At 36.3% G+C, this 144,179-nt stretch overlaps 2 protein-coding genes across 8 annotated transcripts; one reads left to right on the plus strand and one right to left on the minus strand.

Annotated features, from left to right (window-relative positions):
* Positions 1-6,745: 6,745 nt before the first annotated feature.
* On the plus strand, positions 6,746-103,050 carry CBL (Cbl proto-oncogene). The gene is made up of 16 exons (XM_074302374.1): positions 6,746-7,036; positions 22,125-22,372; positions 65,366-65,512; positions 71,879-72,035; positions 75,381-75,502; positions 75,831-75,968; positions 77,236-77,323; positions 77,747-77,878; positions 78,088-78,291; positions 84,013-84,144; positions 84,230-84,607; positions 88,461-88,555; positions 89,074-89,229; positions 90,304-90,407; positions 90,942-91,124; positions 92,756-103,050. The coding sequence occupies exons 1-16, from the start codon at positions 6,845-6,847 to the stop codon at positions 93,028-93,030; spliced, it is 2,751 nt and encodes a 916-aa protein (XP_074158475.1). The 5' UTR covers positions 6,746-6,844; the 3' UTR covers positions 93,031-103,050.
* Positions 103,051-103,612: 562 nt separating this feature from the next.
* On the minus strand, positions 103,613-112,446 carry MCAM (melanoma cell adhesion molecule). Of its 7 annotated transcripts, none has more exons than XM_074302376.1 (19): positions 112,255-112,446; positions 111,524-111,619; positions 109,296-109,417; positions 108,928-109,138; positions 108,728-108,798; positions 108,557-108,644; positions 108,103-108,282; positions 107,762-107,883; positions 107,478-107,637; positions 107,220-107,338; positions 106,991-107,132; positions 106,635-106,756; positions 106,349-106,490; positions 106,142-106,243; positions 106,032-106,049; positions 105,774-105,912; positions 105,364-105,481; positions 105,186-105,247; positions 103,613-104,760 (listed from the first exon to the last, which is right to left on the minus strand). In XM_074302376.1, the coding sequence occupies exons 2-18, from the start codon at positions 111,585-111,587 to the stop codon at positions 105,212-105,214; spliced, it is 1,956 nt and encodes a 651-aa protein (XP_074158477.1). In that variant the 5' UTR covers positions 111,588-111,619; positions 112,255-112,446; the 3' UTR covers positions 103,613-104,760; positions 105,186-105,211. The 7 variants fall into 7 exon arrangements, with proteins under 7 accessions (XP_074158477.1, XP_074158476.1, XP_074158480.1 ...); XM_074302375.1 differs by having other exon boundaries at positions 105,774-105,915; XM_074302379.1 differs by lacking the exon at positions 106,032-106,049 and having other exon boundaries at positions 112,255-112,444.
* Between the last annotated feature and the right edge of the window lie 31,733 nt (positions 112,447-144,179).

Here is a 144,179-nt window from a genome sequence, read left to right on the forward strand (position 1 = left end):
ATTCAGCTCTTTCATTTTATAAAGCAAAAGACACCTGGAGATGGGAAATGTATTGGTCCAAGGTTACTCAAAGAATTAAGAGCAGAATTAAGTACTAGGTTCAGATTCCCCAACTCTCACTGATTTAGGACTCATCACATACTATCTTTGTACTCTTAATTTCGTAGCACAGTTCTTTACATATAATAGGTATTAAATAGTTCTTAGATAAATGAATGAATGAATGAATGAACTGACAAAAATGTGAGAAAAATCTATTGCACTAGAGCTGTATATAGTTTTGATTGGAGCTCCCTCTAGTGGGTTTCCTCCTTTTGACCTTGGCCTCAATCTACCCTTTGGGTAATTCCCCACTGGAAACCAAGGGGAAAGAACTGAAAAGTAAAAAGAAGTTGGGGAAAAAACAAACAAACAAACAAACAAACAAAAACAACATTGCAGATTTATTGTCCTTCTCTTGGCCTGTAAGCTACTCCTTGCCATTCCAACCCAAAGTCCATTATCATCTCATCTACTTGAGTGAAATACTTGGCCAGCATTAAAAGCTGCAAAAGCTCCAATGGCTTGTTCTGGCAGGCATTAAGGCACCGGATGAATCTGTCTCTGGATAATTCTTCCTTCCTTTCTCCACCCTCTCCCTCCAGTGCCTTTGGCCAGATGCCTAATATCAGAAATAAATCTGCAGGAACAACTATATGATCTGAAATTAACACCATACTTCCTCTGAGAAACAGGACATGGAGATACAGCAGAAGTTCATTCACATTTATTTACTTTTTAGAAGCACTGAGCACTATTCCTAGGCACTCCAGACATTTAATAGGACTGGAAGAAGACATTAACTTTGCCCAGAATTTATAATCCATGTACATAGAGGTATTAGTGAATTGATTACTTAAGTTTCTATAACTTTTCTTCCAATGATTTCAAAATATACTACTTCCTCATCATATACTTTAGTATATAGTATTAAGAGTCTATGTAATAATCAAACTATAATCCTTATTGTCCCTTTATACATTGCATCGTTTTCTGACCTTTAAGTGGAACTCCTTTTCCCTATTTCTACCTGTCGTTCTTTAGGATTTAATTCAAATACCACTTCCTCTGATCATCTTAATTAGAAATTATTTTATCCTCATCTTCTCATATCACTTTATGCTTTACTAATACATTCAAAAAGTTAGCCTTCATAAGAGAAAATCCAAAGACTAAATGGCAAAAAAGGGAATTCATGCATCCAAAAAATACATGAGCAGAAAAAAAGATAATCTATTCATGTAATAAGAACAAAAGAAAATATGGGTAGACAGAGGGTGGTCCCTCTGGTACTCATGAAATGTTAAAATGCTTAGAGTAAGGTCTCTAACATATAGAATAGCTCCTTGATGAATGATTGGAGGATATAGACAAATGAGACACAGGATGAACAATATGGATGCATTTTGATCTGCTTAACTGAGGGGGGATTATGTGTCTTGATGTTGATCAATGAAATCACAGATCCATTATATTTATATCTGTGCATGTCAGAGCTTTTCCTAGTAGATTGTGAGATCCTTAAAGACTGGAAATATATTTATCTCCCTAAGTGCCTAATATTAAACTTAACATAAGAAAATTAATAAATTCGAATTAATCAAAGAATGAATAACCTTCATTTATCTTCCCAGAATACCTGCAAATTAAGCAGCAGAGATTCCTGTCCTCCTTATTAAAAAGTGTATTTGTGTTAAAGCATTATGCTGAATATTTACAGTCCAATATTTGATGATGTAGCAAATAAAATACAGACAATAGAGAGAACACTGTCATATTCGAAAATGGGTATGTTCTCTTTTTTATATTTTAATAGTTTTTATTTACCGATATATACATATAATATATACATATATTACAACATTGACATACCTTTTGTTCTAATTTTTCTCCTCCTTCCCCTGCCCCCAGATGGCAGGTTGAAATACATGTTAAATGTGTTAGAGTACACATTAAATAGAACATATGTATACATGTCCAATATGTTCTTTTTTTTTTTTTTGCAGGAGAGATGAGATTGTAGCATTTATGACATACTAAATAATTTATAAACAGAGCTAGAACTAGAATGTAGTCAGGAATCCTACCTTCTATACTCTCTATACTTTACAGAAAGACAGAAAGGAAAACAGTTTTATCAACAGCTGATCTTTTTATTAAGTTTAGAAAGCACAGGAAATATCATCCTTGCAAATCTCTAGGTGTTCAGTCCAAAGATCTCTCTGTATTAAAAGTTATGTGCAAAGCCAATAGAGAAAGCTGACTACCTTTTCTTGCCTTTCGTTTTTAAAATGTTTGAGACAGGACCTATAGAAAAGAATATAGAAATAATTTTATTTATTTATTTTTATTTTTTTTATTTTATAATTATAAATTTTTTTTGACAGTATATATGCATGAGTAATTTTTTTTTATAACATTATCCCTTGTATTCATTTTTCCAAATTTTCCCCTCCCTCCCTCTACTCCCTCCCCTTGATGACAGGCAATCCCATACATTTTACATGTGTTACAGTATAACCTAGATACAATATATGTGTGTAAATGCCATTTTCTTGTTGCACATTAAGTATTAGATTCCGAAGGTATATGTAACCTGGGTAGATATACAGTAGTGCTAACAGTTTACATTCAATTCCCAGTGTTCCTTCTCTGGGTGTAGTTGTTTCTGTCCATCATTAATCAACTGGAAGTGAGTTGGATCTTTTTTATGTTGAAGATATCCACTTCCATCAGAATACCTCTTCATACAGCATTGTTGTTGAAGTATACAGCGATCTTCTGGTTCTGTTCATTTCACTCAGCATCAGTTCATGTAAGTCTCCCCAAACCTTAGAAATAATTTTAAATGATAGAGTGAAAATCACATACATAAATGCTGAAGGGATCTTATACATTCTAATTTAAAGCATATTGAAGAGGAAAAGATTTAGGAAAAAATCTACTGGATTACCTATACCACAACATAATAGTGGTCCACGAATCTGTTTCTCACCCATTATATATATAATAATATATTAGTGGCAAAATAAAAGGATGTTGGGGAAGATATATATTTACTTTTATGTATGCAACCTTTCAGAAGAATCTGTTAGTTTTACCCTGATTTCAGATAAGAGTTACTTATAGAACAACTTATGGAAAAGCATGGGACAGAAGCCAGTTATATATTTATTTATTCTTTCATTCAAAGAACAGCATATTGGACATATACTATTAAAATCATGCTATATTAGGTTCTATGGGAGCTACAAAAGTGAATGACATATTTGTTCTCGATGGATTTTTTATTTAGAATTTTTTTTATTTACTTAATATTTTTATTTTCCCTAGTTACATATAAAACAACTTTTTTACATTTGTTTTCCAAACTTTTGAGTTTCAGATTCTCTCTCTTCCTCCTCAAGCTTCCCCTATTGAGAAGGCACATACAAAACATTTCCATAAAAATCATGCTGCAAAAGAAAACATAGATCTCCTTCCCTCCCTCCCTCTGCCAAAAATAAAACCCTCAAGAAAAATAAAGAAAAAAATGTAGTTCAGTCTTTATTCATATACAATTAGTTCTTTCTCTGAGTATGGATAACATTTATTCCTTCAGAATAGGCTTGGATCATTGTATTGTTAGAATAATAAAGTTATGCACAGTTAATCATCCCACAACATTGCAATTACTTTGTACATGGTACATTTCACTTTGCTTGAGTTAATGGAGAACTTTCCAGGTTTTTCTGAGAACATCCTGCCCATTATTTCCCATAAAACAATATTACTCCATCATAATCATATGCCACATTTATTCAGTTGTCCTGCAATTAATAGGCATCCCCTCAATTTCCAATTCTTTACCCTAAGAGCTTCTATAAATATTTTTGTACATATAGGTCCTTTTCCTTTTTTTTTTTTTTTTAATCTCTTTTGGGATTCATGCCTAGAAGTGGTATTGTTAAGTCAAAGGGGATGCATGATTTTTATAGCCCTTTGGATAGTTTATATCTTTTAATCATTTATCAGTTGGAGAATGGTTATTTTTTAAAATAATTTTCCCACACATTAGAGAAATGAGGCCTTCATCAGAGAAACTTGCTTAAAATTCTTTTCACAATTACTATTTTTAATAGTATATTTATTATTTAATTGTATTTTATTTTTCCAAATACTTGCAAAAATAGTTTGAAGCATTTACCTTTGCAGAATCTTGGGTTCCAAATTTTTATTCCTCTCTCTCCCCTCCCCCACAAGACAGCAAACAATCTGAGATAGGTTAAACAACACAATTAGTATTGCTAACTATACTTCCTCCCTTGTATATTCTGTTCTCTTTCTCTCCTTTTATCCTAACCCTCCTCAAAAGTGTTTTGCTTCTGATTATTCCTTCCTCCAATATGCCCTTTTTTTCTATCACCCTCCTCCCTTTGTGAATCCCCTTTCCTTGCTACTTTCTTATAGAGTAAGATAGATCTCTATACCTATATTGAATGTGTATGTTATTTCCTCTTTGAGCCAATTCTGATGACAGTAAGGTTTCACTCACTCTCTTTCCCTCTGCCTTTGCCTGAGGAGATAGACACTTTTGCTTTTGCTGGATTTTTGCTTTTTCTTTGGTCCTGTCTAAACCCAGAATTAATGAGAATTTTGCTATTGGGAACTGAGAGTATTTTCTTTGTAACTGACCTCAGAAAAAAGGGGTTTGAACTGTAGAATCAGATGTCAGAAAGGTGAATTCAGTTAACTAGTATTTATTAAGTGCCAATTGTACCAAGCAGTGCTAATTGCTGAGGATATTAGAGATAAAAGACAATTCTTGCTCTCAAAGTGTTTACAATCTAATGGTAGAAAAAACGTGCAAATAACTAAGTATAAAAATACATATATACAGGATAAATGAGATAAAAAACAGAGGGAAAAGAGGGAAAATATTGAATCATAGAATCAGGATGTTTGAAAGCCTCCTTCCTTTCTCAGATGAGATAAATTTGACTTCCCTTGTCACTGCAGGGCTTTGAGAAAAAGGGAGGAACTTGAGAGTAGGGTCAAGGTTTTACTTCCCACAGATTCGCAGCTGTGGAACTTAAAAGTTCAGAGCTACCAAGTTATGACAAGGGACTTTTTATAGAGGGAAGAAGTAGTTCCTTTTCCAAAAACCTCTTAACCAGCCCATTTGGGAATAAGATGAATCAATGAAGTGGAAGAGTATATCAACTCAGGGAAATAAGGCATTTCTACTCCACAGTTAAGGAACTGAGAATGCTTAGATTTCGGAAGACATTGGAGATATGGGGAAAACAGGATAGTGACATAATGGAAAGAGCATTAGATTTGGCTAAGAGGGTTTGAATTTTAATTCCAGTTATGATCTTAGGAAAGTTAATTACTCTTTCGGAGAAATCTCCTCACTTTTAAAATAAGGATGTCAGAGTATATTTTAAAGGTCTCTTTTAGTACTAGGAACTGTTTATAAATATTTGAAAATGAAACAGGGGGAGATGAAAGGTAATTTTTCTTCTAGCGCAATATTCCAGTTGGAATAGATCATCTCTTAGGTCCTTTCATGTTCTGAGACTCAGAAGGGCAGGCAAAGGGTTCCCAAAGCAGAGGGGTTCCACTGTTGTCAAATCACGAATGCAAGGGTTTCACATCACATGCAACAAGTCGAGGAAGAGAAGCGGTTTAAAGCAGAAATTTAATTCCGAGAAAAGGAACACGATGTTCCAAACCCAAAAGAGGAAATGTGTTGTTTTGGGGGTTGGGGGGTGGGGAACATAGGAAGACAGTGAAGAGTCTTAAGCCTGAATGTCACCTCTTTTGAGAGGCCCCAGTTTGTGGGTCTATGATCCCATTGCACAAGTATAACAACAATGATACAATGTGGTGGAGAGGTTGGTTATTATTTATCCAACACACAATTCGAGACTCCAAGAGAAGTTGTGACCCCGAGGTCTAAGATCCCTCCAAATTCTTAAGCCCATTACCAACTTAAAACATAATGGCTCAGCTCAGCGCCTGCCTTCTGCGCATGCTCCTCTCACCCACCCACCTGCAGGGTCACCCTCTCCGCCCCGCCCACCTCCGGCCCAGAATGCGGGGCGTGGTTTGATGGCGCCCTACTGCCTGCTTCCTTCTAGGTCTTCCCCCCTCCCCTACCCCCCCCCCCCCGCTCCCTCCTCCCTCCCCCCACCGCCTCCACACACACACACTTCTGTGGAATTAATTTTCTCGAATTCTGAAGTGAAGACAAGGCAGTGGGGGCCCCTGACCATCCATCTAACTGAGGCCCTCCCTTTCCCAGATTTCGGTCTGCCTTTTATGTCCTGTCAGCGTCCGTTTCATGGTCACATGCGCGCACACATCTCCCTTTCCCTGCTTTGAAGCGCGCACGCGCGCGCCGGAAGCTAGCGATCAGCTCTAGGGAGTAAACCGAGCGGGGGAGGTGAAGGTGGGAGTGGTTTGTGTTCACGCGCTCCTTTCCCTCGGCTATGCCTTCGCCTAGCCCCTCTTTAAAGGGACGCGCGCGCGCCCGCGCTGTCCTGCACGTTCCTCCCCGTCTCCACCTCTTCCGCGCACCGCCCCCTGCCCTCCCCTTTCCGCGCACCGCCCCCTGCCCTCCCCTCGGGGCTAGCGCTCCGCCCTAGCCCCGTGAGCCGGTGGCGGCGGCCGGCTGAGGGAGGCTCCGCCTCCAGTTCCCTCCCTCTTTCCTTCCTCCCTCCCTCCCTCCCTCCCTCCCTTCTTCCTTCCTTCCTTCCCTCTCTCTCCGTGCCGGGTTCCCGGGTGGGTTTCCCCCCGCTGCCCCGAGCCTTCCCGGGCCATGGCCGGCAACGTGAAGAAGGGCGCCGGGGCTGGGGGCAGCGGCGGCTCTGGGGGCTCGGGTTCAGGCGGCCTGATCGGGCTCATGAAGGACGCCTTCCAGCCTCACCACCACCACCACCACCTCAGCCCCCACCCACCGGGAGCCGTGGACAAGAAGATGGTGGAGAAGTGCTGGAAGCTCATGGACAAGGTGAGGGGCTCGGGCCGAGGCCGGGGGAGGGGAAGCAGCCGGGTGGGGGAGGGGCCGGGGGCTGCCGAGGGCAGTGCAGCTGGGACCCTGGAGCCGGGGGGAGCTGGGGCAACGGGGCGGGGGCGGGGGTCGAAGAGCCGGGGCTCCTGGCTTTGGCCAGGAGCTTCTGAGAGTTGGAGCAAAGGGTTTCTCAAGAAGCCTAGAGAGGAAGTCTTCTGAGAGTGGGTCAGGAGATCCAGGGTAGATGGGGCTGCAAAACAGAGTAGGTGGCTGTGCGGCCAGGGTCACGGAAAGGGTCTCCTGGGACGGGGGTGGTTGGAAGAAGATGACCGAAGGGAATTTGATTTACTGGAGACCTTTGGATCATCAAGGTATGGATATGAACAATGATTTAGTTAGCTGCGGTTAGTTGCTAAATTGTGCCACTTGGATTTTGTTTTTGTCTTTTCATCATGTATAATATGTGATTCTCCTCGTATTTTAATAGACTATGTATGATGAAGAGAGTCGTAAGGTTATCGGGATAGGGAAAGAACTTAATTCTCTAGCTATATCAAATGACTTAAATTTGACTTAACTTAAAAAAATTTTTTTTTCTGTGAAATATTACATATGGTGGTATTTATAGAATCAATTGATTTGTGGGCTGATATAACCCGTTTCTGGTCCAGTGCATCATCTCCTGGGATTTGAGTTGACTGAGGAAACTACGCTGCACGCCCCGTCTAGCCTAACTTTTTTTTCTAACTCATTTTGGCTAGTCATTTGACTCTTAGGCCTTGCTGCTCATTTGATTTGATTAGTGTTATAACCCAAGGAAACTTTTTCCTTCACAAATGATGGGAAAATAATTCATGCATCCTCCTATATTTAACCACTTATAAGTTTAGTGATCATATCTTAACTCTCTCAAACTTAGTTTTTATTAAGAAAAATAACACAAGTATCTAAGGTATTTGAAACAATGTTAAACCAATTTAGATTATCAGGGAGAACAAAGTATTTTGTTCTCCTCCCCCACATATTTCGTGAATGACTTTGGCAACATTATATATATTTCTAGTCACTTTAGGAGGGTAGAAGTGAATAACTGTTATAATATAGACAGTGGTGATATTTCCTCTAGTAATTGTCATAATGTAGACAGTTGGTATTTCCTGTGGTGTAGAAGAGATTGTGGTAATTCTTCGCATGTCACTTCTTTGTGCTTTGGTTCCTCTTTTTAAAATTCTCACTGGGTTGGTTTGGAAAAATGGCTCATAAGTCATTATGATAAAGGTATGATATAAATAATAAGCCCTTTGTTATGGGCTTATGAAACATCTCTGTTTCATATCAGTGATTTAAAAATCATTCCACATTCTGCAGTGCTGTTTTTGCTTATTTAAAGAATTGGCATTTTAATTCATGATACAGGTATCTGTCTGATACATATTGTATGCACTATGTCCTACCATGAGGTACTCTCTCTACTCCTTGCAAGATCTATCTTACTGCTAAAATATTTATTAGTTTTTAGTCATTTGGGTAATAAAAATTCTCTTGAAAAGAGCACTTGAAATTAATTTTTTTGGCTTTGCATATTTATTTTTCATTCAATCTAAGGTGCTTGTAGTTAAATTTTATAGCAAAAAGTTGACTTTAGAAAAGAAAAAAAATGAATTTCAAATTAGTAACTTTCATCTGAGTGCAGTTTGTACAGAATTTTACAGATGGAGACTTTTCCTCAGAATTTTCTCTCAGACTTTCTTTTCCTAGAAACATATATATATGTTCTGCCAAACTATCTTTTAATAGCTTCACTAATTCTTTTCCTAGTTTCCTAGATACTGAATTTTTGTTCTTCAGAAAGTTTGTAGCCATTTACATTAGAATAAAGAAACCTGTCTTTGGGGTAAAAAATGCCTTTGGCAGTTCCTAGGGAAGGGAAGTTTTCAAATGAAAACTTTATCCACTCTTCTCATTTTTCTAGGATGGTCAATTATTATGTGATCTGTCTACATTGCACAGCATATGTAGTTTGATAGAATTAAAGCGAAAACTCACTTCAACTTTAAAAGGTGTTTGTTTCTTAGTCCTAAGACCAAATTTGTCTTCTGCATTTATGTATATTGGGAAGTATACTACTATGTTTTTTAAGTAGAAGAGGAAGGGAAAGAGAATAAGCATTTATGTAACATTTAATGTATGCCAGGCATTGTGCTAAATGCTTTATAAATATTAGATCCTCATAACAGTTTTTCAAGGTAGGTACTTTTGTTATCCCCATTTTAGAGTTGCTCAGGATCACACAGGTAGTAAGCATTTGAAGCTGGATTTGAACTCAAGTTTTTCTAAGTATAGATCCTGTACTCTTATCCACTATGCCACCCACATGTCTCTACATCCCTCCCTCACCCTCTCCCCCCTCTAATCTAAAATTAAATAGTAAATCTTTGGAGGAATAGAGAATCAAACAGTGGCATGCTTAGTGGGTAATATCGAATTGTGAAGCAGGGAGTTTACTATTCAAGTCCAAATTGATTTTGAATAAATTCATGCACAGCTTCATATTCCCCCCAAAGTGAAAGTTACTTGATCTTTCTTTAGGGGAAAAGGACTTAATAATTTAACATAGACAACATGAAAGTGCCAGTGGGAAAGGTTGATTTAAGTTCACAAATTATTCATGATTATCAACAATCTTGAGATTGATTCATTCAGTAAATAAATTTATGGAGTATATGTGTGTTTTTGGAAGTAATGGGCTATGAGCCTCTAGTTAGTAATCTAAAATCAAGTATTAAGCTTTTACAATGGCCTAAACCCGGGTGATTCAAGGAGAAGATTAAAAAGTCTTTTTTCTTCAAGGAGCTCATGTTCAAATGAGGGAAATAGAATAATTTGGTATATACAAAATACAGAGGAGCTTATCTCACAAAGAAAAGACCAGAGTATAGAAGGTTGGGGTTTTGAACTGAGATTTGAAGGAAATGGATGGAGGAAGGCAGGAGGAAAGGTGAGAGCTTTCCAGAAATGAGGGACAGCCAGTGAGAAAGCACAGTTGCTCATGGAATGTCTTGTTGGAAGAACAAGAAGATCACATAGCTGGATTGTACAATATGGGGAGATAATTAAAGTGTAAAAAGGCTGGAAAGGTAGGAAGAAGTCAGATTATGATTCTTGTACTCTTGAAGGGAGAGAAAAGATGCTTTATCCAAGAAAGCAGTTCTTGCCTAGTGTAGTTGAAAATTTGTCATGATACTTCATTGTATCTCAGTCATCAATATTACCTTTACAGCATTGTAAATTTAGATCAAGTGGGAGAAGGGGACTAACTGTAGGATATACCAAGGGAGTTACTGATTTTCTTTCTAATAAATCTCTTGTATGAGAAAAGTTTTTTTTTTTGTTATTAAATACAAAATAATAAAGTTAATTGCAGGTTCTGGTTAGTTGATTGTGAGTTAATCAAGGTTTTATTTGATGTTTGTTCTAGGATTTGTAATTTTCAATAAATAAATGGCTCCAACATATATGATATTTTAAAAGTATTCACCTTGAATAGAACACCAGCCCTGATGTCTGGAGGACCTGAGTTCAAATTTGGTCTCAGACACTTAACCTGTCTTAGCTGTATGGCCCTGGGCAGTCACTTGACCCCAGTTGCCTCAGCAAAAAAAAAGAAAAGGTATTCACCTCCCTTGTTCACCTCAAATTCTATTTCAGCAGATACCACATTTATGTCTTTCCACAGAAAACCCCAAATTCTGAAATCAGAATTCTTAAGTCATCATGCAGAGCACAGTACTTAGTTCTAGCCATTAAAAAAAAAAAAATCTATTTTGCCATATTAACAGAAGTGCTCACTCTGTTATATATTATAACAAGTCTCATTAATTATAGTTCTTTAACAGATTTTACCATCAGTTTTTTGGGAGCTGACAGCCTCAAATTGGGCTTTAGGGTGGTAAGAGTCTCATCAATTAAGCAAATAAGTCATTAATCTTCTTGAAAGAAAAAGTTAGAGTTAGGGTTAGAGTCACAATATACTAATTTACTATTTCTTTGAGGGTATTACTTAATTGCTAGACAGTTGCTTTTTTTTTTTTTTTTTTTTTTTCAAATTCCAGCCCTACATTGCTTAACAGAGTTTGAGTGATTTGGTCCTTAGCTTTGTAGCTTCCTCTTTTCTTCTTTTTTTCCTCCCTCCCTTCCTCCCTTTTCTTCTTCCCTCCTTTCATAATATTTATTGAGTGCCTTTTCTGTGTAAGACATCAAGTTAGATTTTGTGGGAGATACACAAATAAGATATAGCTCTGTTCTCATGAAGCTTTACCATTACCTGGTTGGGGAAGGACATATATAATCAATAGCTGGGCTACATAAAATAAAAGTAGATTTTAAGCAGTAGAAAGTACTGTAGTTCAGAGGAAAAAGATAATTTCTGCTTGGGGGGGAGAGGGAGATACTTTATAGGTGTATGCTACTAAATATGCTACTAAAGGAGGGTTAGGATTAGGGCTGGAACCAGATACTTCAACTGATAGAAAGGGGAAGGCTGGGAAAGAGAAATGAATTATATTGGATTAAAACTATTAGTGTAATCTGAGAGCTTAATATTTAACATTTTCATTACAATTGCTATCTCTTTGGTGGGAATAATGGGCAGGCTGTGTAGAACAAATTATTATTTTGTCAAAGTTTTTGGTACTGTGCTTTAAAAAAATTATCAAAAGTATACAGTATTCCTTTTTAATATGTTGATTCTCATTTCTAATTGGCAATGATGTTTATTGCAAAGTTTTCTATTAAACATAATTTTAAAAGGCTCACTGTTTTGCATGTTATTACATTACCATTGTGTGGTATGCCATGGATAGTTCCTTCCATGGCTTCCAAAGAAAATATCTTCAGATAGTTATAGAAAGTAATGGAAAAATAAGTTTCATTTAATAGAAATCTTTGAGTTAGCAGACATTGGTGGAATTTATCTGTTAGGTTCATCTGTAAGCAAAACATAGAGCCAGGTTACTTGCATATAAATGCATATTAAATTGACAAGGAAAGGTGTTTCTATAACAAGAACTTTTTCATCCATAATCACTTATTTCAAGCAGTGCTTTATTAGCCAGACTTTAATATCACAATAAAAAACACTTTGGATAATTTATTGAAGTCTCATAATGAATCTGATTTGTATAGTCAAGCAGTTAATAAGCATTATTAAGAGGCTTCACTTGTACTAGGGGTACTAGATGCTGGAGATATAAATATAAAATAAAAATCAAATGGTTCCTGTTCTCAAAGAACATCTTTTCTATTCAGGGAAACATACATACATATATACAAGGTAATTTTCAGGGGCACTAGTGGCTTGGGAATCATGAAAGGTTTCACTTTGGAGGCAACATAAAAACTATACTTTGAAAGAAATTAATTTGAGTATATAATTTAATAGTGCTTTGAGAGTCATGATGGAAGATCATGTTTAATACAAATGGGAAACGGAATATATGTGTGAAAAACAAAACCAGTTTTCTGGACCAGGGTATGTGGGGGAAATGTAATGTATAATAAATCTGGAAAATTAGCTTTGAATTAAGTTGTAAAGAGATTTAACTGTCAAATAAAGATGTTTGTATTGATTCTTGAAGTAATAGAGAGTCAATGGTATTTATTGAGCCAGAGAAGTAATCTGTGCTTTAGGTATATCACTCGAAGCATATAAATTATAAATTAAAGGCATATAACCAATGAGGTAGGGATACCAATTAAATGGCCTTTGCAGTAATTAAGGAAATGACTTAAGGTATAAACTAGGGTGGTAGATGTGTTTAGAAAGAAAGAGATTGTTACAATGTAGAAGTATAATTGTCAATATTTGTCAACTGAAGGAGTTTGGGGATTAGAATGATGAGTCATGAATGACTCTGAGGCTGTAAACCTAGATAATGGAAAGATGGTAGTATCCTCAACAGAAACAAGGAAATTCAAAAGAGAGATGGATTTTGGAGGAAAAGATACTGAGTTCTATTTTAGAAATATTGAACTTGAGATGCTTACTTTAAGTATATCTTGGCAGAAATGTCTAGTAGTCAGTTGGTGTTATGGGACTAGCACTCACAGAGCTGGAACTACATACACACATATTGTAATATATATATATATAGTGAGAGAAACTTCATTTTCCCATTTTATTTAGAGGGGAGCATTTTTTTTTTTTGACAATTGAATAAAAGTAGTTCTTATTCTTCATTATTAAACAAGTAAATTTGGTTTGGGAATTCATGTATAGAATGATAATGATTTGTGAGGAAAGGAAGGGTAGTTTACCTGATACTAATGAAACTCTTTTTTTCATGTCTTGGTCATTGATTTCATTTAAGGAGCCACATCCCTTACAACATCACTCGATAAAAGATTTACTAATAATAGCTTATAGGGATTGATATTGCTCTTTAGTCCCAATGAAGCTTCTGAAATATTAACACTATTCACACTAGAAACAATGTATTCTTCGTTAGCTTCCAAATCACTTTATATTGTTAAAAACATTCATTCTAGTAAGTTTATCTTATAGCATTTAAAGCTTTTTAGACTGATTAGTGATTTGAAAATCCTGATTGAACACACTTTGATCCAGTTAAGTCTTTAATTTTCAATAATTTTGTGAGATTTTAAAAAAAATTTTACTTTTCCTCATCTTTAAGTGGGGAAATAGTTATGACTTTTTGGAAGATAAAATTTACAATAAAGTCATTATGAAGTGTTTTTAGAATATTCATATTTGGTGTTGAGTCAACCAGGAGCACTGGAGGCCATATTCAGATCTGATCCTTTAAAATTCCTTCCCACCACAGTTTCATGCAAGGGAAGGAAGGCCAGCAAAGTAAATGTAATTTTTCATTGATCTCTCCCTGTGCTCAAAAATTAATATTGACTGGCATGAAGGTTTCCCTTTTAAGAAAGCTACAGTCCAGTCACCTGTGTCAGTAACCTTGTTGTTATACTTGACTCCTCACTTGCACTCACCCCCACAAATTTATTGCCAAGTCGTGTTTTTACTTTTATAGCATTTCTCCTATGTGACCTTTTCTCTGCTCAAATAGTCATCACCTTGGTGTAGCACCTCAACACTTCATACCTATTGGTTCAGTCTCTTTGCTACAAGTTATCTTCCCATTCTAGTCTATGCTATATTTATCTGACCATGTTACCCCCCATTAAATTCATCCAGTAAACTGTAGTGGCTCCCTATTGCTTCCAGAATCAAATGTAAAATCTTCTGTTTGGCTTTTAAAACTCCTGCCAATCTTGCTTCTTTCCATCTTTCTAGTCTTATATTTTACTCTCTTCCCCATTCTTTACAACCCAGCACCCTTGCCTTCTTTCTGTTTCTTCACACTTTCACTAGCTGTCCAGTGTGTTGAGTGTTCTCTCTCTTCTCTTTCCTTATCTCTCCGCCCCGACTTCCTTCAAGACTGAATTTAAATTCCACCTTGTGCAAGAGGGCATTACTGCATTCTGCCCCCCCCCCCCCCCCCCGTGTCTTTCCTCTGAGATTACTTTTCACTTACACTGTATACTCTTATGTGAACAGAGTCAATTGCATGGGTTGTCTTTATCTTTAAATTGTTCTTTGAGAGCAAGAACTGTGTTTTTCCAACCATTCTTTGTGTCCCAGGTGCTTAACACAGTCACTGTATCGTGGTATTTGGAATATAATAAATGCTTGATAAACACCTGTTGATTCACTAATTTGGAAAAGATAGTAATAGTGACCTAATAGTAGCAGACAGTGTCAGGAATTAATCTTCTCACTGTTACCTGCTTCAATTTCTCATGATGTTGAGATCTGTGGGGAACAACTTAAATGAGACTAAGTCCTCACTATTTTGTGGAGGGGTATAGTCCTTAACTTTATCAATCTCTTCCATTTATCAATTTATCTCAGTTACCTTTAAGAATAGAACCCAAGGATCCTGAACTAATACAAAAGAAACATTCATTAAGTGTTTGATATCTGTGTTTTCTTTACATTTCAATTGTAAATTCCTTGAGGGTAGGGATTATCTTTTTCTTATGTGTATTCCCAGTTCTTAGTACAATACCTTGCATATAGAAGGCATTTCTAAATGTTTATTATTTGTTTATTACTGTTTTATTGCCAGAATCATTTCCATTGAGACTTTACTCTAGATTCTTGAGGCTATGCCAATAGAACATATTCTTTGTCAGACCTTCTACTGAGCTTAAGAGTCTTCCGGTATGGCATGGTGACACAATTTGCCCAAGGTCCAACCTAATTAAATTTAGAGAGATTCTTTGCCAAGTTTGCTGCAGGGTGGTGAATTTTTCTGCCTGAGCAAAATCAACAGCTATAGAATTGTATTGGTGCAGGAAGTATCCATACTGACTAAATAATCATTGAAGTTGAAAAATGTTATAGTTTCTGTCCTCAAAGATTTTATATTCTACTACAATCACGTCTAACATAAGTATAATGTTAAGTAAAAGGGAGAAATACTTTTAAAAAAAGTGCTATAGACTTGGAGAATCAAGGATTAATTTTACTTAGGCTTTCTATAAAGGAAGAGTTGGCATTTGAACTAGATCTTAAAGGAGAGAAATATGGATTTCAGTATGCTGAGATGAAAAGGGAAGTGGATACTAAGAATAAAAGAACTTCAGGAAGGAAGTTGGGAGATGAGATAGCAAATTGATATTCAGGAATAACTAATAGTGTATTTTGATCGAAGCCAGAACTGCAACGTAAAATAACATTGGAAGGGTAGGTTGAGCCAAATTTTGAAGATCCTTAAATACTAGGACAAAAAGACCTATCTTACTCTATAGGAAATAAGGAACCATGAAACTTTTTGTATTCACTTAAAACAGCATACTTATTAAACACTTATTCTGTGTAAGTGCATTGCCAGGCAATTGCCAGGTGATGATATAAAGACAAAAATGAAACAGGGGTATTACAACATATTATCTCTGGAGCAAGGGTTCTTTTTTTGTTTGAAAAACTTTTTTAGTTAATTTTTTTTTTTTTTTTTTTTTTTTTTTTTTTTAGGAAATACTTTTGAGGGAAAAAAATGAGCAGCAATAATGGAAAAAAAATCTAAAAAATATATGCAATGTAGTCACACCTGTGGAGCTCCAGTATCTACAAATTGGGTTGTGGGACTGTCTTATATCTCTTCTTTGAGGCGATAGTTATAATTTTGCAACATTCACTTTTGGATGTTTTGTGATTCTATTTATTTATTTTTTTATAAATAATTCTTACCTAATTTTTTTTTTTAGTATTTTATTTTATTTTATAATTATAACTTTCTTTTGACAGTACATATGCATAGGTAAATTTTTACATTATCCCTTGCACTCACTTTTGTTCTGATTTTTCCCTTCCCTCCCTCCACCTTCTCCCCTAGATGGTAGGCAGTCTTATACATGTTAAACATGTTATAGTATACAATATATGTTTGCAGAACCGAATTTCTCATTGTACAGGAAGAATTGGATTCAGAAGGTAAAAATAACCTGGGAAGAAAAACAAAAATGCAAACAGTTTACACTCATTTCCGTGTTCCTTCTCTGGGTTCTCACTTAATTCTATATCAGATTTTTCAAAAGTCTCCATATTTCTTATTGATCATATTTGTATTTATCCTTTTTCATTTTTTTTTAAACTAATTATTTCACTGGGGCAGCTAGGTGATGCCAGGAATAGAGCATTAGCTCTTAAGTCAGGAGGACCTGCATTCAAATCTGGTCTTAGACACTTAATACTTCCTACCTGTGTGACTCTAGCACTTAATTCCAATTGTCTCAGCCAAAAAAAAAATAAATAAAATAAAAACAAAACAAAAAAACCCTAATTATTTCACTCTATCAGTTAATGTAGTTCTTCCCATGTTTTTCTGTATTTATCACATACATAATTTCTTAAAGCACAGCATCATTCCATTACATTCATGTATCATAGCTTTGTTTAGCCGTTTCTCAATGGAAAAATGCTAAATTTTAATGAAGTGGTAATGAAAAAAAGGATGTGATTTTCCCCCTCTCTTTAAATCAATATGGACCTCAGATTAAGATCTTCTTTAGAGCTAAATAAATATATTGTCTTTAAGTAATTTCTAGTTTTAGATATCACTAATAATTTGGAGAAATCAGAAATATGAAATAAGAGTGGAAGGTAAGTGGGAGCAAGATTGTGGAGGGCTTTCATATAATAGGCTGAGGATTGTATTTATATTATAGATAATAGCAAGGTTTTTGAATAGGGGAATGACATGGCTAGATACATATTTTAAGAATAGACAAACCATTTAAAAGGCTATTTGTGATGTTCCAGGTTAAAGGCAATGAGGGCCTTAACTAGAGTAGAAGTTTGTAAATATTGAGAAAGAACAGATGTTAGATAGAAGAGTAGTAGTTACAATCAGTATAAACAAAAAATTGATGATATGAACTGGAAGTGTCACAAATGCCAATGTTACTTTTATATGTTCTAAATTTACTAAAGTAAAAATGACCTACAGGCATATAATTTTCTCCCTTCCCTCAAAAGTATTAGCATAAATTTCACCAAAGAACCAAGAACAATTTTAAAAAATATTTCAAAATTACCTCCCAAATAAAAGCACAATATATATTAAAAGCATTTGCATTTGTGTCACAAAGTTATTTATAACATTTATAGCAATATCCTATTATTATCCAATTGCATATTTATGAACATGCTTATTTGCCTGCTTTATATTGTTCTGGGTATGTCATTAATTTTTAATTGTATTAGTTTATTATTCTTTTAGGAGAATCATGTTTGGTTTTTTTTTTGGGGGGGGGAGTGTGGCTGTAAAGTATGATTGTGCAAAATGCCAGAGGTGGGAGGAGATGGCATATTTAGCCAAAAGTATAAATGAAATCAACCTTCTTTGTAGTATTCTTGGTGGATTTTCTTGAGGTCTTGGGAGCAGCCTTCTTTTCAGTTCAATAATTACTACAAGAATAGCCAGTTTCCTTGCCTGGGACCCGGCTAGCTTTCTTAGAGGCCTTCCTGAGTCTTGGTTTCAATGGAGAAGCTAAGGAGGAGAGTCCTGCCACCACGGTGGGGTAAGATGGAATGAATCTGTTTCTCCTTGGCTCCAAGCTTCCACCTCCAGTCCGCTTGTCTTCTCTGGCTGTGATCTGGCTGCGTTTGTCCCAGCTTATATGCTCTACACTGAGTATAAACCAGTCATGATATCACTAGGAAACCATTATTTATTGTAAGATTAAATAAATCATACTGACTTTAGAAAACTATTAATCACCATGTTAAACTAGATAACCATTGTATCATCAATTCCACTGACTTAACACCTTGTAAGAATCCTTGTTTTCAGAGTTCTGGCCCTTAACACTTCATCTTTTCACATATTCTCCAGCTAACTCAGAAATGTTTACTTTAGTTAGTCTGGAGTTTGCCATGTTCTTTATGTTTGTCATATTGGGTATCACATTGAAAACGAATATTGAATTCATGTTTTCTGCAGTTAATGTGATAACTGAAAGTAAGTTGGTTTGCAACCATAAGAGACAAAGTGTTTTTAAAAGTACTTTGGTGCTATTCAAGAAATCTGATGTAGTAATTATAGTTAAAACCCCAATACAGAATTTTGATAAATGAGTGAAGAACAGTAATTGGAAATAAAAGCTTTTCTTGTACCCATTTGATCTGTTTCATTTTCAAAAATTTTCAAAAAAATATATATAAATGCCAATTGTTTTAGTTAAAAAGCTGTTAAGTTCCTCAAGTTGATTGATTTTTCTTGGTAGTCACTTAGAGTACAGGATTTTCATTGTTTTATCTATATACTAACACACTGAAGCTTTTTATCTTTTGTTTTACAAATATATTTATTTCCTGACAGATCAAAATTTTAAAACCAGTTATTCTGAACAAATTAAATTATTTTAGGGAATTGATAGCAAAAGAAAAAAAAATATGGTGGAAATTGTACTGTCTTTTATTCCAGTTAAATTTGTGAAACTTTGTTTCATTGAATAAGATGGCTTATAAAAATTTTTAAATGTATAGTTTTGAGGAAGCAATAATCATATGAAGTATGGATTTGCATTTCTTATTTTTCTGGACCACATTACAAGTATAGACTCTTTAATGCAGAAAATTGTTGGAATTTAATAGCCTAGAACTGAACTCTATGCTTTTATCTGAATTCTATAGGTTAATTAATTTGTTTTAGTTTTTTAAGGAGAATTATTCAAGAATAAAATTCTTTTAATTATTATGATCATACAAATTTCTTCCCCCCCCCCCCCCCCCAAACTACGAAACACTTTACTTGGCAGAAAAAATTTGGGAAAGTAGAAGTAGTGAGGAAGTAGCTAGGTAGACCAATGGATAAAGTGCCAGGCCTGGAGTCAGGAAGACCTGAGTAACAATGTGATCCTATCCCTTAACCCTGTTGGCCTCAGTTTCCTCATTTGTAAAATGAGCTGGAGAAGGAAATGGCAACCCACTCAGTATCTGTTAAGAACATCCCAAAAAGGAGGTCATGAAGTAAACAGGATTGAAAAACAACTAAACAACAACAGAGGCCATGAGAGATCTATTGTGAATATATATATATATATGTATATATATATGTAGTAACAGTACCAGAGTTCCTGATGGTTTTCCAGGCTTTGTATGCACTTCCCTTTTTGACATTGTTGTGAATGATACTTTAAATTTATAAAATGGAGAAAGAAATCAGGCATCCATTCATGCTATTGTATAATAGTGAAAATTTTTTAAAAGTTCACTAAATTGAAGACAAACTTGAGTAGAAAGCAGTTTATTTTTCAGTTTCTTCCTTAATGTTGGAGAGTTCATAGAGTTTTCTTAAGCTTGAAATAGTTGAGCTCCTCATTTTCTTGGCAGTTCATTAAGTTTGCTTATTTAAATTCATTGTAAACTAAAGGCAGGTTGCTCTAGATTTTAATGCTTTGTTAACTATTACCTTGAAATAGAGAATTTTTTTGGGGGAAACCTTTCCAGCTTATTAAACTTTGAGAATATGTCCTCTTACTTTCCTTCAAATGACCCTAAATGTAAGCAGATTGTTTTTCAGAAGACAACAGGTTTAGATTCTTCTTATAACTAATGTTGCATAACCAGTACTTACTAGGCTGAATGCATGTAGTATGTATGGACATTTGAAACTGACAGCTACTTGGGAATAAAGTGGAAGGATTACTTGTCTCTAGTTATGTATAAGTGCAGATATTCCTTTTTTTTTTTTTTTTTTTTTTTTTTTTTTTAAGAACATTGTTGGCCTAGATCCTGGGTAGAAGACTTAACAGCTGTGGTGGACAGATTCCCCTGCGCGCCCCCCCCCCCCTTACCAAATGGCTACCTAAAGCAAGAGGGAACCAAATACTACTGATAAAGTAGCTATGGCTATTGCCAGGAACAAAAAATGTACTTTTTCAGTACATTTATAAGCAACAAAAACTTGCCTCTTTGCAAAGACTGGTCTTAGCTGCATAGCAATAGTCATCTCCCAGAGTATGGAGAGTTATATAATATCAGAATTGAAATGAATCTATAAGATAATTTGGTCCACTCCAACTCCAGGGGGCATGTAAAAGTATTTTACCTAATTTCATATAGCTAGCTTATGGCAGATGGGAATTTAAAACCTAAGACTCTTTAAATCCAATATTCTTTCTTTTATGTCTTTTAAGTGCTGCAAAATACTGCTTCCCTTTTTGAAGTCTTTCCTGATTTACATGACTACTCCAACCTCCACATCAGTAATGATTATTATCCTCTTGAACATCAGTGTAACATTTGGTTTGCACCTATCTTTAGGATTAGGTAATTTAGTTTCTAATTAAATTTTAATCTAGTTTTTAAGGACACATTGTAAATATAATTTTTATTGCAGTGTGATCAGAAAAAAAGATAAATTTAGTATTTCTGCTTTTCTGCATTTATTTATGACATTTTTATTTCCTAATACATGGCCACTTTTTGTGAAGATGTCATTCATGACTTCTCAAGGAACATAGATCTTTGTTTCCATTCAGTATTTTCTAGAGAACTGTGTAACTTTTCCCGAACCCTATTCTTTCCTGTTTTTTTTTTTTTTTGTTAGATTTACTTAGACTTCAAAGAGGTAAATTGAAGTGTTTCTCCCCCTCCTCCAATTATAGTTTTACTGTCTATTGCTTTTCACCTTTTCACCTACAAATAGTTTCAATTTCTTCATCTGAAAATTATTCATATCCTTTGACCATTTATCAATTGGAGAATGGCTTGCACTATTATAAATTAGAGTCAATTCTCTATATATTTTAGAAACGAGGCATTTATCAGATCTTTGGATATAAAAATGTTTTCTCAGTTTATTGTTTCCCTTCTAATCTTGCCTGCATTAGTTTTGTTTGTACAAAAACTTTTTAACTTAATATAACCAAAATTATCTATTTTATGATCAGTAATGATCTCTAGGTTTTCTTTGGTCACAAATTCCTTCCTTCCTCCACAAATCTGAGAGTACTAAGTACATTTTTAACCAGACTTGTGTTCTCAGTATAAATCCAACTTGAACATAATGTTTGATCTTTGTGATATATTGCTATAATCTCTTTGCTAATATTTAAATTTTTTACTGTAATATTCACTAAAGAAATTGGTCTGTAATTTTCTTTATTTTTGCCCTTTTTGGTTTAGGTATCAAAACCATATTTATGGCACAGGAGGCATTTTTATTCTTTTAAAGTATAAGGAACACATATGTATTTACTTTTTTTAAGTAAAGGACTTCTTTATTTTTTTTCAGGCAGTTCATATAATATTGGAATCAATTAATGTTTAGTAGAAGATTCTATTTCATATTTTTATTGATTCTTTCTGTTTGCTTGGTATATAAAGAACATTTCCTCAATGTCTTCAGTTAGTGATGTACAAATAAATTAAACATAGATCATTTAATGCATTTCTGTAATATTCTCCTTGTTATTTAGAGAATTAACTTTTAAAGAAGATAATTGAAACTGTCCTTGCATAATTTGCATAATTCTCCTTTTCATTTTGTTCCAGGTGGTGCGTTTATGTCAGAATCCAAAGCTGGCTCTAAAGAATAGTCCTCCTTATATATTAGACCTGCTACCAGATACCTACCAGCATCTTCGTACAATTTTGTCACGATACGAGGGGAGAATGGAGACACTTGGAGAAAATGAATATTTCAGGGTATTCATGGAAAATCTCATGAAGAAAACTAAGCAAACCATCAGCCTTTTTAAAGAAGGCAAGGAGAGGATGTATGAGGAGAATTCTCAGCCTAGGTAATGGAGAGTTCCACAGAACTTTCATAATCTGAATGAATGATATTAGAAATAGTTGAATTAATCTCCTGTTTTTTGGAATATTGTACTAAGAATATAAAACTTGGTCATAATTGCATTTTTATAGTGGTTTGGATGGCTGTGTCAGGTCTTGAGACCAACTCTTAGCTTTCATAGTCTTGTTTTATCATCTTGGAGTGGGGTGATTAGATGGTTACAGAGTTGGGTAGTGATTTAGAGTCTGTGACTATATAGTTTATTAGGTACATATTCCATTTCATTAATTCTTTTTCTAGTTTGTTAATATATGGTTGACTCATCTATTTATTGTATGGGGCTTTTCAAGTCTTCCCTTTATAAAGATGACTTCCAACTCTTTTACCTTTGGTCTCAATCCAACTCTCTAGATACTTATTTCTAAGTACCTCCTGTATACTTCTATTCCTGTCATTCATGTTATCAGTTTCAATCTTTGTAGTCTTGTGTAGCTCTTTTTGCACCTTCATATTCTATATTTATATTTAGTCATAAATATAGGTTGTAGCTGTCTCCATGCCATGAGGCAGCCTATTTCATTTATTCTCAACCTTTCTATGTAGTTGGCACTCAAGTTTTGGAATAAATAAATAGTAATGTATTGTTTAGTTATTGGATTATTGCCATCAAGTTTTATATTTTTGCAGAAATTGTTCCCTTATTATTAAATGTAAGGGAATTACGTTGTAATTGAGAAAGAAGATAATTTCAGTTCATTTCAATAAGAAATATTATTTTATTGAAGATTGTTTGGTTTGTATATATGTCCTGTTAACCTATAAATTGCTTGATCTTGTCGTCTTTGAACTATTTTCTCTTGTGCCTAATAGTGTCTAATGTATAATGTAGGGTTAATAAAAAGTGAATTCATTTGTTAAGCACTTACTATATGAAGGCATTATGTGAGGCTTTGGGTTATGTAGACAAGATAGTTCCTGCCCTCAAGAACCGACATTCTGGTTTGGGGAAGATAACACCATATACAGATAAATAAATACAAAATATATACAAAATAACTTGGCATGCATAGAGAACTCTTGTCAGAGATAGCAACTGAGTTAAACCTTGAAAGAATATAGTATTTATTGAATTTGAATTGTACATTTAGAATAACTTTTGCTTTTCGGTTAGATAATTTTCTGGTCTTGAGAGAATGTGGTTTAATTACGCAGTTAAAAAACTAAATTTAAATTCTTACCTAATTGAAATTTTATTTGTTAAAGGAGAAATAAGTAACTGGCATATTATCTTTGTTGCTTTAAGATGAATGTTTCACATGCATTACTACTTATTAATAAATTATTTGGAATTCATTTTTCAAAGTTTTCTAAAATAGTAATTTTATATATAGCCAACTGTCATGTTTAAAAAAAAATAAAATTCTTGTTAAAGGAATTAAGATCAGAGTGATATGAAACTGAGTATGCAATGTGTTATTTTATACTTTGTCCTAGAGATGTGAAATTTGAAATCATGGAGTAGAAAGAAGGAAAGAAGTTTCCTTTTTTCTCTGGGGGAGATGGGAATGGGTGGGATGGGGTGTATTATGGAGAAGGGACATTTTTGGTACAATTGAAATATTCAGTGTGTTTTTTTCAAATGGACACAAAAAACCCAATATTTCTTCATTCTTTGTCAGTTTATGAGTAGTCAAAAATTTGAAACAGAAGAGACTAATATATTAAATCAAAAGTTGTTGTTTTTTTTTTTTTTTCGCTCATTGATGCTTCATTGTCAGACAGATAAAAAGAGTACTCTTTCTGAGAAAAAGGAAACTGTTTTAAAAGTTGACTATTTCTTTTGAATGCAACTATTACCACATGGAATGTTACTCAGTCTTATTTGGGAATGTGTGTTTCATTTTACAGTATTTGAAAACTTGTTTTTTTCTTCTCAGAATAACTTGGGAAGTGAAATTTCCTACAAATGCCAGAAGCTGGCATTAGTTTTGTTGAGAAGGGAAGAGAGGAAAAAATATATTTTCTTGATTGGTTTGGATGTATTGGAAATGCTAAATGACAATTCACATATTTATTAAATGGTTTTCCTTCAAAATTAACCTTAAACAATTTTCTAGTTCTATCTTACAACATGATTATATTTTGTTTTTGCTTTTTTTTTTTTTTTTTTTGGTCTCATATTTCCTAAATTAGTGGCATTTCAGTTATAAAAATATGGTAAAACGGCCAAAATGTAGCTTACTACATGAAATTCATTTTGCTAAATTTATTTTCTTTTAGCCCGTTTTATGGATCTTGAGTTCAAGGATCGGGTTCGGCCTTCTCTAAAACACTAAGACTGGTTTTTGTTTGTTGAACCTTGAAATAAGCACAGTTATGTTATTGTATTTTAGTCTTGCCCTATTCTTTATGAGCCTTTTTGGGTTTTCTTGGAAAAGCTACTGGAGTAGTTTGCTCTTTCCTTCTCCAGTTCATTTTACAGTTGAGGGGACTTAGGTAAACAGAGTTAAGTAATTTGTCCAAGGTCAACTGCTAGTAAGTGTCTGAAGCCAGATTGGAACTCAGGTCTTCTTAGACTCTAGGCTGGTGAATAAGACTAAACTTCCTGTAGCATGCTTGAGGCATGTTATTGCCATTGTCTATTTTATTTCCAGTTTTAAGCCCTTTGGGGAAGGAGACTAAGAACATTTTAATAACTCCTATAATCTTAAACAACCAGAGGAATCCAAAGGGCAAACAATCATTGATTTTCTTGTGAAAATTGCAGTGTCCCTTGGAGGCAGAAATTCATGTGGCTCTTGAATTTGAGAGTTATATTTAACATTTTGCCCTTAAAGTATAGGCATTATAATGATATATTCCAAATCAGTGGTCTTTCCCACAGCACTAAAATATTTTTGAGTATGTACTTCCTATATACTGATTTTTGTTTATTAAATATAGAATGTATTACCACATCAGTATATTATTTCCATTGCAAAACATAAAAGTTTCAAAAAGGGTAAAAAAGAAATTAAAAGCATTTTAAGTGTTTATTAATGGTGCAAAATCTTTTTGTCTTTACCACAGACATTGAGTTAGTGCAATAGATAGAATATTGGGTCTGTAATCAGAAAGACCAGAGTTCAAATTTGACCTCAAGTCACTTTAATCTGTCTACTCCAGTTTCCTAAATTAAAATGGGATTAATAATAACTTAGCACCTACCTTCCAGGATTGTTATAAGGGTCAAACCTGATAATATTTATAAAATGTTTAGTGTATAGTAGGCACTTAAATTATTTTCTTCTGTCCGTCATTAAAAGTAGACCCTGTGCCCAAGAATTATGAGAGCTTGTGATTGAATATTTTTTAATATTTTCAAAAAATCATTGTGTATTTTCCAGGACGCTAGGGCTGACTTAAAAATATAGCTTGTTAGTAGTTAACTAAATATTTTAGTACATGTAGTGGTGCTACATAGGCAAATTTCTTTTTGTTTTAAGCAACAAACAAATGATAGGTCATAATTAGTGAGCATTATAGCTTTTCATTAGGAGTCCTTGAGACAAGAAGACTATTAAGAGACCAGTTAAGAGATGATGGTGCTTTAATTAGATGGTGACTTTGTAAGTGGAAAGAAGGGAACAGATATGAGAGATGTATAAGATTTGGCAAATGCCTACATGTGAGAAAAAGAGTGAAAATGAGTTGGGGATAACACTGAGATTATGAACTTGAATAATTGGAAGACCAGTGATAACCTTTGATATAAATATGGAAGAGTGGCTAGTTTTGAAGAAAATATAAAGGCACTTCATCCATGCTTGCTCATCTTATATGACTAAATTCCAACCAAATTGAGGAGTGCTGATGGGTTTACCTTCTGAGAAGTACCTACCTGTTTATAGCCACAAAGTTTTGAGGGGTTGAAGAGAAAGGATAGCTATGGTGGCAGGTATGGTGGGAATTTTCCCAATAGCACTAGGACTTAACAAAATACTCATTTCTGGTTTCCATGAGAACTGAAGGATACCCCCAGAAGAAAGCTAGAAGGATTATAAACTTCAGGCAAGAGACACATATATTTTTTTTCCTCATTGCTACTAATTTTTTTTTTTAGTTTTATTGATGGGTTTTATTTTAATATTACGGAAATTTACCGATCATTTCCCCTCCCCACACACTCTGAGAAGTCTCTTATGACAAAGTAAAACAGTTTAAGTAAAAGTAACTACTAAGTGCATTCGTCTGAAATTCCATGTAACACTTTCAATCTCTACATCCTCTACTTAAATTAAAAAAAAATTAATAGACATCTATTTTCTCTCCCTCTCACTTCCTATCCCATTGAAAACAAGGAAAGAAAATGAAATTCTTTGTAACAAATACACAGTCAAGAAAACATTCCCACATTGATTATATACAAATACATGTGTGCATGTGTTTGTACATGTCATTTTATCCACTATTATGTCAACATATACAAAATAATAACTTGTATAAGGCATTGGATAATATGTTTTATCATGGTCCTCAGGAACCTTATGTCATTGTATTAATCATAGCTTTCAAAGTGGTTAATTTTTGGTTTACATATATAGACAAATCTTTATCCTTTAAAATTTATTATTTATTTCTAATATTCATGTAAAAATTTTTTGAGCCTCTCCCTATTGAGATTGTTGTACTATATTAAAAGTTGTTTTTAGAATATATTATAATGTAACTTGTTTTCCTGATTTTGCTCATTTCATTCTTCATCAAATTATCACAATTTTTTTGGTAATATTAATCTTATAAATTACTCATCTGAGTGTGCTTATTTCACTCTTCGTATAATTTTTTGGTATTTCTTTGAAGTCAAGTATTTTCTTCATAAAGCACGTTATTTTACAATATGCCACATATCACAATTTCCATTTGATGTGTATCCCTATAGATTATAGTTTTTTGCCACCACAAAAAGAACAATAAATATGTAGAGCCTCTTTCTATTTTTAAAAAAATCTCTTTTGGTCCAGCAGTAGTAAAGCTGATCAGAAGTTACTGTTTAGTAACTTTTATGTAATGTGTAATTTTATATATAATTTCAAATTGCTTTCTGTAATGATTACATTCACAGGTCCACTAGATACATCATTTTCTCCCCAATATAGCTTTCAATAACCTAATTTTCTTCTCTTGAGAACTGCCTGTTTGAAGGCAAGAGCTTCAAAAGATGAGAGAAGAAGATTTATGAAATGAACAGCTGGTTGGAAAGATAGTGTCTGAAAATAGAATTTAGATTTCTGGTCCACGGATTAAAATGTAGGAAAGACGAATTCTTGACCAAGGATAACAGTACCCACTAAAAATATATTTGCTTGGAACCATGTGCATTTAATCAAAATGGATTTAACCACTAAAAAAAGGAAGGGGAAAGAGGACTGCTTAATGTATCACATTTTATCTTAAGAATAGCTATAATGTAAAAAGAAAAATATCAATACAGTTCAGAAATTCACAGAAACTGAATTAAAAAAAAAAAAAAAAAAAGAACCAGCAGTAATATCCATGGCTACAATCCACAATATGATGTCCCAAATATGGGTACCAAACAAGGTGGGGGTGGTATAGGAAGAGGTAGTTGGGTTAAGTGATTTGCCCAGAGTCACATAGCTAAGAAATATTAAGGATGCTATTTGGGCTTAACAGGTTTAATTGATACTTGGTGGGGTTGTTATCCATGATTAAAATTAGTTCTAGTAGGGCACACTTTACTGAAAAAGAATAAACTAGATAAAGGAGTGATGGTGTAAAGTAGTATTGAATATTAAGGAGATAGATTCATGTGATAGTGTTTAGTAACTAAAGCTGGGGACAGGGAGAGAAGTATAATGAAGATCAATGGAGTGAGAAACAAAAATTGTAATCAATAAATTACCTAGCAAGAAAAAAGAACTAGAAAAGCAATTCAGAAAATAACCATATGGAAGTATGATGTGATAATAGGATCAGGTTCATTCTGTTTGACCCCTGAGCCAAGTAGGAACACTAAGTGGAAGTTGTAGAGACAGATTTGGATGCAATATTAAGGAAAAATTTCTAACAAAACTATTCTGAAGTTGAAAGAGCTACCTTGGGAGATAATAGGTTTCCTTTAATAGAATGACTATTTTTTAGAATTATTTAAGGAAGTATTGTTTTTGTCCTTCCTTTTCAAAGATGACCAAAATGACATCACTATGTGAGAATTGAGTTACAGTTGGGTTCAAATGGTGTTTTCTTTTTTCCCTTTTATTGCCCTTTACTGTCACCAAAATGCCATCTCTGTTTTTTTTGGGGGTGGTATAGGAAGAGGTAGTTGGGTTAAGTGATTTGCCCAGAGTCACATAGCTAAGAAATATTAATTGTTTGAGACTGGATTTAAACTCAGATCCTCCTGACTCCAAGGCACATACTCTATCCACTATGCTATTTAGCTGCTCCAAGAATTTTTTTAGAAAAGGAAAAAAATTCACCAAAACTGATCATTGCATTAGGAAAAATTGATATATGTAAAGCCCTACCATGTAGATTCTTTACTTCTGTAAAAAAAAAAGAGGGAAGGAGCAGAGAGATTATCTTCTTAAATATATCTCTTCTTTGGGACAAGTTTGCTATGTATACTTTTGCAGCATTCTTTTTTTTTTTTTTTTTGGTGGTGGCAATTCTTCCATTTACACACTTGTGGTTATTATTTATTGTTTTACTTACCTGCTTTTTTGTTTATCTTTCTCCTTGCTGTTGTTGTTGTTTTTTTTTTTTTAAATAAAAGGATACTAATGAATTTTTTTTGAGTTGAGAATTTATTTTATTTATTATTTATTTTACTTTATTAATTTATGTTGAGAATTTATGTGGTTTTAATGGAATTGGCATTATGCTAGTATGTAGGCTCAGTACTTTATTGATTTTAATTCTTTTTTTGGAGTTATGCTTTTTCTTTGTAATTTTTCAATATATACTTTTGATTTTTTTCCCCTATGTTTTCATGGTTCAATTCATATAGATCTTTTTGACATGGCAATTGGGGTTAAGTGATTTGTGAGGAGTCATAACAAGCTAGTGTTAGGTGTCTGAGGCTGGATTTGAATGTAATAAATACAGAAAAAGATGTGGGGACAACTATATGGCACAGTGGAATAGTTGTCCCCACATCTTTTTCGGTATTTATTACATTTACTGAATTTTATAGCATAGTAATCTTTTTGTATGCTACCACTTTATTTAGACATTCCCCATATCATACATATCTACTTGTTTTGGGAATTTGTTATTTAATTTTTTCAGTCACATTTGACTCTTCAAGATCCTATTTAGGTTTTTTTTTTCCTTCCTTTTTTTAATAGCATTTTATTTTTCCAAATATATGTAAAGATAGTTTTCAACATCTATTTTTGTAAGACTTTCCGTTCTAAATTTTTCTTCTTTCTTCCCTTCTTCCCCCTTCCCTAGATAGCAAGTAATCCTATATATGTGCAGTCTTTTTAAACATATTTCCATATTTGTCATGTTGTGCAAGAAAAATCAGATCAAAAAAGGGGGGGGGACCATGAGAAAGAAGAAACCAAACAAAAAAAAGTGAAAATAATATGCTTCAATCCATATTCAGACTTCATAGTTAAATCTCTGAATGCCATTATCATTTTCCATCTCAAGTCTATTGGAATTGCCTTGAATCACCATATTGTTGAGAAGACCAAGTCTATCATCACAGTTGATCATCCCATAATCTTGTTACTGTGTATAATGTTCTTCTGATTCTGCTCACTTAATTCAGGGTCAGTTCATGTAAGTCTTTTCAGGCTTTTCTGAAATCAGCCTGCTCATCAGTTCTTATAGAACAATAATATTTTATCACATCCATATGCTGTAACCTTTCAGCAGTACCCCAACTGATGGGCATCCATTTAATTTCCAGTTCCTTGTCTTTACAAAAAGAGCTGCTGCCTATCTAGGTTTTCTTGATAAAGATACTGGTTTGCCATTTCCTTTCCAGCTTATTCTATAGATGAGGAACTAAAGCAAATGGAGTTAAGTAACTTGCTCAGGGTTGCACAACTAGTAAGTATTTGAATTTGAACTCAAATCTTACTGACTCTGGTCCAGGTAGTCTATTCACTATACCATTTAGCTGTGATGGCATCATCGTCTTTTGGGAACCTTATTTAAAAGCATCCCTTTAGATAAGTGGGGCAATGAATTCAAGTCAGTAGACCTGGGTTTGAATCCTTCCCCTGCCACTTATTGGCCATTTGATTACACAATACTTCTGCTCATGCATTTTTTGTTGTGTTCCTACTAGTTAGTTAACCTACTGATCCCCATGCATGATATTCTGTCTCCTGCCTTGATGCCTTTGCATAGGGTTTCTCCTGTGCCTGTAATGCTCTATTTTCTCATCTGTATCTTTTGGACTACCTTCTTTCAATTGAGCTCAAGTGCTATTTCTTTCAAGAAGCTTTTACCAAAATTTCCTAGTTGTTAGAACTCTCTTCAGTTACTTTGTATTTATTTTTGCATACTTAGTGATGGATATAACTTCTCAGTAGTTATAAGTTCCTTGAGGAATTTTAAAATTATATTCCTGGAGCCTACTTAATGTGCCTGGTAGTTAGGATGATGGATTTAGAATTGGAAGGGACATTAGAGGGTAGTAGACACTTAATACATTTTTGTTGACTTAAATTGAATTATGTAAGTTTATGGAAGTCACTTCTTCTCTGTTGACTTTTTTTCTTCAACTAAAAAATCAAGGTGATAGATTAGATGATCTTTAAGACCTCTTTCAATTATACTTTCTATGATCCTTTGATTCTGTTTTTGGGCTTGAACAAGTACTCTACAATGACTAAGGGAATCTATGGGAAGAGGAGAAAAGGAGGCTCTAGTTTCTTCAGCTTATGGTTTTAATGTACTCATAGGTTCCCCCTTGATGAATCCCTATATGATTCTGGGCCTTAGGATGTTGTTAGATGAAGACTGATGGTATAGGGGAGTAGATCCAAAGTATTGGCATGATAGGAAGCCATGCAGTCAGTTCAAAATAGACTCATTCTTTCTTTTTCAGTATTATTGAGTGGAAAAAAAAAAGCTGTGCAATTTTTTTAGGCTATCATCTTGTTTAAATATATTTAGTGGACTGGTTTTGCAAAGTTCTATAAAAACATTTTATTTTTCATTGGTCACTTGAAATAATCAGTTTATTGGATTTTGCTTCTTCCTACTCATATTTCATATCTGAAAGTTTTGGACCAAAAATCATCTGAAAAATAAACTGTGCCTGTTCTAATTTTGGATGGTAATTAAAAAGCAGTAGCATTAGTGAAGCACTTATAGTTGACTGTGGATCAATAATTCCACTGTGAGGCCTCAGATGGTACTGATGAGAAACTGTTGTCTTCACTTTAAAACATTTATTTTTGCCTGCATTTAAAAGCTTAAGATTTTGTATTACCTGCCTCTATGACTGGGCCTTTATACTTTAGAAAGGTTTTTTATTGACATTTTTTGTTTTTGCATTGGCTAGAGTTCCCTCTGTATTTCCCATTCCCACCTCAAGAGGGATATTTCTTATAATAAAGAAGTTTTTTTTTTTTTTTAAAGGAAGAAGAGAAAAAAGATTCAGTAAAATTATTTAGCATATCAAAAAGTGACATTTTATGAAATGACCACAACTTTTGCAAATGGGTGGGGGAAGGAAGTTGTCTTCTCATATACGTTATTTAGGACCAAATTTACTCTTTCTGATTTTGCAACTTTCACATCTCTTTGTTTTCTGTTTCTTTGTGAAAAGGCATTTATTCTTGAGCAATAAAGGTGAATTAAAGATCAGGATCAATTTGTTCATACTTTGCCATGGTGCTATAGGGACCACCGTCAAAGATAGTGTAAGGGGAAGTATTGAGAAAAAAAAAAACCCTCTTAGAAGATAAAAGATAATTTTGCTTATATAAAATTAGAAAAATTTTGTAGGAAGAAATCAAATAAGATTAAAAGGGAAATACTTAATTGGGAACAATTTTTATAACAAGTTTCTTTGATAAAGGCCACATTTTCAAGATATCTAAGGAACTGACTCAAATTTTTAAACATAAGAGAGCCATTTCCTAATTGATAAATGGTCTGAGAATATAAGCAAGTAGTTCTCAAAAGAAACCCAGGCTAACTATAGCCATTGGGGGGAAAAAATGCGGAGTAATTAGAGGAATGCTAATTAAAGTAATTCTGAGGTTCTACTTCACATCCATCATCAAATTGGCAAAGGTAACAGAAAAGGGAGAGGTTTTTTTTTTTTTAATTTTTAAATTTTGTTTCCTCGTTGCCTTTTTTCCCCTATTTTTTAATTAATTTTTATAATAAGATTTTCTTTGACAGTACATATGCATAGGTAAATTTTTTTTATTTATTTATTTTTTTTACAACATTATCCCTTGTACTCCCTTCTGTTCCAAGTTTTTCTCCTCCTTCCCTCCACCCCCTTCCCTAGATGGCAGGCATTCCCATACATATTAAATATCTTATAGTATATCCTAGGTACAATATATATGTGCAGAATCGAATTTTTTTGTTGTTGCAAAGGAAGGATTGTATTCGGAAGGTAAAAATAATCTGGGAAGAGAAACAAAACAAAAAAAACCAATGCACACAGTTTACACTCATTTCCCAGTGTTCCTTTTCTGGATGTAGCTGATTCTGTCCATCATTGATCAATTGGAAATGGATTAGCTCTTCTCTATGTTGAAGATATCTACTTCCATCAGATTACATCCTCATACAGTATCATTGTTGAAATGTATAATGATCCCCTAGTTCTGCTCGTTTCACTCAGCATCAGTTGATGTAAGTCTCTCCAAGCCTCTCTGTATTCCTCCTGTTGGTCATTTCTTACAGAACAATAATATTCCATAACATGGAGAGTTTTTTGTTTTTTTTTTAATGCTTTAATATAAAAGGTTTTCTGTTCCAGGACTAGCATGTTCAGTGGTGAAAAATCTTGAAACTGCGTTAACTTTTATTACTATAAATTTGTTATATAAATTCAGATATTCCTTTGATTATTCTTTTTTTTTTTTTTTTTATTCTTACAATCATTATGTTGTTGAGTTGTGTCTGACTTAGTGACCCATTATGGTGTTTTCCTTGGCAAATACTGGTATTTAAAACAGATCACCTAGCCTATTATTTCACAAGATTAAGGATTCTCTCCCATATGAAGTCCCTTATATCCCACCTTCTAGTCCTTCAAAATTTCTTAGGATAATTGCTCATATTATGCCAGAGGGACCTCTTTTTTTCACCAAGACTAATCTTTTTTACATATTCTTAGTCACTTGAGTCTCAGCTCTTCTGCCCCTAATCAAATCAGTATTACTGTTCCTGCTGGAAACCATGTGGCATTTTACTTCCCTGTGGCTCTACTTACCTTTGCTATAACTTTCCAATCAAAATGGCCTTTTTAGAATCCTTCTCTCCCATATGTAGATCAACTTCCTTCTTAGAATGTATTAATATCACCTTTTCATTATACAGAAGAGACTTGAAGAACTTACATGATTAGCTCCTGGATGTGAGGTAGCAAGTTGAATTGAGATTGAACAGAGACAGGGAATTACATTACTAGTCAAATGAAAAAAAAACTTTTTGTTCTCTTTTAAATTCTTTCCTTCTTTCCTTTTATTAAAATTTTTATTTCTTTTAGACATTGTTTTAGTCCTTGTCCATTTTTCCTTTGAATTTCTTCTTACAGTTAGAGAATTTACTCTCATTTAAGTTGGATTTTTGGCTGTAATTTTTTTTCAGTTGTATTTTAATTTTCCAAATACATGTAAAGATAGTTTTTAATATTTTTGTTAGATTTTGTGTTTCAAATTTTTCGCCATCCCTCCCTCTTTTGTTTCCCCCACCCCCCAAGGCAGCAAGCAATACTATATAGGCTAAACATGTGAAGTCCTTTAAATCATATTTGTGCAAGAAAAAATCAGATAAAAGGGGGAAAACAAGAGAAGAAAAGAAGCAAACAAACAAGGTGAATATATTATGTTTCAATCTATATTCAATCTCTGGGTGGTATTTTCCATATAAGTCTATTGAAATTGACTTCAATTATCTCATTGCTGACAAGAATAAAGTTTATCATAGCTGATCATCACATAATATTGTGCTATGTACAATGTTCTCCTAGTTCTATACTCAGTATCTGTTCATGTAAGTCTTTCCAGGCTTTTCCGAAATCACCTTGCTCATCATTTCTTATAGAACAATAATATTCCAATACAATCATATAATAATTTATTCAGCTATTCCCCAATTGAGTGTGCATCCATTCAGTTTCGGATTCCTTGTAATTAAGAATAATTTTGTATCTTCTATTTGTTCACCTGTACAACTTTGTTTAGTTTCTTAATCCAGTCTTTGGGCTAGGATCATCAAGCTCTGCCTTGTCTTACACTTTTGATGGATTGGATAGCCCTGTTTGGTCTTAACTAGGGTCACTGGATTTCTACACTGATTCTCTACCTCTTATACACAGACCCTTCTGGATATTTGAGGTTCAAAATACTGGATCTTCAGAAACATCTTTGTCCCTGGACAGAATGCTGGGAAACTCAAACCCCCAAGCCCTTGGGCTGCCTCAGTCTGAGCACTGTGATGCTTGGAAAGTTCTCCTAGGTCCAAGGTACTTGTCTTCCCCAAGGAGTCCTTTGCTTTTACTGTCTCTGCATAAAGAGTTTTGCAGGATATATGTATTTTCAGCCTATCACTGATGAGACTAGAAGGCTACAGGCCTGTTTGAATGGAAATAGAGATGTAACTTGAAAGTATTGCCATTTTGATTCCAGACCACTACAATAGAGCTAATATTGTAATAAAACAAGTGCATATAATTGTTATGTTATATTATACTGTAGTCTGTTAAGTGTATAGTTGTATTAATGTCTTTTTTTTAATTGTTGAAATGATGGAAAGTTGTTTTATTATTATTATAGCTTTTTGTTGACAGAACATATGCATGGATAATTTTTCAACACTGACCTTCTTCTGCTCCACTTCTGCTCCAACTTTTCCCTTCCTTCCCTCTACCCCCTTCCCTAGATGGCAGGCAGTCTCATACATGTTAAAGTATATCTAAAATGCAATGTATGTGTACATATTTATATCGTTTTCTTGTTGCACAAGAATCGGATTTAGAAAGGTAAAAATCACTGATCAATTGGATTTGAATTGGATCCTCTCATTGCTGAAGCTAGCCATTTCCATCAGAGTTGATCCTCATATAGTATTGTTGTTGAAGTGTATAATGACCTCTTGGTTCTGCTCATTTCACTTAGTATGAGTTCATGTAAGTCTCTTCAAGCCTCTTTGTATCCATCCTGCCTGTCATTTCTTACAGAACAATAATATTCCATAACATTCATATACCATAATTTACTCAGCCATTCTCCAATTGATGGGCATTTATTCAATTTCCAGTTTCTAGACACTATGAAAAGGGCTGCCACAAACTGTTTTGGATATATAGGTCCCTTTCCCTTCTTTAATATCTCTTTGGGATATAATTCCAGTAGAAACACTTCTGGATCAAAGGGTATGTGCAGTTTGATAACTTTTTGAGCATAGTTCCAAATTGTTCTCCAGAATGGTTGAATCCATTCACAACTCCACCAACAATGCATCAGTGTCCCAGTTTTCCCACATCCCCTTCAACAATTGTCATTGTCTTTTCCTATTGTTTTAGCCAATCTGACAGGTGGATAGTGATATTTCAGAGTTGTCTTCATTTGAATTTCTCTGATCAATAATGATTTGGAACACTTTCATATAAGTAGAAATAGTTTCAATTTCATCATCTGAAAATTATCTGTTCACATCCTTTGACCATTTTTGGAGAATGGCTTGCTTTCTTATAAATTAGAGTCAACTCTATATGTTTTGGAAATGAGGCCTTTATCAGAACCTTTAATTGTAAAAATGTTTCCCCAATTTATTACTTCCCTTCTAATCTTGTCTTAGTTTTTGTTTTGTTTGTACAAAAGCTTTTTAACGTGATATAATAGAAATTTTCTATTTTGTGATCAATAACAATCTCTAGTTCTTATCTTTGGTCACAAATTCCTTCCTCTTCCACAAGTCTGAGGTAAACTATCCTATGTTCTTCAAATTTATTTATAATTTCATTCTTTATGCTTAAATCATGAACCCATTTTGATCTTATCTTGGTGTATGGTGTTAAGTATGGTTCTATGTCTAGTTTCTCCCATATTAATTTCCAATTTTCCCAGCAGTTTTTGTCAAATAGTGAATTCTTATCCCAAAAGTTGGGGCCTTTGGATTTGTCAAATACTAGATTGTTATAGTTATTGACTATTTTGTCCTGTGAACCTAACCTATTCCACTGATCAACTAGTCTATTTCTTAGCCAATACCAAATGGTTTTGGTGACCGCTGCTTTATAATAAAGTTTTTGATCAGGTACAGCTAGGTCACCTTCATTTGATTTTTTTTTCCATTCATTATTAGTTCCCTTGAAGTATTATGTCTTTAAAAAACAATGTGCATGATTAAAATAAAAAGGACCTTACAACTGAAAATTGTTAACCATCATCTGAGTTTTCAACACATCTTTTTGTTGGTAAAGAGTCTTGCTTCAGTGTTGATAAACATTTTGCTGATTGAATACTCCCAAGAGTAGAAATTCTAAACCTTGTGTGTCTTATGGACCCTTTAGATAGGCAGTTAGTGAAGTCTAGGGACTGCTCAAAATGTTTCTAGGGGTGTGTGTGTGTGTAATTATGAAGATAGCTAATTATATTGAAATGCAGTTAACAAAATATGGAAAACCCCCAAGTTTTAAGTACCCCAGATCGAGAACTCTTGACCTAAAGCAACTAAACCTCTACCTGGTTGCCTGTAGTTAAGTTTTATGTAGTTTAATTATGATATTTTTATGAATCATAAAACCGTTACAGATGATTTTTGCATGACAATGAAATGAGAGCTGCTCCTACCCTGAAGCTTTTGGAGATTGTTTTTTTTATCCAAAAGGCCAACCTGGCCTCCACCCAGCTTCCAAGATAAATTAGTTATCTTTACTCCATGTATTTTGTAACCTATTTTACTTTTTTTTTTTTTTTTAAGTTTTCTCATTGGTCTTATATATTGAAGCCTGATCATAGTTATCCATTGCCCCATTTGTGAAATTAAAAACAAAAAACCTTCAGAGATGATTGTATTTCATGCCTCACTTCTATACAGCAACACTATAAGAAAATTGGTGTTTAAAAAAAATGATATTAAATGTACTGTTGTTGGAACCTTGGTCTGGGCATACATATGAAGTATTGAGGATTTGGAACATATTTTAATAGTCTTGATTAGCCTATTAGTAGCATAATTTACAGACTTTAATGGTGCCTCAGGAATATCACATAATTATGCTTTTTCTACTTTGACATAAGTTTTATTTATTTATTTTTTGATTAATGAATTTATTTTTTATTATTAAAGCTTTTTATTTTCAAAACATATGCATAATTTTCAACATTTGCTGGAACTCTATCTTTCCAGAAATCAGCAGGAGTCAGGATCACTAAATGTCTTTATTCTAGATCTTTATAGTCACCTCCAATGCCAGGTCACGAGTGCAAGTGAGCATGAGTTCCACCACCCAAGTTTCTCTTACTCCTCCCACACAAGTCACTTCCCTCTCTTTGTCCCACCAATCAAGTCAGCACAGAACAGCTGGGGAGGCTCAACCTTAAACAAGTTAATAGGGAACCGTCCAATTGGCAATTAGTCACGTGCTTCATTATCCAAGTGCATTGCTCAGTTCTAGCCCTTTACAAACATTCCCCTTGCAAAACCTTATGTTCTAAATTTTTTCCCTCCTTTTCTCCTACCTCCTTCCCCTAGACGGCAAGTAATCCAATATGTTAAACATGTGCAATTCTTCTATACATATTTATACAATTATCATGCTGCACAAGAAAAATCGTACCAAAAAGGGAAAAAAATGAGAAAGAAAACACAATGCAAAGAAACAACAACAAAAAGAGTGACAATACTATGTTGTGATCCACACTCACAGTGCTCTTTCTGGGGGCGGATAGCTCTCTTCATCACAAGGCTATTTGAAATGGTAAGATACAACTTAAAGAGATCCCTGAGATTTTTTTTTTTTTTTTTTTTTTAGGAGATATGTGAGACACATATATTGTATTAAGGATATACTGTAACACATTTAATATGTATGGGATTGCTTGTCATCTTGGGGAGGGAGTAGAGGAAGGGAGGGAAAATTTGGAAAAGTGAATACAAGGGATAATATTGTAAAAAAAATTACCCATGCATATGTACTGTCAAAAATTATAATTATAAAATTAATTTAAAAAATAGGAGATATGTGAGGTCAAAGTAACATTTGTGTTATTTGCTTTTTCTGCTCTCATGCTCTCTTATATAGTATTGTGGGACTTTTTAGAGGCTACATGATTTGTGAATTAAAGATTTAGCTGCAAACATAAAGATTGAGTTAATAGATTATCTGCAGAAATGTATTTTTGCCTTGCAAATGGATGAATCTATGGATGGGGCTAGACTTGTATTTTTGTTTATGTTTGTTTGGTATCAGCAAATGTCTTTTGTGAGAATCTTTTTGACAAGAAACACCAATAGTACCGAAATATTCAAAAGTGTTGAATAACTTTTGAGAATCTTATGATTTGTCTTGATACAAGTGCTTAGATATTTTGCACTGATAATACAAAACCAATGGTGGATAAAACTGAAAATATTACTGGCAAGTAGATAGTGGTATTTAACTGTTCTAGTGGTCACTCATTCTTCACTACCATATATTAGCAGCAAAATTTTTTTTAAAAAGTCATTTTCACTTAATTTCGTTGGTGAATCAATGCAAATTACTAATTTTATTAAATCTTGACCTTTGAGAATATCTTTTTAATATTCTATGTGATGATGGAAGTGTGTATAAGTTTCTAGTACTGTTTACTGAAGGAGAGTGGTTGTCTGCAGGAAAAAATGTTGTGCAGTTGATTCATGAGATGAATTAGCACCTTTTTTTCATGCAACACCACTTTTACTTAAAAGAAGTATTGACAGACAAACTTGGTTACTCAGACTTGAGTATTTGGCAGAATAACATGAACCTATCACTTCAAGAAAAAATAACTGACAGTATTTGTTGCCAGTGATAAAATACAACCTTTCAAATGAAAATCAGAATTTTCAAAAACTTGTATCCATTCACCACTGTGAACTTGAGAGCTTTGGAATGCTTAGACTTTTATAAAGAGATTGATGATATTATATTAATGAATGTGATTTTTTTTTTGATATTGCATAATAAAGTGGGGTATCTTTTTGGAAGAGCTGCATAACTCAGCAAATGTTTTCTGATTGATGCATGATGTTAAAAAGTCATGAACATAAAAGATCATTTAAAGTGCATAGACCATGGATTTTAACATAACAGAATATGAAAAGCTCATTGATATGTTTTCATCTTCCACATTTCAGTTGACATCTAAGAACCTGAAGATAGTTTCTGAATTTTGGTATAATATCAATTCATAGTTATCTTTTTTTTTTTTTCCCCCCTAAGGCTGGGGTTAAGTGACTTGCTCAGGGTCACACAGCTAGGAAGTGTTAAGTGTCTGAGACCAGATTTGAACTTGGGTCCTCCTGAATTCAAGGCTAGTGCTCTATCCACTGTGCCACCTAGCTGCCCCCGTAGTTATCTTTTAAAAGACCATAAAATACTCCTTTCTTTTCTATCTATGTATCTGTATGAGGCTGGTATTTCTTATGTTTAAACCCAAACTACATATTGCAACAAATTGAATGCAGAAGCAGATATGATTCCACTCATCATTGATACATGAAATTTGTACAGACTCATGGACAACATGAAATCCAGTTGACTTGAAGAAACAGCTCTTTTTGCAAGAGAACTCAGGAGGTACTATATCCAAATAGCATCCCTGAATGAAACAAGGCTCTCAAATGAAAACCAGTTTACTGAAGTCAGAGCTGGATATATGTTTTTCTGGAGTGGACACTATGATGAAGAATACCCTGAAGGTTTTGTAGTCAGATCTGATCTAATCAGCAAGTTTGTATGCCTCCCAGAAGAAGTGAATTATTGGCTCGTGATAATGTGATTACTATTGCAAGAAACTGCTTTGACACCATCATCAGTGTATATGTTTCCACTATGATAAATCTTTTATGACCTGAAGACTTAGTGTGCCAAAAGAGGACAAATCCTACAATTCTGGGTAACTTTAATACAGAGGGTATCTTTAGGAGCAACAGAGTTGGAAACGGCAATGAATGGTCACTTACTACTGAAGACTTGCATGTCTTGTGACTGTTTCATCACCAATACTGTTTTCTGTTTACTTGAACACAACAAAATGCTGTGGATGCACTTTCATAACAAATGTTGACATTTAATAGACAATGTCATTGTAAGGAGAAGAGACAGGATGTGCAACAGGATGCATGATGAAGGCCGTGTATGGCCAGAATACTGGACTGATCATAGACATATCCTCTCCAAGCTATTTTCTCTCCAAAGTAAATATTTGCATTCAATAAAAGCATAGGCCCCAAGGCAAGATGACTATCCTGAAGACTCAACATCCAGTGAGGGAACTTTTTATTGCTGACCTGAAGGAAAAGCTGAGTTAGCACGCATTAATAGCAGTGGAATAGAAGAGAAGTAGGCAACTTTGTTTTGCCAGAATATATCCAAACATTCTGAATTAGATTGCAAAAATGGTAGGGAAATCCAGAAGCTTTTAAATGAAAATATGAGAAGTCCACAGGACTTAACCAGTAGGAAAGTTCATCAGTCTCTAAAAAAACTCCACCAAAAGTAAAGTACAATTGAAAATTGCTTAAAATCAGGATTCTTGGCCCGGTAAGAAGACAGATGAGATTCCATTTTAAGTTAATAGCAACAATATATTGCACTTCTGTGTTACCCTGAAGACTATTTATGAGTCCAGACCTCTGGTGCATCTCAGTTATTCAGCACTGAAGGAGCCCCACTGATCAGTGATAAGGACATAATTCTGGAGAGATGAACTCTACACTTCCATAGTGTTCTCAATAGCTCATCATCAATGAGTGCTGAAACCATTGACTATAAATCTCAGGTTGAAGTCAGTCCTTCTCTCCTTGAACTTCCAACTGAAGAAGTATTGAATGCCATTAGGCTCCTGTCAATATAGCAAAATGCCTGATGCTAATTCCATCACAGCTCAGATCTTCAAGGTAGGGGTTCTACTATTTATACATAAGCTGGTTGAAATCTTAAGGGTTACATGGCAATGTTTGGGACAAGAAGACCTACCCAAATTGACTACTCAGAGATCACTCATAGAAAGCAGAATTATTTATTAGAATCTCGAGAAATGGACCCCATCCTGGTCTGTGAGCCAAATTTCACAGCAGGATAGGGCCACTCCCATGAAAATGCTTACAGCTTTTATACATTTCAAACAAAGAACCTCCAAAATCCCTCCCTCTATATGTTGTGATTGGTCACATAAGTCTACTGTATCCCTAGTTGGACAATGGAATGTTGTTTAGGCCTTATCTAAAATCATGTGATTCTGGAGAAGCTGAAACTGAGGCCTAATAGGCTTGGTCTACTTTAGTAAATAGTCTCTGATTAATATGTGCTGTAAGTTCTTCATCCTTTTCCCACACAGCAAGAAGAAATTCCCTACCCCTAGAAGTTCAAAACTGGTTTCCATTGTCCATCTCTATAAATGAAAAGAAAGTTGATTGCCCTGTAACAATTACTTGGAATGGGACATGGGGTGCTCTCTCTTAGTCATTGCTGACAAGATTCTTGCTGGAGAACTATTAAATTAGCTGATCCTTCACCTGGAAGATGGTCATCTACCTGAGTGTGATTGTGGCTTCAGAAAGGGCTGTGAGATATGGTTGATCTAGTGTTTGCTGCCCAACAATTCCAGGAGAAATGCCAGGCGCAGAATAGAAGGCTGTACACAACATTTGTCAACCTGACTAAGGCCATTAACACTGTCAGTTGTGAAGGCTTGTGGAAAATCATGACAAAATTTGAGTGCTCCAAGAAATTCATCAATGTTATGCACCAATGTTTCGTGATGATATACTTATACAGGTTATGAATAAAGGACAAATATCTCATACTTTCCTAGTCATAAATGGAGAGAAGCAGGGCTGTATGCTTGCTCCTCTGCTTTTTGGCATGGTGTTTTCTGGAATGTTTTCAGATGCCTTCAATAAGGACTAAAGCAGTGTCGGGGTCAGCTACTATACTGATGGTAAACTACCTTGAAAATGTTACAGGCCAGGAATAAAGTAGAGGGACAATTGGTGTGCACCTTTTTGTTTGCAGATGATTGTGTTCACAGTGTAGCTTGTGATGCTGAGATACAACAGGATATGGACTGATTCTGTACCTTTTTGCTAATTTTGGCTTAACAATCAACATTTGGAAAATAGTAGTTTTACACCTGCTAGCATTGTACTATCATCAGCAAATGGAGAAATTTTGAATACTATGGATAAGTTCTCTTACCTTGGGAGTATATATTCCTGGGATGTGCATATAGGTAGTAACAAAGTTGATGCATGAATTGATAGAGTTAGCTCAGCTTTTGTGAGGCTCCAAAAATATGATTGAGAAAAGTTATTAGACTATATCAAACTGAAGGTCTACTAGTGATATGCCAGACAATTGTACCTCTTTCCATTTGAATTGTCTTAGGAAGATTCTGAAAATTACCTGGCAAGAAAAGGTATCACACTCTAGGTCCTCTAAACTGCCAAGCATTCAAACTATTGCAAGAGAGAACAACTGATGGATTGGCTACTTGGCCTAACCACCAAACATACATTTACCTAAAAGACCTATAGAGAATTTGCACAAAGCAAGCACTCATTCAGAGGGAAGAAACAAATTAACTCTCAGTGTCTCTCTGAAAAATTTTAGCATTGATTGAGAGGCATGGAAGACATGACTTTCTGAAACTAAAAAATTTAGTGTCTTCTGGAAATGGGAATATTTGCACTGATTCATAGAAAGAAGGATGAAAATTCTATGGAAGGAACTTTTATTTGTCTTTTTTTATATTATTAAATTTTTTTGACAGCATATATGCATGAGTACTTTTTTTAATAACATTATCCCTTGTATTCATTTTTCCAAATTTTCCCCTCTCTCCCTCTACTCCCTCTCCTAGATGACAGGCAATCCCATACATTTTACATGTGTTACAGTATAACTTAGATACAATATATGTGTGTAAATCCAATTTTCTTGTTGCATGTTAAGTATTAGATTTATGGAAGGAACTTTTAAAAAATATTTTTCTTCATTAATTGCTATAGAATAGTGAATGATTTTGTTCTAAGAAATACTTATACATTAATTATAATTGACCCAGAAAAGTCCAACCAGAAAATTTCTGACTAAACAGAAATGGTCTCAGAAATGCTGAGGGGTTCTTGGGAAATTGGAGTGAGCATAGAAAATCAATGATGTTATTATAATATATTACAGGGAAAAGTGGGAAGAGAACTATGTATCAATTAGCTTGAAAGAGTCCTTTACTAATACTTTGTTTTATGGAGCTAAGACTTGCTTTAAAACTATAATACTTGTGAAACCTAATCTGCATTTAAATTAGAACATCTTAAAGAGCACACTCAAATGCTGGCTACAAGAATGACTGTGATGTACAAAATAGCAACTGCTCTACCTCTGAAAAAATGCAGTACTTTTGAAATTTACTGTTGAAGCATTGTGAGCTTCAGATGTAAGCAATCTATTTTTGTATTTTGTTTATTGTACATGGCACTGTAAGTACATATATTTGTTGTACTATGCAAATGTAATTGATTAAATTTGGTGTAGGAACCGGATAAAAAGCTTCTTTTAGCCTTCCTGTTTTCTCCTTTCTTCCTCCCCTCCCCCAGCTACTTTGATATGCACTACCATCACTAAGCAGATGAGTGTCTTGTTTTTTTTTTTTTTTTTTTAATATAGAAACACTTTTGGAAAACAAGTTTGGTAATAGCTGAGCCTAGAGTAATCTAGTAAGTTTTATTTAGAATCCCATGACTTGATTTTATATTCATGTTTTGTAGGATTTACATTTAAAATAATTGGTTGAGAAATTGATTTTTTTTTTTGTCTTACCCCCCCCCCCTTTTTTTTTTTTCTTTAAATGAGATAACTCAGTGCACACTTCCACTTCTCTGTTAAAGAGCAAAATAAAATTCTTCCACCTCCATGTAGAACTACAGGGAACATTCTGCAAATGTTTATTAAGTTCCTACTATGTGTACATACATACATACTCAGTTCACCTACAGAGGATAATTCCTTTTTATTAATTATTAGTTGAAATATGTCAGACTAATTTTTTTTTTTTTTGGAGGTTGGGGTTAAGTGACTTGCCCAGGGTCACACAGCTAGGAAGTAATGTGTCTGAGACTAGATTTGAACTCTGAGTCCTCCTGAATTCAGGGCTGGTTCTCTATCCACTTCGCCACCTAGCTGCCCCCTGTCAAACTAATTTTTTAAAAGGAAGCTAAAATCAATTAGACTGCTAATTAGGGAAGAGCTTTTTAGCTTATCTTATTTATTCATTGTCCTTTTGCTAGTTATCAAATAAGGTTTGTTACAGGCCAAAGCAGGTATGGAGCATTACAAGCTTTATAAAGACTTATGTCAGGAAATCAGTAATATAACTGTAGCAAGATGAACAATAACCATATGTTTCAGATGAATATTAGATGTGGAAGCTGGCTTAGTTCTTGCCTGTAGATAATAATTTGGAATTCAGTTTAGTTCACAGTTTAAAAGCAATAAGTAAATAGTATGCATTCTCAGAAGTTGTTTTATTTCCAGATTTCAAAAAAATTTTTCTTTTCTATATTTATCTTCCTTACTTTGGTCTTATCCACAGTAGAACCATTTTAACACTTCTATGGTAAACATTTTTATAATTGATTGCAGAAAACAAAAAGCCAAGAAAAATTTGTCATTAGTGGCTTCTTTAGAATTTGCTGTGGTGATTCAGTGTCGGTACGCATCATAATTCCTAGAACTAATGCAATCTTAGAATTTTTTAAATAGTAAATTAGATACTGTAATCTTTTGTTGAAGGTCATCTATAAGGAACTTTTTATCCAGTATGGAGAAAAATGCTTTTACCGTGTCTCCATTCTGGTTTACCTTAAACTTTTCTTTTGTTGTTTACATCTTACTCCTTTCTTAATATATGCTTCCCACCCCCTTGCCCAGTGAATTTTCCCTTGTAAAGTTCAGTAAAATCAATGTTCATTTTAGCTGTTTGGCATATGCAGTATTACTTATCAATAGTTCTCTACCTCTAATGAAAGGAGGGAGAGGAAGGAGCATTGTCTTCTTTCTTATTTAATTTTCTTTTTCATTTGTCTAAAACTTGCTCGTTTATTTTTTTAAGTATCTTAACTTGTCCAATATAACTGTGTTTTTATCAGACCCATATATTCCCCAACAATTTTTTTTTTTATTGGCGAGTGTTCTCTAACACAAATATTTTTTGTTTAAGAGTTCTGAAATCATTTATGTGATTTCCTTACTTTTGGGATTTATTATCCTTTTAGGCACTAACAAAACTTTAATGAGTGCTTTTCTTCTTTTGGCATTATAAAATTTCTTTTGTATTTAAATGGCTGCCTGAACTGGTAAACACAATTTTTATTGTTTTGCTTCTTTGCTTAACATCGATATGCAAGTCCCACACTTGTTTTGGGGAGGAGAGGCCTGGCTTTGAGAGCTGAAGTCTGAGCCCTGAAGGCTGAGAAGTTGCTAAAAAATGCTGACAGTCTAAACATTTCCTCATCTTTTCAGACATATAGCACACTAGGAAACAGATTGAGCCTTTGGTAGTTGTGTTTACTTTAGTATTATGAAAACAAGTAAAGAATTAAACAACTTTCTAAAAAGTGGAGAGCTCTGTTGGATCATTTGATTCAACAATGTAAAGAACACGTATATTAATTCTATTTCTGATTTATATAGCATCTGTTGTGTACTTGACAGGTACTAAACATTTTACAATTCCTTCCTCACAACAATCCTGAGAGGAGTGGTGTCTCCTTGATCTTTGTGGAGGGTGGGTCATTTGGCCTGGGGAAATTCCTAAAAATGATCTCCACCCATTTGAATCTCCCTTGGGAAAGCTACCAGGTTTCCCAGGGAATCTGCCACTTCCCAGTTGATCTGGAAGTCACTTTGGTCTGGGAAACAATCACCACCCTTTATTGATTTGAAAATTAGCCTCTAATTGCTCCCCAGCCCATGGAAGGCTAATAAAAGACAAGATTCTGTACCCAAACCTTTGCTAATTTCCTATCTGGAACTGGCCCACTGAGAAAATTGTTTCTCAGTGAAAACACCCCTTCCCCTCCCCCTCCTTTTTTTGGCCAAAAACCTTGAATGGAGATTTGGAATGAATTCGAAAAAACCTGTGAATGACACTGGCCTGGGGACCCCCATTGCTGTTAAGGTATCTCTTATCCCTTAACATTTCTCTACCTCAACAGTAGGTGGTATTATTGTCATTTTACATATGAGTACACTGAGTCAAACAGATTAAATAATTTATCCAATCACACAACTAGTGTATTCAAAGTTATGCAGACTTGGTAACCTGTTGTTCCCAGTCCAGCTTGTCAGACAGTGTGAAGGCGAAATCACCCAGTCCACAGCTTTGTATTACCAGCTATTTAACAACAATGAGCTCCGGGTAGCAATTCCTAGTTTGAAATAAACTTGTGCAAATTCATGATGGCTATTCCCTTTGCCAAAAGGTTAAGCTTATTTAGAAGAAGGGGTTATAGACAAAATGAAGAGGTAAAGTAAGCACTAGGAGTAGTCATTATGAAATAGATTTGGGAGAGAAATAGGGTTACCAAGGAAAGAGCTTTGGAAGAATTCATTAAAGGAATATGCCATGAAGTCTGGGTGTGCCTTTAAGTGGCAGGTTAGATCCATAGAGGAGTTTAACAGATTTAAGTTAGTTATAGCAAGGAGAAAGACACCATTGAAGGAAAGATAAAATGAGGGAGAGAGAGAGAGTACTTCATAGCAAGCTTAGTCCTAGAAAAGACTTAACAAAGATCTTTTATAGGGAAAATAGGGAAAAAGATCTTTTATAGGGGCTTTCTCAGGGGAGAAAGGAAAGTACCTGGGAAGAATTTGGTAATTCATAGGGAGGAATCGAGGAGCCAGATAGGATGCCCCTGGCTGGTCAGGTCCCTCGTCAGTCTAAAGATATGCTAATCATTATCTCAAAGGTTGTTTTAAAATGCTCAGAGGTTTGAGGGACTGAGAGTGAAGATTGATAAAGAGTTACATTCTTACAAATCATTCTCTCTCTAGGATTATTTCAGACTTGGTTATGCCTGATAATACCCAGTTGGGCTTCTTCCTAATAAGAGAACAAACTCACTCTACATATCACCAAATCATCTCTGTTTGTACCTGTTAAACATCATGTAGTCTTTACATACTGTCTCCTGGGGAGTTGCTGAGATTACAATGGTCCCTTCTCTTTTGCTGACCTGAACCTATAAGAATTGGCTTTATCATCAAAGTATCAGTAGAAGCTGATTCCATTTTGCATCAGCCTCTCAAAGTGTTAATATTTTGATGCACTTTTAATAAATTCCTTTTACTTTTCTGTCCTGAGTTGCAGCTCATTAGTCAAGGTGAAAACTGGAACAAAGAATTTTCCTTTTAATAGTATATGAAGCTACATTTGAATTCGACTCTTCCTGACTCCAGCTGGACCTTGCATTTTTCCTCATTGTGCCACGTAGCTGCTATGTGCAATATCCTGCAATAAGTACAGGATTTGTATTGTATAACTCAAGAAATATATGCCAATGTACTAGATCTTAATCTGCACAATTTTTCCTTTTCCTAAACTTAACTCCATCAAGTTCTCCCTCCCACTCTTCCCCTCAAAAAACTCCCCAATAAAATAACCCAGGCTTGACTAATTCAGCTTCCAGGGCCTTTTTCAGTTAGAAGCCTATCAGATTCATTATACTTGAATACAATTTGCACTAGAATAACTTTTTTGTAAACCTTTTTCAACTAATGAGAAAATTAAGGTGAAGTGACCTTTCCCACAAGGTTAGACAGGAACTAAGTGGTAAGAGTGGGGCTTTGAATCTTGGGACAATTTTAAGTCTAGTTGGCTCTAGCACCACCTCTTACTTAATATAACACTACTATTCACAGATGAAATTGAAGAAAATAAACCATTTCAAATTCTAAGACTAGTAGAGAAATACCCCAGGGTCCTAATTTTGGCTTTGAAGATAATCTTTAAATCTAAGCTTTGTAAAAGAAAAGTGGGAAGCTCTAGCATAGCAAACTGTAGTGGTAACATGTATTATCTTTAGACCTAATGAGGTAGAGGTATATTCAAATGAAAGACTGAATCTCTTGTGCATTTAGTTTAGATGAATATGGGCTGAGAAACACTGTTTTCCCAGGACCAGCTTACTGAAGAGGAGATGGGCTGTTGATGAAAAGTTGATCACTGATCATTGAACTCTGTGATCTTCACAACTTGTAGAGCCATTTATTAAATAAAGTAGGGAACATTTTGGATTTTTTTCAATGGAGGGAATATCTATGTTGACGATCTTCCACATCTTTTGAAGAATTAAATGGCAACTAGATGTGTTTTTTAAAATGGTGGTGTGGGGCTATGTTAGGAATATCTTCTTTTCTTGTAGTATGATTTTGTATTTAAAGAACACAGAAGAGTGAAGCTACTCATAGCTTTGTGTGTGTGCACCCACTCTTTTTTTCATTTCTTCTGCCTTTGCACGTCTGTTTCAGGAAGTGGTATGAAAAGTTCTAAGCAAGAAGCAGAATTAAGTCACTTTACTTACTTAAGGACAAATGTTCCCCAATGCATATAATTTTACTTGATTTATAATTATTTCACAATATAAGTTAAACAGCTGGCATGATAAGTGGAAATAATAACCAAGTCCAGTCTTAACAATGGAAGCCTTTATTTTAGGGGGGGAAAACTATAGTTGTCCTCTAACACGACACAGTTTATTATTATTGCTGCTCTCATGTTTACAGTGATATTTTTCTTATAGCTATTTTTGTATTTTCCACCCACACTTAAATACAAAGGTGCTAGCATTTAAGAATTGCCTTAGTAGTGTGTTCATTTTAATTTAAAATATCACATTAATCACTATTCTTTGCTTCTAGAACACTTTTGGTATTCAAAAGAGGGTAGAGTGAAGAGATAGAAGAGGGAAAGGACTCTATATTTGATTGCACCTCTTTTTTGGCCTCATCTTCCAATAAAACAGGATTTAGAGAAATCCATTCAGTCAAAATGGTCCACAGAACATTTTTCAAACCTTTTTTTTTTTTTTTTTTTTTTTGGTGGGGAGGAGATGGGATAGTTTCAAAACTTTTGAGTTATTCTGTCCTAATCTGTCAGTAGATCAGGGCCAGAGACAAATTGATTTCAAATTTTGAACATCTGGCTTTAGATCCTGGCCTTAAAAAACGATAAAAGCAGATTTATTGTTCTTGTAGAGATTACAGCCTGTCCAGGAAGATAAAACATATAAATAATTGGCATGAAAATTAGAGGAGAAAATTAGAGCAAAGGGAAAATAAGCAACCCTCTTCTTTGAGAACTTTCCAAGAGTTAACTTTCAAGTGAGACTTGAGTTGGGCCTTTAAGAAAGGGATAGCTTTCATCTGGCAGATTTTTTTTTTTTCCCTGAGGCTGGGGTTAAATGACTTGCCCAGGGTCACACAGCTAGGAAGTGTTAAGTATCTGAGACCAGATTTGAACTTGGGTCCTCCTGAATTCAAGGCTGGTGCTCTATCCATTTGCCACCTAACTACCCCAATCTGGCAGATTTTTGAGTGAGTTGTCCCATCCTATCCGTTTAATGAATTCTGCTGGTCCAGGGGGTTCTTGAAGTGTAGTCAGACGATCCTTAGAGAGTCCCCAAGATCTTTTCAGGGTCTGCAAAGTCAAAATTATTTTTTAAATAGTACTAAGATGTTTTAATTTTTAATACTGTAAACAGTAGAATTAATTTACAAAAGAAAAACTTTCTAGGAGAGGACCTCAAAAACTTTTAAGAGTATAAAGAGTATTTTAAGAGTTTTCTTATCTGGGTTCTAAAAAGTGGTGATAAAATACAGGACTGCAGCAACTTAAATACAGTATTGCCATAAAAAAAGTTTTTTAAAAATCACTTTATAGATATAGTCTTGAACTCTGGCTTTTTAAGGGTGTTGATTTTCTGTTTTTAAAGCTTCATAGGCAGGTAAGAGTTAAACTACTTTGTTCACTTCCTGAGAAGCTTTGGTGAAAGTAGTTCCGTTGTATCTATTTTTAAAGCTGATTACTGTGTGCAGTGGAGGCTGTGGTGCACTTCAGTTATAAATGTCATCTGTCATCTCTCAACGTTTTCTCACTCAGCATTCTTTGGAAGGTATCAGTGTTTGTATATGAGTTGGAATTAAATGAACATGCACAATACAGTTATTACTAAAATGGTAACAATTAATGGAATATTCTTTCTGAATATTGTGTAGTTACTCATCAGTAGTTTCAACCTCCTCATATGATTCTTTGCCTAAAATATGTCTCAATATCTGTCATAACACAAAGAAGCAAAGGTTATGCTATATTTAGCTCTGGAAGACATTAGAATTCCTAAAAATTTCTTGGTATTTTTTAAAACAGCAAAACATTATTATGGGCCACATATCAGTGCATTTAATACTGTACTTACTAGTGACAATGATGATCTCAAATTTTTTTTTTTGTTTGTTTGTTGATGTATCCTTTTCAAAAACACACCCAAATAATTTGGGCATATAACAGCTCTACAATATGTGTGTTAGCCGATGACACCAGTTTTTCAGCTGCCACCTAGTGTTCAGATATCATAACAGTTTTAAAAAAATAAAAATCAGGACTTCTCAGACAAAGCAGAAATAGATTTTTCACCTAGAGTAATTGTCATTATATACTTACTGGTCATCCAGCTCATGTAATATACAATAAGAATTTTATCTCTTAAGTTCCATTTTCCCCTTGGGTTCTTTTATGAAAATGTACTAATAAGTGTTTTTAAAAGCGATAAGGTTCGGATAGGCTAAAATGATAGAAAGAGGAAAATATTGGCGGGACCATGGAAAAATTGGGATACTAATACACTGTTGGAATTGTGAATTGATTTTGGAGAGCAGTTTGGAATTGTGTTCAAAGATTTATAAAACTGTGTATATACCCTTTGATCCAGCAATGCTATTAGATCTGTTTTCCAAAGTCATCAGGGAAAAAAGGAAAAGAACCTGTATGCTCTAAAATATTTATAACAGCTCTCTTTGTAGTGACAAAGAACTGGAAGAGGGGATGCCCATCATTTGGGAAATGGTTATACAAGTAGTGGTATGTAATTGTGATGGGATACTGCTGGTTTGAAAAAAGTGACAGTTCAGTTGCATATTTGCATGGAATAATACAGAGGGAAATAAACAGATCTAGAGAACATTGTATATAATAACAGCAATAGTATTTGAAGAGAAACTGTGAATGACTAAGCTATTATGAATTATAGGATTATTCAAATAAACTACAAGGGGCCTATGAAAGCTAAAGAATGATTATATTCTCTATGTATCAATGCAGAATTCATTCTGCATGAAGTATACATTGTATGATATATACATATACATTCATGGTGTTGGGAGAGAAACAACTTGGAACTCAAAATAAAACAAATTTTAAAAAAAATTTTAAGTTGAAAGATGCTTTCAAGATCATCAGATTCAACTCCTTTATTTTATAAAGGAAATAAGAAAGGGCCACATAGGCTAGGTAATTTGCAGTAAATAAGAACCCACTCTACTTTTCTCTATTTGTACCACTTTACTCTTTGTGTCATATACAAACATGATCTATTTACATGTAGGTATAAATCAGGGGAAAATATTAGATGAAGGAAATAGAGGGTTTTTGTAACCAAAGCTTTTTATTTTTCAAAATATGTATGTAGAATTAATTTTCAGTATTTCCCCTAGCAAAACCTCATTTTCCAAACTTTCCTCCCCCTTCCCAGACAGCAAGCAATTCAGTATAGATCAAACATGTTTACCCCCTGTAAGCACATTTCTACATTATCACTCTGCAGAAGAAAAATCAGGTCAAAGGGGGAAAAAAAGAGAAAGAAAAAACAAGCAAGCAAACAACAACAAAAAAGGTAAAAATACCATGCTATGATTCAGTCAGTCCCCACCATCCTCTCTCTGGATACAGATGGCTTTCTCCATCACAAGTCTACTGGAATTAGCCTGAATTATTTCATTGTTGAAAAAGAGCCAAATCCATCACACTTGATCATCACAATCTTGTTGCTGTGTACAGTGTTCTCTTAGTTCTACTCGCTTCACTTAGCATCAGTTGATGTTGTCTCTTTAAGCTTCTCTGAAATCATCCTACTGATTGTTTCCTATAGAATAATAATCTATAACAATCATATTCTATAACTTATTCAGCCATTCTTCTCCAACTTACCCATGCCATTACAAAAAGGGCTGCTACAAACATTTTTGCACTTGAGTCCTTTCCCCCTTTTTATGATTTGTTTGATTTGTTTGACCCAATAGAGAGAGACACTGCAGGATCAAAGGGTATGCATAGTTATACCCTTAGGCATAGGGGAAATACAGTTTTTAAGACATGTAACTTTTGAAAGAATTAATGGTATATGTGCCAATTCTAGATTTTATTTTTTAAAAGATAGTGTTAAAATTTGGTAGGAGGTGAACTTATATCATCATTCATTAGTATGAAGAATCTTCAGGATGGAAACCCTTCTAATGCAGAAGCCATTTGTATTTCATAGTCTTAGACAATTGTCTAGGGTCACTGAGAGACTAATGACTTGCCTATGAGCATGAGCTGTATTCTGAGACAGCTTTTTCTTTCTTATTTCTCAAATCCTCTATGGCCTAGCTTCACCCTCCCCCCCTTTTTAAAAATTCATTCATTTATTTAGTAAAACCTTGTGTTCCAAATTTTTTCCCCTCCCTTTCCCCTAGACTACAAGTAATCCAATGTGTGTTAAATATGTGCCATTCTTCTATACATACTTCCACAATTAAAAGGCTGCAGAAGAAAAATTAGATCAAAAAGAAAAAAAAATGAGAAAATAAAATGCAAGCAAGCAGCAACAAAAAAAGTGAAAATATATGTTGTGATCCACACTCAGTCCCCTCAGTCCTCTTTCTTGGTGCAGATTGCTCTCTCACAAGACCATTGGAATTGGCCTGAATCACCTTCCTGTTGAAAAGAGCCATGACCATCAGGATTGATCACTATATAATCTTGCTGTTGCTATGTACAATGTTCTCTTGGTTCTACTCACTTGGCATCAGTTCATGTAAGTCTCTCTGAAATCATCCTGATGATAATTTCTTGTAGAACAATAATATTCCATTACATTCATATACCATAATTTATTCAGCCATTCTTCAACTGATGGGCATCCACTTAGTTTCCAGTTTCTTGTCTGTAGTGACAAAAAATAGCCCAGCTTCTTAAAAGGTGGTTCAGGACTATATATGAGATCTTGTTACTGAATGTAGGGGTTATGAAATTATGATTTATTTTCAGTAAATGTTTGATTTGTCCACCTGTTTATTTATATCTATCTATATGTCTATATCTATACCTAGACATGTAAAAATTAATTGGGTGAAAAGGAATTTTGAGTGGGAAAAGTTTAAGAAGCCTAGTATATATAGCACACTGCCTCTCATGTTAAGATAACTTCCAGATCATCCAATCATGTACTTATTAAATATCTTCTATGTGCCAAAGGCAAGATTGTGGGGATTCAAATATTAAAACATTCCTATCCTCAAGGAGCTTACATTTTATAGAAAAAATAGCATAGATACTTAATGAGTTTCTAACTCTTAGAAATAATATAGTATAGTGGAAAGAAAACTGAATTTGGAGTCAGAGGACCTGAGTTCAAATGTTGGCTTTATTGTTCTTAGTAATGTGATCTTGTGAAAGTAAATTAACCTTTCTGGCCTTCCATCACCTTATCTTTTATAAAATGAAAGGAACAAACCAGATTTCTAAGGTCCCTTCTGTCTCTCAATCCTATGGTCTTGTAAGTGATGAAATGAAAACTCAATAGAGGGGCTACCATGAAGAATGCATTGATTTCCCATGAAATGTCTGTCTCTCTCTCTTTTTTTTGCTGTGAAATTAATGCTGTTATGAATTAATACATTTTGAGTTTAATTATTGAACTCAGGATCATAATACTAAGCTAGAAGGGATCTCAAATGTCATCTATCTTAATCCCTTCATTTTACAGATGTAAAAACTGAGGCCCAGGGCAGCTAGGTGGCGCAGTACATAGAGCACCAGCCCTAAGTCAGGAGGGCCTGAGTTCAAATTTGATCTCAGACACTTAACACTTCCTAGCTGTGTGACTTTGGGCAAGCCTTGAAGAATTAAGGTTGATACTTAAGTTTGTGAGTGACATGAAGGATGATAATATTCTTTTTTTTTTTTTTTTAATTTTTTTTTTATCACAACTTTTTATTTACAAGATATATGCATGGATAATTTTTCAGCATTGACAATTGCAAAGCTTTTTGTTCCAATTTTTCCTCTCTTTCCCTCCACCCCCTCCCCCAGATGGCAAGTAGACCAATACATGTTAAATATGTTAAAGTATATGTTAAATACAATATATGTATATATATCTATACAGTTATTTTGCTGCATAGATAGAATCGGACTTTGAAATAGTGTACAATTAGCCTGTGAAGGAAATAAAAAATGCAGGTGGATAAAATTAGAAGGATGGGAATTCTATGTAGTGGTCCTTACTCATTTCCTAGAGTTCTGTAACTGGTTCAGTTCATTACTGCTCTATTAGAACTGATTTGGTTTATCTCATTGTTGAAAAGGGCCACATCCATCAGAATTGATCATCATATAGTATTGTTGTTGAAGTATATACGATTTCCTGGTCCTGCTCATTTCACCCAGCATCAGTTCATGTAAGTCTCTCCAGGCCTTTCTGAAATCATCCTGTTGGTCATTTCTTACAGAACAATAATATTCCATAATATTCATATACCACAATTTATTCAGCCAATCTCCAATCGATGGGCATCCATGTAGTTTCCAGTTTCTGGCCACTACAAAGAGGGCTGCCACAAACATTCTTGTACATACAGGTCCCTTTCCCCTCTTTAGTATTTCTTTGGGATATAAGCCCAATAGCAGCAATGCTGGATCAAAGGGTATGCACAGTTTGATAACTTTTTAAAGGTACCTATTTTCAACATAATTCCAGAAACTGATTTAGAGGAAATGTGAAATATATAGAGGAAAGAGGCTTTCAAATCAGAGGACCTGCTTTTAATCCCATTCCAAGTTATTGATGTCTAATTGGTCAAAAAATTTTTTTTAAAAGAGAACTTGTCATAATAAGAGCTAAGATCCTTTCCCCCTTACCTACAGTATTTTCATCTTCTTCAGATTAATTGAGAATGAATCTCAACAACCTCAAAAACTATGTTATCTTCAGGATGGACTTCCTTTATTTATGTTGGGTAAAGTCTAGTTGTTTTTCTGCATTTGTTTTCTTCCATACAATTTCTATTATCTTGATAAACACATCTGAAACAGTTATGTTAAAAGTCCATATGTGATTACTTCAGTCTTCTTGGTGATGAGGTTTATTTATTTTTGCCATATTTTTCTCTCTTTCATCTGTTGGTTGTCTCCCTTCTAAGTTCATTCTTAAGTTCCTTTGGTATGACTTTGCTTGGTTAGGTTCCATACCAAACATTCTTTAAATTTGGTTTTCATTTATTTGCTATTTTTGAGGTGATTTGCTCAGAAACTTCCACTAACTTTTTTCTTAAGACTTTGCAAACAAATTGATATGTTTTAAACTAACATTGCTTCAAGCTGATATATGTTTTCACTTGGAAAGTAGATCAAGTGATTGCAAACCAAGATTTTAGCTTTTTTTTGGTCTTGTCATTATTACATTTCTTTCTTTTTCTTTTCTCTCTCTCTCTCTCTTTTTTTTTTTTTTTTTTTTTTTTTTTTTTTTTTGCTGAGGCAGTTGGAGTTAAGTGACTTGCCCAGGGTCACACAGCTAGGAAGTGTTAAGTGTCTGAGACCATATTTGAACACAGGTCCTCCTGACTGCAGGGCTGGTGCTCTAGCCACTGCACCACCTAGCTGCCCCCATTATCTATCACATTTCTTAAATTGTTTAATCTTTTGAATAAAATGGCTATAATTTTCATAAGGATATCATTTCTTCTATCTATTTGATATTCTTCAGCACAATAACTTGTTTTTGTATTAAATTTTGGGGAAAAAAAGAAGTCCTTCCACAGTCCTCTCTCTAGGTGTAGATTCGGTTGATTTTTCTTAACGTTATCCAGTTTTTGAACATATTGGAAATCATTTGCTCTTTTAAAAAAAAAAATCTGATATTAAAAAACTTGGCAGAAGAATATGGTAAATTGAGACCTAAATCTATTAGCATTTTAAATTTCTAATTTCCTTCTTAGTAAAAAGAAGATAAATACCTAAGTGATAGCAGTAACAATGTCTTAAGGGTTTGAAGAGTGATTACTGTAGTAATAATGAGATTCATGATGTCATCTTGGTATCTTTAAGAGTGAGCTATTTCATATATATATATATATATATATATATACACATATACCAGAAAGGGAGAGTACATGGAGCATTTCTGAGAACCTATGAGAATTCTAATAATATTGCCATAATGGCTTTTTGTAATGGGTTTGGTGTAGTAGGCAATATAAAGGGTTTAAAGTACAAAAAGGAGGAAAGAATAAACATTTATTAAGCACCTACCGTGTGTGCCAAGCACTATGCTAAGAATTTTATAAATATTATCTTATTTGATCCTCACAACAGATAGATACTATTTTTATCCCCCTTTTAAAGTTGAGGAAACTGAAGCAGATAGGTAACTTTCCTAGGATCACACAGCTAGTTAAGTATCTGGGTATAGGTTTAACTCTGGACCCAGCATTGTATCATTTGGGCCATTTAGCTGTCTGAGAAGCAAAAAATACTCACTAGTATTGTGTAGAAAAAGCACAAATGTTTAAGTGTTAAAGTGTTAATGTGGTATGATATATTTGATAACTTGAAATTTTTTTAAATAGTATTTTAATTTTCCAAATACATGCAAAGATAGTTTTCAGCATTCATCTTTACAAAAAAATTCACCAACTGATGGGCATGTATTCAATTTCCAGTTCCTTGCCACCATAAAAAGGGCTTCTACAAACTATTTTGCTCATATGGATCCTTTCCTTTTTTTATTTTTATTTTTTTTTTATTTTAAATGATCTCTTTGGGATACAGTTCCAGTAGAAATCAAAGGGTATGCATAGTTTTATAGCCTTTGGGGCATAGTTTCAGATTGCTCTCCAGAATGATTGGATCAGTTCACAACTCTACCAAAAATGCATTAGTGTCCCAATTTTCCCTTATCCCCTTCAATGTTCATCATTATTTTTTCCTATCATATTAGCCAATCTGAGAAATGTGAAGTGGTACCTCAGGGTCATCTTAATTTGAATTTATAGTGATTCAGAGCATTTTTTTAATGTGACTAGAAATGGCTTTAATTTCTTTATCTTAAAATTGTCTGTTCATATCCTTTGACCATGTATTAATTAGGGAATGGCTTGTATTTTTATAAATTTGTGCCTGTTCTCTATATATTTTAGAAATGAAGCCTTTATCAGAAACATTGGCTGTAAAAAATGTTTCCCAGCTTTTTTGCTTTCCTTCCAGTCTTGACTTCCAATCCTTGACCATAAATTCCTTTCTTCTTTACAAACCTGAGTAGATTATCCCTTGTTCTCTTAATTTGCTAATAGTATTATCCTTAATACTGTTCTCTTTAACAGTCCTATGACTTCTCAGAAGAAAGCATTCTTCTTTATCCACTAACTTCTCTCTCTGTTTCCTTATTAAAATATAGATTCCTTGGGGGTTGGTGCAGTAGATAGAGCACCAACCCTGAAGTCAAGAGGACCTGAGTTTAACTCTGGCCTCAGACACTTAACACTTCCCTAGCTCTAGGTAAAATATATATATATGTATATATATATATATATTTATATATATAAAATATATATATATATATAGGTAAAATATATATATATGTATATGTATATATATATGTATATATATATATATAAAATTTTCTTGAGGGTGAGGATCACTTTCGTATTTGTATCCCCCATGAGAAGCACCTACAGTACAAGAAATACAAATATAAAGATTTCACAAATTACTTTTTAAAAGCTATTTTATTATTATTTTTTTAATTTACCAAACATTACTTTTCTCTCCTTCAGTGGTGGGTGAGGGAAACACTTATGAAAATATGCATAGTCTAACAAAAACCAATTCATATATTGCCCATGATGAAAACTGTACAACTCATTCTGCTCTTGAATACATCTTGAATCCCCTACCTCTCTATCAGGAAGGTAGGTAGCCCAGTTCATCATCAGTCCTTGAACATTCACTTATTCTTGAATGGAATTTCTAATAGCTAATGTTAGAAGAGAAATAAGCATAGTTAACAAGCTACTTTGCCATGCTTTTTTTTTTTTTTTTTTTTTTTTTATTAAACTTGTTTAGAAATTTGGTAAAGTAGAGAAAAATTATAGTTCAGTATTTGATATATCTTATTTCACTTTGGAATAATACTTAGCTTAGAAACTAGAAAGGGAACCGCTTGCTGCAGGTTATAGAGGACTAAGCTCGTTGAGAAGAGAATGAAAATGCTTCAACTGTCATAATAAAGCAAGAAAGGCTAGAGAAGCTAAGTAAAATATTTGTTTTCCTGGGTGATATACAGTGCTAAAATGGAGGTTGTAATGATCTACATCTTCCTTCCTCTGTTTTATAGTAAAAGAGAAAAAGCTCAGCCTCTGAGATTTACAAATATGCAAAACTTTGATTAGGACTTTTAAAATATATTATGGATTGTCTAATGAGATACTTGAGTGTATAAATATGGAAGGTAGGGGGAGTACTGGAGATGGGGAAAATAAAACAGATATAGCTAGTAACTTGTTTATGCTCTTAAACTTGACTTTTTAATGAAAATACAGAACTTTTATGTTCTTTTATAATGATAATGCCATAAAAATGTATAAAATTAGAGTATTAAAATATGCATATGTTTAACATATATTGGATTACTTGCTGTAGGAGTGAGGGGGAAGGAGAAAAAATTTGGAACACAGTGTTTTGCAAGGGTGAATGTTGAAAACTATGCATATGTTTTGAAAATAAAAAGCTAAAAAAAGAAAAATAAATTAGAAATAACTTTAATGCTAGTACTTTAGAGAGTCTATTTGTAAGACTTATTTTCTATTCCAGAATCATATCCTGGTGACCTTAAATTCTCAAAGCCCAAGTCATCAGAAAAGAAGCTTTCTGATGTGCTAGAAAGGGGGTTGAATATGGCCCTGTGGTGCACTGTTTATTACCCTGTTGTTTAGGGACCAGTCTGGCAAGATGAGAGAAGCTGATTACCAGGTTTTCTGCAGAGTTATGAATTTTTTGATTATAGAAAACCTGGAAGCCTATGTTAGTTCATAAAAGGGTTGTGATCTATGTCAGTAAATGAAGTACCCATTGGACCATATACCCATGTTGATTAAAATTATAGATTCCCCCCTCATTTCTGACTTATTTGTTGGTTATTTGAATATTTTTTTAAAATTGTGTTTCACTATTTTAAAGTCCTATTCTTTTTGTGCAGCAAAATAACTATACGGACATGTATACATATATTATATTCAACATATACTTTAACATTTAACATGTATTGGTCTACCTGCCATCTGGGGGAGGGGATGGGGGGAAGAAGGAGGGAAAATTGGAACAAAAGGTTTTGCAACTTTCAATGCTGAAAAATTACCCCATGCATATATCTTGCAAATAAAAGGCTATAATTAAAAAAAAAAATGTGTTTCACTAAAGCATTTAGAATAAGTAAATCTGGGAGTTTTTGAAGTAAGTATTCCTAGGTAACTTTTTCAGTACTAGTGGTATTAAAAGAATTAAATGGGACAACTCTGGAATAAACTGGAAATAAATGAAATCTTGAGCTAGTTACCACTTTTTGAGGTAGATCTTCAGATATTGACACTAGAATTTAGGGAAATTATTTATTATAACTTTAAAGTTATATATTCAATTTTATTGAATTATTCAGATACTCCTTGTAGACTTCAGAAATGAGCCAAGATAAAAATTGTTTTTTCTCTTATGAAAACTTCATTATCATAAGAAATACTTCCTATTTATATGATGCTTTAATGTTTCCAAAATGCTTTTCTTTGTTCAAACACTTTTGTTATATACTAGCAATATATCACTAGCATGCCCTTCAAATTAGCTCTGTCTTAACAAATACACTTGTGTTTCTTTTATAAATGGGGGTGGCCATAAAGCTTCCAGATCTGTGGTTTTATCAATATAGGGAATTCCTCATATGGAAACAAAAAAAATGTGTGATTTGCTTTGTTGCAGTGGCCTGAAACCGAACATGTGATGTCTCTGAGGCATAGCTGTATGATAAAAAGCCTTAGGCTTTTAGCTTATTAGATAAATGAGTCCTAAATGGAACTTAACTCTGATTTTATGTTTATTATATTTTCCCAGGGAACTCTCCAGTGAGTTATAAGAAAATAAAACCTGTTTGTATTGTACAAAAAAATTCTGTATATGCATATTTAATTTAGATTATATATTTGTTACTTACCCTCCTAACATGAGCTGAGTCTGAACTACATGAACTTATGCAAAATTAATAGCAAATAGTAAAATAGCAGTAAATAGTAAAATTTTGTTTCCTTGGTATTTCCAGAGTTTTTAGAACTTTCATTGAATGCTGTGGCTCTGGTAGCCTTTATGCAGTTCTTATTCTCTAATATAAATTTTTTTTAACTGGTAATCTAAAAGAGCCTTGTGTCTTCATATCTAGCTGATATAATTTAAGGTGAAAATTAAGATAAATCGCGAACTCATTCTTGCTTGCCTTGCTCAATAGCACTTGTAGAGTATTAGGAACTTTGCTTTTGAATATGTGGTGGGATTTCATTCCCCCCCATTAACACTTTTCATAAAACATTTATTAAGAAAGTCAGCTTGGTGTCTGAAAAAGTACAATATGTATCAAAGCCTAGACCTCCTAGTTCTAGACCTTGTTCTATTTGTAGCTGCCTATACTTTCTCTGGTCATAGTGAAGGAGCAAGACTACTCCTTGTTCCCTATAACTGCTTCCTACTGAGCAACTTCTCCTTTAGTTTAGTTTCATACTTTCTTAATTTATCACCCAATCTAGATCCTGGAGACTACATTCCCCTCCCCCCATCCCACTCAGCCTTCCGTTCTTCTTCCTTGAGTTTAGTGCCTGGCTTACAAATGCTGCCCTTACCCACTATCCCTCCCCGTTGAATATAACTTCCCATTTCCTCAATTGACTCAGTTCTCATGATCTATTCTTCTACTTCCCTCAGTTACATAAACAGTCATACCCTTGATTATGCCATCACCCATAAGTGTTTGTTACTTCCATGTTCATGAACTCCAAAATTTGATCATAATTTTTTATCCTATCTTTCCCTATCCCTGATAATCAGTATACACACACACACACACACACACACACACACACACACACACACACACACACACACATATATATATATATATATATATATTTTTTTTATCTTATCTCCATTTCCTTCACCTTTCATTTCTTTCCCAGGCCATTACTTTTTCATTGGCTATACTCTCTTATTTTTCTTAATGACTTGATAATCCATCTCTATTCCATATGGTCCTCAACCTCCTCACATTTCCCTTACTCCTTTATTCTGTCAGTGATCAAACCTTGCCAAGCTGTAATCCTGGATTTTCCCCACTCACATACTGGCAAATGGGTCTAGAAGAAGCCACAAAATTCTGCCTGGGTCCTCATTGAAAAATATCTCCTTTTCTCAACTCCCTCAAAGTAATTCACTATTCTACTCTGCAAAGTAAAATTTCTCTTCAAATTTCCCATGGAATCTGCTTCACAAGAGCTCTTGTCATCTCTCTGTTAGTAAGACATTTTCCTCTGCTACTTCCTTTTTCGCTGCCATCTCAGATGAAGTGATGGCTCTTGTTAATGCAAACTCCTCTACCTGCATGCACTATTATTCCCATTCTTGCCTGACTTCTCCAGCAAATTGTCATCTGTCATCCTATAATCAACTCCTGTTCATGGCTAAACTTGGAAACACCATCTACAATTTGTGCATCCACCTTCTTCTCTCATTCTTTTCTAAACATTTTACACTCTCCCTTCTATACTCGTTGTCCAACAGAAGCTTTTCAGAGTTAATAATGATCTCTTAATTGCCAAATCTAATGTATTTTTCTCAATCCTGATTCTCCTTGCTCATTCTGCAGCTTTTGATATTGTTGATTCCCCCTCCCCCATATATTAAATGCCTAAGATAGCTCCTGCCTTCAATAAATTTATGATCTGATTGAGGAGACATATATATATAAACAAATTATGTCCAGGATAAAAATGAAATAAGAGAAGGAAAGCACTGGAATTAATAAGGAAGAGTGGGAAAGACTTATGTAAAAGATGGAAGTCAGAAGTTGAGGAGGGAGCTCATTCCAGGCATGGGGGACATCCCAGAGAAAATGCCTTGAACTAAGAGTTGGAGTGTCTATGTTCATGAAATATCTGGAAGGCCAGTACCATTGGATCAAAGACTACATGTTGGAGAGTAAGCCAGTAAGAAAACTGGAAAGGTCCACAAAGGCTAGATTATCAAAAACTTTGAACGCCAGAGTATCTTGTATTTGATCCTGGGGATGATAGGGAACCACTGGAGTTTATTGTGTAGAGGAGTGACAGAAAACTGTTTTAGGAAAATCACTTGGATGGCTGAATTGGTTGGATGTGTTGGAATGATGAGAGTATAAAAGCTGGCAATTGGTTTGTTGACCATTGTTCTATACTATCCTACTTAATGAGCTCATTAGCTCTCATGGTAGATTTCTAAATGAGGTAACATTGTAAAAACACTTTGCAAACCTTAAAGCACTATACAAAATGTTAATCATTATATATTATTGTCGTGATTTTCAGATCTCTATCCAACCGTAGTCTCTCCCTTGAGCTATAGTTATAGTGATGCTCCTTTTTTTTTATATCTACTTGTGTAGATATCTCAAACTGGATGGCCCATAGGCATCTCAAAGTTATGTCCAAAATAACTCATTATCTTTCTTCCTAAACATTTCCTACATTTGCATTTAATTTTTTATTATTGAGGGTGCCACACCATTCTCAATCACCTAGGTTTGTAATCTAGGCATCATTCTTGACTTCTTACTATCATTCTCTCTTCCCCCTCATTTATCCATTTTATTTGCTGTATGTTGTCATTTCTACCTTCACAACATTTATACAGCTACAACCCTTATTCAGGTTCTCATTGTCTTTCCCTTGGACTATTGCAGTAGTCTTCTAATAAGTCTTTATTGCCTTGAGTTACTCCCTCTTCCAATCACTCTTTTACTTGCTGCCAGGGGGATTTTTCTAAATCATAATAAGCACCATTTGTTTCCCATTACCTCCAAAATCTAATATAAAGTCATCCATTTGGCATTTAAAGCTCTTTATAACTTGACCTCTTCCTTTTCAACTTTTTTTTATGTTTTATTCCTTTCTACACACTCTATGATCCAGCAACACTAGCTTAGTTGCAGTTCTTTCAATAGAATACTTCATTTCCCAACTTTGTGCTATTGAGTTGGCTGTTCTTCCTTCCTGGAATGTTCCGCTCCCTTATCTCTCCCTCTTATCTCCCCTGGCTTTCCTCAAGATTCATTTTAAATCCTGTCTTCTGCTAAAGCCCCCTCAAAGATTTCACAGCTGTTAATAACCTTCCCTTTTCAGATTACTTTCATCCACTTTTGTTTAACATCACACACACACATTTGTTGTCTCCTCATTAGGATGTAGGTACTTTTTTGACTTTCCTTGTATCTTCAGGAATTTAGCACCATGCTGAGTATATAATAAATGATTGAATGAATAATGACTGCATGTGACTACAGATGAATCACTTAAGCTTGCTGATCCTTGATTTCTCCATTGATAAGATGGATAAAAACATTTTCACCACCTGTCTCACATGGTTTTATTTTATTTTAGTAAATAGTATTTTATATTCTCTAATTATAATTAAATAAATATAGTTTTCAACTTTTTTTTTTTAAGTTTCAAATGTTCCTCTCTCCCAAACTCCCTCCTCAGGATGACAAGCAATCTGATCTAGATTATACATATGCAATCATGTTAAACATATTTCCACACTAGTTGTGTTGTAAAAGAAGCAACAGACCAAAAGGAAAAAGCCACACAAAAAAAGTGAAAATTGTATTCTTTGATCTGTAATCACTCCAAAGTTCTTTCTCTGAATGTAAATAACATTTTCTATCCACATAGTTGTTTTGAGGAAAGCACCTAGTAAATTTTGGAGTGCTTGTGAGCTGTTTAATAAAAAGAAAGCAAATATTTTCTTCCATCTTCTGTCAATATATGACAGGAGGGTAACAATATAAAAGGATTTTTTAAAAAGAGTGATGGCCAGAGAAAATATCCAGATAGTTTCTAAATATGTTTAGATTTCTTTTGCAACTTTGCCATTTAATATTACTTAGCTATGTGTATTGTACATCAGTCTTTTTCTGTTGTCATTTGCAGGCGAAATTTGACTAAACTCTCCCTGATCTTCAGCCACATGCTAGCAGAACTAAAAGGGATCTTTCCAAGTGGACTTTTCCAAGGAGATACGTTCCGGATAACCAAGGCAGATGCTGCAGAATTTTGGAGAAAAGCTTTTGGAGAAAAGTAAGTCTCAACATACTTTGAAAGACCATGGAAAAATAATGTTATTTCAAAATCTTATTTTTATTAATGTCTTTTGTTTTTTCATCACCTTAATTTCTAGATATATCAATCTCTTCCTCTACCTAGCAAACTATTCTTTGTAATAAAGACTTAAAAAGGGGGGAAAAAGTCAACAAAATCAGTCAATTCATTAACATGTTTTTGACAGTATATGATACATTCCATTTCCTTTAACCTCCCACTTCTAGTAAGGAAGAAAGGGAGGTAAAGCTGTATATTTCTTTATTTAAATACAAGTATTTCCTGTTGATGAGGATCTAAAGCTGTTAGGAACTGATATTGCGAAAGAAAGAAATTTTTCAAATTAAATATTCACATTCTAGTTTTAAGTTCTTTAATGATTTTATTAAAAAGCTAGCCCTATTTTCTCTGAAGGAAGCCTTATTTTTATTGGATCTTGAATTTGAAAATGGAAAATTAAAAGAAATGACATATGGAAATGAAATTAGGAGGTATCATAGATCAAATGCTGGAACTTGGGTCAAAAAAACCTGAATCTGAATCTAGTTTCAAATATTATTTAATTACCTTCTAGGAACTAATAAAGTAATATATCTCTAAGAATAATTATTCTCCATTTATCTAATACCTTTACTGAGTTCTTCCCATATTATCCCTCTCCTTAGCAAATGATCTTACTTGAGAAAATTATGGCCATCTCTCATGAACTCTCTCTTTTCCCATTTTCCATATCTCACAGTGTTTCTACATCATCCTTCATTCTCTTTTTTGTTCTCATGTTTCTCCTGTTTTTCAAAAAAATCCTATAGCTCTCCTGTCTTTTAGAGCTAAATCCTTAAGTGGAAAAATGTCTAAACTGGTTTCCTTCACTTCTGCTCTTCTCAACTCCTCGTAAGCTTCCTTCCTTTCTAAGTACTTGACTGAAAGTGCTCTTTCCACAGTTAACATCAATTTTTAAATTGCTAAACTTGGTCTTTTTTTAGTTCTCATTTTTCTTAACCTCTTTACAGCAATTGATATTGTTAACCCCTCTCTCTTCTCTGAGTTTTTGTTACATTACTTAATTCCTTACTTTCTTCCATTATTCTTTATTCACCCATTTTTATCACACCCACATTCCCTCACTCTGGGTATATGCTATGATTTTCTCCTGAGCCTTTTCTCTATACTTCAATGACTTAATTAGCTTCCATTCATTTAATTATTATCTCAGTACAACTGTCTCCCAAATCTATATGTCCCAACTTTGGCCTCAGTCATATATTTGCAGGTGTCTGCTGGGCATGTTCTATAGATATTTCAAACTCAGCATGGTTAAAACAACTCGTTATTTTTGTCTTCAAACACACCTCTCTTCAGAACTTCACTTTTTTTGCTCTATATACTACCATCCTTCTAGTGTCTCAGTTTTGTAACATACACATATATATGGTAATGTTATGGTGTTTAATATATGTGTGTGTATGTGTATGTATGTATAATTTACAATGTTTTGTGTGTGTGTGAGAGATTATAATATACATATTACGCATACACACACACAAAAAAAAAACATTGTAACATTATCCTTTAGTCCTAACTCTTCACTCTATGTATCCCAATCAGTTATCATATCTTATTTCTGCTGTCATGGTATTTCTTAAATCCATTCCCTTTTCTTTACTCACAGGGCCCACATCCTTCGGTAGAACTTTGTCACCTCTTTTCTATATGGATAATTATAATATTTTCCCAACTGGTATCTTTACTTTAGGTCCTCCCCTACTCCAATCTGTTTTGCACACAGTTGCTAAATTAATTTTTCTAAAGTATAGATCTATGTCACTTTTCTATTCAGTGAAGTCCAATTAATCCTCTTTTCCCTTTTAAGATTAAATATAAACTCCTGATTGGCTTTTAAAGCCCTTTGTAACATGTTCCTAACCTACCTTTAAAGTCTTATTGTACATTATTCTGCTTTTCAGGTTCTATAATCCATCCCAGCTATTCTTTTGTTTCTCACACATGACACTCCATTTTAAATCTCTTTGCATTTGAATTGAAGGCCTTGTTTCTATCCAAACCCAGCTCAAACATGAATTTCCACATAAAGCCTTTCCACATATTGGTACCTTCTCTCCTAAATTAACCTTGTATTATTTTGAGTGTACATCTCCTTCTACACAAACACCCCTACATAGACATACTGTTCTTCACCCCCACTCCTGTACTCTCTTTAGAATGTAAGTTCATTGATTGATGGTAGGGACTATTTCATTTTGTATTTATATCCCTAGCACCAAGCATAATCCTGACCACAGAGTAGTTATTTAATAAATGCTTGATGATTGATTTGTTGATTCCATAAGCTGAGCTTACTGTTTTCCTTGCCAAGGTGAAACCTTCCACCCCTCACCCTCTATCGTCCTCTATCCCCTAGATCCTTTTTCTTTAAACATATCTTTTGGGAGATTGCCTCTTGTGATCTCTTCCATCTTCCCCCATCTCCCAATGTTTAATCTATCTTTATATCCTGATATCTTTTTTTTTTTTTTTTGCCATCTTGCGGATTAATTTCTTACTTATCCTTTAAAACTTTGTTTTAAATCAAGCAAAACATGTTTCTTTTTTCTTTTCTTTTTCTTTTTTGCTAAGGCAATTGGGGTTAAGTGACCTGCCTAGGATAACACATCTAGGAATGTTAAATGTCTGAGGACAGATTTGAACTCAGGTCCTCCTGACTTCAGAGCTGGTACTCTTATCCACTGCACCACATAGCTGCCCTTGCAAAACACATTTCTATGTTGGCTATGGCCAAAAAATGGGTATACCAATTCTGCATGTCAATTTATTACCTGTATATCACAAGGTAGATAGTAATATTCATCATTTGTCCTTTAGAATCATTGCTAATTGTTACTTTGATCAGAGTTTCATCCTTAAGCCTTCATTTGATGTCATCTCTGCAAGATAACTTTCTCTTCCCTTTAACAATTAAACTTCTGGGGGGGGGGAAGCATTTTATATTCATTGCATCTATTTCTTCACTTCCCCTTCTTTTCTTATTCCTCTAGCTATATCACTTTATTTAAAGTAAACTGCTTTCTTCAAGCTTGCCAATGATCTTAATTGCTAAGTCTAGGGGCTTTTCCCATCTTTATACTCTTTGCACTCTTCAGCTTTTTCTTTCTATGGGGTATATGAGGGTTAGCATTTGTATAATACCTACTACATGCCAGGCATTGTACCAGACATTGTTCTTAACACTTTATAAATATTATCTCATTTGATCTCCACAACAACCCAGAATGATAGGTTGTGTCCCCCTTTTTTACAGTTGAGAAAATCAAGACAAACAGAAGTTAAGTGACTTGCCCAGGGTCACACAGCTAATATGTATTTGAGGCTCAATTTGAACTTAGTTCTTCCTGATTCCAGGTCCAGGTTCTAGGTGCTGCCTAGCTTCCTTTTCTTGATTTTCTTAATACTGCTCCTACCCTCATTCTCTTCCTAAAATGCTAAAATTTCCTTCCTAAAAAATATCTTTTGTTGGATCATTTTTTCATCTCTTCACCTTCTGTGAATGCCTCTCAAAGATCTGTCCTTGATTCTCTTCTTATAGGATCATAGATTTGGATCTTGAAAAGACCTTAGAGTCCCAATTCACTTTTATTTTATTAATAGGAAACTGAGGTGCAGAAAGGTTTAGTTATACATAACAAGATCATTTAAGAAGTAAAAGTCAGAGCAGAAATTTGAACCCAAGTTCTACGATATCAAATGCAGCCTTTTTCTACTGTGTGGTATTGCCTCTCCTTTCCTTTACATTAATTTTCTGTGATTCCAGGGCTTGCTATAAGTTTAAACATATAGATAAACCTCTCTTCTTCAGTCTCTATCATTAGCTATAATCTCTCTTCCAAAATCTAATCCGGCTTCAATAGCTGCCTGCTGGACTAGCCTTTTTCATCAGCACCATAAATTCATATCCAGAATGGAACTTATCTTTCTTTTCCTAATCTCCTAATTGCTCCCTTCCTTCAAACTTTTCTATTTCTGTTGAGGAAAGTTATTTTACTACCTTGGAGTAATCCTTGACTTTTTCTCTTTCCTTCATTCTTTATATCTGATCAGTTGCCCAGCCCCGTAGATAATATTTTTTCAGGGTTTCTTGTATCCTCTTTCTTTTAACTCACGATTCTTGCTCTTATTATTTTACACCTATATTACTATAATAGCTTTTTAATTGGTCTCCCTTGCTCTCTCCAATCCCTTATTCATATAACTCCCCTATGGAATCTTTGAAAGTACAGGACTTGTAACTTCACTTGCATAAACATTATTGGTGCTTGTCTATTGCCTTTTGAACAAAGTACATACTCCTCAGCTGCTGGAGTCCAGCTCCAGTGAATAAGAGAGTATGAATCTGAATTGAATATCCAAGGCGAGGTGGAAGATATGCTTTGCAATCTTCATTTATTAATCTGAGAGCCAGGGTTTCATATACTCTTTAAACTAATGTTAACACCAGCTTTCTTGAAGTGATGTCATATATAAATGCATAGACCATACTTTGACATTTCACTTCCACCACCACAAGATATTTATCATAACAGGGTCATAAATAGCAGAAATTATCATACCAATGTATTTATCAAAAGAGTTGTAAATAACATAATTGTGATGCCTTGTACCTGTCACATACATTCTCATCAAGATTATCCTAAATTTGTCTTTCATTCATTATTAGGAGTGGGGGTGAGACAATGCTTTGAATTGTTTGCCCTTACAAAGTGCAGGTCTCAAGAAATACCTGTACCAGGCTCTTCCTGTACGTGGACTTATTTAATACTGGCCCTCTACACTCAGCCTAGCATTTAAATTTCTTCACACTCTGATTTCAACCTACCTTCATGGACTTATTTTCCTTTTTATATGCTCTCTATTACAGGCAAGCGTAGTGAAATTTCATTTCTTTCTTCCATGAATTTGCACAAAGTGCTCTACACACCTAGAATCCATTTCCTCTCCTCTCTGTTTCTCAAGCATTCATAACCCTATAAGACTCAATGTACTTGTCATCTCCTTTATAGAGCCTTTTCTCATTCCCCTAGGTGCTAGTGTCCTGTCTTTTTTTCAAATTAAATTGTATTTACTTAGTATACATAATATCCTTCCAGTAGTGTACAAATTCCTTGAGGACGAGACTTGTTTTTCATTCTTATCTTTTCCTCACTGTGTATCCTACTGGTGATTTACACTTAGCTTTACTTTGTAGTTAAAAATTTTATTCTTTATTTCTTTCAGGACTTGTAATTTTACTGTTTCTTTTTATTTTATTCTCTATGGATGGTAGCATGTACCCTCAAAAATATAAATCAACACTAGTTACTAAGTGTCTATGGAAGAGACAAACCACAAAATGTTTGTGATAGATAAAAAGAACATTCATATTGTCTTCTTACCTCCACACTTTTATAACAAAATAGGCATATCTGGATGACAGCACTAAGTCATGAACTAGTTTATAATCTTAAATTTTACATTCTGAAAAGGAATAATAGAGAAAAGGATTCCTTTCCTATTAACCAATGGAAAGTTGGAAAATTGAGCTTTCAGGACCAGTATACTCTCAAAATATTTATAGCAGTGTTTTTTTTTTTGTTTGTTTTGTGTGTGTGTGTGTGTGTGTGTGTGTGTGTGTGTGTGTAGTAGTAGTAGTAGTAGTAGTAGTAGTAGTAGTAGTGAATAACTGAAAATAAAGTAGGTCCCATTGATTGAGGATTATCTAAACAAAGAGTGGTTCATGGATGTGATGGAATAAAACTTCTGTAAGCAACAATGAACATGAAGAATATAGTTGCATGGAAAAACATGAACTCATGTAAACAAAAATACATGGAACCAGAACTACATATAGTGTAAAGAAGAACAAACAAAACAAAAACAGTGAATCATGTGGAAATATAATGACCAAATTTTGCCCCAAAGAAGGAAAGAAAAAAATGGAAGTTCTCTCACTTCTTTACAGGGGGAGGGAACTATGTATTGTCAGACTAAGTTGATGCATTGGTTAATTTTATTGACTTTTTCTTTCCTCCTCGCTTAAATTCTTTGTTCAAGGTATAGCTTTCTTGGCTGAAGGGGAGAAACAATGTTTAACATGCACTTGATATTTTTAAAAATAGATTAAAAATTATTTTTTAAAGAAAATTGAGCCTTTGGGCAGTTGTCTGCATTCCAAAATATAACTCAGTTTCACTTAGGGACAGTTAAGAAAAGTGAGAAGTACATCTACTTCACTCTTTATTCTTGATGACATTCATGCCTGGAATTATTGACTTTGGTGCTTGTTTTTTCAATCAGGACAATAGTCCCTTGGAAGAGTTTTCGACAGGCCCTTCATGAAGTACATCCTATTAGCTCTGGACTAGAGGCTATGGCTCTGAAATCCACTATTGACCTAACCTGCAATGATTATATTTCAGTTTTTGAATTTGATATCTTTACACGACTCTTTCAGGTAGGTGAAATAGCTGACTGACTAAAACTTATCCTTTGTATTATGAATAGAATTTTAATTGCAACAAATGTTATTTTTTAATGCTTAAAAGTTTTTTTTTTTAAACTATTATTCATGATATGTCGTAACATTATTTGGTTGTTATTATGTTTCCTACAGTGTTTCCTTTAGCATAAATATGCCAATTTTTATATATTTCTTGAAATTGAACTTCACATCTAGAACTTATCTTTTTATTCTTTTTTTGGGTTGACTAATTTCTCTCTGCCATTGACTAAAGCTAACCTCACATTTCTTGACTTTTTTTAAAGCAAGGCTAAATTCTCATATAAATTTTCACCTTTCTTTATTCCTATCCTCAGTACATTCCCCATTCCCCTATCTCTTTATCCATGATTAATTCCTATTACATATTACTTCTTTCACAAATATACCCATCTTGCACAGGAATGCATGGACAAGGAACCCAGTATCTTATATATGAAAAATATGACATACTGGGTTCCTTGTCCATGCATTATTGTGTTTTGTGCCTGATATAGCTTTATTTTCCCTTCTGCCTCATATAGTCTCTAGTATTCTTCAAAGCTCATAGAAGAAATGAGGCCTTTCCTGATCCCAACTAATTCTTGTCCTCTGACATACCCTTGCATTTATTTTGTATATAATTTTGTGTGTACATGTTGTTTCCCAAAGGCAAGGACAGTTTCACATTTGCCTTTTTAGCCCTAATATCCTCACTTAGGACTTAGAACATAATAGGTGCTTAAAACTACTTTTTGATTAATTGAAATGCAAAATATCCTATACTCTTTTGTCTTTTGTAGCTAAAGTCTTTGAAAAGACCATCTCCAATAGATGTTTTCACTTTCTCTGCTTATAATTTAGCTTGTGAATTTGTTATTCCACCATACTGGAAACTTCTCCAAAATTACTAATAATCTCTTAGTTGCCAAATCCAAAACTTGATCACTTTCACCTCCTTTTTTCTAGATTTTCAGCTTTTCTTTACTGGTTTTCCTCTTACTTAATCCAAGACTGTTCCTTCTGTATCTTTTTTGTTAGAATCCCTTCCAGATCACACCTTCTAACCATAGGTCTCTTTTCCCCTCTCCTACTTTGCACTGTTCTCTCTTCCCCTCCCTTCTACTATGCTTCCCTCCCTCTGTACTGCTTTATTTCTCTCATCAGCTCCCATGGATTTAATTTACCATCTCTATGCTAATCTGATCTCTAAACTCACATTTTCAAACTTCTTGTATTAGATATCTATTAGACATCTTAAAGTCAGTCATGCCTAAAATAAAATTCATTTTTTTCCCCTTTTACCCCTTTTCCTTCTCCCCCTTTCATGTTAGTATAGAGGCTAGTATCATTCTCTCATTGCTTCAGGCTCACAATCTAGAAGTCATCCTAAACTACTCACTCTCTCTCACTCCCTGCATACAAAATAATGGTTAAGTCTTTTCATTAAACATTTGCACCATCTCTTCAATATACCACCTGTTGTCTGACACTTCCACCCTCTGGTGCTGATCTTTATCATGTCATACTTTGATTATTATAATAGCTTGTTAGTGAGTCTGCCTCAAGTCTCTCTCTACTCCAATCTATCCTCCAACCAGCCACTAAAATGATTTTGCTAAAGTTTAGATCCAATTGTGTTAGCTCTCTATGCAATAAACATTAGTGGCTCCCAATTAACTCCAGAATCAAATACAAAATGCTTTATTTGGCTTTAAAGTCCTTTATTAGCTAGCCCCATCTTACTTTTCCAGTCTTTTTATACCTTATTTCTTGATATACACTCTTTAATCCAGTAACACTGGCCTCCTTACTATACTATGAACAACACTGTTTCTTGACTCCAGATATTTTTACTTAGTTGTTCTAATACCTAGACAGTCCCTCTTCTGTTCCAATTATTAAGGTCCCTGGCTTCTTTTAAATCTCAACAAAAATCATGCCTTCTACAGAAAGCCTTTCTCATCTCTCATTACTTCCATTTGCTTCCCTTTGTTCATTATGTCCTACTTATCTTGTATATAGCTTGCTTTGTGTAGCAATCTCTAGATTCTCCAGTAAAGAGTAAGCTTCTTCAGGGCAGGAATTAAGGAACTACTTTAGTCTCTTTTAATATTCCTAGCACTTAGCACAGTTGTCTGGCATGTAGTAGGCAATTAATGATTATTTATTTTTCTTAGAGAATTCACTGATGGATTGTTCAGTTTCTTTTTATAAAATGGGTTCATTTAAATATTATATTTCCTCTTCTTTTAATCTGAGCAATTCATATTTTTATAAATATTTATCCATTTCAATTAGATTGTCAGATTTGTTGGCATATAACTAAGCAAAATAGCTTCTAATTATTGCTTTAATTTCTTCGTTATTGGATTGGTGATAAGGTCATCCTTTTCAGTTTTGATACTGGTAATTTGATTTTCTTCTTTCCTTTTTGTAATCACATAAACCAAAGGTTTATCTATTTTGTTGTGATTTTTTTCCCCCATAAAACAACTCTTAGTTTTATTCATTTGTTTAATAGTTTTCTTTAGATGTTATTAATCTTTCCTTTGATTTTCAGAATTTCTAAATTGATATTTAATTGGTTTTTAATTTGTTCTTTTTCTAGCTTTTTTAGTTGCATACCTAATTCATTGATCTTCCCTTTTTCTGTTTTATTTATGTAAGCATTTAGATTTTGATTCAGCAGTACCATTACTAAATCTGTATCCCAAGGACATCATAAAAGAGAGAAAAGAACCCACATATACAAAAATATTTGTAACAATTCTTTTTGTTGTGGCAAAGAATTGGAAAATAAGTGTATGCTCATTAGTTGTAGAATGGCTGAATAAATTATGGTATATGAAAGTAATGGAATATTATTCTGTAAGTTATGATGAAGAGCTGATTTCAGAAAAATCTTGAGACCTATATAAACTAATGTTGAGTAAAACAAGCAGAACCAGCAAAACATTATACACAGCAACAGCAAGATTGTGTGATGATCAACTGGTTCTTTTCAGCAATTTATTGATCCAAGGCAATTCCAACAAACTTTGGATGGAAAATGCCATCTGTATCCAGAGAGAATTATGGAGAGAATGCATACTGAAACATACTGTTTTTACTTTTTCTTTTCTTTTTTCTTTTCCGTGGTTGTTCCAATTTTTCTTCTCCAACATGAATTATATAGAAATATGTCAAAAATGATTGTGTGTGTGTGTGTGTATATATATATATATATATATATATATATATAACCTAGAAAAGTTAAATTTAAAATTATAATATTTGATTATGGATTGATAACTTGTGATCACTGTCTTGTTTCTTTAGCCTTGGTCATCTTTGCTCAGGAATTGGAATAGCCTTGCTGTGACTCATCCGGGTTATATGGCATTCTTGACATATGATGAAGTGAAAGCTCGGCTCCAGAAATTCATTCACAAGCCTGGCAGGTTAGCACACTGTAGGAAATTGTCATACTTGTTCTTTTATGGTTTCTTTTAGAATATAAGGAGCAAAAGCTTGATTTCGGTATCTAGTGACCAAGATTTGATTTCATCATTAGCTTGTGGTTTAATTAAAGAAACAAATGGATAGCTTTGTTATAGTAATCTGAGAATTATTTCAAGTTATAAATATTAAGTTAGCAGGTCTTTAGTTTTTTATCTAGAGGAATAGAGGAAGTTATCTGTGATGCTTTGTAAACAAGATTTTTTTTTTTTTGTCTCTTCTTGTTGGCCATCCTCATTTTAGCATATGTAAAAATCTTTGTGTCCTCAGCTACATTTTCCGACTGAGCTGTACAAGGCTGGGTCAGTGGGCCATTGGCTATGTCACTGCTGATGGGAATATTCTCCAGACAATCCCTCACAACAAACCTCTCTTCCAAGCACTGATTGATGGCTTCAGGGAAGGCTTGTGAGTAGCTATTTATCTTTCAATGATGTCTAGGAACTTGAGGGGCTAAAACATCATTCTTTGGTTTTATTTCATGTTCCTTCTATAGGTTGTCCTGAGGAGTATATTGATAGAATTTATTATCTTGGCCTTTCCATTATGTTGAACTTAGTTTTTTGGAGGTGTTGTGCTTTCTGGGATTTTTAAATTTGGTTTTCTCCTTTTTTATGAGCAAGGGATTTATCCATTATTTTTTAATTTGACAAACTTTGAAAAAACAATAAATTAATAATTATGTTTACTTGACCTTTTCACATTATAGCATATCATAGGACAGCATTAGTGAATTAATATATCTGAGAATTTCGATTTAACAATGCTTAAAACCTTTTCTATTTGCATTGTAACTTATTTTTGGTTCAACAAAATTTATTTAAGGTATTTGATTCTAACCTGTTGCTGATTTGCATGGCAGATTTCATTTATATCATGTAATCACTATTTCTTCTTATCTGTTGGCATACCTAGAATATAATAAGAAATTACTGAGTATCTGCATGTCACCTATCTTCTAAAAGGATGAGGAAAACCAATTTTCATTCTCTTGGTCTCTACATGAAACTCCCAGAATAATATGAGCAAAAGAGATTTTTGCCTCTGCTTTGAACCTTACAGAATGAATGCTTGAACTTTATTGGTAGATGATTTCAGTGACTTGGCTTATTTTCTTCATCTCTAAAATATATTTTTGTCAATTTATGGTAATTAGTATTCAAAGACATTTGAATCCTTTGGTTAAAAAAGAAACTCCCAGTAAGAACTGACATCTTGTTTATCTATCCCTTCATGTTATAATGTTGCATTAACTGTGCATCCTGGAAAGAAACATCTCTATAATATCAATCTAACATCATCTTGTCAGATTGCTTTGAGTCATTTTACTCCCTGTAGAAATTCTTATGAATTTACCTCTGTTCTGTTCTGTTTGGGGGGGGGTAATCAGCCATTAGTAATTTAGTTTGAAATCAACATTTGTTAAGTATCTGCATCTTCAAAATATTGAGCATAGTTTCTGAAAATATAGAGATTAAAAATACAAACACATAAATAACTATAATAAACTCAAGGATATTTTAATAGGTGAAAGTTTGAGGGAGCCTGTTCTAAAAACTCTAAAGTGATGACATTCATATCTTATTATTACTGTTTTGTAATGGTAACACACAAAATTAGAGTTGTAATCCAGAGAATAAAAAACATTGTTTTGTTTTATTTCTTTATTTTTTAGCTATTTGTTTCCTGATGGACGAAATCAAAATCCAGACCTGACTGGCTTATGTGAGCCTACTCCTCAAGATCACATTAAAGTTACCCAGGTTAACTGCATATTTATTTCCTTATGATGATTTCCCTATTCTCAAAAATTAAGCCACTGAATTAATTATTTAGTTCAGTTTGATAAAAATAAACTAAAGCAATTCTGAATTCTCAAGGTATATGGTCCATCTTGGAGTTTGGAATACTATCTGAGATGTCTTTGTTTTGATAACTTTTATTAACCTAGTAATTTTATATGTTCTATCAAACTAGTCTTGTCATTATATTTCCTTATAGGCCAGTAGCACAAGGAGTGGATGTTGCTAGTTTTAAAGGAAGAAATTCTAAACACTCTTTTAGAATTGATTTTTTTTTTTTTTAAACTCTAGAAAGATTTAATGAAACAAGTACTGTTTTTAGTGATCTGTATTTTAGGATGTATGGTTCTAACACACCAAGTGACCTTTGTTTTTTCTCATAAGGAACAATATGAATTGTACTGTGAGATGGGCTCCACCTTCCAGCTTTGTAAAATATGTGCTGAAAATGATAAAGATGTGAAGATTGAACCTTGTGGCCACCTCATGTGCACATCCTGTCTTACAGCTTGGCAGGTAGGGCTCCAAATCCCACACTTAAGTCAAAGATGGTCCCTCTATAATTTTTTTTTTTTTTGGCCTTTTTTCAGGTAATAAAAGTATGACCTGTGATTAATAAGTTTATATTTCAAATATCTATCTAGCTTTCATCACTATACAATATTTTTTATACTGTCCTGATGCTAAGATATTTTAAATACTTTCAGATGTCTCTTTCTTTACAGGAATCAGAAGGTCAAGGTTGCCCTTTCTGTAGGTGTGAAATTAAAGGTACAGAGCCTATCGTGGTGGATCCATTTGATCCCAGAGGAGGTGGTGGCCTACTTAGGCAAGGAGCAGAAGGAGCTCCTTCACCAAATTATGATGATGATGATGATGAAAGAGCTGATGACTCCCTTTTCATGATGAAGGAACTGGCCTGTGCCAAGGTAATACTTCAACTAGGGGACTTAATTGAGTTATTTGGTGAAATAGTAAATCATTTGATGAAAAACAAAGAGTATAAGAAATTTTGTATCCCAGACTTTGCTTTACCCAAGTATTTTGGTTGGTAAAATAGTCAGGATAGGGAAATTCAATCAATGAACTAGTAATTTATTAAGTTTCTGTGTGGCAGGCACTTTTGTTAAGGTTAAGGATATTAATAGGTTTGCTATAATATTATATCTTTTATCTTGTTTGGTAATATAGAATCTTTATATGATAAAAATTTAGAACTGGAAGGCACTTGATAGATTATCTAGCCAACCCCTTCATTTATGGAGGAGAATACCAAAGTCCAGTAACAGGAACAGCTTGTCCAAAATTGCAGATCCTCCTAAGTAGCAGAGCTGGTGTTTTGTTTAAGGTCCCCTAATTTCAATCTTTCTGCTATATTGTGCTTCATCAGATTTTGATGCATATTACACACAAAATATTAAAAAGCAGCTATTATGTCACTGCTAAGTCTTTGTCCAGTCTAACTACCCCTAATGCCTTTATCATAATAATTATTATATTTATATTATGCTTTAAGGTGCAAATCCCACATTAGGTTTAGAGAAATCTCTGGAACTTTTTTTTTTTAAAGCAAGAGAAATGGATCTTGTGTTTCTGACCAAAGAAAAGTTTTATTTATATATATATATATATATATATATATATATATATATATATATATATATTAAATCCTATGTGTTGCTTCTGGAGAGATAAATAGGGAATAATGAGGAAATAAAGATAAACATTTGGGTTTTAAATTTTTTAAAAATTCTGAGCTTAAAAGATCTCAAAACCCTCCAAACTAAATATATTTTTATACACAAATATTGTTGTTCTTCGGAGTCTTCCATCATTAGTTACCCAACTGTATTCCTCAATCCACTAATGTTTTGAAACATAATACTTGCATAACCTGAATAATGAGATTGAGTGACAGTGGATGAACAAGAGGCAATAATAAAAAGGGAAAAAGAAGGACAGAGAGAGAAAACAGTAAAGTATATTCTTCTTAAAAGCATTGTAAAAAAATAAAATGATATCTTTATTTAAAATATAGGAGAAGCTTCATTAAATAACTATTCATTATTTGATTTCTGGCAGTTAAGAAATTACATTTTGCATTGGTTTGAATCTGTGATTTCATTGATGTAAACAACTTTCCTTTGAGGAAATTCTACTAATGTACACATTGGGGAAAAAAAAGGAGTGGAGGGAATAAGTGTACCAAGTGCTCTACAAATAATATTTCATTTAATCCTCACAACAACCCTTCAAGTTAAGTGCTATTATTATCCTGTGAAAACTGAGGTAAACAGAGGTTAAGTAACTTGCCCAAATCCCACATTAGGTTTTTTAGTCTTCACAGCCAGGTTTTTATCTACTATTCCACACAACCTTCCTTAAGATTGTGTAGGAAAGCAAAAGTTATAGCAAAACACAAGTTGTGCATGAGGAAACAAGTCATCATAGCATGAAAATATTAAAGAACTGATCACTTATGAATTAGTTTCCAATGAAATATCCTTCCTTGCTTAACAGTAGCATCTAGCTTTTGTCAATGTCAATTTCTCTGTGAGTTGTCTAAATGAATGCCTGCCTATATGTACTCTAGAAGACAATGACTTTTGGATATCAGAGGATAAAGAGATTAAATAAAGATCACATTGAATTAAAATAATTAATAGAGGAAACTAAGCAAAATACATAGACCCAAATGGAGATCAATGATTTGAACCATACTGGGAATTCCTGAACCTAGGACAAATTCAGTGAGGGGATTACATGGCAGTAAATATGATTACTTCTGCTCTTAATTGTGGTACACTTGAAACAGAGGTGGTAGGAATTGAAGTTGAGAAACTAAGGAGGCCATTATGTTAAAAAAAAAAAGCCATATCCTGAATGTATTAATTCTCTTTTTATATTTTTTCCATCTTCTTGTAGTACCAAAAACTTTGTTCTTTTTCTGGTGCTGACTTTTTTCTCGGGTCCCCTAAAGGCCAGAACTATAAGTTTAGGATATTCGTTGTTCAGTTGTTGATTCCATCAGTCATTATCATACCCAATCTAAATCCTTGTTGCTGTGGTTCCAGGTCACTTTCTTTCTTCTCAAAGAATTCAGTACTTAAATTTTCCCTCCCTGCCTTCATATTTGGACAGTTCTGTATACATTTGGATGTCTCCTTGAACTTGCTGGGCTTTCAGTTCATCACCAGATTAATTCCCATGACCTATATCTTCACTTCACCTCAATCTTTTAGAGATGATCATAATATTAATCACACCATCATTTGTAATTATGCCAGCTCTATGATTTTGAACTTTGAAATTCTCCTCTGTGATCTTGAGTTTCTATTATTCTGTCTTTTCCTTCTGCCTTAACTCTGCTGAATTTTACTCTTTATCTTTACCATAAACTTCAGCTCCTGACTATCCATTTGGTTCCTTACCCTATTATACCCTCATTTTCTTCTACAGTATTGAGCTTATCATCTATCAAATCAATTAAATATTTTTCACCACCCTTGAGATATTTATCCTCTTGTGCTTTTGAAGATTCTCAACCCTGATTGACCTTCACAAGGCTGTTAAACACTCATGGAAGAAATAATACCATTTAAATACAAATACTCAAATGTATCTGTGATCTCATTAGATTGGAAGTTCTCTATACTGTAGATATATACACTATAACTTTGTTTTTCCACAGGTCACCCAGATGGTCTGGGCCCCTCTGGAGCTCTTCCTTATTTTCTCTTCATATTGTATAAACCTCAATGGACTATTCTGATTGTCTTCTTTCCTCACTTTGTGACCAGCTCCTCTTACACTTACTATCATACAATTCTTTGAGGACAATTTTTTTTTTTTTTACTACCATTCATCAATGTTACTCATTGCTAATACTTTGTAGCCTGTTCATTCCTATCATATGTCTTTCCATTGCTTCTGAATGTGATTCACTTTAGTTCTTTGGAGAGTGTTTTATTCATCTTTAATTGCCATAAATCAACAATAACAGAATTTCACTGTTTAAAAAATTGCTTTTTCTCATGGTAAGATGAAGTAATTGTAGGAACTTTGCAGTTTTTTGGAGGCATTTTTCTTTTACTTTTCTTCTCTTGTTCAACTTTATGACCAAATCACTTTCCTTCTGTACTATCTTTTGATATACATCAAAATACTTTTGATATACAAATTGATGGGCAAGTTCTGTAAGGTTATCCATCTAAATGCTTGCTTTAATATGGAAAGCAGACATTCTTCTCTTTGAGGAAATTGGGAATCACTGGTGGCTTTTAAGTTTAGGCTGAATTGGATTAGAGGTAGGCTAGAAATAATTAATTTAGTTATTAGGTTGTTGTAACAACCTAAGCCACAATTGATGATCTAAACTAGGGAATGATGCCAGTAGGAATGTGTAGGAATGTTTAGGAAAGAACTGATATGACATTTCAAGGGGAAAATTGACATGGTAACTGTGACTGAATGAGAGAAAGAAATGTTAGTCTAATCTGTTATAAAATCTAGATCTTGTTTTCTCATCCTTAAAGAATATTGCTTTATGGTTTCCTTTATTGCCTTGTCAGCAGAAATTGAACCCTTTCTCTAAACAAAGAAGTAAGCAAAAGGTACTTCAGAAGATGAGATCTGTCATCTTCCTTTTCTCTTAATCCTCTTCTACTCAGCAATAATGACTGATCTAAGTGCAGGGTTTTTGTTTAGGCTATGTATGGGATGTCATCTTATTTTGAGTGCATTCATTATATATTTGACTCTCTCCTATCAGTTTTGCTTTCTGTTGTGAATGCAGAGAGGCATTTTACTACATAGATCATTATGCCAAGTGCTTATCTGTTCATTCTGCTGCTTTGTGCAGAAAGATAGAAAGAAATTTTGCATTCATTTCAAATAATTTGTGGTCTATTTTTACTTTAATTAAAAAGTAAATATTAATTACTTCTAGTTCTTAAATTGAAATACTAAAGTAGTATGTTTCTTTAAAAGAATTGAAGATGTTTATTAGTTTAAAAACTCTTCTGTAAATGTTTCATTCATCTTCTTCAGAATTCAGTAGACTTGACCACTATCACACATCTATTATGTAAAAAATATTATCTTGGTGTGTTTCTGAAATACAAAGGTAAAAAATGATTCTTCATGGAACTCATAGTATAGTTTGGTCTTTGAATCATCATATATCATAGTTACTTGTGTAAGTGTATGAGAGAAGTATGATTAGAGTCCTTTGGGAAATCTGAATCTTGAGGAAGATTTTATAGAAGATATGACACTGGAGTTGTGGAAAGACCATGCAAAAGCATGGAGATGGATGATAATGACATATTGACATCTATGACTATTGAAAAGTAGCCCAGTTTGTTGAAAGTATATATAGCACAAATGAATGAGGGAAGAAAGCAAAAGATTAGAAAAATAAGGTTTAAATTGTAAACGTGATAGGTACAGCCTTGAATGTAAAGTTAAGAAGTTTGACCTTTTTTTTTTTTTTTTTTTAGTAGCTATAAAGAACTAATGAAGACTTTAAATAGGAGGATATATATTTAGTCTCTATTTTCTCTTAAAAGAAAATCCATATAAAGCCTGTTTTACATGGACTTAGATCTACTTTCTTATCTTTAATATTTTTCCTGGTGACTTGCTCAGGTTGATATCTTCTTGCTCCTTTCCTGCATTTTTAACCTTGAAAAGCATTAGCAGTTAAGTTAAATGAGCAGAACCAGGAGATCATTACACACTTCAACAACAATATTATATGATGATCAATTCTGATGGACGTGGCTCTTTTCAACAATGAGATGATCCAAACCAGTTCCAGTTGTTCAGTAATGAAGAGAATCAGCTGCACCCAAAGAGAGAATTATGGGAAATGAGTGTGGATCACAACATAGCATTTCCACTCTTTTATTGTTTGCTTGCATTTTTGTTTTTCTTCTCAGGTTTTTTTGTTTTTTTTTTAACCTTTTTTTCTAAATTTGATCTGTCTTGTGCAACAAGATAAGTATAAATATGTATACATATGTTGTGTTTAACATATACTTTAACATATTTAACATGTATTGGATTACCTGCCATCTAGGGGAGGGGGTGGGGGGGAAGGAGGGGAAAAGTTAGAACAGAAGGTTTTGTAAGGATCAGTGTTGAAAAATTACCCATGCATATGCTTTGTAAATAAAAAGCTATAATAAAAAAAGAAAAGAAAAGAAAGAAAATCATTAGCAATTAACCTTTCTTGAAAGAAAACAGTAGAAAAACAAGAGAGCAATTTAGCAAAGATTTTTTTTCCACTTGAAGTGAAATGAGCTTTTAAAAGACAGCAACATCATGAGGGAAAACTTAAGACTCTTCTTCCAATATATTTTCTGATAGTTAACTGGATCCCTCTTTGGTTGATGTTGATGGGTTGAGTGCCCTCTCATGGTGGCATGAAGGCAATGAAATCCCAGCAGAATTTATCATTTATTCTGGAAGAATATTTTTTTCAATAGGGGTTTGAATGACTATGTCAGCTGATTATGCCATATCCATATTGTCCTGTATTTGTGTGACAATTGCTAGACACTGTTTTAGAAAAAAATCTGTGCTATTTTGGAATAGTTTTTTCTCCATAGAACATGAAAATCCTTGCAACAAATTTTTTACTTTAGGTTGAACGGCCTCCTTCTCCATTCTCCATGGCCCCACAAGCTTCTCTTCCTCCAGTGCCACCACGATTGGATCTTTTGCAACAGCGAACATCTATACCCTCAGGTGCTTCTAGTCCTGGAACTGCTTCTAAGGTAAAAACTTTTCTATCTCTGCTATTTCCCTGTTTTTTAGTGATGAATAAGTGGGTACTTATTGTCTTCCATTATGTTCCAACAGATCACCCCTGGCTCCCTTCATAAGGACAAACCTTTGCCAATCCCTCCCACACTTCGAGATCTTCCTCCACCACCTCCTCCAGACAGACCACATTCCATTGGAGCAGAGAGTCGGCCTCAGAGACGCCCACTACCGTGTACACCAGGAGACTGTCCATCTAGGGACAAACTTCCTCCTTTTCCTTCTGGCCACCCAGGAGAATCATGGCTTCCCCGGCCAATACCAAAAGTACCTACGGCTACCCTAAGTCCTGCTGATCCCTGGTCAGGCAGAGAATTGACCAATCGACACTCGCTTCCTTTTTCACTGCCTTCTCAGATGGATCCAAGAGTCGATGGTCTTAGGCATGGAAGCACTTTCAGCCTTGATGCTCCAGTGGTAAGTCAGTTTTACTATAAGCTATTAAAACATATGCCATTGTCTTCTGTGAGTAAGTACTCTGGGAAATATAAAGCATGCATATATATATGTATATGTATATATATCTGGTAACTATGCTGTAATATAAAGTCCTCATGAGAATGGAGACAATAAATCCTAAAAGAGTTTGGAAATGGGATCATTTTTAGTGAAGATGATCTGGACTTCAGTGGATGGATAGAACTTATGTGTGGGAGGGAGCATTTTCCAAGTTTAGAGAAAAAAACAAAAAGCCGGGATCTTTTTAAGAAATGATAGACTGATTTGGAGCAAACATTCATGGATGAGAGTAGTAGGAAATAAGACTAAAAAGGGTGGCTAGAATCATGGAAACATCATGGATCCAGGTTAAAGAAAATGGATTTCATTCTCTGGACAATGAAGAACTATGGAGAATATTGAGCAGTGTATATTTGGCATAATGAAAATGATCATTTAGGAAGATTAAATTTGTGGCAGTGTGAAAAGTGAAGAAGGTGTGGGGGAAGTAGCATGTTAGGTAAGGAGAATATAAGAACTGAGAGGTAAAAGCAAGAGCTTAAATTTTCTTCCATTGATGATGGTTTGAGCTTGGATCATTTTGCATAACTTCTCTGGGCTTTCATTTTTTCATCTATGAAATAAGGGGTGTTGGTGAACTAGATGATCCTTAAGATTATGTTCATCTCTAAATTGATGTTCTTAAGTGATTATAATAGTCAAATTTGTTCAGTGCCTACTACATATAAAGAGCGTTATGCTTTATTGGCAGATACGGTTTTTTGTTTTCAATCATGTCCATTTTAGAACCCTAAGTTGGTAAGGATACAGGAGTGGTTTTGAAAAAACCATTTTCTCCAGCTTATTTTACTGATGAAGAAACTGAGGCAAATAAGGTTAAGTTACTTGTCTGAGATGACACAGTTAGTACGTGTATGAGGCCAGATTTGAATTCAGAAAGATGAAAATTTCTAACTCAAGGCTCAACATATTCTATCCACCGTGCCACTTGACTGTCCCAGAAATACATAGTTTAGGCAAATTGTAATCCTGCCCTCATAGAATTTATACTCCAGTAGTTGACAAGCACACACAAATAACTGGAACTCAATAATACATGTATTACAAAGGAGTTAATAGAGTGTTATATGAGGCCCATGGAAGCAGAATTGTAGAGAATATTACTGACTGTGAGTATCAGGGAAGTGGGGCTTCCTCCTGAATAGATAACATTTGAGTTGGACTTGAAAGAATGAGTAGAAATTCAATAGACAGTTTTTTGGGCAGCAAAGAATGGTGAGTAAAGAGCATTCCAAGTATCATACACCAGAGACATGGAAATGGATTACAATAGAACATGTATAGAAAGCAGTGAGTTACGACTGGGGTGCATCTTAAACTTTTAGATATATAAAATAGGTATGCATATTAAATTTTTACTGATAATAAATCATAATTGCACAAATCACACTTTAAGAAGCTGGAATTAGATCCCTTTGACTGAAGTGTGGGTTACATGAAAATAATAGATTGGGAGGAAGAAAGAGCTGGGAACAGTATGAATTGAAGTTGGAAAGATAGAGCAGTGCTGCATTGTACAGCATGTTGATTGCCTAAAGGAATTTGAATTTAATTCTGTAGGAAATAGGGAGGTATTGAAGGATTTTGAGCAGAGAAGTGTAATGACCAATTTGTAAATTTAAAAAAGAAAAAGGTTGGTAGATGTGTAAAGTATGGTTTAAAGGGGAATATAGAATGGAGTCAGGAACCTGTTTAGATCCTATTGAAATAAACTTGTAGTTGGTAATGAAAACTTATATTTGGCTATAAAGGTGATGGAAATAAAAGAGAAGGGAATAAATCATTGAGAAATTGCAGAGCTCAAATTATATATCGATAGGTGATATGTGAAGAAGAGAAAATGATCCAAATAACTTTTAGATTTTAAACATGGAAGATTGGATCAATGTTAGTGAAGTCAGAATGACAGATTTTGGGGGAAAGATGATAAAGCATGAGGAGTAGTGGTGAGAATGGAAAGAGGAAAATATATACAAGAATGATTGAAAAAAGGAAAAAAGATAATTTGGTATCTATAGGGAAGAAGTCAAAGAAGTTTCAAATTTGGATGACTGGTACAAGATTTAAGTTTTAAATGTAGCAGATCATATTCAACAGGTAGACAAATTGTCTGGTTGGGATAGAGACAACATGGAGGAGTGGGAAGTCCCAATTGCCACATCTCTTCTATAAAAGTGCCACAGAAAATTCTGAACAGATTTCTGATCAGGAAAGGCAGCAAAAAGTCAAAATAAGTCATTTCTTTTGCCCAAGGAATCTTAGGAAGATAAGAGAAATCTTTGGACACTGGCACTGGGACTGGCCAGAAACTAGACATAGTGAAAGCAGTGTCATCTGTGGGCTGTGGATTGTGGGGCAGCAGCAGCAGCAACCTTAGGACAGTAAGTTGACTGAACATCTAGTCAGAAGGACATCCAGGAGACCTCTGTACTGCACTGAGATCTGGTACCATTGTTACCTATTACCTAATTCTGTGTGTTAGTTCCAGGGCAGAGAGGAGCTGCCCTAGTCACTAGGAACAGGGACCTCACGTGTGTACAGAGCAAGAAGGAAATATCCAGACTTTTTTCTGCATCATACTACATTGAAGACACCAAAAATCAACAAGCCTCCAAACTGAGCTGTGAAAGCATTAGAACATAAAAGACAGCAACTCAGTCCAGTCATCTCCCTTTTTTGTCTCTCCCTACCCTCCCCAAAGGTGAGCAGAGGCTAATTTTAATATACAATCCTAAGTCAAAAAAGTAAGTAGGGTAGGAAAATAAGCAAACAGCAAAAGAACCTGACCATAAAAAGGTGCTCCAAGACATAAAATTGGAAGTCAATGACTTAAAAAGATTAGGTGTAGATTGGATAACAAAACTGTTCAGCAAGAAGCTCTAGAAGAGCTAATAAAAAAGATTTTTAATAGGCAAAAAATATATTTAAAAATCAAATGAGTAGTAGAGGAAAAGGGAAAAGAAATGAGCTATGCAAGAAAATTGTCGAAAGAATTATAAGTTCTTAAAAATCAGAATTAGGCAAATGTAATAGAGATACAAAGAAAAAACATCTTAAAAATTAGAATTGGTCAACTGGAAGGTAATGCTCCAGACACACCAAGAAACAGAATTGTTCTGATTATATCAAAAGTACTCAACGTTCCTTGGAGTAAGGAAAGGCTAGGAATGAAGACAGTGCCCTTCATGTAGGTTAGTTTCATTCTTTCTCTGTTTTTGTTCATTATAAGTTACATACAAGCTAAGTAAGGAAATAAAGAGTAAAATCAACTTTCTGGTTATCAGCATGTAAAGGTCAATCTGAGTTTGTATAAATGCTAGAAAAGTTGTTAGCTCATTAATGTCATGTCTCTAATGTCTATAGAGTAAATTCTGAGAAGCATCATGGTGTAGTGAATAGGGCACTGAACTTGAATTCAGGAGAAACAGGGTTCAAATTCTGCCTCAGACATGTACTAGTTGAGTGATCCAGGGCAAGTCATTTAACTTTTATATGCCATGGCCTCTAAGATCCCTTCTAGCTCTAAATCTAATCCTATTTCCTTGACTCTTAGATGATCTTTTTCATAAATGAGCCTTCTTAAAGGGCTAAAATCAAGTATAATTACTAAGATGCAATAAATCCAGGTGTGAGGCGTTAGGAGAAAATTCTAAATAATGAAGTTGGATGAAGTAGATAAAGGCAAAGGGGAGATTTGAATGTATTACTGTGATAGGAAAGAGTTTTTGAGTATTTTTTTTTCTCATTCCAGAACACGAACAATAGTCCATTAGTTGGGCCAGAGTCTGAGCACTCTAAAATCAAGCCTTCCTCTTCTGCTAATGCCATCTATACTCTTGCTGCCAGGTATGCTATTAAAACAAAATTCAATATAATAGGTTTGTTGGGGTAGTTCAGAAAGTTTTTGAGTAATTTTTTTGGAATTAAAAAAAGGAATCTATGCTTCTAGAAGAGTTAAGTTCCTTGCTAATACTAATTATGGATTTTTAAAATGAAAAACAAATTCCTTGTCTATTAGGACTCAATCTTTAAAATAAAACTTCTGGGATTGGTTTTGTCAAGAACCAAGGAGCTGTGCAAATGTTGTACATCTTTAGAACAGGAAGCCATAGTTTCTGGATGATGGCATATACTCTCTCCTGCTCTGAGATCTTCTACTAGTTATTTCTCCTGTCAGAAGAATTTAATGGATCTGAAAAGGTTAACATGAATTTAAGACTTAATTAATTTGCTTCTATCTCTTTGATAAGAAACCATTTTGAAGCTTTATTTCAAACTTTGTAGTGTCCCAGCTCTTGACCTATTTGTTAGCTCCACTTGATTAGATTTCTACTATGTGGTATTTCATCTTCTGAACCTTCCAGACCTCTTCCTGTGCCAAAACTGCCCCTTGGGGAACAGTGTGGAAGCGATGAGGATGGAGAGTATATGTCTCCTTCTTCTCGGCCTCTGGTGCTTCCTGGTTCCAGCCTCCAAAAGATAGAAGTGAAACGACCTTTGGAGATGACCCACAGTTTACAGTAAGTTTCCAGCACTCCCAAACTTTACTAGTGCAATGATTACAACTTTGGCCTTTTTTTATTTGTTTTTTAAAAACATTTTATGAATGCTTTTTGCTTTCCACCAGATCCTAACTCTGCACTGAAAGGAAGAAGCTACATTTACCTGTTACTAAAATCATGCAGTATTCAGTTGTTTTTTTTTATTCTTTTTGTCTGCATTGTTGTAGACGTATATGTTGTTCCTAGTTCTGCATACTTCACTTTATATTAATTCTTATAACTCTTACAGTGTTTCTCTGAATTAGTCATATTCATCATTTTTCAAAGTGCAGTAATATTCCATTATATTCCCATGCCACAATTTATTTGACTTTTCCATTTTGCAGTTGTACACCTTGTTTGCCTTTTGCAAAAATGTTCTCTCCCTCTTTTGAGGCAGCTGGGTGGCCTAATAGATAGAGCCTCCGGTTTGAAGTCAGAAAGATTTGAATTCAAATCTTGCCTCAGATACTTAAGAGCTTTGTGACTCTAGGCAAGTCATTTAACCTCTGTTTGCTTCAGTTTTCCCTTTTGTAAAATGGAGGTGATAATGACACCTTCCTCCCAAGGATATTGGGAGAATCAAAAAGTGTTTAGACCAGTTCCTGGAACATAGTAGGTGCTGTATAAATGCTTAGTCCCTTCACCCTTAGCTACTACAAAGTGCTGCTGTGCATATTTTGGTCGTTTTTGTTTTTTTGGCCTCTTGTTTTGAATGTTGTAGGTGGCATCATTGCTCTAGTATGTATACCACCTGATTTTTTCAGCATTGATTAGTCAATATTAAAGCAGAGTCATATTTAAGTTTAATTCTTAGTCCTTTTTTGCAGTTATTATCAGCTCCATTTGTGTTTTCTCTCAACATCAGCAAAAGCTTTAAACTATGCACTCCTTTTGCTTTTCTGTTTGACTACACACATAAGAGAACTGGCATCTGTGTAATAGTTGTTAGAAGTGACTAAGTCTTATATTCTGTCTTTTAGGTCACAAGAAAGCTGGGCTTTTTTTTAAGTTTATCATGCTCTCTTTTCTTTCTTTTTTTTCCCCATTCAGAACATTTGATTCAGAGCAACAGATTGACAGTTGCACCTATGAGGCCATGTACAACATTCAGTCGCAGGCAACTTCTTCTAGTCTGGAGAGCAGTAGTGTATCAGGTGAGTGCCCCAATTTAAACGTATAGAAGGTGGAGCCTTTGTCCCTTTGGCTTTTGTAAATAACTTGACTGAAGTGATAAGCATATGTGGTTAGCAGTCTTGCATCTTCTTGGTTTGGAGACTAAACCTCAAACAAGTTTTTTGTTTGTTTGTTTGTTTGCTGTACTTAACAGACCAATCACCTTTTTTGTTTTTAATTCCTTCCCTAGGCTTGGAGGCTGTTGAAGGTTACTTTGCTTGGGCCTGCTCTGTTGGCTCAGGGCTCCCTTCTATTCCCCTTGCTTTTGCATTGATTGAAATTCATTGCATTGATGAAATTCTTTTGTATGTGGGTGGGGAGTACTTAATTCCCCTCTTAACTAGCTGAGTTGAAAGGTGAGCTAAGAGCCCTTTGCTTGCTTTTGGCTGATTTTGAGGTCAGTTGAATTGTTTGCTGGTTTTTGAAAGATCTGAGTGTTTGTTCTCAGTTAGCTTGTGGGATTTGATTTGTTCTACTCCTAAGAAACATTTGTAAAATATAACTTCTCTTGTTAGTTGAGGGAGATTTGGCGGCAACCCTTCCCAGCAATGGTCCTGAGGAGTCAGAGAATGAGGATGATGGCTATGATGTCCCCAAACCTCCAGTGCCAGCAGTCCTGGCCCGTCGGACTCTCTCAGACATTTCTAATGCCAGCTCTTCCTTCAGCTGGATGTCTTTGGACAGTGATCCCACAACAGGTAAGAGAGAGAAAATGAGAGAGAGAGAGAGAGTGTGTGTGTGTGTTGGGGATTTCAGGCTTTTGATGAGACATGGTGTGGGTGAAGTAAAAGAATTTACTAAATTAAAAGTAAAAGTAGAAGTTTATTATAAGTCATCGAGAGATCTCAGTGGAGCAGAACTCTCTGATGGAATTAGAGTTCTGTCCGTTCTGCCCACCTGCCCATTCTTCCCACACTCATATGTATGATTTGAGACAATATTGGGTTTGAATAGGCTTCAGTAAGGCTATAGAAAGTTTGATTAGTGATAATTCAAATTATATAGAGCTTAAGTGGTGGTACTTAACATTAATTCAGTTCTATTGAAAGTTAAGTAGGGATACTTAGCTTTAGTTCAGCTCTATAGAAAACTTAGGTAGTGTCAGCTGAACTCTATAGAAAGGTAAATTAGTGGTACTTAACAGGTGGGGGTTGGCCTAACTTCTGGGTCAGGATAACGAGGAAAGTGACTTTTTAGGGTCTCCAGCCTCAGTTTCCCTTGTCATGTGTGTGCTCGCGTGCATGTGTGTAAGCGCATATGTGCGCATGCATGCACAGGAAGAGAATAATAGCCTCCAAGCTAGATCACTAATTGTACTGGCCAAGTTGAAGGTTGTGGCCACAGTATATCAAAGGATACTAAGTTTGTTCTTAAACCACAGTTCATGCTCCACTTGGGGCCATTAAGATTACTAGCTATTCCAAGTATATATAATGACACTGATAATTAAACTTGGTACTTAAGACCAAATGTTTATAGTTTCTGGCTTCTTTCCCATTACAGAAGAGAGTTTGTTGGATCTAGAGATGGCACTAGGCAGACTTGGGGATCAGGCCACATTTGGATACTGACCATTGAGGGCCAAATCTTACACCTGTTACTACCCAACAGGATGGTAACTGAAGTTGCTGTCAGTTTGAAAATTTGAGGCATCTCCCAGGATGACAGCTGTTCACAAGGAAATAGTGGGAAGAGTTGTCTTTGCCATTGAGCTGACCAGGGAATCTGCAATTCCTTTTTGAAGACTGTGTATTCTCTATATTTCACTTATGGTTAATTTCTTTCTAGGACTCTGGGACTTCTTAGGCAACGGGGGAGTGGGATAAAAGGGACACTGTCTTGGGGGCTGGGAAGATCAGTATTCTTTTCACTGTGTTCTTTAGCAAGTCATTTCATTGTCTTTTTTTAAAATCTCACATATGGGAATAATGCGACCTGTTCTGAGGACCTCACAAAGTGTGTTGAGGATCAGATGAAATAATGGACATGGAAGTACTGTATAAATGTATTGTCTTTCTGGTAGCAGTGGTGTTAATTAGGAAAAGTGCCTGATAAGTATCTGTTCTATTTAGTGGGTTTGTTCTCTCCTTTTCCCTCCCCTTCAATACTTGAAGATTAATGAGGAACTAAACCTTAAAGTTCTTGATCTTGAAGTTTTATGTTATGATATATCATTGAGGATCCATCCCCACAGGTGGGTGGGAAATAGATTCTTTCCTGACAATTGGTTGGTTAGTGTCTTCATTTAAAAATATTATTTATATTAATGTCACTGATGATTTTGTCTAGGTATATAGGTGGTCAGTTACCTTACTGTTTCTCCTTGTAGGTTTCACAGAGGGTTCCCAAGTCCCTGAAAGGCCTCCCAAGCCTTTCCCTCGTCGGATCAACTCTGAACGGAAAGCAGGAAGTTGTCAGCAGGCTGGTGCTGTTCCTTCAACCTCTCCACAATTATCCAGTGAAATTGAGAATCTCATGAGCCAGGGGTATTCATATCAGGACATTCAAAAAGCTTTGGTCATTGCCCATAACAATATTGAAATGGCCAAAAACATCCTCCGAGAATTTGTTTCTATTTCCTCCCCTGCTCATGTAGCTACATAGCACATTACCTCCTTACCTCCAATTTCAGTGGACCAGTGAGCTGGATGTCATGCTCCAGGAGCACCTGAGAGGGCAAAGGGTTTTTTTTGGAGACTTCAACCTGAAGTCTTGCCCTTGTTTGGTGGATGTCTCATCTGTGGTTCAAGATTTCAAAGCAGTGGAACAAACACAGAGCAAGCAACTAGGATGTTGTTTTGTTTTGTTCACTTTGTAGTGTGTGTTTGAGGGCAATTTGCCTTCAGTCCCCATTTAGAGAGAGCATTTTTATGATGACATGGTGTGATGCAGCTCAGCCCCTAGGGGAGCAGTCTAAGGACAGCAGGACAAGTATTACAAGGGGAAAAACCAAACTGAGGGCTTTGAGTTTTCCAGCTTAGGGTGGATGTAACTCTGTGTATGTGTGTGTGTGTGTGTATGTATGTATGTATGTATGTATGTGTGTAAGTGTGTATGTCTTTGTCTATGTGTATATCCTGTGGTCAGAAGATTAACCCCAGACAGGCCTCCATTTTCTGGTGATAGGCACAAGAGGTTTAGGAAGGGATCTTTTGGTAACTTCCATCTACTGTGGTATTATACCCCCATCTTAGTGTGTATTGCAATTTCAATGCTACTCCAAATTATCATGTGCATAGCTAAAGTCCTGTATTTTTAAACTGTCTCCTTTTCTGTCATTTGCTTTGCTGTCCATGATATTCTTGTTATTGGCCATGGACTGGTTATGATAACTTAAGTGAAGCCAGGGAGTTTGAGATATTCCGTTTTATATGTAGTTATGTTTGTTTGTTTTGTGGGGGAGGGAGGGTGTGGGAGAATGTGGAATAAAGTATTGTTGCATTATCATTACAAATATGTTTGGCATAAGCAGCTAACACTGGTCACTCCGAAATGCTGTTTCTATAGGAACATTGAATTTGGCAAAATATGATATTTTAGCTATCTAATTCACTATCTAACTAAACCATGGCACAGCTGAGGTAGAGGCCTTCTGGTACATTCTTTTTCTTTCAGAGAATAGCAATCAATTGTATTGGTTCCAGGTGTGTGATCTGAGAGATTCTTTTCTGCATTGTGAGAAGGGAGCATCATATCTAAGATAATGATATAATCCAGAGATTGGGAAGTTTTTAGGAACCTTGGGCCATATGCTATTTACCTATGGATAATGAATGGAAAAAAGCAGATTAAATATAAGCATCCATCAGGCTGACTCTCCTTCCTATTAAATTTCTTTTAGCCTTTGCAGGTGTCTTCCTTCAGCAAGGGCTAAATTATTTTTTCAGAAAAATCCTCCTTTTTGTCTTCCCAAAAGTAGAGAACTTTTTTTTTTTTTTTTTGGTGTCACTGTGTGTGCAACTGTTAACTCCCTATTTAGGTTATCCATGGGTTTAGAGATTAACTCTTGTGTGATTGTAACATTAGAGTATGTTGCCTCTCTTTCCCTGTAAACCCTATTCTTAACTTTTGTACTCTGCCATAGAGTAAATTGCAGCAACCAGGAAGTAAACCCCAGATGCTTTTAGTTTTTCAAGGAAGTAATAGAGAAGTTTCCATTCCGACACAAATCTCACATTCAGGCATTAAGAGTGAGTAGGAAGGAAGTAGAATTTGTCCTAGTGAAGCACCATCCATTCACTATTAGGGACCAGTACAGAGCTTCACCACTTGATATCATTCCCAACTGCCTTTACATAAACATTGAACTTCTGAGGAAGAAATAAAGAACAAATCCCAGTAGTTTCTTTGTGCATTGTTAGAATCTGGTGTTGCAGTTCTTCTTTGTCTCAATCTGTTGTGAAACTTTGTGTTTCTAAATAAATAATATTTATCTTATATATACTATACTTTATGTAGATACAAGGTTTCCTTCTGTAGTTTGCTATTCTCCTTATATAGAATACAAACAATTTCTTCCTTTTTTTATTTGCAAAAATTTAGTCCAAAGCCTTACATATGATCTTGTTTGTTTGGAGATTTGCTATTTGGGTGACGGCAGGCATTTGTCAAATGTCTCTTTTTTTTTCTTCTTGCAAACTCTCCTTCAAAAAAAAAACAAAACAAAACCCAAAACCAAAACAAAATCCTTGTAACAAATAAGCATAGTCAAGCAAAACCAATTCCCATGTTGGTCATTTCCAAAAATGTGTTTCATTCTACATTAATCCCTTCCTCTGTCAGTATGTGAATAGTTTCTTCATCATTGATCCTTTGGAATAATGTTTGAATCATTTGTTGATCAGAGTTCTTATGTCTTTCAAATTTTTTGTTTTTACCATATTGATGTTACAATATAAATTGTGCTGGTTCTTCTCATTTCACTGTGCATCAATCCATACAAGTTTCTCCAGGTCTCTCTGAAGCTGTCTCTTCATTTCTACAATGTGATAATATTCCATTATATTCATGTGCCGTAATTTGAATGTCTGTTTAACATTCAAGGATCCAAATCAATTTACCTGAGACTCTTTTCACCATTTGGTCTGAGGCTTTGGTTTTAACTGAGGCAAAAATTCAGAATAATTGGGTGAATCTTCAGAAGGTTTTTACCTTTTTGGGGGAGTGGGGTAAGGAGTTCCTAACCTTTGATCTTGAACATGAGCCAATACCAGGTTATTAGTATGTATGTATTATATACTCACTAAGTAATTTCTATATTGTCTGTATTCAAAGAGAATGGGCTCTCATAGCTGGAAGGAAACTCAGTTTTTCAGTCTAACATATACCTAAAGCAAGAATCCCCTTTATAACACTCCTCACAAGTGGGCATCTAGCCTTATTTTAACAATTCTAGTAATGAGATACTTATTACTTCATAATTATAATCCATTCTTTTAGATAGATTTTATTTTTAGGGAATTTTTATTTGTAGTGTGCCTGTTATCTGCCTCTTTTTACAAGGCTTTGTTTGGGATTATTGCCTCTCAGTCTCAGAAAATTCCAGATTAAGTTATCTGGATCTTTGAATAATATCAAAAGTATTTTACAATCTGAAACCTGTTCAAGTAATCACTAGCCAAATAGATTCTTTTTTTAAAGCTCATTTTGAAATATTGCTTTAGTATGGAAATTTTAATATTTTTATGGTTACTAGTAGGCTATAAGCCAAAGGGTATTGGCCCAGGGAGCTTCTTTAGAAAATTTTCCCCATTAAGCTTATCAGTTCCTAGTTCTATTGTCCTCAGATTAATTAACTGAATTATCCTTCCTTGAGTTCTTTTATCTATTGGGAGAAGATCACTTCTTTTGGTTTTAAAAAATGGTCATATTTTGCTATCTTGTAGATTAATGGATGAGGAAAAAAAGTTTTCCTCCATACCAGACTTTTCTATAAAATTAAATATCTTACTTCTTCTGGGCTTTCTCCATATTGCTTTACATAGTAGATAATATTTATAGTTCTCTTGTTCAACATGATCAACAAATGATTACTATGAACCACAACCATAAAGTTTTGACTTCCTACACCCTAATCTTTCCATGAAAAGGAATTCACAAAGATTAGGTGAATTCAACATTTTCTCACAAAATGGGAGAAACTTGTAGAATCTTGGGATCTTCCTATAATTAAACTCAAGTAAAGGACACTTGATTATCTTGTTGAATAAGATCTAGTGCCAAAAGGGACTTTGAAATTCTAGTTCATTTCCCCGCAACCCCCCCCCTTTTTTTTGTGTGTGTGTGTTTGTTTTTTTTTTTTTTTTTTACACAAGTCAGAGGAACTTTCAAATATCAAAAAACAGGGCTGCCTATCTACTTTATATTGGAACCCCTTTTGTCATAGAAGTCATTGTGAAATGATATAGCTTTTAAAGAGTCAATTCAGATCTGGAAGAAGAAATAAGCTGTGAAAAGCAGAAATGGTTTAGAGTTTCTGACCCCAGGTAGTATTTGATAGTCTGCATAAGAACCAACCTTGGACTTTAGATCTTGCTAAGATGTACAACTAAAGAGATTCTAGTTTTCTCATGGAAACTTGACCCAGGGCTCTTTTTTTTTTTTTTTTTTTTTTTCAGTCCTTAAGCCTGATTGGTTCTTTGTATTAAAAAGTTGAATATACCTGATAGTTGATCTCCTCCCCTCTCACCTCATTATTTTATCATTGAGTTTGATCCTAACACCATCTTTCCCTTTTCTTACTGAATCACTCCAGATAAACGGTGTTGTTTTCTAGGGCTGATTTATATAACAAAAGAGAGTATTTACTAAGGAAATGTAATATAGAGGTACTTACTGAGGAAACCTAACCAATCTTAAGTTGGATGATTTAAAATTACTAAGCTATTGTTCAGAATCATCTAATTTCAGAGTTGGAAAGGATCTCAGACCATTTAGTCCAACTCATGCTCAAAAGAGAGTCCCTACTACAAACATATCTTTGCTTGAAGACCTCAGTGAGAAGGAATCCCTTACCCAATCAGATAATCTATTCCATTTTATATTCCATTATATTTTATTTGCAAGAAGCCTTTTTTTAAATATCAAAATTAAGTGACAATTCCCATGCATTGCTTCTAATTTTACCTCCTGAGGCCAAAAAGAATATATTCAATCCTTTTTCTATAAGGCAAACCTTTTAGTTACTCAATAGGATCTTAGAAGTAGGAAGGACTTCATTGGCTATCAAGTCACTTATTATTTTTTTAAATATAGATGAAGAAACATGCCTAGAGAGGTTGAATGATTTGCATAGAGATTAAGTGAATGACTTGCCCAAGATTATCCAGCTAGTAAATAAATGAGTCAGGATTTGAATTCAGATCTTCCTTTGGCATTTTCTTGTCTTCAGGTTAAATAGTCTCCCTTTCTTTACATCTCTTATAGCTTAGATTCAAGATCCTTCAACCTTCCTATTCTCCTTTGAATACTTTTTAGGTAATTGGTGGCCTTTGTACAATGTAACACTCTGTCCAGGATAATGCATTAACTATCCTTATTGTATTAGAAACTATGCTTTTCATCCAGTCATGGAATTATAGATCATCTGGTCTACCCCTTTCATTTTAAAAGTGATGAAACTGAAGTTTAGAAATGTTAGCTCACTTGCTTATGGCCATATAACTATTAAGCAACAGAATATGGGTTAAAACCCAAGTTCTCTAATTCCAAATCCAGTTATTCCTTTTTATCTTGGTCATCTACTCTCTCTTCAATGGAAATATTCTATCCCAGAACCAGTCCTAAAATGATTTGGCATTTTGCCTATTGGGGCATACTTTGAAACTCATTTACCATTCTGTAATTCCATACTACTGCCAGTGCATCAAGAAGCTTTCTGATGTTCTAGTGGATTGTATATGTTCCATCCAAATTGCTTATATAATTACTTACTTGATTTTTCTCCCCTCTCTACTCTTCCAAACTGAGTTATAAGCATGGAAAAATATGAAACAGGTACAGACAGCAACCCCATTCTTCAGAAGTAGGACTAATTTAACTGTCATACTAAAGAATGTTAAAAGACAGCATCATTTCCTTAAGTGTCCCTTCCTAAAAAAAAAGTCTTCCCCCAATTCTGCCTTTTTTTCATTTTTCTTTATTTCACTGCCTGAAATTCCAAAAATTAAAAATTAATTTTGAGTTTTTATGAATCAGTATAATCCTATTTTAGCAGTTGGTGAGTAGAAATTATACTTTGCAAGGGAAGCAAATAATTTTGGAGTGTGAAACATTTTGGATGATAGGACAGATCTATGTGGGATCCCATTAAAAAAGGATGTTGGTGGTTGAATAAACAGCATCAGGAGACAGCAGAAAAAGGAAATAGGAAGTTGCCAAACACAAACAAGCTTGAAGGCTAGCGCAATTTGTACTATGTGTATATAGTTCAATTGTTTCTTAATGGCAACCTTTGGAACCTAATTGCCATGTTTCTTCTGAAAAATAAAGTACAGACCAATTTTTAGGACTGCCTTATCTTTCATTACTTTTGTAAAACAATGAAATTGGTCATTAATATAGGGAAAATAAAATATCCACATAAAGAAATATTTGTCATCTTGAATAATGAATGGGTCAAAGGAACAATTTGTAGAAAAAAAAGCTAAGAAAATTTATCTGTACAGTAATTTCTGAGATGCAGCTGAATAGTTCTTAAGAAGAAAAATTATTGTTCTGACAAAATACATTAACAAAATAGAAAAACTGAAGGCTAGTGAATTTAATATGCCATTAGAAAACCAACACCTAAACTCATAGTAAGAACAAATGAGGAAATTTTTGATAATTAGATGAGAAACAGATAAACTAGAAAATTGGTTTAAATTATAGAATTAACAAAACTAAAATTGTTTCTTTAAAAAGATTTACCTAATCTGGTTAAAAAAAAAAAAGGGAAGAAAATTCAAAATAAGAAATTAACTAGGTGAAATAACTGCAAGAAATGAAAAGAATTCTCAGAATGTAGATGGAATGACTGTGATGAGCAAGTTCCTGTAGTTTGTGGCTGACCAGGAATTGTGTTAAAATGTAGACTCTTCTCCCCATTCTGGATTTCTGAAATTCAGATTATGATTCTTGTTTGCAATTATGTTGCTTTTATTGGAGAACTCTACAGAAGTACTTACTTAAACTAGTTTAGCCCTAAAATAGGTTTGATTTGTTTTATTTTTTTTTAATTCAGAATTATTTTATTCAAACTTTCCCCCCTAGATCTGTTCTCCCTAAATTCCAGCAGGAATTTTTCTTGAATCTTTGCTGTCTTATATAATTTTTCAGTGAATTGTTCACGTTTATCTGCATACCTTTCCTTCAAGAATGCAAATTGCAACCTTCCTTCTCATAGTAATCCGTTTTGTCTGTACTTGAACATCTATGATCATAGACTATCTACTGAGTCTACTGGAGGTACACCTCTAATAGGTTTTAACATATTATTGTGATACTTAGACTCTATCTGTTAATATTTACTTTTTCTACGTGATGGTCTACTCATCTTTTTCTGGGTAATATCTTTTATGTCTTTTTTTACATGCAAGTTGTCCTTGACAATTGTTGCAGTCTGTCAGCTCCATGATCATCTTCATGTTCTTTAGGTTTGTGATCTTCAAGGTATTCTTTATGTCTTGATATTTTGTTTAATTGACTAATTTCCCTTATGGAATTTAATAGTAAAATTTCTTTAATCAGTTACTCTTATTTCTGTATTTCTAATGCCACTTTGAGTAGGTATTTAATAATACTTCTTGATTGGTTTCCCCAAGTGTCAGGCTCCTCCTCTGACACACTATTAGAGGCCAAAAACTGGTTTAATAATACAATTCACACCAGACCATCCTGCCTTGGGATTGACTTTAGATAGTTATTCTAAAGTCTGACAGGAACTAAAATATTTTCATATCACTTCTTTGAAGATATAAACTTGCAACCCACAGTTTAATAAATATATCATTAGGAGTTCTTATTCCTAAGGGGTGGAGGAATTTCACACCTGTGTCCTTATTGGGCTCACTTTATTGCTTTCCTGCAAGCAAGAGAAGTCCACATAAAGAGGTCAACAATGAAAGTATTAGATATGGTTTCTGATCTGCATACTGAGATTTTTTCCTCTTGTTGATGTAGGCCTTTGCCATTTCAGAGTCCCTCCAAGTTTTTCCTGCTCTTTTCCCAGCCTGTCTCAAGTTTGAGGGGAGTAGAAGATATAACTCTATATTCTTAGGTCAACAATTTTAAGTGTAATAGAGGCCACTTTGTAATAGCATGTAAATGTCTTAAAGTTTTGACAATTACAGAACCGTGAATTTGATGGAAAGTTTGCAAACTATTCTAAGCCTGTATTAGTAAAATACCTCTTATTTCCATTTTATGAACTTAAAACTTTTCTTTATCTTGCTTCCTTGCTTCTTTTTGCTCTTACTAATTCCATGTAGTCTTTCCTAGGGGAATTAGGAGCTTATTTAACTAATTAACTGATAGTCATTTTGTGTATACACAGAAGACAATGTGATAACTCACAAATTAGCCTGTACTTTAGGCACATGGTCTTGGGAAGAGTAATACATTTGATCAGCTGGATTGGACCCTATCTGCTACAAAGTCTGACTCCACTCTACCCTGAGTAAAATAATGAGGAAACTCTCCAATGTCTTTTGGTCCCAGGGATTGACATAAAATGAGGGAGAAAGGAGAGGTGAAGGCACTGTGTAGGAGGAGCCAGTGGAAGTCAGAAAGGAAACACCATGCTGCAGAACCAGCTGTTGCAGGGGCAGTTGTTTAGAGGCCTTTTGTCCCCACCCCTCAGTAATGTATTTGGGGGGAAAAAACTTAATTGTCTAACCACTCCATCTGCTTGTGCCAGACCAATGCCTAAGGCTAAGCTTCAGACACTTGCTCGCTCACCTGGCATCTGCACAACTTAGCCCAGTTTGACTGGGCCTGTGTTTTTTCTAAAACCTAGGAAGAAATGCAGAGTCACTCCACAACAAACTCATCTCATTCCCCTCTCCACCCTCAGAAACATATTGGAAATAGAGGGAAGCCTTGCTCACAGGAGTGAGCATTGCTGTCTCTAAGCGCTATCAACCATGCTTTCATGCTCCTGAAACCTAGAGGCAGGCCTATTTATGCCCTCTGTCCTGGCTTATGGTTTCATGTGTATTAATGTATCACATGTGTTGGTACCCTCCTGCCAGACCACCTCGAGCATACCAGGCTGGATGTAATGTGGAGACGAGGCTGCTGTGGCTGGGTTTAGAACACTTGCCTTCTCTCCTGTGGATAGCCCTGCCATTGTTCTGCTCTCCATGAAAAGCCTGCAGATACACTGCCAGCCAGCAGAGATGCCTTCTTAACTTTCAACATGAACTGAAGTGTTAATCTTATCCTTGAAGGAAAACCCTATCTTCTACTCAAAGACATGGAAAGAAAGAGGAGTGAGTGGCAGTTGTGATGAGTATTCTTCCCACTCTGGTTCTGTGATGATCTGAGTCTCTTATAAAAAGACTTCAACTGTAAAGATCTTTTTTTTCTTTATTTAAAGTTATTCATTTTTCACACACTGAAAAAAAGCCAAATGTATTGTGCCTTTCTATGGGAGCACCAAATCCCTAGTTACATATAAAAAGCTTACTATGGAAATCTGAGTCTTCCCCTACCCCATCCAGTATCATGCCTTTAGAGAGAAGAAAGTTGCCGGGGAAGGGAGTACTTATATATAGCTGGAGAGATGACAGATTGAAACTCTGTAACCACATTTGATTGGAAGAGGAAGCATTATGTCCTAGGATCACTAGATTCAGTTAAAATGGAGATGTTAGCCAGAAAAGAGTTTAGTTGTCAGATATTCCATGTATAATTACAAGCCTCCTACCTTCCCTGACACCTTGGTCTTCTCCCTAAGACTAAGCATGAAGTAATCAATGCCCCCACAGGGCTTTACAGACAACCTGGAGGCAGCCACAAATCACTTCCTTTCCTGGCCCCTCAGAGAGCCTCAGTGTTGCTACCATTAATTTCAATTTCAAGGAAAGAAAATGGTTTTTCTTTATTTGATAGTGTTTTATCTATTTTGTTCTCTTCATTTTCTTCCTACTTGTAATTAACAAATGGATTGGAAGCTAAAAAGATTATTTTTTTTCATTCATACTTCTCATTTCAAAATTCTTTATATGGGTGGGGCTGGAGAGATGAACCAGTAACTTTTTCTCTTCAGAAGAAAATCCCAGTTTGTATATCAGTGTTTAAGAAAAACAAACAAAAACAAAAAAACTCAGACAAGATTTTCATGGACTATTTTTAAAAGTATGTGTCCTTAATATAAAGTTTATATTAGCAGTATTTAATCATTTCTCACCTGTAAAGAAACAGAAGGTAAATATTCTTGCAGAGAATAATTAGCAGAGCTTTAAAATTCATTTTGGGTTAAGTCCACTGTTTGCCAATGCATTGTTAATGTTTAGAGGTCTGTTATACTAATGTTATTTATTAATTATTTTTCATTTCCATACATAGCCAACTAAAGAGCTTTTCTGTGCACCCATGTCTGTCAAAAAATTATTTTTAAATAAAGTTCCTTTTGTTGTAGTAGACTTGCTGTCTAGGCACTTTAGAGATAAGGGAAGGGGGGGGGCAGCTAGTTGGTGTAGTGGATAGAGCACCAGCCCTAAAGTCAGGAGGACCCGAGTTCAAATTTATACTTAGCACTTCCTAGTTGTGTGACCCTGGGCAAGTCACTTAATCCCAATTGCCTCAGCCAAAAAAAAAAAATTTTTATATATATATATATATATATATATATATAGGAGGCAAACAGGTTGCCAAGTACCTTGGCCAGCTCCTTTGACACACTAAGTCAATACTGTAATGTTTGGGAGAAACTCCAAATGATCAGAAAGAAAGAAAGAGGGGAGGAGAGGCTGGCAGAGCTGTGGGTGGTCTCCTTATACCATCTTCCCATTTTAAGAGCAAAGGCCTCTCTGTGAGAAATGACTTGTTTCCTTTGGTAGATCACCATGCCACTTGCTTAAAAGAGGTCTGTCCAAGTTCTCTTCCAATAGTTGCAAAGCATCTATTTGGGGCCTTTCCCAAACCAAGAAACCCCCTGGTTCCTGTGTGCTAGAATTAAATAAGGGATAAGAAGCAGAACAACTCTGGGAATAATCAACTTTATTTTTCACATCTCTCTCTATAAATCCTGCAACAAATTTGTAAATTTACACACATCTCAGCAGAACATTTTATATATATATATATATATATATATATATATATATATATATATATATGTATCTCCCTCTCTCTCAATCTCTCTCTCTCTCTCTCTCTCTCTCTCTCTCTCTCTCTCTCTCTGTATATATATATCTCAATCTTTGGCCAGATCCCATTTCTAACTCCCAAGTACCATTCACCTTTATTGGCTTCATATATCCTAGGGTGTGTGCTTCTCAACTGATAATATGGTACTAACAAGCCCATAGGTTAAATTAACATCCCTGACTACAAGGGCCAGTTAGCCTCACAGAGAGAAACTGTTCTGCCTACTCTCACCAAAGTCAGTCAGTTTGTGACCAAAAAAACTTGAAAGCTCACATCCTACTGATGTGGATCAGTAGTTTCACTTTTCTGAGTGGAGAATGAAGGATACTTCATCCCTATCTACCTTTTTGTAGGAAGCCATGAGAAACCCCAAAGTAGGGAGGGGACAGTTTTAACAACAACACTTTTGTTTTGTGGCTTTCAAAGATTGCTTCCTCCAAAGCTGTTATGAGCAACTTAGTGTGGCAGGGATCCCCATTGACTCCCACCAATTGAAACCACTGTATTAAATATCATGGCTACCTGAAAAACTTTCCAGCTAGCCAAGAAGCCAGCAAAAATGAGACTGCTCACTTTAGCTATTGAGAGAACATGGTTATAAGACATCCACAAATATTGGGAGAGAGTTGGGGAGCCACAACATCCCTGCATCAAACAAGGGATCTTGTGAGACCCTAAGGCCACTGCTTGGGGTACAAACTACACTCAGGCCCCTCAGAGTGGAGATGATGTCCCCATTCCCAAGGCTAAGTAAACTTGACAAAAGTGATGCAGCCTGGCTTCTTTCCATTCCCTTGACTTCCACAATGGATTCTGCAGGTGAGCCAGGGCACAGGAGAGCCATTTCTGTCTGTCCAAGGTCATCCCAAGTGCTGATGGTGGAGGGGCGAAAAAAAGAGCAGAAGCAGTCCCACAGAGGGGAGGAGGAAGCATGGCAGGATTTTCTTTGGACTAGTTCCTCAGATCGATGTACTTCTCTCCCTGAAAGTGAGTAGAGAGGAAAAATGAGAAAAGGATTTGGGAATTGTGGCCCAGGGGCAAGAGGAAGCACTGGGTAGGGAGAAGAGGGTAATGCAAAAGCTGGTGAACTAGATGCAGCCCCTAATAGAAGTAGCAGGGGTGAGGAAAAATGAGGGAAAGAAAAAAATTGGCTACAAATTGATCCCCCATGTCTGGGACATAGTTTAAAAAAAAAAAAAAAAAAACATGCCCCAGATTTTATAAATTTTGAAAAAATAAAAGCAAAAAGCTTTCCCACTTAATGACGTAGAACAAGAGACATGGCTACAAACAGCTGTGAGAGAAGGCTTCTGCTGTCTTCCTAATTCAGATTTTCATTTCTGTAACTAGTTGCATTCTCTTCAAAAACAAAAAACGAGTCCTCACCCCTAGCCTCAGCCTGATACCTGTGAACAGTACCCAAAGGACTGAATCAGGTTTGCTTCTGTTCCATGACCCCCTCCACCTCCTAAGAGGGAAGACAAAGACCAGGGAAAGTAAAAGTCTTGAGTTATTAGGCCCTTTCCCTGGTATCCAGTGAGATAAGAGCCAGGGCAGGCACTAGTCAGGGAAGCTGCCTCCTACCTGATCTCTTGGCGCTCTCTTGTCACCGTTGCTTCCCTGCAGAAGGCCCATCTCTTCTGGGAGCTTATCTGACTTAACTTCAACTACAATTTCGTTCTTACGAGCCAGGGGCAGTGTGCTAGGGGGAGGGAGGGAGGGAGAGGTTGACGATGTGGGGTACAAGGGGGCAAGGGCTGAAATCCTGGGGCTCATGGGGAACACTGGGAAGTGAGATGGGGTGGGCCCTGGGCCTCTGGGTGAACATTTCAGAGGGAAGTGGGATTGGGAGGTGTGATCAATGGAAGCCAGGGTGGTGGACGATGAAGCATGGATTCTCTGCCCATCCCCTACATGCTCCTTTCAGCACGAGAGCAAGCAGGGGCCAACCCACTGGCAGCAAGCAGGCTAGCATGAGGGAGCATCATTCTTACATTTCCTGTTTGCCCGATCGCCCACAAGGCATCTTGCCCTTCTTATAGAGGAAATAAAGTACAGCACCCAATACAGCCAGCAACAGGATACAGACGATGACCGCCACGATGACGACTCCCTTGCTCTCCTGCTTTGTTCCTGCTACCCAGAGACGTAGCCATCACTGCCTGTGACTGACCTCCCCCCTCTCCTCGTGTCTTCTTTCCTTTTGGCCCAGAACTCACAGTTCACAAGGGAGAAAGTTGGGCAATACTCACCTTTTTTGACTGGATCTCCTGAGGTTGGCACAGGAAGGAAGAGGGGAGTAAGGAAGGTGAATGCCCAACCCTACCCCACCCTGCCCCACTCTGGCTCAGGCCTTATTTACCTGTGGAGGTACTATTGCCTTTGGCAGAGGGACTGCTGGTGGTGGTGGTGCTCTGGCTGCTGCTGGTGTTCTCGGTAGGGATGGTGAGGGTGGTTAAGTTGACTGCAAGGAAGGCAGAGAAATGGGTTAGAAATCGTGCAAGAGATAATGTTTCACCAGGGCTTCCTTTCTTGATTCCTCTCATGTACCAAGCAAAACAGAGCTTACCCAGCTCTAGAAAGATGGTAGTCTTGTTGCTTCCCAGGGAATTGGATGCCTGGCACACAGCACCCTTCTCTAGCAGGTCTGGGATCACTTGGACTGTCAAAGTACTCAGCACAGTCTGAAAATCCTTGTCATGTTCATGGACCTGCCCAAGAAATAGTCCCAGCTCAGCAGATGCACAATGGGTAAGAGGTGGGGAGGGAAAGGGCTGTGGAGAGGGAGAATCTCAGGTCCTGGGAAGTAGAGCCCAGAAGATTCATGGGTGTTAAGGGGAGTAAACCACTCTCACCGTTCCGTTGGCACTCCAAGAGATGGTGGGCCTGGGCTGCCCTGAGACTTCACATGTCAGGTTCACCTCTTCATTCTCTCTTACCCATAGGCGCTCTTCCTTTGCCATCACCCATGGGGACCCTGGGAGAGAGGGGAAGGGCAGAGTGGAACCATATTTTGTAGGATCTATTTGCTTGCTTTACCTGGACAGATTTTCCTAGCCTGAGTCCCTTTCCATCTGGTGAGGGTTAAGGATTCCTGTCTATAGGGAGTTCACATGTCAGCGGGAAGGCATATGGGTTATCAGAATATCAGCTGAAAAAAGACCCAACAAAGTGCCAAAGTAAGTTTATTTCCACCCCCAAAGGACCTCACCATTAATGGTAACATTGACCAACTGTGTATGTTTCAAGCCAGGCACTCTGGGTACAGATGCCACACAGAGGTAGCCTCCTCCTGCCTCCCGAGTCAAGTTGGTCAGATGCAACACAGATCCATTTTTCAATATCTCTTCAGTCTAAATGAGAAGAGAGTTCAGGGAGAGGGGAGGTTAATGCCTTTTTTCACCCTTTCCACCACAGAGCTCCCAACCCTGCTTGGATACCTTTTCTCGCTTCCAGTGAAATACCACAGGCTGGGAGCTCTCTGCCGAACAGTTGAGTTTCAGGCTGCTGCCCTCTGACCTCACTGGAGCCTTGGGTTGCACCTGGACGTTGGACACATCTGGGGGCACAGCCAATAGCATTGGGGCACATGTAGTTCCCCTTCTTCCCCCACAGCCGCCTCACTGGCCTTTATCACCATGCCTAGGGGTCCATATCCCAGTGACCTCCCTTTTCCCATGGGCGTCAAGCCCTCTTACAGTTCACCAAAAGTTGCTGCTGGTCAGTTGCCTCGACTCCGGTTTCAAAGTCCAGACCCAGGCACTCATAGAGCCCACTGTGATGCCTCTGTGCTTGCTCCAGAACGAGGACCCCCTCACTTACGTTTTCTAGCTCAAGCCAGCTGAGATTGGTAGGGTCCTGGGGGGTGAAGTAAGGCAGAAAGTGGGGAGAGACAACTTCAGAAAACCCCAACTCCCTCCCACGGTGCCCCAATCTGGCCCAGATGGCCAGGCTCTCCTCCAGGCCATCACGCCCTCTTCACCTGCTTTCGGAGTGTGAAGTGTGGTTGAGGGTTGCCATCTGACAAGCACTGGAGCTCAACCCTGTCTCCTTCCTTCAGCAGCCTATTTGGTATCACCTCCAGCCACACCTTCTCCATTGGGTCTAGGCAGACACAAGGGGTGGCAATCAGCCTCAGGCACACTGACCACCCACCTCTGGGAGGAGGATGGTGTGTGTAAGAAAGGCTTAGTCCCAGCTTCCCATGCAGTGGGAGAAGGGGGGGGGGCAGAGCTCTGGACGGGGGAAGAAATGACAGCTGTCTGTCCCCGGCGTGATCCCACCCCATGGCACCCACAGATTAAGGGGAGGAGCAGGACTCACAGTAGACAGTGACATTGATCTCCTGGGATTCCTTCATGTGGTCACCCCCAGGAAGCCGGTAGCTGAGCTCACAGTAAAAGAGCGCCTCCTTATCCTCTTTCTCCAGCTGTGCCCACAGAGTGCTTCTCACTGTGTAAAGCCCACTGGACTCTTTGGTTCGTAACTCTGAAATTCTGACCCCTAAGAAGAGCGGGCAAAGGAAGAAAGGGCTACAGCCTCAAGCACTTCTCTTCCAAATGAGCCCTGCTGCTAGTGTCCACCCGGGTCTCCAACTAAGGGACGCTGGGCAACCGGTGCTATTCCCTGCCTTAGACCACCGTCCATTGCCAAGGCAATCCAAAAGGCGCATCACGGCACCCGTCACGGTTGCAGGATGGGCACCGTTCCTCCAAGAAATGCTGGCACAGCACTGGTTGGGTTAGTAGATAGGAGAACAAAAGACATAGTTACTCACGGTTCTTCTCTTCTTTCAGAGGCTTCCGGTTTTTATACCAGGTGACATGAGGGATGGGGTATCCATCCTCCCCATTGCAAGTGGCCACCTAGGAAGAAGGAAGCCTAATCTGAGCATTCCTAGTCCCTACCTACTGGATCCTGGTCTTCCCCCTGTCCATGCATTTCTTACCTCCTGAGGGACCTTGCTGATCACAGAGATTCCAGAAGTGCTGGCCTGAATGGTGGGCTCCTTGGGGGCTTCTGCAAGTTTGACCAGTAGCAGTGAGTGAAGGGCAGGAGAGAGGCACAGAGAAGTGGGGACAGAATAGAGATCCACAGACAGTTATCCATGGGCAAGAGGGGCAGAGCATGCTGTTAAGGAGCACTCACTATAAATCCGGAGCTGAGTGTATTTCTCCCGGGCATGGGTGCCAAGGGCTTTGACCTGGCAGATGAAGGTGCGCTCATCTCTGGGGGTAACCTGTGACAGAGACAGGTTGGCCCCATCCAGAAGGGTGAGTCGGTGTTGGTACTCACCGGGATCAGCCTGGCCCTGACCCCGGCGCACCTGGAAGATGCGAACATGTCGATCCTTGTGTTTCTAAGGGATGGAGGGGAAAAAGGAAGGGAGCAAGGTGAGGAATACCATGAGACTTGGGGAGTAGGTGTCTCCCCTTACCCTTGGGGAATGCCAGTGCCCATGCTCTTCCCTTTCCCCTATTTCTTCCTTTTGTGTCCCCCAGTGTCTATGCACTCACAAAGAACCAGTCCACATGGCTGAGGTTGTCAGTGGGCAGGGAACTATCACAGTTAAGATGGGCGTTGTCTCCCACTTTATACTCCAGTATTTCTATGACGGGCTCCGCCTCATCAGGCACTCCTAGAGTGGGACGGCGAACATGGAAGTGTGTGTGGAGAAGGAGAGAATCATTATGAGGAACCCCTACCCAAGCAGCTGTTCCTAACTCCAGCTGTTTTCCCATCAGCCCTTCCTCCCACCCCCACCTTGTTCTCTAACAGCTGTTCTCTTGCCTCCTTGAGAGATGGGCTCTGACCCTGGCCCTGTTCTTTCTCAACTCCTTCCCTCCCTTGGCTGATTTCTTCCCACCTCAAGCATGCAGACACCCCCTGGAGTTGGGGATATTTGAGTTCTGGAGACACCTGCTTAGTGAAGGTAGAGCCCTGGAGCTGAAGCTAGGCATCTGCAGAAGCCAGATGGCAGGGGAAGAGAGAGGGGCAGCTCTGGCCTGGGGCCAAGAGGCCCTCCCTTCAGCCTTCTGGGTGAGCTCAAGTTGTGGGAATGTCAGGCATTTGTCCGGCTTCAGATGGTGGGAGTGGCACTTACAGCTATTCTGTGTGTGCCCCCCTCCCAGAAGTAGGGGGAAGGTGCTAGGCCCATGTACCCTCTCCTCAGATGGCCTGTGGTCTTTTCCTTTTCCCAGCGATATGCCCGGGCCTGAAGCATATCAGTCCACATGGGGCATCCTCTCTTGTCTCCTTCATTTGCCACCACTTAGCACCCCAGCAGCTCAGAGCAATCACATTTAAAAAACCCAAGTGGTGGGGCATTGAACCCCAGGATTCTATACTCTCCCTCTCATCCCCGCCCCTGCCCTCTCACAGGATGATATCACTGATGCCAGTTGTTGGAGCCTGCACTGCCATCCCCTTCAGGCTGGTGATATCACCAGCCCTGTGGCCTGGGCTGTACTGGGGGAAGTCTGGATCTAAATCCTGACACTGCAGCCCATGATGGGGATTACCCTGATGGTGGGACGGAACCAGGCACAGGTATGGGACCTGAGGGGCTGCCCTCATTAAAGAGAGGGGCAGAAACCCAGTTAGTGTGCCTCTATTTATTTACTTGTAAGAGAGTTGCCTTGGGTCAGCTGAAGACACTTCAGAGCTCAGAAGCCCATTTTAGCTCTTTCCCCAGAAATAAACCTAGGCTGGGAGGCGGCGCAAGGGACCCCTGGGACTGCACTGGGAATAGGGCCAGAGAACTGGGTACTGCCCCTTCATCCTCTTCCCCCCCCCAACTTCATCCTGACTGGGGCAGGGCCTCGGGGAGCCAAAGCCAAAAGAAACATCTGTAGCTCTGTTCCGGGCCATACAAGGGCAGAGGGGACCCCGGTGTGTGCCCGACTCTCAGCACAGGGATGAAAAATTATGGCATCATAGCGTGGGGCCTTATTTCTTGGACTGCCTACTAAAAGCTCCTGGGCTCTATGGGTCTAGGAGCCTTGACTTTCTTCTCCTTGGGGGGGCCTAGCCTTGGCTTCAGTACCTGAACTCTCCTGTCCTTTCCCTAGCTGGGCAGAAAGCTTCGGATACCCTCTTCCTCTCCGCTGGCAGTCTTGCCAACGCCCAAGGCTGGAGGGGAGTCCCGACCGCCCCTCCCCCTCCCCACCTCACCTCCAACTTGGCTCTTTGCCCGGAATAAAAAAAAAAAAAAAAAAAAAAAAAGGGAGGAGGGGCTCTGGCTCTTGGGACTCTTCCCCATTCCAGCTAGGAAAACCGCCATCCCTCACAAGAGGCGGTTATTTCATTCAGGATTTGGGGGGGAAGGAGCCCAGACAGCGTTACTGGCCGCCTCCATCAGGGATTCCCTCTCCCCCCACCTCCCCATAAGGCGAATACATGGGAGAGATGTGCTTACTCTCCACTTACAGTCCTAGAAGGCCCCGGACCTGCTACAACACTCCTTCCCCGACTCTGCAGCAGTTGCCCGTCCCACTCCCCAACCAAGATCCCCATCCTGGGACTCTTGAAGAAGCCTTGCAACTCTGTCCAGCTGCAGTTGCAAGCACCAATTTCAAACGGTACGAGGAGTCTGGTGTCTCCAAGATGGGGGGCAGAAGGGGTCTCGCGCGTCCAAATGCAAAGACACATCCCCGCCCCCCCAAAGCATCTCCGTAAGCCCCCCCCCCCGAAGCTCCCAGTCCGTCCCGTCCCCTGTTTTGCTGCGGTCTCCTGGCAAACTCACCGGCCGAGTAGCGGCAGCAGCAGGCGGTTAACAAGAGAGTGCAGAGCAGCCTGGTCAGATCCATGTTTCCCGGCCGGAGGGCGAAAGCCTAGTGAGCTAGCTCGCAGCAGTCCGGGGGCTGACGTCAGGGGGGCGGAGGGAGGGGGCCTGGAGCTCCCGGCCCGTCCGCCCCGCCTCTCGCAGCCCCCCGCCTCCCTCCTGGTTCCGCCACCCTAAGGGGTCGGGGTCCCACTTGGCACCTTTCCCGGGAGTTGCATGGGCCAGAATGGGGAAGAAAACAGAAGAAGGAGCCTCATCCCGTCCCCCCATATCCATAGTATTTAACTGGCGGCAGGGACGGGATGGGAAGAAAGAGAGGACAGGTGTCTCGGGGGCCGGACAGACAACCACGGAGAAAGGCCGGCTTAGTTTATCAAGAACTTGGCTCTTTCACAGGACATTAAACACTGTCTTCCAGAAGTCAGTCCCCCCCCCTTCCCCACAAATCTTTCTTTTCCCCTCGAACTCTCGCTACAACCACACCCACCCACACAGACACACACCCAGGACCCTTTTAGTTCTGACCCCAAGGAGACTCGAAAGTCTGGGTTTCTTAGGTAACTTCCCCCAGCAATTCCCCAGTACCAGATGGGGAGCAAGTACCAGACAAAGTCCCCAGAATCCCGTTAACCCGACCCTTCCAGTCCTGCCCCGCCCCGCCCCGCCCCTCCTCCTCCCTTCTAAGCTCTGACCCACTCAGCTCTTCTCTCCCAGACTAAAGCTCTTCGCCGCCGCAGCTCTGGCCAGGGCATCGATCGCTTCAGACATTGCGCCAGTCACCTCGCTTCCTCAGCTCCTCTCTGGCACTCCAGCGATTGCTGAGGCCCCTCCTGTTTCCCTTTGGCACATTTTGGGGCATTCAGAGGGTGGCTGGGCAGCCTCCTCCCGGACCCGACGCGCACCAAGACAGCTTTGTGGCGACAAGACAAGGGGAAGGCGGGGTTTCAATGGTATCTTTTGATTCTCGCCTCCTAACTAGTCCTGCTGTAGAAGGGGGTGTGGGATGGAAGGTTCGTGGTGCTGATTAATGTATAGAGTCCCTACGCCCAGCGGGCTGTTCTCCAGCTGCCCCCCGAGATCCGCGAAAGCCTCATCAGCTTTCAGTCCCACGGCGAAGTTTGCATTTTGCTCTGCAACTCATTTGCTCTACGACTGGGTCTGTTATTTTTTCTACCTGGCTGGGTCTCCTCTTCATCTTGACCACAAGGAGACTGGACTAGATGAGCTTTCACTTCTAATATTGTGTGATTTTTTTACCTCGCCTGGACTAATATCAGGCAGCATTTATAAGCGCTTAAAGGTTTGCCGAGTACTTTAACCTCTAACGAATAAATTCATTACCTTGGGCTCCACAAAACTTGGATGGAGAAAAAACATTGTATCTTTATTTTCGCTAAGGGAAATTTAGTATTTCCTTCGATTATGAATTTTTTGGAAAATATTCTCAGTAAGGGTCTATAGACTTCCTCAGCCCTCCAAAGAGACCCTGACACAATAAAAGTTCAGAACTCCTGCTCTGTTTCCCCCCAAAAAAAAATTCATAAAGGATAAAGAGCATCATCAATGCTCTGATCATGTCCGTTGCTGTCATGCTGATTAAAAAAACCTTAGGTGATTTCACATTGTCTATAAACTCCCTATCCTGGCATTCAAGGACGGTCACATTTTGCTTCCAAACAAACTGGACTGCTCCCTTTTGCCAGTTCTCTTGCTGCCCACACCCCATTCTTCCTGTAAATGGACCGAGCTATTGCTCTATTTCCCTTGTTCAAAAGTCTCTCTTCTCTTATATGAATTTCCCTGATCGCTCTAGCTTGAGGTGTTCTTTCCCCCTTCTCTTATTTTTTCTAGCACTACCAGGAGCTCTTTGCATCTATAACATTTCTCCCCTCCACCCCCTTGTATCACAGATATTTGCTTATAGGTTAATTACTATAGTAGATTGTAAACTTTTTGAGAGCAAGGGTTGTTTCCTATTTCATCTTTGCATCTCTTAGGCCTGGCAAAATATTTCTGCCTACAATAAACATTTTCCTCAGCTCCTAGAAACAGATGAATTAGATGTTCTCTAAGGTTTCTACCCACTCTAACAGTGACCTTGTGACTTTACAGAGGGGAGAAACAAATGATTGGGAGAAGGCCAGTCATTGAACCTGATCCTTGAACCTGCTGCCCACATCCTAGTCTTCCTGGATCTCTCTCTTCTCTTCCATCTGCAGCAGCAGCTCCTCCCAAGTTATCGATTGTGGCTTAGCCCAAGTTGGGAAGCACAGGTGATTTGATCTCAATTGTGTTTTTGCAGATGAACAAGCCTTCTTGGTTGGGATTCAGATGAGGTAGCATTGTTTTATTTTTGCTTGGGTGGGAGCACAGAACATTTGAAACCAGCTCTCTCATAAAAGATTTCATTGAAACCCTAACATTTTCTTAAAACAGCAGTCCTACTTTAGATCCCCTCTTCCTCCTGATCAGAATGAACCTTACTGATTTGAAGATTACTGAACAAGGTCAAGGTTTTTCCAGGGACCTATTTTGACTGGCTTCCCCAAAGATCCCCACCACTTTGACTTCTAGTCTCTCCCAGATTCCTTTTTCCATATCAGCTCTTCAGAGCAAAAGGAGAGAAATATGACACTTTTTTTTTTTTTTAAATCCTAGACCTACTCTAGGAGCCGATCTGGGGGACTGGGGAAGGGGCCCATTTCAGAATATGAACTCTAGGATTTGGAAGTGTTAAAATAGAAAATTAGGGTAGAGGAAGCTGAGACTTCTTATAAGAATAGAGGTGATAAGAACAAAAGGATTGTGTGTGAGTGTGTGTGTGTGTGTGTGTGTGTGTGTGTATGTGTGTTTTAGTGATGACGCACATTTGAATGACTGATGACTCCACAAACCACATTAGCTTCTGTGTTCCAGATATATACAGATGCCCCTCTTTTCCATTATGCTCCTCCCCCTCCTATCACTCTCCTTTGATAGCTAAGAGAGGCTAGAGTGGTATGGGGAGTGGGTCCTGGGATTCCCTGCTTTCAGGATACATTGTGATCCAGAAGAGACTTTGATACTGGGGGCATCAGAGTCCAGGGACCCATCCAGAATTCAGAAAGGGTATGAGGGGGAGTTTGGGTAGGGAAACAATGAGGGTCACTGAAAAACAGAAGAGGGGATGACTCAAACATGCTGTCAATTTTTTAACAAGGCCAAGGACTGAACAGTGAACTGCCTCCCTTTCCCCCTCCCTCCCTCCTTCTTTCCACTTAACACCATTAACTCACCATCCTTCTTCTGGCTTCCTTTCTCCTGCTTGAAAGGGAAGCCGGCCAACTATCGGGCAATCTGCAAGGACAGACAGTTCTAGATTCCGCTTTAGCTGCAAGGAAAGGCGTCTGAATAGGTAGAGGACAGCATCTAAATAGTTGGAATTAAGACTAGAAATCAGGGAGAATTCTCTAGTCATTTCTACCCAATTATGATTGTCAAGTCAAATCTCTTTATTAATAACAAATAAAATCTCCAGCTCCCTAGTTCCAATTAAACTTAATAGTTTTTGTATTTTTTGATGGGGATGGTGAGAATGGATTGAATTTAATAAACAACATGTGGTAAGGTGTTCTTTTGGGGTTTTTTCCCTTCAAATTTAATATTTTTTTTAACATTCTTTTTTTTTTTTTAATTTTAAATGTGAGTTCTGAGCTCTCTCCCACCCTTTGACCTCTACCCAGCCAGAGAGAAGGCAAGCAATATATATAAACTATACATATGAAATCATGAAAAACAATTTCATATTAGCTATTTTGGAAAAAAAGGAAATAAAAATTTAAAAACAAAAAAGGCTTCAATTTGCATTCAGACTATACCAGTTCTCGCTCTGGAAGAAGATAAAATTCTTTTCTTTTCTTTTTTTCCTTAATAGTATTTCATTTTTCCAATACATATAAAATTAGTTTTCAGCATTAATTTTTCTAAGATTTTGTCTTCCAAATTTTTTCCCCTCCTTCTTTAACCTCCTCCCTCCCCAAGACAGCAAGCAATCTGATATAGATTATGCATGTACAATACTTTTAAACCTATTTCCAAATTTGTCATATTATGCAAGAAACTTTGATAGCTAAAAAATCATGAGAAAGAAAAAGCAAACAAAAAAAGTGAAAATATTATGCTTCAATTCACATTCAGTCTCCATAGTTCTCTATCTGGATGTGGAAGGCATTTTTCCATCCCAAGTCTATTGGAATTGTCTTGGATCATCACATTGCTGAGAAGAGCTAAGTCTATCATAGTTGGTTATTACAATATTCATGCCGTTACTATGTACAGTTTTCTCCTGGTTCTGCTCACTTTACTCAGCATCAATTTTTGTAAGTCTTTCCAAGCTTTTCTAAACTCAGCCAGCTCATCATTTCTTATAAAATAATAATATTTTATTACATTTATATACCATAACTTACTCAATCATTCCCCAACTGATGGGCATCATTCAATTTCCTATTCCTTGCCATTACAAAAAGGGCTATTACAAACATTTTTATACATGTGGGTCCTTTCCCCCTTTTGTGATCTCTTTGGCATATAAACCTTTGGGATAGTGACACTGCTGGAACAAAGGGCATATTTATTTTTATAGCCTTTTGGGCATAATTCTAAATTGCTCTTCAAAATGGTCGGATCATTTCACAACTCCACCAACAATGCTTCAATGTCCTAGTTTTGAAAGTTGTCCAACTTTTATCGTTATTTTTTTCTGTCATTTTAGCCAATCAGAATGGAGTGAAGTGGTATCTGAGTTGTCTTAATTTTCATTTCTCTAATAAAGAGAACATTTTTAGAACCTTTTTCATATGATTATAATTGGCTTTAATTTCTTCATCTGAAAATTTTCTGTTTATATCCTTTAACCCTTTATCAGATGGGAAATGACTTGTATGAAGATAGCATTTCATCATCAAAAATCCTTCTGAATTGTCTTGAATCGTTGTATTGATCAGAAAAGCTGCTCATCATGTAATATTGCTGATATTGTGTAAAATTTTCTCCTGGTTCTATTCATTTTACAATTTGTATATCTCTTATCAGATTTTTCTGAAACCATCCTGTTTATCATTTCTTATAGTATAATAGTATTCCATCACAATTGTATACCACAACTTAGTCATTTCCCAGTCAATGAACATCTCAATTTCCAATTCTTTTCCATCACAGAAAGAGCTGCTATAAATATTTTATACATAATTTTATACAATATTTTATACATATTATCTTTTATCTTTTTGGGACACAGAGCTAGTATTGCTAGGTCAAAAGATATGCATAGTTTCAAATTGCTTTTCAGAATGATTCCATCAGTTCACAACTCCATTAACAATGTATCAGTGTTCTAATTTTTCCATATCCCCTCCCACATTGGTCATTTTCCTTTTCTGTCATACTGGCGAATTTAGTGGGCAAGAGATAGTATCTTAGAATTGTTTTAATTTGCATTTCTCTTAACAAAAGTGATGTAGAGTTTTTTCCTATGATTTTTTTATTTCTTCATTTGAAAACTGCTTGTTCATATCTTTTAACCATTTATTGGTTGAAGAATAAGTATTTTTATAATTTTGAATCAGTTCCCTATGTGTTTGGGAACTGGACCTTAATCAGAGAAACTTGCTTTAAACATTTTCCCTGTTTCCTGCTTTCTTTCTAATCTTGGCTGCATTAATTTTGTTCTGGAAAAAAATATCTATTTTTAATTCCTATAGCCCTTTTAATCTCTTGTTTAGCTCTACCCTTATCCATAGATCTGACAAGTAAAATTTTCTATATTCCCCTAATGTGCTTTTGATATCATCCTCTATGCATAATTGAAGGGAGAGGGAAACTGTTCCCTTTAAGATTATCACTTTGAAGTAGTGTCCCCTTTTTGATCTGAGAGATCAGGATCTCCCATGAGAGGGCCCATCTTCCCAGGATGAGAGAAGTAATACTATTCAAGGGCAGATCAACTCCCATTGATCTTTTTGCAATTCTAAATTCTCATTCAGTTGAGAAAGCCTGGTCTGATCAGCTCAGAGTGTCCCAGCCCCCACCAAGAGCTACACACATAACAGGTTTCCTTAAACTCACTCTCTGCAGAAGGTCCAAAGCAGCTTGCTCTTTGCTGAGAAGGCTTTTTCTTCTCAGTGCCAGCCTCCATTTCCCTAATAGGACTTTGCCACTATAGAAGTCAGTTTGATACAGTTGGTGGCCCCTTTAAGATTCTTTTTCTGATCCCCAACCCCCTTTGGGACTGACTTGTGATTTACAAGATCTGGTCAAAACCACCGTTTTGACGGGGAGAGAGCCGTATCTAAGCTAACTTGGGCTGTACCTAGCCCCCAATTCTAATAATCTGCTCAGGTTTCCCACCCCCACCTGGTAGGTTCTGGCCCTCGAGGAATCAACCTGGGACTCCACCCATCCGCCCCTTCAAGCAAATAAAAGAGCCAAGCTGGAATCATCTCTTTGCAGAGGGTGGAAACATGCAAGCACTATGCTTTGCATCACAGACTCTCTGTCAGCCACTTTTGGTGTATTTCTTCCTCTTATTTAATACCTTTTACTAACCAGACTTTAACCTTAATTCCAAACCCTACAATAAACCTTTTTTTTTTTTTTTTTTAATCAATCTAGGTTTTTGGGCTTGTAAATTCCTGTACAGGGGACTCTCACGCTGCCATTAGAACTCATTTAACTTTGTATCCTTGCGCTGAATCCAAAGGGCTTGCAGGGGAGCTCCATTTGACTCCTTGTACCCCAAACCCGCCACTAGACCTCAATTAATCCTAATTTTATTTAGGTATCCCTTATCTAGACCTCATCATTTGGTTATACCTCATCAAGTCTCTTAGCAAAACTGGCTTTCTATCCAACAATAAGCTTTCATTTTTGCCAATTAATAATTTGGGTTTCATGAATTATTTCATGATAAACCTGCGCCAACCATTAGGAGATTTTAACAACTCTCTGACCACCACTAACCTCATCATAATCATGTACATATTGGACCTCATCTTGGTAAAAGATGTGGAGATGTTGGTCTATATCTTGTTTCTGCCAAATTGCTTTCCAGTTTTTTTTAGCAATTTTTGCCAAATAGTGAGTTTTTATCCCAAAAGCTTGGATCTTTGGGTTTATCAAACACTAGATTATTGTGGCCATTTACTACTACTTTTATAAACCTAATCTCTTCTGCTGAACCACCATTCTATTCTTAGCAAGTCTCTTATTGTTTTCATGATTGCTGCTTTTTATTACAGTGTGAGATATGGTACTGTTAGGCTACCTTCATCATATTTTTCATTGTTTTCTTCAATATTCTTGACCTTTTGTCCTTCAGATGAATTTTATTAATTTTTTTTCTGTCTCTACAAAATAGTTATTTGGTAGTCTGATTGGTGTGGCACTGAATAAATAAATTAATAAGTAGAATTGTCATTTTTAGTATTTTGGCTAAGTTTACACATGAGCAATTGATATTTCTCCAGTTGTTTAAATCTGTCTTTATTTGTGTAGTGTCTTATAATTGTATTCATATAGTTCCTGGGTTTGTCTTGCAATAAACCCCCAAATACTTTCTATTGTCTACTGTTATTTGAAATGCAATTTCTTTTTCTAACTCTTCCTGGTAGACTTGAGATTTTTTTTTTTTTTTAATTTCAAAAGGAAACCAGAAGAGATGGAGTGAGTAACATAGTGGAGGTTTCCAAGAAGAATAAAAGTGATGGGAGTGTTAGGAGTAAATTAGGAAATAACATAAGGAGTGAGAAGATAGTTTAGAGGAGATTCTTGGGAATTGATAAACAGCTGCTTCCTACCTCTACAGTCACCTGAAGCAGGATAAATTCAGGTTAAATAATATGGTATGGGGGAAGGCACATTAGAATTAGGAGACAGACATATATATTAGCTGTTTGACCTTAGATAGATCATTTTACTTCTCTGAACATTACTTTTTATATCTGTAGAATGGGAACAATAATACTTATAAATCTTATCACATTATGGTTTCAAATGAAATAATGTATGTAAAGTATTTTCCAAATCTTAAGCCAGATGTTTTTGTTATTGTTATTATTATAGCAGGAAAGGATAAAATTAAACAAAAAAAAAAAAAAAAAAAAAGGAAAGAACAGAGGAATAAGAGAATAAAATCCTATCTCTGACACAACCTATAAACGATCTTGAACCAATTGGTCTAGGATGCTCTTTCCTCTCACTTCAAGACTTTTAGTGTCCTTTCAAGACTCAACTCAAATTCCACCTGCAAGATGCCTTTCTTAGTTCCCTTTCACTTCTCCGTGTACACTGAGCATTCGCTGAGATTATCTTCAATTTACTACATATTATATATATATATATGTGTGTGTATATATATATATATATATATATATATATATATATCTTGCATGAATATGCTGTAATTGTAAGCTCCTTGAGGTCAGGGACTATTTTTATCTTCCTTTGTATCCTGAAACTTCGAACAGTGATGACTGATTATTGACTGACTATAATCCTATGAAAGAACTTCAGAAAAGCAAGAGGTGTAATACAGCAGAGTGTGTTCCTGAATAGGTTTCTTCTGAAATCTTTTTAGAGTCTCTCCAAGCCAACTGAGACTTTCTGAGATACTGCACTCATCTATGTGAGCTAGGTTAGATAAAGTCCAGAGCAGAGGCAGAGGACTGGATGAGATATCCAAATGGAAGCAATAATCTAATTCTATGTCTCACTATTTCTTTCCTCTGTTAGGGGAATAAGTTAATTTTTCTCTCCCTCAGCCTCTAAGAGCTTAGCCAAACTGGGAGCTAGTTCCTTGGAAACAAAGGAGTCCAATAGATTAGAATTCCTTTTCTGTATCTGGGATATTTTTTTGGAATGCAAGTTAGGAAACCGAGGCAAATACTATGACTTCTCTCTGATCTCCAAAGTTATTTCCTTTCTAAAGAATGTTTGTGGAATGGGGGGGCGGCGGCGGGGAAAGAGATTTACATTAGGCGTTTAAGGAGGTAATTGCAACTCTTAGGTTTTAAGGTCCAAGATGTGAAAAGGAGTAACTGCCTTCCCTATCATCTGAGTTGGAACATTTGAGTGTCACCTCTCAGTTCTCCTGCAAGCTTTTTTTTTTTTTTTTTTTTAAATAATCATAAGGTTACCACCCTTCCGATAGGGGTAGAGGGGACATGAGAGGGAGAGGGAGGAAGGAAACTAGAGCTGATAAAGATGAATCTGCAGCTGCAATCCAAACTATTAAATGCCTACAAACTACGTGCAGAGAACAATTAGGAGTAACATGGAAGCTTCCCATGCAGTCCTAGGGGAAAGCCTGGGAACCCCCAGCAGGAACACTGCAGGGAGAGAAGACTGAAGCAAGGGGGTGGGAGGGAGAGCTTTTTTTAATGGGGGGAAGAGGATGGGGGAGCAGAAAACAGAAAGGGTGGAAGGGGAGTGGACAGCTGCTGCTGTGGTCATCATTAGGGCCAGGAAACAGGACACTGAGACTGTGTCGGGCAAGGGGGATGTGGGGAAGAGAATGAATGGGGGGAAGCAACCCCCCCTTCCCCTGATCCAAACAAACGACGTCTCACTCGTGTCCTCTGCACCTGAGTCAGGGCAGGAGGAAAGAGAATGACGCCTGTGGTGGAAGGGCATCCCCAGGAATGGGGGGCTCTTTGGGAAAAGGGGGCCATACTATTTTTAAACTTGGAAAAACCATGAGTTCATCTCTTAACCGAGTGCCAGATGCAGCAAAGGCTCCATTGTGCAGGGGGCTGGATCTGAAGGGGGCCGAGAGGGACTGTACAATAGTGAGGATTATGTTGAGCTTGAGAAGGGGAAGTAGGGGGAGGGGGGGGAGCTGCCCAGCACCTTCGTCACAGCTGGCCTACTGAACTCTGGGGTCTTGCCAGGCTTGAGTGGGTGGGGGACCCTTCTCTTTTCTCTACCCTAAACTGAGTTCTTAAAGGGTCTCTGGCATCTTTTGCCCTTATGGTGAGGGGAGATTTTCAGTGGAATTCCCATTGCCTGTCTTTCCCAGGGACCAGGCGGGCCTGTTCCCAGGCTCCCAACATTCCAGCTACTCCCATGGGAGTTCCAGGCTTCTTGATTCCCTCTTCCCTAGTGTGTGTGTGTGTGTGTGTGTGTGTGTGTGTGTGTGTGTGTGTTATGTGTTTAGGGGTAGGGGTAAAGGGGAACTGGAGAAAGAGGCTCTAGAGATCTCCTTATGGGTCTCTGGCCCTTCCCCAATTTAGGAGTAGAAGTTACTTTTGGATATGTCCTCCTGTGCCCACTCTTTATCCCTTGTTTCCTCTGAACTGAGATAAATCATTCATATTTGGGTTTGGGCAGGGGTCATCAGCCATTAGGAGTACAGGGGCTCCAGCTCACATCTCTTCACATCGAGAGAAAGAAGAGGAGATAAAACAAACTCTCAGATTTGCTTCCCATGTCTGCTCCTGACGTTCACACCTTTTTGCTTCTGCTCTTCCCAAGCGTCCTAACGTTAATTCCTTCCCTCCAGCATTGCCCCTCCAGCACTGATTGGACCTTCTACTGCAGCTCTTGTGGAGTTCAGCCCGGGAAGAAAATATCCTTCCTTAAATCAAACCTGCCCCAGAGAAGAAAAAAGAGCACTGAAATATTCTTAGTTATCATGAGGGGATCTGATGGGGCACCGTTTCAGCTTCTGAATACTCTTGCTCGAAGGAGTTTCTATGGTCTTACCTAGAACCTTAAACTAGTTCTTGCTTAGCTGCTTGGCAAGGGGAGGGAAGACACTGCAGCAGCCGCTACTGCTCCCACCAATCCAAACATTACCTTAAATGCTCACAGCAGCTGTCTCGGAAGCCTGGAGGAGGGGCTGGGGTGTGGGGGTGGTGGCGGTGGGTGGGAAGACATTGAACTGTGGGGCCCATTCGGAAGCCTGGGATCTGGTCTTCTGCACTTTCTGAGGCTTATTCAGTTTCCTTCTTCCCACCCACTGTGGAAACTGAGAAAGACGGGAAGTTTCGGGGAAAGGGGGGTGGTGGATTTTTGTCCCTGAGCCCCAATGTCCAGTGGAGGTCAGAATAGGAGACTGCTGCAACAGCAGCTTCAGAAAACTACTCACTGAGGAGGGCTTTTAAGTTAAATATTTGTCACTGAGGGGTGTGTGTGTGTGTGTGTGTGTGTGTGTGTGTGTGTGTGTGTGTGTGTGGAGTTGGAGGGCGACAAGTTCTTAGAATATCATTATTAGGATATTAGGATAAAAGTTTGCATCCTGATTCTTTTATCTCTTCCCCGTCTGCCAAGCCCCTCCTCAACTTGCCCAAACTTCTTATCCCTTCACTTTCCCGGCTGTAGTTAGTTTGGGGATGTTCCACATGAATGCCCAGGTCTATCCCCAGCACAATGCTGCTTGTGGATGTTCTCTGTGGATGTGGGTTGGGAAACCAGAAGATCCTAGAGTGTTAGAATTGGAAGGTGCCTTACAAATCCAACTTTCTCATTCTTAGAGTTGAGGAAGCCGAGGTTCAGACAATGAAGTGACATGTCCCAAGCTATTAGGGATCTTGAGTGTAGTTTCCTCCCCTCTGTAAACCCAAGTTTACCCCTTTGAGTTCTAAAGGGAGGATGAAAAGCTTGTGGTAGGTGGACACAGGGCTGGTGAGAACTCTTCTCCTATGAGAAGGTCACAAGTGTAATAACAACCCTCTGTCCTCTGATGGATTGCTTAAATCGGGCTTAATAGGAGAGGGGGAGGAGCAACAGCTGGTCTAGGGGACAAAATCTGTGGAAACCTGCAGAGGAGGTGTCCCCTAAAGCATTCCTTAACGGGATATCTCCTGTTTGTTCTCCCTCACATCTCTTTCCCACCTCTTCCCTCCACCCCCCTTCCTGTCTCCCAGTCTCCCTGTCTCCTGGACTATTTTCCTCCCTCTTTTCTGGCTACTTTCCCAGCTCCAAGGAAATTCTCTTCTCCCTTAATCACCAAGGATTTAGGAACCCAGAATTTCCTCCAGAAAATTCCTCCAGGAGATCACCCTGTCCAGAGTCCTATTCTCTTCCTGAATGATATCACACAACAGGATTTATTAGAGATTAGCCATTGAATATTCCATTAGTTTCTCAGCTTCCTCCTTCCTAAGGCCAAAGAGTTTATCCTGTTTCACCCCAGTGAGGAGATAAAATAGTTAATTTTTATAGAGTTTTCAGGTTTTCAAAGTGTTTTTCCCTATTTTTACTTCATCCTATCCTCAAAACAACTCTATGAGGTCAATGCTATTTTTGTCTCTATTTTACCAATGAGGAAACTGAGGCAGTCTTAATTTCTGTTAAATGAACTTGTCAGAATTTGGAACTATATCCAAAGGGCTATCAAACTATACATACCCTTTCATCTAGCAGTGTCTCTACTAGGATTACATCCCAAGGAGATCTTAAAGTTGAGAAAGGGACCCCATGTGCAGAAATGTTTGTGGCAGCTCTTTTTATAGTGGCCAGAAACTGGAAACTGTGTGGATGTCCATCAGCTGGGGAATGACTTGAATAAGTTATGGTACATGAATGTTATGGAATATTATCGTTCTGTAAGAAATTATCAAGAACATGATTTTGGAGAGGCTTGGAGAAACTTATATGAATTGATATTGAGTGAAGTGAGCAGAACCAGGAGATCATTGAACACAGCAACAGCAGGGTAATTCGATTATCAATTCTGATAGATGTGGCTCTTTTCAAAAGCAAGATGACTCAGACCTGTTCCAATGGTCTTGTGATGGAGAGAGCACTCAGAGAGAGCACTGTGGGGAATTAGTGTGCATCACAGCATAGTATTTTCACCTTTTCATTGTTGTTTGCTTGTTTTTTGTTTTCATTTTTTCCTTTTTGATCTGATTTTTCTGGTACAGCATGATAAATGTAGAAATATATATAGAATTGCACGTGTTTAACATATGTTGGATTATTTGCCATCTAAGGGAGGGGATGGGGGGAAGAAAGGGAAAAGAATTGAAACACAAAGTTTTGCAAGGGTGAATGTTGAAAACTTATCTTTGCATATATTTTGAAAATAAAAAAATATATATTTGTTAAAAAGTGAACTTGCCAGGGTCTCACAGCTATTTATGTCTAAGGAATGATCTGAACTCAAATCTTCCAGACATCAAATCCAGAACTTTATCCACATACTAGCAAGCCAGTATATCTTTTGCTAAAGGAAAAGACTTGGCCACTGCTCTCCAGAAGACTACAAACTAAAGGGTGAAATAGAATTAATAATTAATGCATGACAAACTAGGGGATCAAATAAGATATGAGAAGAGAGAGGGAAGGAGAGGCTATGGGTGAAAAGAAAAAAAGAAAAGAACAAAGGTAGGGGCTGGAATAGGACCATAGGGTTGCCCAGGTGGAAAGCCCCTGCTTCCAAATAAATATCTCTTTTAGAAGACACTGGGATCCTTCTGAGTGCGGCGTGCAAGTGAACGTGCACCAGAACAGGCGCTAAGTAGACAAGGTCATTCATTGCTCCCTACCCACCCAGCTCTCATTCCTGTTTTTACTATGCATCTGTCAGTCGCAAATCTCCTTGTTTGGTGTCCTATTTTGGCCTGGGAAAAACTCCCTGTCTCTCTCCACTTGTCTCAGGTCCTCCTTTAGATTGTAAACAACTTCAGGACAGAGTTTGATTTTGTTTTTCACCTTCTATAATGTATTATATGTCACAAATATTGAATATTTCATACTCTCAGGGTTGAGAGGGAGTTCAGATGTCCCACCCCTATCCTATACAATAATCCTTTCCAAGATGTGCAACAGGGGGCTGCCAGGCTTTGCTTGAAGAGGGTCAATAGTGGGAAGGAGGATAGTGCTAATGGTGAGGAAGTTTTTCCTGGCATCAAGCCTAAAGTTACCTACTTTCAACTTCCACCCATTGTCTGCCTTTGGAGAGTCAACAATTCTAATAGCTCCTCCACATAACCGTTGCTTTTTAGTGCTTGAAGATAGCTTTTGGTTAGGGGAGCCACCCTCCTGAGTCTGAATCCTTTCTTCTCTTGGCCGAACATCATCTCTTCTTCCAACCAGTCCTTAGAAGGTCCATATGAACTCTAGGCCCTTCACCATTCTTGCATGACTTTTTTTGGATATTCTCTAGCTTAACATGGTCCCAGAACTAACAAAGACTCTAGGTGTGGTCTGGCCAAGGCAGAGGTGAGCAGGATTCTTACCTCCTTTTTCTTGGAAGCTAAGCTTCTCTGAAATGCAGCTCAAGATCATTTTTTTTTTTTTTTTTTTTTTTTACTTCCCACATACTGAGCTTTGAGTCCATTAGAACCCTCTTCTTCTATTGCTCCCTACAAATATTATACAAACTGTTGTCTAACCATCGCTCTTCTTGCTTGGATTTAAGAAAATGACATCACATTTGCAAGGGTGAATGTTGAAAACTTATCTTTAATTAAACATTGATTATAACTAATAAATTTCATCTTATTAAATTTGGCCTAATGTTTAAATCTGTCAAATTTTTTTTTTTTAATTCTGACTCTAAATTCCATTGTTAGCTATCCCTCCTAACTTTATGCTAACTACAATTTTTATAAGGATATATATGTGTTATGGGCCAGCACTCTGATCTTGAAATATTCTTACAAGGTACTAAGTGGAATTGATGAGACAATGGTTATGTAGTTTAGCATGTGTAATGTGCTGTCGTCTCCAGACGCTGCCAATCACTCTCTGGGAGGAGATCTGCTGTGTCAACTCAAATCTCTTGGACAGATTCTTCTTCCTGTAGAGAACCGTTGTCTCCAGACAGTTGCCGTTAACTCTCATCCAGAGAAGTGATTTCCCGCCTCAAGTCTGGTCTAGAGCAGAGACTCCCTTCCCCCCCACCCCCAGCTGCCCTCTTTATCCTCCCAGAGAATGGGCGTGGGACAATGCAAGGGCTTCTGGGAAAAATTACTTCAACCAATGAGCTTGCTCCTCCTAAGCATGCAAGCTCCTCCCCAGGAATTCACAAGTCAAACTCCCAGGAAAGGCCGGAACTAGAGAATTGTCAAGTACCAACTTAGCACTTAGTAAGAACCTAATATCTCATTATCTCATTAGCACTTAGTAAGAACCTAACAAGCATGGTTCAGTATGATCGATTTAATCTTACAACAGATAATGGTTTCCTAGTGATATAATGATTGGTTTATACTCAGTGTAGAGCATATAAGCTGGGAGCCTCAGCCAGATTCATACAGCAGCAGAGAAGACAAAGGACTCGGGGCGGGAGAGTGAGCGATTCATTCGATCTTCAGTCAGACTCCTGGAGGACTGAGAGGCCAGGAGAGGCCAGGAGACAGCTAGAGAAGACAAGCGGACTGGAGGCTGAAGCCCAAGCCCTTGGATTCAGACAGATTCATGCCATCTCACACCATCCTGGTGGCAGACTCTCCTCCTTCATTTTCTCCACTGAAACCAATTCCCATCTGAAGGTCTGGAGAAAGTTAGCTGAGCACCAGGTGAAAGAGATAATAAAGGACTTTTACCCCTGGTTACTCTTGTGATGATTACTGAACTGAAAAGAAGGCTTCTCCCAGAGAACATTACACATATGTACATATACAATTTATATTTTTTAACTTCCTTCCTTCCTTCCTTCCTTCCTTCCTTCCTTCCTTCCTTCCTTCCTTCCTTCCTTCCTTCCTTCCTTCCTTCCTTCCTTCCTTCCTTCCTTCCTTCCTTCCTTCCTTCCTTCCTTCCTTCCTTCCTTTTCTTTTTTCACAATATGTAGCCTGGGTCCACCTTGATTGTAACCCTCTTGGAAGCTAGTGCAAGTTCAAAGTGTGATGTGGGATGTCAACTCAAAATCAGTTTCTGAGATTTCATTGGTGTTTTTGTTTTTTACCAGATAAACCAGAAAGCTTACATTTTTAAAAATTAAAGCTTTTTATTTTTCAAAACATATGTGTGGACAATTCTTCAACATCAGCCCTTGCAAAACCTTGTGTTGCAATTTTCCCCCCCTTCCCTCATGCCCTCCCCTAGATGGCAAGTAGTACAATATATGTTAAACATTGTAGATATATATGTGTGTGTTAAATCTAATATATACATACATATTTATACAACTATCATGCTGCACAAGAAAAATCAAATCAAACCAATTGAAAAAAGACAGAAGCAAAATAAAATGCAAGCAAACAACAAAAAGAGTAAAAATGATGTGAACCATACACATTCTGTTCTCACAGTTCTCTCTTTGGGTGTAGATGGTTCTCTTCATCACTGCACAAGTGGAACTGGTTTGAATCATCTCATTGTTGGAGAGTGCCATTATATAGTCTTGTTGCTGTATATAATGATCTCCTGGTTCTGCTCATTTCACTCAGCATCAGGTCATGTAAGTGTCTCCAGGCCTCTCTAAAATAATTCTCCTGATCATTTCTTATAGAACTATAATATTCCATAACATTCATATATCATAACTTATTCAGCCATTCTCCAACTGATGGGCATCCACTCAGTTTCCCGTTTCTTGCCACTACAAAAAAGGGCTGCCACAAACATTTTTTGCACACATGGGTCTCAGAAAGCCTACATGTTAAAAGCAAAAGATATTTAATTAAATAGCATAGCAAAATGAATGACAAAAACAGTTCCTTCCAAATACACAGAATCATGCTCTTATGGTGGAAGAAGGTGCACATGAGGTCAAAATGAGACAGAATAATCAGAACAATTCATCTTTGGGTCTTAGAACATCATCAGGCTGTCAGCTGCTTTTTTAGCTGATATATGTTGCTATGGTCCTCTGCTTGTTCAGTCTCTCAGTCTGTGTTGCCATTGGTGTCTGTTCCTTGGGAGATCCTATCTTCTGAGTCTAGGCTGAACTGATAGAGGGCTGATAGAGGGACTTTTCCTTATAGGGGCAGAGCCTCTCAGTTGACCACAGGAATTCTTTAAGTTCTTTTCAAACCTAACCAGGCAGAGAAGTCCTTGGGGTTTAAATTTATTTTTTGCATTAGCTCCTGTTCTTTCAATCCTATCTATTCTGAGTAGAATACAAAAATTTCCTTCCATTTTTATTATGTTATTGATTGCTACTTAAATCAATGCAAATCACCAATGTGAGTCGGGGATTTATTTATTGAAACTGGAATGGGGGTCAGGATAGAAACAGTGATTTTCTGCTCCACATTCCTGTCAACAACAAAATCATTGCTCTTTCCACAAAAAAGGTAGATTTATTGATTGATTACCAATCAATAAGCATTTATGAAGCACTGATTATATGCCAAGAAGTGTGCTAAGTACTAGGGATGCTAAAACAAAATATGAAATAATACCCTATCATAAAGGAACTTACACTTTAAACTTTTAAAATTAATTTTAAACTTAAATACAAAAAGACAAAAGAAAAGAATGTATTCACGTACACAGCACAACATAAAGAGGATTCAATATAAAACCATGAATTTCCGTTTCACACTGTTTACTTTTTCTGAAAAACTACATAATAAATACTATATATCATTTTCAAATTATTTTCTATGCTACCTTTTAAATTTTCTTTTGTTCTGTGCTTTTTATGACCTTTTTAATTTATTCCCTCCTTCCCCACCCCACTATGGAGAAGGCTACTATTAGACACAAATATATATATTTACATATGTGTGTAAACATATACATACATATATATGTTTGCATAGTCCCCCCCATATATATACACATATATGTAAAAATCATACTTCTATTTATCAATTCTTTCTCTGTATGTAAATAGCATCTTCCTTCATTGGTCCTTTGTAGTTGATGTGAGTATTTATTCTGTTCAAAATGACTTAGTCATTCAAAGTTGTTCTTAAAATAATATTGTTGTTAACTGTGTTATTTCACTTTTCATTATTTCAGGCTAGCCTTTCCTATCTTTTCTAAAAACCAACCAGCTCATCATTTCTTATAACACAACAGTATTCCTCTATAACATATATGGCAACATATGTTCACAACTGATGGGCATCTCCTCTATTTCCAGTTCTTTGCCACCACAAAGAGAGCAGCTAGAAATACATACATACATACATACATATATATACACACATATATGTGTATATATGTATATATATATGTGTATGTGTATATATATATGTATGTATATATATATGTATATGTATATATATATATATATATATATATATATATATATATATATATATATATATCTGTTCTTTACCTTTTCCCCTAATCGCTAATAGTAGTATTGCTAGTCAAAGGGTATGTTTTATAACTCTTTAGTATAATTCCAGATCACTCTCCAAGATGGTTGGATTAGTTCACAATTCCACCAATTTTTCCATATCCCTCTCCAATATTTGTCACTTTCCCCTTCTTTCATTTTAGCTAATATGATAGGTATAAGATGCCATTTCAAAATTATTTTAGCTTACATTTCTCTAATCATTAGAAATTTAGGACATTTTTCCATATTACTATATACAGTTTTGATTTCTTCATCAAAAACCTGCCTGAATGTAAGGTAATACTATTGTTCTATAAGAAATGATGAGCAGGCTGATTTCAAAAAACCTGGAAAGATTTACATGAACTGATGCTGAGTGAAGTAAATAGAATCAGAAGAACATTGTACACAATAATATCAACTTTTGCAATAATAAAACTATGACATTCTTAGCTCTTCTCAGCAACATAATGATCTAATTCCAAAAGGCTCATGATAGAAAATGATATCTATATTCAGAGACAGAGTCTGAACGTAAATTGAAGCATACTATTTTCACTTTTTTTGTTTTTTTCCTTTCTTATGCTTTTTTCCTTTTGTTCTGATTCTTCTTTCCTAAGATGATTAATGTGGAAATATGTTTAATATGATTATACATGTATAAATTTTATCAAAGTGCTTGCTATCTTGGGGTGAGAGGAGGGAAGGGAGAAAGGGAGAAAAATGTGGAACTTAAAATCTTACAAAAATGAATGCTAAAAAGTATCTTTACATGTCATTGGAAAAAATAAAATACTGTTAAGTGCAAAAAAACCCTGCCTGTTCATATCCTTTGACCATTTATTAATCAGGGAATGACTCATATTAGGAACTCATATTTTAATGAAGGAGATAAATACACATATGGTATAGATATATATAAGTACATTTATATTGTTTTACATATATAAAATAAATATAAAATGAATAAATACAAATAAATATAGAGTAGTTAAATACAAATATAATACTTACTCTGTTCTTACTCTCCCATTCCTACAAGCTGGTTTAGGACTGAATAGGCAGCTGACTTGTCCTTTCAGGATTCTAGGAGTAGCCTTAATTCCTCAGAAGCCCCCATCATGTGTGTTCCCTGATATTAATTATCCATTTAATATCCCCTCTATTTCATTCAACCATCTGTACTGTTTGCCCTCACAGCTTAGGTTAGGGCAAGGACCTAATCTGGGGATATATAGAAAATTTGCACTTGGGAACCTGGTGCAAACATAAGATTTATGACTATAAGGCACGGCACAAAGGCAAAAATAAAAGCACACACACTATCTGGTAACACAGACTGACAGATTTGGCTACAAAAAATCAAGATCACTCATATGGAGGGAGCCATGTGGGAGTACACATTCAGAGTGTGATTGGAGCAGGGTAGTTTTATATTCACTTAAAGAGGAGCTTGGTTGAGAACAGGTGATTACACCAGATATGGGGCCCAGATGTGGTAGGAAAATTTTCCAGATCATTTAATTGATTCCAGGCTTGAACAGGGGAGTTTCCTTATTGGTTCCAGAAATGGGATAATGATACAAATTCATAACTGGGGATTCCAGATGTCAATGCACAGTCACTATAGTTGACTAGAAACCTTGTTCAATCGGGAGCTATGATGGCTTGCATATTTGACAGGTTCAGGATGAGTTAGGACAGTGGAAAAGTACAAGCTATGTATCTGTCATGGGGACCACTTAGCCTAAGTGACTCCATATTATATTCCTATCAGTTATAACTACCACATCAAACAATATATATATTTTTAAAAACCACAACTATAACATGTTGCTACCAGCAAACTTCTACAAAGGGATATTTATTAAGAAGCTATAGCAAAGATAGAAATGTCCAAAACCCCTCCAAACCAAGGAATGTGTCTTTCCTTAGGAAAGCTTGAAGTATCAAGTACATAGTTCATCTCATTCCCAAGTGTCACTGGAGTCAGATTAAAATGTAATTGGAAAATATTTAACAGAAAAAATAAAAATAAAATAAAACACAGATAACATTGCATTTTAAAACTAAGTTGGTGACATGCAGGAATCTTAGGGACAACTTAAGGGCCCCCATTTCTATTTAAGTTAGAAATATTGTGGTAGAAAGTACTTATAGCTGAGGAGTGTCTCCTGAACCTGGGAGTCTCTCCCAAGTTCACTTCTGAATGTGGTAGGGCTAATGGATGAATCAATCATGTGCTTAGCTGAGTATATTGCCCATATTATGTATAAACCACCGAAAGGGGCAAATCCATGAATTCTCTAGGGACTGGGCTCTCACTGACCAGTTGCTCATTTCACAAGGTAGTTTTGGGTACTAGCAGTTAGAGAAGCTTCATATAGAAGATAGTGTTTAAACATGCTTTATGATGAAAAGTATCCTAAGAGGTGGAGGTAAGGAGAGGTGCATTTGAGGCATGTAGATTAACAAATGGCATCATCAGAAGGATTTTAAAAAACATTGCCAAGAATTAACTAGTTTTGTGAAAAATAGACAGGTGATATTCTCATCACTTCTGATGATTAGAGATATGAACTTTTGAAAAGAAAGTCATATCTGGCAAGAAAACAACTGGCTAAGAAGATGGATTGTGAAAAAGGGATTTCAATTTTTGGAATAAGACTTAAAATATAGGAATGATGAGCCAGGGGTGGAGTTCATATAATAAATAATGGTACAGCACTTGCCTGGAATCCTGCAAATCTGATCAAGAGGGCATTAACCGAAGGGATAATGGGAAGAAGAAATCTGCTTCCACATGTTTCCAAGCCAGACACCATATATTATATTAAGTATAAGAGGGAAAGAATAGCACTAAGGAGGACCAAAAATTCACAGTAGATAATATCCAAGAAAGGAGCCATGATTTCAGATTTCTACATATAGATGCACTATAGGCTATAAACATGGTGTGTTAGAGATTGTAATACAAGGAAGAAAGGAAACAGACAAGCATTTATTAAGTGCTTACTTTGTGCTGACATTATGTTAAGCATTGAACAAATCCTATATTCTCACAACTACTATTATTATCTCCATTTTACAGCAAAGAAAACTGAGACAGACATTTGATGACTTGCTCAAGATGACACAGAGAGTAAGGTTCTGAGGTCAAATTTGAGCTTAGAGATAACATTTGAGATCAGATCGTTCTAACTCCAGGTTCAACGCTATTCACTGTAACATTTTACTACCTAAGGAAAAAAAATTGACATCAGAGAGGACAAGGAGACCCGATGTGTTGTGATGTGTGTGATTATGGCAGGATATATACTTAACCACATCTGTGTGGTCTAATTGAAAAGAGTCATCTTTCTGTTGAGTGCAGATTCCAAACTATCCATGTTTTCTTATCCTGTTTGATTCCTTCTCTTCCCATAAATCTTCCACAAAGGATTTATGGTGTAAGAAGTCTCTCTTTTGGTCTTTTAAAAATTTTGTGAAAAACCTAGAAATATTTTTTTAAATGAAGCTTTTTTTTAAAAAAAATATATATGCATGGATAATTTGACAACATTGACCTTTGCATAGCCTTGTGTTTCAGAGTTTCTCCTTCTTTCCTCCTCCCCTCTCCTAGATGGCAAGCAATCCAATATATGTTAAACATGTTAAAATATATGTTAAATCCAATATATATAAACATATTTATATACTTCTCTTACTGCATAAGAAAAATCAGGTCAAAAAGGAAAATATATGCATAAGAAAACAAAATGCAAGTGAACAACAACAAAGAGTGAGAATGTTATGTTGTGATCTACACTCATTTCCCACAGTCCTCTCTCTGGGTATAGATGGCTCTCTTGATCACAAGCTATTGGAACTGGTTTGAATCAACTCATTGTTGAAGAGAGCCACATCCATCAGAATTGATCATTATATAATCTTGTTGCTGGGTATAATGATCTCTTGATTCTGCTCATTTAGCATCAGTTCATGTAGGTCTCTCCAAGCCTCTCTGAAATCATCCTGCTGGTCATTTCTTACAGAACAATAATATTCCACAACATTCATATATCATAACTTATTAAGCCATTCTCCAGTTGATGGGCATTCACTCAATTTCCAGTTTCTGGCCACTACAAAGAGGGCTGCCACAAACATTCTTGCACATACAGGTCCCTTTCCTTTCTTTAAGATCTCTTTGGGATATAAGCCCAGTAGTAACACTGCTGGACCAAAGAGTATGCACAGTCTGATAACTTTTTGAACATAGTTCCAAATTGTTCTCCAGAATAGTTGGATCTGTTCACAGTTCCACCAATAATGTATCAGTGTCCCAGTTTTCCCGGCATCCCCTCCAACATTGGTAATTATCTTTTCCTGTCATCTTAGCCAATCTGAGAGCTGTGTAGTGGTATCTCAGAATTGTCTTAATTTGCATTTCACTGATCAATAATGATTTAGAGCATCTTCTCATATGGCTAGAAATAATTTTAATTTCTTCATCTGAAAATTGTCTGTTCATTTCCTTTGACTATTTATCAATTGGAGAGTGGCTTGAGTGCCATAAATTTGAGTCAGTTCTAGATATCTATATATTAGAAATGAAGCCTTTATCAGAACCCCTAAATATAAAAATCATTTCCCATTTTATTGATTCCATTCTAGTCTTGTCTGCATTAGTTTTGTTTGTACAAAAACTTTTAAACTTAATATAATCAAAATTGGCTATCTGGCATTCAATTATGAGTTCCAGTTCTTCTTTGGACACAAATTCCTTCCTTCTCCACAGATCTGAGAGATAAACTATCCTTCTAATTTATTTATAATATCACTCTTTATGTCTAAATTATGAACCCATTTAGATTTTATCTTGGTATGTGATGTTAGGTATGGGTCAAGCCTTAATTTCTTCCATATTAGTTTCCAATTTTCCCAGCAATTTTTGTCAAATTGTGAATTCTTCTTCCAAAATCTGGGGTCTTTGGGTTTGTCAAACACTAGATTGCTATAGTCATTGACTATTTTTTACTATAATCCTAACCTATTCCACTGATCAACTAAGCCAGTACAAAATGGTTTTGATGATTGCTGCTTCATAATATGGTTTTAAGTCTGGCATAGCTAGGCCACCTTCATCAGCATTTTTTTCCCATTAATCTCTTATTTTGACCTTTTGTTCTTCCAGATGAACTTTGTTACTATTTTATCTAGATCTGTAAAATCATTTCTCGGGAGTTTGGTGTGGCACTAAGTACATTAATTTAGGTAGTATTGTTGTTTTTATTATATTCACTCAGTCTACCCATGAGCACTTGATAATTTCCCAAATGATTAGATCTGACTTTATTTGTGTGAAAAGTGTTTTGTAGTTATGTTCACATAGTTCCTGACTTTCCCTTGGCATATAGATTCCCAAATATTTTATACTATAGACAGTTATTTTGAATGGAATTTCTTTTTGTATCTCTTGCTGCTGGACTTTGTAATATATAAAAATGCTGATGATTTATGTGGATTTGTTTTGTATCCTACAACTTTGCTAAAGTTGTGAATTGTTTCTAGTAGTTTTTTAGTTGATTCTCTAGAGTTCTCCAAGTATACCATCATATCATCTGCAAAGAATGATACTTTGGTTTCCTCATGACCTACTCTAATTCCTTTAATCTCTTTTTCATCTCTTATTGCTAATAAAAAATTGGGAAAGAAGGAGTCTAATATTTCTAATACAATATTAAATAGTAATGGTAATAGTGGGCAGCCTTGTTTCATGCCTGATCTTATTGGGAATGGTTCTAGTTTGTCCCCATTACATATGATGCTTGTTGATGGTTTTTAAATAGATGCTACTGATCATTTTAAGGAAAAGTCCCTTTATTCCTATACTTTCTAGTGTTTTTTTAATAGGAATGGGTGTTGGATTTTATCAAATGCATCTATTGAGATAATCATATGATTTTTGTTAATTTCATTATTGATATAGTCAATTATGCTAATAGTTTTCCTAAAATTGAACCAGCCCTGCATTCTTGGTATAAATCCTACTTGGTCATAGTGTATTATCCTGGGATCACTTTCTGTAATCTCATTGCAAATATTTTATTTAAAAATTTTGCATCAATATTCATTAAAGAAATTGGTCTATAATTTTCTTTCTCTGTATTCACCTTTCCTGGTTTAGCTATCAGCATCATACCTGTATCATAAGAGGAATTTGGTAGGACTCCTTCTTTCCCAATTTTTTCAAATAGTTTATATAGTATTGGAATTAATTGTTCTCTAAATGTTTGATAGAATTCACATGTAAATCCAACTGCCCCTATAGATTTTTTTCTTAGGGAGTTGATTAATAGCTTGTTCTATTTCTTTTTCTAAAATAGGACTATTTAAATAATGTATTTCCTCTTCTGTTAACCCATGCAATTGATATTTTTGTAAATATTTCTCCATTTTATTTAGATTATCAATTTATTGGCATATAGTTGGGCAAAATAACTCTTAATTATTGCTCTAATTTCCTCTTCATTGGTAGAAAGTTCTCCCTTTTCATTTTTGAGACTAACAGTTTGATTTTTTCTTTCCTTTTTCTAATCAAATTAACTACAGTTTTATCTATTTTGCTGTTTTTTTTCATAAAACCAACTCTTAGTTTTATTTATTAATTTAATAGTTTTCTTATTTTCAATTTTATTAATCTCCCCTTTTATTTTCAGAATTTCTAATTGGTATTTAATTGGGGGCTTTTAATTTGTTCTTTTTCTAGCGTTTTTAGTTGTAAGATCAATGAATTGGGCTTTTCTTTCTCTATTTTATGCAAATAAGCCTCTAGACATATAAAATTTCCCCTTATAACTGCTTTGGCTGCATCCCACAAATTTTGGTATGTTGTCTCATTATGTCATTCTCTTGGATAAAATTATTGATTTGCTGTTCCCACCCATTCATTCTTTAGGATTAGATTATTTAATTTCCAATTAACTTTTGGTCTATTTTCTCCTAGCCTTATATTGCATGTGATTTGTATTGCATCATGATCTGAAAAAGATGCATTTATTATTTCTGCCTTTCTGCATTTGATTTTGAGGTTTTTATGCTCTAACACATGGTCAATTTTTGTATAAATTCCATGAAATGCTTATAAAAAAGTAAACTCCTTTCTGTCTCCATTCAATTTTCTCCAAAGATTTATCATACCTAACTTTTCTAAGATTTTGTTTACCTCCTTAACTTCTTTCTTATTTTGTGGTTTGATTTATCTAGTTCTGAGATAGCAAGGTTGAGATCCCCCACTTGTATTGTTTTGCTGTCTATTTCTTCTTGCATCTCTCCTAATTTCTCTAGGAATTTGGATGCTCTATCTCTTGGTGCATATATGTTTAGTATTGATATTGCTTCATTATCTATGGTACCCTTTAGTAAAATATAGTTTCCTTCCTTGTCTCTTTTAATTAGATCTTTGCTTTTATTTGATCTGAGATTAGGATTGCTCTCTCTACTTTTTTACTTCACCTGAAGCACAATAGATTCTGCTCCAGTTCTTTATCTTCACACTCTATGTATCACTATGCTTTAAATGTGTTTCTTGTAAGCAACATACTATAGGATAAACCAGTCTGCTCTCTGCTTCCATTTTATGGGAGAGTTCATCCCATTCACATTCACAGTTAAAAAAAACAAATTCTGTATTTCCTGCCATCTTATTTACCCAAAGTTATGCTTTTCTCTTTCTTTTTCTCCTTCCCTCCTCCCCAGTATTTTGCTTTTGATGACCAACTCCCTTGACCAGCTCTTCCCCTTTAGAGCTTCTCCCCCTTTTTATACCTTTCCTCTAATACTTCTCTTTTCTCTTTTATTAGTCTTTTCCTTTCTTTCCCTCCTTTTCCCTCCCACTTCCCTATAAGGTGAGGCAAGTTTCTCTGTGAAAGCAAATATGTCTGATATTCTCTCTTTGAGCCCCACAATGCTCATCTCCTTCCCTTCTTTCCCTAATTATAATAGATCTTCTTTGTCTCTTTGTGAGACGTAATTTCCCTTATTTTACCTCCTTTTTCCTCTTTTTCCAGTATGATCCCCTTTCCACCTCTAGTTTCTTTTTCATATTATCATAATAAAATCAAATTATAACTGCATTCTCTAAGTATACTCATAACAGAAATATGGTTTTCAAGAGTTCTTTTTTTTTTACCTTTTTATGTTTCTCTTGAGTTCTGTGTTTGGAGATCAATTTTTTGTTCAGTTCTGGTCTTTTCATTAGAAATAAGTGAAATTCACCTATATCATTGAATGTCAATCTTCTTCCCTAAAATATAATGCTCATTTTAGCTGGATAGCTTATTTTTGGCTATAATCCAACTTCCTTGCCTTTCAGAATATCTGATTCCAGGTGGATCCTTTAAGGTGGAAGCTGTTAGGTCTTGGGTAATCCTAATTGTGATCCTTGATATTTAAATTGTTTCTTTCTGGCTGCTTGCAATAGCTTTTCCTTGTTGCAAAAGCCACAATATTCCTTGGGGATTTAATTTTGGGGTCTTTTTCAGGAGGTGATCTGTGAATTCTTTCAATGGCTATTTTACCTTCTGATTCTAAGATATTAGGGTAGTTTTCCTTTATGATTTCCTGTAAGATAATATTTAGGTTCTTTTTTTTTTTTCCATCATGGCTTTCAAGAAGTCCAATAATCCTTAAATTGTCTCTCCTAGATCTATTTTCCATGTCAGTTATTTTTCCTTGGAGGTATTTAATATTTTCTTCTATTTTTTTCATTTTTTGATGTTTGACTGATTCTTAAAGTCTTATTGAGTCATTCACTTCCATTTGATCAATTCTAACTTTTAGTGTATTATTTTCTTCAGTTACCTTTATAAGCTCCTTTTGTAAAGGGCAAAATGAATTTTTTTGTTCATTATATTCTTTTTCTATTTCACACATTTTGTTTTTCAATGAATTGGTGTCTTTTTCATATCTTTTTGAAGGGCATTACATGTTTTTTCCATTCTTTCTTGCAATGATCTCATTTCCTTTCCCCATTTTTCTTCTAACTCTCTTTTAAGATCCTTTATGCAATCTTCAAAGGAAGCCTTGTGAAATGGAGACCAGCTCATGTCTCCCTTTGGGGCTTTATCTGGAGTTGCTTTGCCTTTAGGAACCTCAGGATTTGAGGTCTGTTCTTCTCTCTCTCTCCAAAAAAGTTGTCTATGGTGAGAGTTCTTTTTGCTTTTTTACTCATTTTTTAAGGCTTGAGGTCTGTTCAATGCAAAGGAACAACAGCTGCTTTAATTTATCCTGGGGCAGTTCTGCTCATTGATTTCCAGTGCTGGTTAATGGTGGCTAGGTCTAGTGTTCTTCTGGGGCTAATGGTTTACAATTTGCCTTTTAGATTATACATTTGTTGGATGATATCTTTTGTACCATTTCTTATTCACAAAGTGCTGGAAATATACTGAAGCCTACATACATCTACCTTGCACTCTTCCACTGCCCTTTGTTATCTATTTAGATTCTTTGGAACTTGTGGTGTTTCATGTTCTGCAGCCATCATTGGGGAAATATTTTTAAATTTTGGAATGAACCTATAATTTCTTTTTTTTAAAAAAATATTTGACGTTTTTAATTTTAAAATTCACAAACATGAAATAAAATACATTTTTCTATGCCATCCAACAGGGGGGAAGGGGAGGGGAAGGCTGCACATTAAACAATTTCTAATATGGATAGCTTGATTTGCCAGTTGAGTAATTTGAAAATTCAACATACTTTTGGAGCGGTCCTCATTGCTTCTAGCTTTCCTTCTGTTTTACGAAAATCCACATCTATTTTCTGCCAAACAACTTTCATGTGTCCCCAGCATTTTGTAGAGGTTGCTAAGTCCTAGCCCAATAGTAAAGATCTTTAATCAAACATAAAGTTACTATATTCATCTTCTGTTGGATACTACACGCCTGATCAATTTCTCAAGATCTTTATTTCTAAGTAGGAAAGGATAGTTTGGATGATTACTGCATTCTTGTATATTTTCTGATTTGGTCCTGCACCTCCTCCTGGGATATGGGAAGAGGCTGTGGGAAAGAGACAGATAATTGTACCTGTGATGAGAACACATCTTTAAAGTTAGAAGGGGCTATAGAAGCTGGGACCAATCCCATTTTAGAGACGAATAAAGTAAGGCACAGAGAGGTCGTTCCTTGCCCAGAGTTATAGAGCTGGGGAGCATCTGATTCTAAGCCTAGTGTGCTATATATCACAATTAATGCCTTCCACTGTTCTGCTATAAATGTCAATTTGCATTAAAGGAAGTGACTAAATGGTTCTTGTTTTAACCGACTGACTTTGCTATGAGACTTGACCCAAGTATTAATAATCATTAAAAAGTTAGCATTTCCATAGCAATTTGTCTTGCAAAGCATTTTACAAATAGTCTCTTATTCAATTTTCCCATCAACCTTTAGGAGGTAGATGTTCTTATCGCCATTCTACAAATGGGGAAATTCAGGGAGGAACAGGTTGAGGGACTTGCCCAGATGAACCTATAATTTCAACTTTTACTCAGGAATTTTCACTCTGAAAGATAATGACGAATGTTGGAGGGGATGTGGGAAAACTGGGACACTGATACATTGTTGGTGAAACTGTGAACAGATTCAACTATTCTGGAAAGCAATTTGGAACTATGTTCAAAAAGTTATCAAACTGCTTGCCCTCTGATCCAGCAGTATTACTACTGGGCTTATATCCCAAAGAGATCTTAAAGAAAGGAAAGGGACCTGTATTTCAAAAATGTTTGTGGCAATCCTCTTTGTAGTGACAAGAAACTTGAAACTGAGTGGATGCCATCAGTTGGAGAATGGCTGAATAAACTGTAGTATATGAATGTTATGGAATATTATTGTTCTGTAAGAAATGACCAACAGGATGATTATAAAGAGACCTGGAGAAACTTAAATGAACTGATGCTGAGTGAAGCAGGAGATCATTGTACACGACAACAAGAAGACAACATGACGATCAATTCTGATGAACATGGCTCTCTTCAGCAATGAGCTGATTCAGACTAATTCCAATGATCTTGTGATAAAGAGAGCCATCTACACTCAGACAGAGGACTTTGGGAATTGAGTGTGAATCACAAAATAGCATTTTCACTCTTTTTGTTGTTGTTTGCTTGCATTTTGTTTTCTTTCTCAGTTTTTTCTTCTTTCTTGATCTGATTTTTCTTGTGCAGCAAGATAACTGTACAAATATGTATACATATATTGGATTTAACATATATTTTAACATGTTTAACATTAATTGGACTCGACTTCCGGCCAAGATGGCGGCGTGGAGGCAGACAGCTGCTTGAGCTCCTCGTTTTCTCTCAGAACATACTTCATGACAAGCCTCTGACTTAATGCTTGACCCAGAAAGAAATCCACAAATACTCACCAAGAGAAGACATCCTTGAAAGTCGCCAGAAAAGGTCTGTGTTTGCTCGGGGGAGGGTCAATCAGACTGGGCGCAGACTGAGGGCAGGGAAGCCAGAGTAAGACAGGCAGCTCACACAGCTCAGACCAGAGGGGGAGGGGTACGATCTCTGCCATTTCTGCAAAAAGACTTTTTCCCCAGTGTGGATACTCCATCTTGGCAGCAAGCCAGGAGCAGTGGAGAGGGTGTTTACACCTGAGGTGAAGATTAAAACCCCAGAAAGCCAGCATCTCTCAGAACCGGGCCACCCCCAACCCCCACCTGGACTGACTCAGTGCATTCTCGGAGCCTCAGAGAGCAGACTCAGTACAGTCATTGCTGTTCTGTTAGTGGCTCTCTGCTGCCCTACCCCCAGTCTGTAGAGGAAGCCCATTAATACCATCCAGCCCCATCCCCCGCAAAACAGACCAAGTGTTTCTCTTGTCAGTTTGTTTTCTTTGATTCCTACTCTGACAAAATGAACAAAAAATTCAAAAGGGCTCTAACCATTGACAGCTTCTGTGTGGAGAGGGAGCAGACTTCAAATACTGATGAGACTAGGAACAGACTGTCCCCAGATGTATCCCCTGGGAGGGATATAAGCTGCTCCTCAATACAAAAGAACCTCATAGAGGAAATCAAAAAGGCTCTCACAAGAGAGCTGGAAGAGAAATGGGAAAAGGAAAGGGAAGCTTGGCAAGAGAGCCTGGAGAAGTCATCCCATGCATTCAAAGACAGAGTGGATAAAGAAATCAAATCATTGAGAAACAAGATTAGTGAGCTGGAAAAGGTAAACAACTCCAAGGAAAACAGGATTAGTGAGCTGGAAAAGGTAAACAACTCCAAGGAAAACAGGATTAGTGAGCTGGAAAAAGAAATCAGCTCTCTAAAAAATAAAATGGATAAAATGGAAAAAAATTCCATAGAAGATAAAAACTCAATTGGACAATTACAAAGAGATATAAAAAAAGTGAGTGAAGAAAATACATAATTGAAAATTAGACTGGAACAAGTAGAAATGAATGACTCAAGGAGAAACCAAGAGGTCGTCAAGCAAAACCAGAGAAATGAAACAATTGAAAAGAATGTCAAGTACCTTACCAGAAAGACAACAGACCTGGAAAATAGATCCAGGAGAGACAATTTGAGAATAATCGGACTCCCTGAAAAATGTGAGGAAAAAAAGAGCTTGGACACTATTTTCGAGGAAATTATCAAAGAGAACTGCCCAGACATTCTGGAAACAGAGGGTAAAATAGACATTGAAAAAATTCATCGATCACCTACTGAAAGGGACCCTAAAATCAAAACGCCAAGAAATATAGTGGCCAAGTTCAAGAACCATCAGACAAAGGAAAGGATATTGGAAGCTGCTAGAAAAAAGCAATTCAGATATGGAGGTTCCACAATAAGGATAACCCAGGATCTAGCAGCGTCCACATTAAAAGAACGCAGGGCCTGGAACATGATATTCCGAAAGGCTAAGGAACTTGGTATGCAGCCAAGAATAACTTACCCAGCAAGAATGAGCATCGTTTTCCAGGGAAGAAGATGGACATTTAACAAAATAAATGAATTTCATCTATTTTTGATGAAAAAACCAGACCTACATAAAAGGTTTGATCTTCAAATACAGAACTCAAGAGATTTCTAAAAAGGTAAAAAGAAATCTTGAGAACTATACTTCTGTCAAAAAAATATGTAAAGAACATATGTACAATTTGTCTTAGAAACTAGAGGTGGAAAGGAGATTATATCATAAAAAAGTGTAAAGTGGTGGTACTACATCTCATGAAGAGGCAAAGGTAACCTATTATATCTGAGAGAAAGAAAGGAGGGAGATGAACATAGCGTGTATCAATAGCCATATTCGATTTATGGTGAAACTTCTTCCACTTCATTGAAAAGTGAAAGGGAAGGAGTAAGCTAAGGGGAAGGGAATACAGTAATTTCGAGGAAAAGGGGTAAAATAAGGGGAGGATCTTTAAGGTGGGGGAGGGATCCTAAAAAGGGAGGGCTGTGAAAAACAAGTGGTATTCACCAGTTTAATACTGGATAGGAGGGTAAAAGGGAAGGAAAGGGGAAAAGCATAAGCAGGGGTTAATAGGATGGCAAGCAATATAGAATTAGTCCTTCTAACCATAAATGTGAATGGGGCAAACTGCCTCATAAAGAGGAAGCAGTTAGCAGACTGGATTAAAAGTCAGAATCCTACTATATGTTGTTTACAGGAAACACACCTGAAACAGGGTGAGACATTCAAACTAAAAGTAAAAGGGTGGAGCAGAATCTATTATGCTTCAGGCAAAACCAAAAAAGCAGGAGTAGCCATCCTCATCTCAGATCAAGCAAAAACAAAAATTGATCTAATTAAAAGAGATAAGGAAGGGCATTATATCCTGCTAAAGGGCAGCATCAATAATGAAGCAGTAGCAATATTAAACATATATGCACCAAGTGGTGCAGCATCTAAATTCTTAAAAGAGAAATTAAGAGAGCTGCAAGAGGAAATAGATAGCAAAACTGTAATAGCGGGAGATCTCAACCTTGCACTCTCAGAATTAGATAAATCAAACCACAAAATAAATAAGAAAGAAGTCAAAGAGGTAAATAGAATACTAGAAAAGTTTGATATGATAGATCTTTGGCGAAAGCTAAATGGAGACAGAAAGGAATATACTTTCTTCTCAGCAGTTCATGGAACCTATACAAAAATTGATCATATACTAGGGCATAAAAACCTCAAAATCAAATGCAGTAAGGCAGAAATAGTAAATGCATCCTTTTCAGACCATAATGCAATCAAAATAACATTTAATAAAAAGCCAGGGGAAAATAGACCAAAAAATAATTGGAAATTAAATAATCTTATACTAAAGAATGATTGGGTAAAACAGCAAATCATAGACATAATTAATAACTTCACCCAAGAAAATGACAATAATGAGACGTCATACCAAAATG

This window comes from Sminthopsis crassicaudata, chromosome 3 (assembly GCF_048593235.1).
Source record: "Sminthopsis crassicaudata isolate SCR6 chromosome 3, ASM4859323v1, whole genome shotgun sequence".
In the NCBI taxonomy this organism is placed as follows: domain Eukaryota; kingdom Metazoa; phylum Chordata; class Mammalia; order Dasyuromorphia; family Dasyuridae; genus Sminthopsis; species Sminthopsis crassicaudata.

What these genes read in the sequence shown, in the direction of transcription:
- CBL (XM_074302374.1), top strand. Translation starts at nt 6,845, where the DNA reads ATGGCCGGCAACGTGAAGAAGGGCGCCGGGGCTGGGGGCAGCGGCGGC. An exon ending in ATCTATACTCTTGCTGCCAG is followed by an intron (nt 88,556 to 89,073) that starts GTATGCTATTAA and finishes TGAACCTTCCAG; the next exon opens with ACCTCTTCCTGTGCCAAAAC. An exon ending in GGAGAGCAGTAGTGTATCAG is followed by an intron (nt 90,408 to 90,941) that starts GTGAGTGCCCCA and finishes TTCTCTTGTTAG; the next exon opens with TTGAGGGAGATTTGGCGGCA.
- MCAM (XM_074302375.1), bottom strand. Translation starts at nt 111,587, where the DNA reads ATGGATCTGACCAGGCTGCTCTGCACTCTCTTGTTAACCGCCTGCTGC. An exon ending in CTGCTGCCGCTACTCGGCCG is followed by an intron (nt 109,418 to 111,523) that starts GTGAGTTTGCCA and finishes GTCCCACTCTAG; the next exon opens with GAGTGCCTGATGAGGCGGAG. An exon ending in TCTGAAAGAAGAGAAGAACC is followed by an intron (nt 108,283 to 108,556) that starts GTGAGTAACTAT and finishes CGCTCTTCTTAG; the next exon opens with GGGTCAGAATTTCAGAGTTA.